The sequence below is a fragment of the Gymnoscopelus microlampas genome (assembly GCF_963454915.1).
Source record: "Gymnoscopelus microlampas genome assembly, chromosome: 11".
Taxonomy (NCBI): Eukaryota; Metazoa; Chordata; class Actinopteri; order Myctophiformes; family Myctophidae; genus Gymnoscopelus; species Gymnoscopelus microlampas.
The window spans coordinates 15,114,413-15,258,591 of NC_139948.1; the positions used below are offsets into that span (position 1 = coordinate 15,114,413).

General features: G+C 42.2%; 8 protein-coding genes and 1 pseudogene across 12 annotated transcripts in view; 6 read left to right on the forward strand and 3 right to left on the reverse strand.

Annotated features, from left to right (window-relative positions):
- The window catches only part of glis2b (GLIS family zinc finger 2b), a 41,114-nt gene extending 32,719 nt beyond the window's left edge, over window positions 1-8,395 (reverse strand). Inside the window, exon 1 of the mRNA XM_084071516.1 lies at window positions 7,537-8,395. The gene's annotated coding sequence lies outside the window, so the exon portion shown is untranslated. The remainder of the gene's footprint in view (window positions 1-7,536) is intronic.
- A 9,395-nt stretch (window positions 8,396-17,790) lies between these two features.
- tfap4 (transcription factor AP-4 (activating enhancer binding protein 4)) lies at window positions 17,791-35,542 on the forward strand. 2 transcript variants are annotated; one of them, XM_084071953.1, is made up of 7 exons: window positions 17,791-18,114; window positions 22,678-22,843; window positions 25,879-25,977; window positions 26,703-26,873; window positions 27,820-27,960; window positions 30,837-31,004; window positions 31,525-35,542. In XM_084071953.1, the coding sequence occupies exons 1-7, from the start codon at window positions 18,026-18,028 to the stop codon at window positions 31,669-31,671; spliced, it is 981 nt and encodes a 326-aa protein (XP_083928079.1). In that variant the 5' UTR covers window positions 17,791-18,025; the 3' UTR covers window positions 31,672-35,542. The 2 variants fall into 2 exon arrangements, with proteins under 2 accessions (XP_083928079.1, XP_083928080.1); XM_084071954.1 differs by lacking the exon at window positions 27,820-27,960.
- A 4,923-nt stretch (window positions 35,543-40,465) lies between these two features.
- On the forward strand, window positions 40,466-62,874 carry srl (sarcalumenin). 2 transcript variants are annotated; one of them, XM_084072122.1, is made up of 7 exons: window positions 40,466-40,543; window positions 53,071-53,184; window positions 54,171-54,266; window positions 55,548-55,583; window positions 57,708-57,824; window positions 60,431-60,664; window positions 60,841-62,874. In XM_084072122.1, the coding sequence occupies exons 1-7, from the start codon at window positions 40,483-40,485 to the stop codon at window positions 61,650-61,652; spliced, it is 1,470 nt and encodes a 489-aa protein (XP_083928248.1). In that variant the 5' UTR covers window positions 40,466-40,482; the 3' UTR covers window positions 61,653-62,874. The 2 variants fall into 2 exon arrangements, with proteins under 2 accessions (XP_083928248.1, XP_083928249.1); XM_084072123.1 differs by lacking the exon at window positions 55,548-55,583.
- A 7,368-nt stretch (window positions 62,875-70,242) lies between these two features.
- On the forward strand, window positions 70,243-70,725 carry LOC311054624 (S-phase kinase-associated protein 1-like; the record flags this gene model as incomplete). The annotated part of the gene is made up of 1 exon (XM_084070631.1): window positions 70,243-70,725. The coding sequence occupies one exon, from the start codon at window positions 70,243-70,245 to the stop codon at window positions 70,723-70,725; it is 483 nt and encodes a 160-aa protein (XP_083926757.1).
- A 3,782-nt stretch (window positions 70,726-74,507) lies between these two features.
- LOC311054625 (UBX domain-containing protein 4-like) lies at window positions 74,508-75,773 on the reverse strand (the record flags this gene model as incomplete). The annotated part of the gene is made up of 2 exons (XM_084070632.1): window positions 74,508-74,634; window positions 74,752-75,773. The coding sequence occupies 2 exons, from the start codon at window positions 75,771-75,773 to the stop codon at window positions 74,508-74,510; spliced, it is 1,149 nt and encodes a 382-aa protein (XP_083926758.1).
- Window positions 75,774-79,426: 3,653 nt separating this feature from the next.
- LOC311056198 (proteasome subunit beta type-3-like) lies at window positions 79,427-80,044 on the reverse strand (the record flags this gene model as incomplete). The annotated part of the gene is made up of 1 exon (XM_084072648.1): window positions 79,427-80,044. One exon carries the CDS (start codon window positions 80,042-80,044, stop codon window positions 79,427-79,429), a length of 618 nt encoding a protein of 205 aa, XP_083928774.1.
- Window positions 80,045-87,403: 7,359 nt separating this feature from the next.
- Window positions 87,404-106,536, forward strand: LOC311055647 (sarcalumenin-like). 2 transcript variants are annotated; one of them, XR_014601811.1, is made up of 7 exons: window positions 87,404-87,535; window positions 89,237-89,332; window positions 89,588-89,680; window positions 90,005-90,121; window positions 90,295-90,528; window positions 91,825-94,222; window positions 106,453-106,536. XR_014601811.1 is itself a non-coding variant. In XM_084071900.1 (6 exons), exons 1-6 carry the CDS (start codon window positions 87,475-87,477, stop codon window positions 92,634-92,636), a joined length of 1,413 nt encoding a protein of 470 aa, XP_083928026.1. In that variant the 5' UTR covers window positions 87,404-87,474; the 3' UTR covers window positions 92,637-94,662. The 2 variants fall into 2 exon arrangements, 1 of the variants encoding a protein (XP_083928026.1); XM_084071900.1 differs by lacking the exon at window positions 106,453-106,536 and having other exon boundaries at window positions 91,825-94,662.
- Window positions 103,248-109,682, forward strand: LOC311054626 (sarcalumenin-like; annotated as a pseudogene). Its single transcript has 6 exons — window positions 103,248-103,256; window positions 104,091-104,196; window positions 104,378-104,610; window positions 105,726-106,262; window positions 106,987-107,089; window positions 109,551-109,682. The product of its transcript is annotated as a sarcalumenin-like (transcript).
- A 7,948-nt stretch (window positions 109,683-117,630) lies between these two features.
- The window catches only part of LOC311055775 (adenylate cyclase 9), a 64,503-nt gene continuing 37,954 nt past the window's right edge, over window positions 117,631-144,179 (forward strand). The window contains exon 1 of the mRNA XM_084072041.1: window positions 117,631-119,597. Coding sequence (XP_083928167.1) covers window positions 117,782-119,597 — 1,816 coding nt within the window. The 5' untranslated portion in view covers window positions 117,631-117,781. The remainder of the gene's footprint in view (window positions 119,598-144,179) is intronic.

The following is a 144,179-nucleotide window of genomic DNA, read 5'->3' on the forward strand; positions in this document are numbered from 1 at the left end:
TGGCATCCGGGATGTCCCACGCAGGTGATTTGAACAGGGGCACTGCACGATATACCTCTGCAGAAGCCTTTTAACTGACTCTGGGGGCCAAAACATGGTCTGCTTATGGAGGAAATTGTGAGACGGCGTGGTGATTAGTGGTTATAGTTTAACTGGGGAAAAATGCATGGTCTGTGGGTCCAGCCAGCCAGGGAGGAAGGCGGAATGCACTGTTCTCCTTCAGCTCATGCGCTAGTAGTGTGAGTCAGGCTCCTCTGGACTCTGTATCCGCTCTGTGTCTGTTGGCTATGCATGGGTCATGAGCCTGGCCACCACCCCACACCGAGACAGATCATGCTGTTGCACTCCATGCTATGCTATGTGTCACCTCCCCTGCTGGCCCGCACATGGCAACCATTATTGACAAGATAGTGGAAAAAATAAACTAGATGCTTTGGACTATATCACTATGCAGACTTGAGAGTACCATCTGCTGTATGCATGCCCCAATTGTACACTACAATTCCCTGAATTTACATTTGTAGTTCAGTTTAATAGAGTCTTTGGTGGAAAGTGTTTGTTTTGACGATGGCGTGAGCTAGTGTTGTAGAGTAGACAGAGTCTGGTTAACTTATGGTGTCAGTTTGCTGTCAAATCAATATATTATGACTTGCACTTGTTGTACAACCAGCATCATTGAATTCCCACCAGCTCAATGACATGGAAGAACTGTAGTGTATACTGACCACAAATTCTCCCAAAATGCCATACTAGTCAGTGAAATAAGCAATTACATCTATCGTTCCAAAACAGGTGGCAAAGGACACCCAAAGTCAATTGGTGTTGTATCACAAACATAAGAAACCTTAAGACAATTAAATAGGCTCTATGCACAGCAGCCATATTGGGAATGAATTGGGCCCCTTACTTACTTCTTTCACAGGTGTTACCAATGATACTAATTAAGGTTAAATGTTCCATTTAGTGTGGCATAGTGGTTGTCTTATTTTCAAGGACCACCATAACTCTGAGAGTGTACAAATGGAACCAAATGGATCACTCTCAGAGTTACACACACCCACCATAAGGGGCCATTTGGGAACCAAAATGTAGTGTTTCTAGTGAGCCAACATGCACAATATCAGCACCCTGACCAGAATGGAACAGAGCCTTCATTAGTATCATTGGTAACACCTGTGAAGGAAGTAAGAAGAGGCCCAATTTCTTTCCAATATGGCTGCTGTGCATAGAGCCTATTATAAGCACACACCAACGTAGTGTCATTGACTCAATCAAACGCAATACTAAAGGCAAGTTTAAAAGGAATCTACACTTGTGAATCTAATTACACAAGTGTAATCTTATACACCTCATCCTGTTGCCAAACTGCTCCAATAAAATAAACACACATGGAAAAGCATACCTCCTCTGGCAACAATTTCCATCCCAAGCAAAGGTCAAACAAGCTGGGATGCGCAACTCCATCCAGCGTGTCAGAGCAACAGCACAGCATAATAGTAGTCATAATTCTTCGAGGGAGCATTGCGTCGGGTTCACAGAGCGGCTTGCCGGAACACTAATTGCTGTCAAGCTCTAATTTTGTCCTTTTTTTTGCACTGAACCGGGGAAAGGACACCCCTGTCATGTGGATCTATGGGTACAATTAAGTGGCTCTTATCCGTGTGAAGATAAATGCGGGCGCGTACGAGGAGCCTTGTCTCCGCTGCATGATGCCCCCATTCACTGGTCACTATAATCCTCCCCCCTGCTGCTGAGTTGCCTTTCAGCTTGACCGTGATCCCCAGCAGCTACGGAACCCCCGCCGCGATATTAATTCAAACACTAGCATAGCTTGGGCCACTTTACACACCCCCCGTCCACTGAGAGAGGAGAGAGCTAGCATCACCAGCCCTCCCTCCCTCCCTCGCCGACCCTCGGGGATATTCTCTGCGGTATGGGCCACAGACTGACAACTCTGTGTGAAGGAATTCAGTGTCCTTAAGATTTCAGATGAGAGTGTACTTTGAGGAGGCGGGGGTTTGGGGTGTGGGGGGGGGGGGTCTGGATGCATTCTTGGACGTTTCCGTGTAGTGTCGGGCTCTCCCCTGATTACAAGTGAATCGAACACACTTTACTTAATGTCAGATGCGGTGTGCTTTCATTCGCTGGTTCGAAAACGTTAAGTACAGCCACTCTGTGGCTTAGCGGGACCATGCCTCTGCCACATGCCTGGTGGCTGCGCTCTATATGACGCAGGAATATGCCAGTGGGTGGGTTGTACCTCTTTCCCCTTAAAAAAGCAGCTGTCTTCCCCTCACATGGCCCCGGGACCTCGGAGCCATGATGTCATCATCATAGCTACAGTGAAAAGGGCTCAGATCACATGACACAGGAAGTTAGAGGGAGGTGCCGGCTCCAAGTCCATAAAGGTGGATTCTACAAAGCACCCAAAAGCCATTAGGATGTTCATTTCACACTTCACAGTGGTCGGTTATGAAGTATTTACTGTACATTATATCGTCGCGGTCGGGGCAGAAACCTTAAATGTCCAAAACCTGTTACTTTTCAGGAAATGGGAAGAGAAAAAACTGTGTTCCAGTGGAGCCAATGTAGTTATTATTTAGTCACAAGCTCTTGTTAAACACTTTTCATTGGTTAAATATTTATAAAACAAACAGACAGACTGACTGGCGTCCCTAGTTTATGGGCATGTAATCATAGGCAATATTTTTGCTACTTTCACTGTCATACAACGAGGAATAAAATAGGGCATTCATGTATGAAAAACGCAAAAAGATGAGATATGGAGCCTGGTTTCTGCCTGACAGCGATGATATCCACTATTATCCACTATTGCTGATTACTGGAACAGATGATGTCTGCTCGGTGGTGGAGGAGATGGTGTCAAGCTTGCGGCTTGAACCAGGAATGCATGCACCAAAGCTACGCACGCACGCACGCGCACACACACACACACACACACACACACACACACACACACACACACACACACACACACACACACACACACACACACACACACACACACACACACACACACACACACACACACACACACACACACACACACACACACACACACACACACACACACACACACACACACACACTGTTGCTCCCAGCAGCTGTCCATGTATCTACATCTGGCCAAGCATGCAGTCAGAATGAGAATATGTACAGCAAAACAGGCTGCCCACGCAGGTGCGCAGCACACATATGCATGCATGCACACACATACAGATACACACACACACACATACAGACACATCCTGAATATTTGAGTGTGGAATGCCGCAACGGGGATGCACAGCTGGACCCCAGTGTGGACACATCTGTTCTAAAGCCTGGTTCGTACTTTGCCGTACAATGGTGTCTGTCGCAGAGAGTGTGTTAATTTCGGCAAGAGACACAGTGAAAAACGAAGTCTGTGCAACTAGTGTGTGTGTGTCTGTGCGTGTGTGCACGCGCACGTGTAAGTAGGGCTGTCACGATTACAAGTTGACGATTAATTATCACTCAAATAATTGCGATTAATGATTTAATTTTGTTTCTGTCGTTGAAATTTAATGTAACATTATGAATAAAAATTACATTTCTGTTTGGAAAAAAAAAAAAGAACTTCGTAAACAAAGGTTGCACAGGGCAGATATGACAAATAACACATATTAAATTACTTTATACTAAAATAAACATTAATAGTGGAAATAGCCGATCTACAAAAGCGTATAAGCTCAAAACTTTCTTTTTTTTAGCTTTTAGATCGGCTATTTCCACTATTTTTGAAATGTTTTGAAAATATATGACATATTTTAACATGGAAGTGATTATGACGATCATGACGATTATGCAAAAAATTATTGCGATTATATAAAATAATAGCGATTAGACGATTATGTAATAATTGCGACAGGCCTACGTGTGTGTGTGTGCACGTGTAAGTGTGTGTCTGAGAGAGACAGAGGCATTCCCTAAATACCTAGCAGCTTGCCAACAGTGATCGATATACCACTGTGTCTGTTCATAATGGATATTACGCGGCTGACCTGTGGGTGAACCTCTATCTCATCAGCTGATTGGATAAACAAAGCGGCTGGGCTGTGGATGATGCGATGACGAGCACCTGGAAGGTGGCGCTGGTGGTGGTTCAGAGGGGGGTGGGGGGGTGAGGGGGGGGGGGGGGGGGGGTATGGATTAAATGGCAGCAGAGGCCTGGGAGGAATGGAGGGAGGGGAGAGTCCTCACTCTCTACTCCAGAGTGGGTTAGTAGTACACCCTGTGCTGTCTCTCTTTCACTACTTCGGACTGATTTATACTTAAAGCAGCACTATGTAACTATCCTCTTCTGACCCGGATTTCAACCCGGTTTCCTGAGCAAGTTGCGGTCAAGATTTGTGTCAGATCCTTTGTCTATAGGTGAGACGTGACCTTTGACACGATCTAAACGTCTCAATAGAAGAGCAGGGAGACAAAATACGACAAATATACTAATACAATATATATATTATATCGTATTAACATACTCTACCATACAGATTGGACAAAATAAAATGTTATTCATTAAAAGAAAGGCTTTAGATAAATCAGCGTTCTTCTAAGCCCACATACTTTGAGAAAGGTCCAGTGGGAACCGGGCCAGGACTCCTTTTTTGAAACACACACACACACACACACACACACACACACACACACACACACACACACACACACACACACAGATCCTGGGTGTTCAGGGAGCTCAATACAAATGGATGAATTGACACTGAGGAGTTTACTGTACACGCACAAAGTTACTCTCATATACACAGATAGACCTGGAGGGTTGATTTAACCATTTAGGTCCTATGTCACACTTTGTTGTATGATGGTGTCGTCGCATAAACATAGCTTGTTTTTTTACTCTTTCAGAGTTAAATGAACAGTCCGTATAATACAGTGTGCCGACACTAAATGTACCACCGACCTACACGCTTTCAGAACTGAAACGCACCCCCCCCCCTCTCTCCCACCGCCACCCCCCTGAGTGTGCCTCAGTCTCTATTGTAGCCTAATGCCCGTCTAATGATCAGGCCCTTACATTTCATTCCAGTACGAGGGCTTGTTAGGTTCTGCCTTGGCAGGGCTCGTCTCTTTCCCCTCGACGCTGTCTGGGACAATGGGCCCATGGGAGGCAGCCAATGGAGAGAGAGGCTCCGCCGGTCCCAAACCCCAGTTGCAATGTGCACACAATTAGGGTTTGGGGACAGTGGAATTGCTTAATTGGAGGATAAGCAGCTCTTTATCTAAGGCCCCAGGCCCCCAATGCTCATCGTTGCCCCCCCCCCTCCCCCCTCCCCCCAGTGACATGCCTCAGCTAACTTTGACATCATGGCCAAGGCCTAAATCATAAATGGAAAAATTGGAGACAACGATGTTGACAACAGGCTAAGAAGACGCCGTTAACGGTTCCAAGTTATGACTTCATTAGGACCACATCACTGAGAGATTACTAGGTATAAATAACTGTTTTAGTACAGCCAGTAAAATTAAATCCTCAGTGTTAATGTAGCCCTTGTTGTAAGCTCAGAGAGTCTACAAATATAACGGTCCATTTGGTTGCATATTCTGTACTCTCTCTCTGAGTCAAATTAACCTCACTGACATTTTTTTTTTTTTTTTTTTTACAACAGGGAGCTCAGTCAAGCCTTCATCTTGCATCACAGCAGCTGGCTGAGTTGGGATGATGGGGGATTTGTGACAGTGTTGTAAAATGTCCCTCTTGCAGTGGTGGAAAAAGTACTCACATTGTATTACTTAAGTAAAAGTATCAATAATTCAATGTAGAAATACTCTGTTACAGGTAAAAGTCCGGAATTAAAATTTCACGTGAGTAAAATCACAAACGTAATGGTATCAACATGTACCAAAAGTAGAAAGCACTCATTATGTAGAATGTTCCATTTCACAAGTTTTCAAATGTATTAAAAACAATTGTAGATCTACTATTTTCAAATGGCCGAAAAGTATATATGGCTGAAGTGGGTAATGTATGATTTGTAATAATAATCAAATTCTACAAAGTAACTAGTAACTAAAGTTGTCAAATAATTGTAGTGGAGTTAAAGTATAATAATTTGCCTTTGAGATGTAGTGGAGTAGAAGTAAAAGTACAGAAAATTGGAGATACTCCAGTAAAGTAAAAGAAATACCTCAAAATTGTACTTAAGTACAGTACTTGAGTAAATGTACTTAGTTACTTTACACCACTGCTCTCTTGGGGGGGGGGGTAGTTCCGTGAGGACACAGACAGCCAGACACCAGAAAATGTTGCGTCTGCGTAATTTCTACATTTCGACGCTGCTGGCGAGGCACGTATACAGACATACAAACAGCATCATGACGGCCACAGCCAGCCTGGATGTGACAGTCACTCCACAGTGATGCCATGTCGGCTCATTATAAGCTATTTTCTGTTAAATTGCTTGTGAAAATTGGTAGTTGCGGGTTGCGTTTTTTTGGGGACTTGTTTCTAAAGTGTAGTGTAGTTGCTTATTTGGGTGTGTTTAAAATATATGTATATATATATATATTTAAACCAGTGGTTCTCAAATCAAGGATCCCCATCTGAAAATGTTTTGTGCCAGGGCTCCCATACCAAATTTGTGTTGCTGGAATGTTTCAAAAAATATATATATATATTTTATTTTTTTTCACTTTTTCTCCAAGATTTAAAAAAAAAGTAGCCGTAGATCGGCAATTTCTTTTGCCGGCTTTGTTTTTCAGTTTTTTCTGTCGGCTATTTTCAAATACCTGATGAATATAGATTTAAACTGCTCATGTGGCTTCTTTTTGGGCTTGTTGTCCTAGACCTGGTAGCTTATTTCCCTCGCAAAACCTGGCAACACTGTTGACAGTCACTCCAGCCTGTAGGAATGACTGACGCCGAGCTGTACACTCGGAAAATAGGTCACTGACTGTGGCTGTGGGTCTGGACGGTGCTGCCCTGCGTGAACTCACGCCATGAAATACAACATGTTGCACATTTCTGGACATAATCTGGACACAAAAACGGAACCGGTTGTACCCGATGCCAACATGTCACCAGCAGTGTTGCCATGTCCGCTTATTATAGGCAACTTTGGGCTTGTTTTTCTGTAAAGTTGCTTGTAATTATTGTTTTTTGGGGGGCTTGTTTCTAAAGTGTAATTGCTTACTTGGGCTTGTTTCCTAATGTTGTTTAAAAAACAGTGGTTCTCAAACATTTTCAAGTCAAGGACCCCCAAATTAATATGTGTTTCTCTGCGGACCCCCATCTGAAAATATGTTAGCCAGGGACCACCCATACAACATTTGTGCTGTTAAAATGTTTCAAACATATTCATATTTTTGGGGGGGAAATAGAGGATCACGACGCGTTGTTGTGAGCTTGTAGATCTCGCTTCTTTTAGGGCTTCTTTTCATAGACCTGGTTGCTCATTTCTCTCACAAAACCTGGCAACACTGCATGTCACCAGTTTAGAGACAAGTCTGGGGAGTGGGATGCAGAGAGTTGTCGCTTACCTTGCAGGGAAAATGTCGTGGATATGGCCGAGATATCTCCCACTTGACCCCTCGATCGGTGCAAAACTTCACAGGCGAAGCGACTCTTCCTTCGATTTCTTCGATTCAGATTTTCTTTTTTTGAAAAATAATAATAATTAAATACAGTTACTGACACGTTTTGGTGTCAAGAGAGGCGGCCCGCTCCCAGACAGTTGTTGTAAATAATACTATTTCTAAACATGGACAAATAAGACATCAGCTGATGTTCAAAAACACATGGATCGTCTATGAAATGATAGTGTTGTTGTCAGTTGCCGTGGAATGAATGATGATCTTCATGCCACCAGAAACCCGTCAAAAAAAGTGTAAATAAACACCCCAAAAAAAAATCCGTATAGTCTTCACTGTTCCTCGTGAGTATCAAGACGAAGACCACCCGGTTACGTTATAGTGCATCAAAATGAATTGATTTGTTTCCTAGATTACAAAAAAAAACGCATCGCTTAATGGCAACGCTGGTCAAGTGTGTGTGTGGGTGGGTGGGGGGGTTTCTATGGGTGGTCGGTCGGTCTCCTGGGGGCATAGGAGGGGTGCGCTGGGAGAGATGTCACGAAGGGGGGTCTCCCTTCTTTTCTTCCTCTTTTCCAGATGCCGACTCTCCCCGTGTGGATTCAGACCGGGGGGAGATGATGTTTTTTGTTTTCTCGGTGTTGATCGTTCTTCTTTTCTCCGCTGCCTCGCCTCAGTATGGCTGTACTGGAGCTGGTGGTGGTGGTCTCTGAGTTGTTGCGGTGGTCTCTCTCCCTCCGTCCCCCTGAAGAGCAGACAGCAGCAGCACCACCCGGAGCACCGAGCCAGCCCGTGTCTCCTCTCCGTCTCTCCCTGATCCCAGCCCCCAGACTCTGCCAGCTCAGCGCATGCTTGCTGCTCCGCCCCTCCCCTCCCTCCCTCTCTCTCTCCACCACCATGGATGGATGGGCAGTCCTCCTCGGCTCTGACCCAAAAAAGTCCAGTGGTGGAAAGTAGCTAAGTACATTTACTCTTAGTACTGTTCTTACAATTTTTTTGTTTTAACTTTCTTCAGTATTTTCAATTTTCAACACTTTTACTTTTAACTCCACTACATTTCAGAGGGAAATGTTATACTTTTACTCCACTAGCATTATTTGGAAACTTTAGTTAATAGTTACTTTGTAGATTTTGGTTATTATTACAAAACATAATAATTAACCACTTCAGCCCTGTGTACATTTCGGCCATTTGAATAGCTGATCTACAATGCTCACATATTTCATACATTTACAAAACTTGTGAAATGTTGTGACATTCTGCATAATGAGTTCTTTCTACTTTTGGTACTTTAAGTGCATTTTGATGCCAATACTTTTGTACTTTTACTCTAAGTACATTTTGAATTCCGGACTTTTACTTGTAACAGAGTATTTCTACATTGCAGTATTGATACTTTTACTTAAAGGGCAAGACCACTTTGTTAGAGGTTTGGGTTGTGTAGTTACCTTGCCATGATGTAACTCCAAAGGTGGGCAAGAAATAAAAAATAATTGCTCCATTGATTAGAAATTGATAATTCAAAATATGCTCCTCATTGACTTACATTGTACGGTAAAACTGCTCTCAAAGTCACTCTTTTAGCACAAAAACGAACGCAAACAAAGTTGATTCAGACAATATAGAACATCACCAAACCCAACTTCCTGTTGATTTTGCCATTTTTAATAAGTAGAAAACCCGGACTGGATCGGCGGATCCGGATCCAGATCTTCAAATAGTAAAATCAACAGGAAGTTGACATTTTTATTAAAAAAACAAACAGTACTGGGTTTGGTGATGCTCTATATTGTCTGAATCAGCTACGTTTGGGTTCATTTATGTGCTAAAAGAGTGACTTTGAGAGCTGTTTTACTGTACAATGTAAGTCAATGAGGAGCAAATTTTGAATTATCAATTTCTAATCAATGGAGCAATTCTTTTTTATTTCTTGGCCACCTTTGGAGTTACATCATGGCAAGGTAACTACACAACCCAAACCTCTACCAAAGTGGTCTTACCCTTTAAGTAAAAATTGTGAGTCCTTTTTCCACCACTGTCCACTTCCCTCCCTGTCCCTATCCTCTCCACAAGTAAAACAAAAATCGCACCCTGTGTGAAGGAAGCGGTGCCTTTGATGAGTGGCCTCCTGGTGGCGCTATAATAGGGCGGGGCGGGGCTTCAGCAATTAATGCTCGTCCCTATTGGTGGTGTAAGTCCACATACCAAATTTGGACTTGGTTGCATGCTGCAAACTGGAGTTATAGCTGTTTAAAGCCAGTGGCCTCCTGGTGGCGCTATAATGGGGTGGGGCGGGGCTTCAGCAGTCAATGCTCGTCCCTATTGGTGGTCTAAGTCCACATACCAAATTTGGACTTGCTGGCATGCTGCGAACTGGAGTTATAGCTGTTTAAAGCCCGTGCTGAAACGGACAAACGGACAAACGGACAAACGGACAAACGGACATACGGACATACGGACGGACATAGTCAAAGGTAGAGCGGCTGGCACCGCTAAAAATCGCACCCTGTGTGAAGGAAGCGGTGCCTTTGATGAGTGGCCTCCTGGTGGCGCTATAATAGGGCGGGGTGGGGCTTCAGCAATTAATGCTCGTCCCTATTGGTGGTGTAAGTCCACATACCAAATTTGGACTTGGTGGCATGCTGCAAACTGGAGTTATAGCTGTTTAAAGCCAGTGGCCTCCTGGTGGCGCTATATAATAGGGCGGGGCGGGGCTTCAGCAATCAATGCTCGTCCCAATTGGTGGTGTAAGTCCACATACCAAATTTGGACTTGCTGGCATGCTGCGAACTGGAGTTATAGCTGTTTAAAGCCCGTGCTCAAACGGACATCCGGGCTCAAACGGACATAACGGACATAACGGACAAACGGACATACGGACGGACATAGTCAAGTGTAGAGCGGCTGGCACCGCTAAAAAAACTCAACCGGCCATCACCAGAACATCTCTTATTTTCGAATATAACACATTTGCTGCAAGATTCAGGCAGTCATATTTTCTTTTGGATATTGGAGAGTTTTTTTTCTTCTCCAGGCCTGTAGCAGGCCCAGTGTTGTCAATTTATTTTTCCAGAGGGACATACTGAAGTAGGAGTTACTGTATAGATAATAAAGTGAACGGCCACACATTGGACAACTGAACTTAAATAAACACGTATATGTGCTGATCATGTTTATATTAACTATAGGCCTGAATTTGGTAGAGAGATAACGCTTTATAGTAGGCATTCTATGGATAATAAGGGGTTAACCTCGAACAAATTGCAACAGAAACAATTTCAGCTTTTTTTGTTTCATAAATATGGTAGTAATAACATATCAAAAGTCCTTAGAAATCCCACTGGTGGAACATCTTGAAAAATGCTGAAATAGGTGATGTCACAATTTCCCATTGACGCCCATGTTAAAAAAATGATTTAAGCATGTTTTCTTGTCTAATTTCCACACAAAAGGTTCAGTAGGCTACTGTCCACAATCAACCAGAAACCGAGTTGGATGCAGTACAGTGCTTGTGCAAAAAAAAAAGAGAGTGCCATTTCTGTATGTTATGCATGTTTATGCACTCGGTTTTAATGTTAATTTCTTATACATTATTATGTGAAGCACTTTACGCTGCATTTTCTGTATGAAAGTGAAATAATTAATAGTAATAATTATAATTATTAATATTACAGAACATATTTCTTTTGTATTAGGCAACTAAACCCCAAAATAGTATCCTTTTTTCCCCTTTTCTTTCTTGTGTGTCCATGGACAGCAGAACAGGAAAACAAACATACATGAAAAAGAAAAGACAAGTACTACATTACAAACAAACAAACCGAACACAATTCTTAACTGTAACTGTCAAGTATAAATGTATTGTGGACCACATCCAAGTCGATGTTGGACTTGACAGCCGCGTACGTCACCGTCTGGCACCGTAAACTGTTCTCTCCCCAATGATCTGATTAACATCTTAAAGGCGGGGTTTTCGTGGCCCTAAGCAAGATTTGTTTTGGTTCCCCCCCCCCCCCCCCCACCCCTATTATAAAATCATTGTCATTTTTTATTGCATACTAAAATAATAACGCTAGTTGTTGGATAGGAGATACATGACATAATTACAATAAATTATTTATATATTTCTTTTCTTTTTGGCCCCCCTAGTGGTTGTGGCCCTAAGCGACCGCTTATATTGCTTATAGCAGCGGCCGGCCCTGCTTAAAGGTACTTTTCCACTAGGGGTTTAAGTGCCGCTCGGTTCGGCACTGTAGAGAACCGGTTCTGCTGGTGTTTCCACCTAGTAATCGGGCTGAATCAGGCTGATCGGCCTAGAAGTTGATGGACGGCAGTGTTCAAGTGTATGAAAACAAGCCCAAAAGAAGCGAGCCCTTTGCCCTTTAAACATATACATATCTACAAGCATAGAACGTGTCGCATCGAAAATCTTGAAGACAATTTGAAAAATGTGGAACATTTTTCAAAATGCAAATCTTGTATGGGGTCCCTGGCATAAAATATTTTCAGATGGGGTCTGCAGACAAATATTTTGCGTATAAACGGACGGTCTATGGTCATCCATTGCTCTCGTCCTCTTTCACGTTCGTCTGTACTGTATCTTCGGTGTCCGTCTCATCTGTATCTGAAGGTATATCTATATGCTTTTTGGGGGGGGGGATCTCTGAATAACGAAGAAATAACGATAAACCAAGACGATGAATTCATCCACACGGGCGTTGTTGACAAACTGTCGCACACACAAACGTCGCTATGCATATCGTCATCATTGACGTCATTGTAGTTTTCATTCCGTCATTCCGGAATCTTCACTCATCTTCCTTCGCTAGTGGAAACAAGCGACCGGCACGGTTACGGCGCCGCACGGCATAGCACGCTACTGAAGTGGAAAAGTGCCTTTAGTTTCTTTCCAACACTGCCTGCAGGCCTTCTACCAGAGGGGAGACATGACCATTTGAGCTGAATGGAGATTGTGTATTGTGTGGAGAGTTTGCAGCCTATGATATTATCTGTAAATATTGGTTATATCCTTATAAGTTTCATCAAAGACACAGTGCTATTCCAACTACATACGTTCTCTTGGGACAGCTAGTCTAGTTTTCTGAAGAAAGTATTTACATTAAACTGAATTGAGAATTCAAACAGTCAGGAAACTATAATGCAATAGTCTACGTTTTGCACACGTCCTCCCAATCCAGAACCATGTTTCCATCACTGACAATTCAGTATAGTAGTGACATTCATGGGGTTCTGTAATGAATTCCTTCCTTTAACATGAAGGCCGATATAGTCAGATATCAGCTGATGTTTCGATTAGTGGGTTTCTTGGGAGATATTTGTCACTGGGGGATATTTTGACGTCCTCAAAGGCTCGTTTGAAGAAGAGACAACTACTGTTATATATTGTAATTAGTGTGGTTGCCCAACAGGGCAACCAGACTATAGTACTCTATACACTTTATTTATTTATTTATAGATAAACTTTTTTTCAGACGCATCTCCTCCCACAGTTTTTATCCCCTAATGTCATGCCATATATCAAAATGACCGTCTAAATCGGGAATCGTGCGCGTGTATAGGGCTAAGAGATTGGTTGAATAGTTTAATTGTTATTAATTTATTAGTGCCATTAAATGTCCCCATCCACTTTAATGGAAAAGTGAAAAAACTCAAATTCAAGTATTTTTTTCTCAGAAACCGTAAGAGCTAGAGTTATCAGATTTGGAGGGATAATTTATAATATTGTCCGAAATTATTGAAAAAAATATCACACCATTCGGCCTCATGGTGGCGCTATAACAGCCCCCTTTACGTTTTGGCCTGTAACTCTTGAACCGTAGGTCCGAAAATCAAAATTTCTTTTCACCTGGATTCCTTGGGTCACTACGCATCTCCCCATATAGGCCACGCCCATTTGCGTCAGGATAGATTTTTTGATATTGATTTATTTCTGCATTAAATTTCCCCATCCACTTTAATGGGAATTGCAAAAACTCCCATTCAAGTATTTTTTTCTCGGAAACCGTAAGGGCTACAGTTACAAGATTTGGAGGGGAGGTTCATAATTTAGTCCAAAATTATTAGAAAAATAATTACACCAATCGGCCACATGGTGGCGCTATAACAGCCCACTTTACCTTTTGGCCTATAACTCTTGAACCGTAGCTCGTAAAATCAAAATTTCTTTTCACCTGGATTCCTTGGGTCCCGACGCATCTCCCCATATAGGCCACGCCCATTTGCGTCAGGATATATTTTCCGCCATTTTGAATTTCCTTCAAAACACACTTTTTGCTCCTTTTCCTTCAAATTTTGTCCTAATCTCACACAAATCGGTACACATGATCTATGGACCCATGCGGTAAAGATATCCAAACGGCATTTTGATTGTCCTTACCGTTCGTCCGTAAATGGCTTCCAAAGTTAGCGGGAGGGGCCCGTTTGACCAAAAATGCCATAAATCACGAACGAAACGTCCGGTCAATCCCAAATTTGAATCACATGTCGAGGGTGGTATACTAAACCAATCCCCAAAAGCATTTCTACTTTGATCCATAGGGGGCGCCACGAATGCTCAAAATGTAACCGTTTGATGCAAAAACCTTATTTTGGGGGGATCGATCCTCTCAAAATGAAACGCAAGCGATCTCAGGAGTGACGACACAATGTAATTGGCGCAGCCTCCGACGTTATTCCTCCCGGCGTATTCCTCGAGTCCCGGCGGCCGCGACCCGCGACCGGCATCGGCGCAACCACACTCTGCAATTTCCCCGGAATTGCGACGCGTCTAGTTATTATTATTATCGTCATCATCCATATATCAACCGTGAAGTGTTCTGTCAGAGCTTGAAACCAGATAAACACAACTTTAATTTACGAGGTTAAATGTAACCTATTTAACTTTTTCAACTAACAAAATGTAGCTTTGTCCAATCTGTATGGTAGAGTATGTTAATTCAATATGACTTACAATTGGGGTGGTTGTATTTAGTCTCCCTGCTCTTCTATTGAGACAATTAGATCGTGTCAAAGGTCACGTCTCACCTAGACATAGGATCTGACACAAATTTTGACCCGATGGTCATGATTTAATTTATTCCCTGAGCAAGCAGGCAGGCTCTATTACCTCAATAGTAAAAATGTTAGGACTTGTGTAGGAAACCGGGTTCAAATCCGGGGTAGAAGAGGAAAGTTACATAGTGCAGCTTAAATTATTCAGTTGTCGCATTAACAGTCATTAATTTTTTTATATAGAATGAAAATAAATGAAAGTGTTGCTGCCTAATTATTGAAAACACCCTCAGAATGACATCAAACCAATATAGGCTAGCTTCATAGCCTTTACATAACATTGGGGGAAATCAATCATTCACCATTGAATGTCCATCACTTTTAGGATAACGGGGTGATGTGCATTTCACAATGCTGCCACTAGAGGTCATGGAACAGACTCGTACAGCCGTTTTCAATGCAGGGATCCATGCACGATCCACCTCGTGGGCATTCTGAGCCTCCAAACTTGAGGTCATTCTAATGTCCTAAGTGTGTGTGTGTGTGTGTGTGTGTGTGTGTGTGTGTGTGTGTGTGTGTGTGTGTGTGTGTGTGTGTGTGTGTGTGTGTGTGTGTGTGTGTGTGTGTGTGTGTGTGTGTGTAATCTGTGTATATGTAAGTAAATATTTATATATATATATATATATATATATATATATATATATATATATATATATATATATATATATATATATATATATATATATATATATATATACATATATATATATATATATATATATATATATATAAATATTTATATATATTTTATATATACATATATATATATATATATATATATATATATATATATATATATATATATATATACATATATATATATATATATATATATATATGACCTCAGATGCTCTATTATTTATTAGGATATTAAATTCATTATTATTATTTTGTATTACTCTAAGCTACATTATGTACTGTTTGAATCAGGTACATCTTTGAAGTCAAGAAAATCTGTACTTTAGGCTTTTGTCTTGGAGAACAAAGTGTAACAACACCGTTACTACTGCACTGTAACAGCTGATCATAGAACATGCAGCAGCTGTTCCTCCTGCACACATTTCTTCCGGGTACAAAAACACTGCTCCCATTTTGTGTCTGTCTGTGTCTGTGTGCTGCAGGCGCGCACACACACACACACACACACACACACACACACACACACACACACACACACACACACACACACACACACACACACACACACACACACACACACACACACACACACACACACACCACCACCACCACCAAGGCAGAAGTGGCGATTAGGTAACACATTTCTCCTCCTCCTCCGCTCCTAGGCTACTACTACTACTCAGGGTTGCCATGTCCGCTTATTATAAGCTACTTTGGGCTTGTTTTTCTGTAAGGTTGCTTGTAAGTAGGCCTACTGCTAGTTGCGGGTTGCGGGAATATATTTGTCTGCACTCTGCAGACCCCCGTCTGAAAACATTTTATGCCAGGGACCCCCATACAAGATTTGCGTTGTTAAAAAATGTTAAAAATATTTCACATTTTCTTCAAGATTATTTTTTTTTAGCAGATCTACAAGCTCAAAACGCGTCGCATCACGTGAGCTTGTAGATTGGTTATTTTCAAATAGCTGTACATATGTTTAAGGGCGAAGGGCTCGCTTCTTTTGGGCTTGTTTTCATAGACCTGGTTGCTTATTTCTTTCACACAACCTGGCAACACTGCTACTACTGCTACTCTTTTATTTATTACACCCAAAATGGTGAACGTGTTCAGCTGTTTTGTGCTGTCCTCTCCTCATAACCAACCCAACCCAACTCACTGGGTTGTTGCTGGTTTAGTAGAAGCCTGCCAATCCGTCAGCTGATCTCCCTTGTTTCTCTCTCGGTTGTATCGCCACGGCGGAGGCGAGTAAACGCCCCTACCAGCCTCATTACATTAGATTAGAGCCCCAGTAGTAGTACAGTAGCCTACATAACGGTGTCGTTTGCCAAAAATAACAGATTTACAAGCTAACTAGCAGTGGTGGAAAAAGTACTCACATTTTGACTTAGGTAAAAGTATGCAATGTAGAAATACTCGGTTTACAAGTAAAAGTACAAAAGTGTTTGGCATCGAAAAGTACAAAGTATACTCATTATGCAGAATGTCCCATTTCACAAGCTTCTTTTGAAAAAAATATTTTGAAAATAGCAGATTTACAAGCTCACAATGCCTCGCATCATGATGCATTGTGAGCTTGAAGATCGGCTATTTTCAAATGGCCAAATGTATATAGGGCTGAAGTGGTTAATGTATGTTTATTGTTTTGTAATAATAATCTAAATCTACAAAGTAAAAAGTAACTAAAGTTTTCAAATCATTGTAGTGCAGTAAAAGTACAGTTGCCTCTGATATTTGGATTAGAAAAATACTGAAAATTGGAAATACTCCAGACACCTCCAAATTTTACTTACGTACAGTGCTTGAGTAAATGTACTGGGTTACTTTACACCACTGCTTGTAGATCTGTTATTTTTGGCAAGCGACAACCCTTTTTACGCCCCATTCACTCCCACTGTTGTACAACAGCAATGCATTCACCAAGATCACTAAAGCTTTATGGAAAAGCAACAAAAAAAAATAGATACAATTTAATGAAATGTCTCCATGCACCAAAAAGCATTTAGCAATAGCCTCCACGTTATTTATTTGCAATTGTAATCATACCCAGCTAATATAGCGTTATTAACCCGTTATGCGTTGAGGTTAAATAGTCCTTTGTTTACATGCAGTCGGTCCATGGCTGCACGGCGGAAGGAGGGAGGCTTTTTGGTGGTGGTGCTGTGTGATTCCTACCAGCTGTTTCCCGCCTTGAAAAGCCACCCGATCAGCTGCAAATACACACACTCACTCACGCACGTACACACACACGTACACACACACACACACACACACACACACACACACACACACACACACACACACACACACACACACACACACACACACACACACACACACACACACACACACAGAGGGAGGGGGGCGAGGGAGAGAGTGAGGAAGGGAGAGAGAGAGAGAGAGAGAGAGAGAGAGAGAGAGAGAGAGAGAGAGAGAGAGAGAGAGAGAGGGAGAGGGAGGGAGAGAGAGAGAGAGAGGGGAGGAGAGGTAGAGCGCCACACACAACGAGGGAACCCCATCAGCTGGAAGTCGAGTAACATTACAACTCTCAGCAGCCAGCGAGCAGCTACTTCTACACATTAATTACACACCAGGATTTATATGCTTCTGTCGTGAGGAATCAATACGTACCCAAGGGATCAAGGGATTGTATTTAATTTTTTGATTTTATTTGATTCCACCACAAGAACCTGGGGACCAAAAAAAAACCTGGATCAGAGGCTAAAGCATGGAGTATTTCATGGTACCAGCTCAGAAGGTGCCCTCCTTGCAACATTTTAGGAAAACGGAGAAAGAAGTGATCGGTGGCCTTTGTAGGTGTGTATCCACTTCTCCCTAATAATAAGGATCTGATAAATCGGATCCACTGGATCGCGTTGGTGTGTATTTGTGAGGACGCGCAGGTGGCGGTGAGGCAACATGCTTGATCTGATCTGTTATTGTTGTACACGATCACACACTCTCGCTCTCTCAGAGAGAGAGAGAGGGAGAGATAGAGTGAGTGAGCGAGTGAGTGTGTGTGGTCGTGGACAACAATAATCAGCGGCGGTGGGTTACATGATCAGTAACTTTGTCACATTTCACTGCGAAATCGATCCATTTGTTAAGCGAACAAACATTAACCACGTGGTTCCATCCATACACACCACACCACGCTGCTGCAACTCTGCTGCGAGAGAGAGGGGAGAGAGAGTGGCATCCCTAGTGGATTTATTCATTATTATTAAACCCCGTGGTGTTTCGCACACGCACTCGTCATTTGCATAAGAATAGGAAATAGGTGGCATTTAATGCGTTAAGCAGAACGCTGTGAATCATGTTTAATTTAGCATAATAACACCGCAGGGGGTTTGGCTGGTTGGTAGTATAAGTTATTGTGGGCAGTGCGGCCATGCTTGTTATGTGGCTTGTGCTTAAAAGTGATGAGAGGGGGGGTCTGTGCTGTGGCGTTGCTCTCCTGTGTTTTACAGCACGGTGGCTTCGTTCACTTTGAAGGGAAATGCGCATTCGGTGTCAAAAATCGACGACACTCGACGGGGGGCTGCAATTTATACTGGTGTTTGTTCGTCATTTCGGCGCGTTATTGGGTCATTTCCACTGCGTCTTTTATTCTGTGCCATGCTGCCGCATGGACACAGACAGGCAGAGGGGGAAGCAGTGTTGCCAGGTTTTGTGACAGAAATAAGGAGCCAGGTCTAAGAAAATAAGCCCAAAAGCAACTATAGGACACATGAGCACTTTTAAACTTATTATGTCTACAATGTCCATTATGTCTACAAGCTCAAGAGTCGTGAGCTTGTAGATCAGCTACTTTCAAAGACTCTTGCAATAAAATGTTGAAACATTCTAATAACACAAATGGCTCCCTGGCACAAAACATTTATGAAAATGTTTGAGAACCTCTGATTTAAATATATATATATATATATATATATATATATATATATATATATATATATATATATATATATATATATATATGTTTTAATTTGAAACAAGCCTAAATAAGCAACTACACTTAAGAAACAAGCCCAACAAACCTGCAACCACCAATATTAACAAGCAAGTTTACAGAAAAACAAGCCCAAAGTCTCTTGTAAAAAGCCGACATGGCAACACTGAAGCGAAGTCGCATTGTTGTAATGGCGGAGGAGAGCATAAGTGTTTTTTTGCGATTGTCTGGTGTTGGCTTCTGTAGTAATGTGTAGGAATGGTTGGAACCGTTTAAAAAAACATTAACTGTGTTTTTGTGCTTTTCATCGGATGTTTCGCCATCGCCAGATGCATTAATATACTGTTATTAATAAGGGGGTGTGTATGTCGTGGAAGGCCCGTCAATGCGTCTGCAACCTTTTTTTTTCGAGGGGGAGGCGGAGGAATCTGTTGTTGCCTGGTGGTGATGCAGTGGCTTCTGGGAAATGTAGTCCTCACTCCAGGAACGTCTGCGCCAGCCCCCATAATAAGATATCTAAAATTACTGTGCTCAAGTCCCCTCCCCCTCATTTATATTTCAATTTAATTCGAAATATTATAAACGGGCGAGTCACCGTACTACTTTATAAAATAAAGTGTCACACCTCTCTACCTGCATGGACAGAGATAGTTCATATGTAGACTATATGTATCACCAGTGGTGTAAAGTAGCTTAGTACATTTACTCAAGTACTGTATTTAAGTACAATGTTGAGGTTTTTACTTTACTGGAGTATTTCCAATTTTCTGTACTTTTACTTCTAAACCACTACATCTCAGAGGCAAATATTGTACTTTTACTCTACACTACTACAATTATTTTAAAACTTTAGTAACTTTGTAGATTTTGATTATTATTACAAACCATACATTACCCATCTGATGTCAGCCCTATATGCAGTATTGATACTATTACTTAAGTAAGAAATGTGAGTATTTTTTACACCACTGTGTAGTGTATCATATAACTTTATTATGTTATAATCTAAATGGGCTTTAAAACGTTTAAAAAAATGTTTTACTAAATCAAGATCGACTAAGTTGGACATTAGTGGCTGCCTTGTTAAATCAAACAGCAACCCAATATTTTAATTTAGCCCTCACCTATGTCCATGTGGTCATTATAGCGCATCTGCTATTGATGTGGACATTTTGGGGCCATGCCCTAGGTTGAAAGATATAAATAAGATTAAACTTATCATCTGTTCTCAGAAAACATGTTGTCTTGGGTCATGCTCCAATATCAACAACATAAAGGAAAAACTGTTGTCATGCACAGTGCACACACTTTAGAGATGCACGATATAGACATATTGGCGGTCTGATTGCTGATTAATTGCATCAATGCATGATCGATACCGATATTGCAATAAAAGTTTAAAGTAAGGTTTACCTTACACCAGTAACTGATTCTGGGTGCAAAAAACAACAACGCTGCACTCTTATTACCTGATTTATAAGGCCTACTGATGCACAGCACATATTTCATGTAAAGTGATCAAATTCATTCGTATTTAATATTTTTCCAACTTGTTATCTTTTATTTGTCCTACAAGTAAACCAGTTTGAAAGCATCCCCACAAAACACTGATCGAATCTGCTGCCTTCAATCATTTTCAGCTTCACATTCAAACATAAATATTATGAAATACAATATAGTGATTATTACTGCACTTTAAAGGTCAATATTAGCTGATTCAGATATGATGAGCGGTTAAAGGTAGGGTTAGTGATATCCCTTTGTTAAAATAAGTGTTAAATAACTATATATTCTGATAATAATCATCAAGTGTTTGATCAGTAACAGGGGTCTGCCTGTCTCTCCAGCTCTTTAATAAACAATGCATTATCAGGTCGGGATTTTATTCAATCAGGACTCAGGAGAGAGAACTCATACAGAATAACCAAGTGAAATTGGAAGTGATAACACAAAGAAATGAGCAGACAAAATTGGAACTGAAACAAATCAAAGATCCAGAGAGATAGGGGGACCCCTGTTATTGAACAAACACTATATAGCAATGAATACTATCAGAATAGTGCTTTAACCTTTTAACAAAAAACGTTGTTTTGACCAGAAAATATCACTTACCCTACCTTTTTATTGTACATCCCTACACATGTACACACATCCTATGATCACAGTCCCTGTGAGAAGAGTGTATGCATGTGGGTGGGAGGGGCTGATGACGGTCCAATGCGTGTTATGGGGGGTTGATGATCACCTCTTTCTGATGTGGCCAGTTAGCAATGTTTTGGTTGTGGATTTGTTTGTATGGGCTACTGCAGTGGTTCTCAAACGTTTTCATGTCAAGGACCCCCAAAATAATATGTATTTGGCTGCGGACCCCCATCTCAAAAAAATGTTCCTGGAGGTGCCAGGAACCTCCAGAAACAAAGATTTGCACACATTTTCTAAATATTTCAAAAATAGCAGATCTACAAGCTCATAGCACGGCATGAAGTGACGTATATCTGCTGACAGATATACAAGGGTCCCCGTACCCCACTTTGAGAACCAATGGGCTACTGCAACGTGGGAAACATACCACACAAGCGGCGGAGTCCTACTCTCATGTCTCTCTCCACAAATATTTGCATTGAGACAGCTGAGTCAGTATAGATAAGAACCTGGCTAGAAAAGTTCCATTGAAGTTGAGATTGATACTGAGGATGTTAGGAAGGTCACCAGATTGTTCTTCTCAAATTGTTAGTCCTGGAAAGAGAAAGTCCACGATGGTGAGAACTGAGAACAGCTTCAGTTCAGTTCTGCAACTTGAGTGTTACCAGGCCCGCTGTTTGTGACCGAGTGCTTGTTTAGCTTTTGTTTTGTTAAGTCAAGAGAATGCCTGCCGTTTAAAAAGTTTCACACACACTTGTATGTATGTAATGTTACCATGTAACATGTACCATGGAAATGTTTTTTTGTAACAATTCCTTTGTGAAAGTGTCGCTTAAGGCAGAGAGAATTAGAGAAAATATGTCGTTATAGCTTAATAATACACGCAACAATAAAGTTGAACTTGGCCTTGAATTATTTCCAATGACCGTGAATTATTTACATCCAAGTGGGAGTGGCATAATATTTATCACATTATGTCTTGTTCCTTTAATTGATGTCAATGTGTCTAAAGTAATAAATTAAGTTGTAAGCAAGGTTACGTATAGAAAAATATCCTGTTCAATGTTGACATTTTAAAGAACATAATGCACAAGTACCGGGGGGCTGTAGTGTAATAACAATCCTTATAATCACTACTTTGGATGTTTGAGGCGCCATGGGACAGTCTTAAACCTCTTTTTATTTAGGGTAACATGGTTAACACAAACAGCTGCTGGTGTTAAGCCACCTCAGTGCATTTTTAGCCACATGCTTGACTCCTGGCTTTCCCCCCCCTCCATCTCCAGCCTGGCCAACATTCCCCTGACTCCAGAAACAGCCCGAGACCAGGAGAGACGGATTCGCCGCGAGATCGCCAACAGTAATGAGCGGAGGCGCATGCAGAGCATCAACTCCGGCTTCCAGTCGCTCAAGACCCTCATCCCTCACAGCGACGGAGAGAAGCTCAGCAAGGTGCGTCACTGGTGACCCTTTGAATAGGAGTTGTTTTCTACCACCCCTTCTGTCTGTCTGTACAGACTAGGCCTGACCTCCATTATTCAAATAGTCGACTAATCGATCGAGGGGAGTCTGATTAGACTGCCGTTCTCTTAGTCGAATCATGAAAAAAAAAAAGTTTTAGAAAAAAAGGGTTTCTTCTTTTTGTTGTTGCATTATTCGACTGAGAGATTGGCCTAATTTGTTATATTAATTAACTAATAGTTTGCCAAAAATAGGATATATATCATGATTTATTGGGAGAAACCAAGCAAGTATATGTTAAATCAGACATTAAGCACCCCTACAGGCCAAATGGAATGTTTCTCTATGGCATAACATCTTTTTTGCATGATTCGACTGAGAGATTGGCAGTCGAATCAGACTGATTCGACTGCCAATCTCAGTCGAATCATTATTATTTATTCTATTAGTCGACTATAGGCAACATTTGGCCAATCAGAGTCGACCAGTGTTGATTTCGTTAACGAAAACGAAACGAAATATGTTCGTCAACGCACATTTTTCAAAGGACGAAGACGAGACGAGACGAAACCACCACCCACATGAATATACAATAACTGGGACTAAATCATTATGCAATTTTGTTGACTAATAAAGACGAGACGAAAATGTAGTTCACTAAATAAAAACTAGACGAAAATCTATGGTCATTTTAGTTCACGAACGAAGACGAGACGAAATATTATATTATATATTTATTATATGATTTTGTCACTCCCTGTCTCCTTTGATGCGCAGCGCAGCGCATGCTGCTGTTCCTCACTCACACACACACACCCTTTCTAAGTTGCAGCTGCGTGCGAGCGCGCGCACACACACACACACACACACACACACACACACACCACCGTCAAATGAATGGCAGGAGGATTCAGATTTCAGAGCGAAACTTTACAAAATAAAACGGTAAAATGCTTTGCACGGTGCTCGGGAGAAAGAGAAGAGGTGATATTTTCGCTACATCGATGTGGAGAACAAAACAATGCTTGATTTTATCCGAAGGCAAGCAACGTGGTCACAAGATAGCTGGGAAAAACACAACAACTTGAAGAGACACAAGCGTTCACCACAAAGAAATTAAGTTAACAAAAGGTTTGGTGGTGGTTGTTTACAACCTAACATTAAACGTGGTGTTGCGTGTCGGCTTAATGTTCCAACAAAAACACTAATCCGACCCCAAAGTGCCCAAACTAATGCTGACGCATTTACGTTAGCTTCTTAGCATGTAGCGATACACTTACACCTGGTGTTTGCACTTTCTCCATTTACAGCCCGTACATCTACACAAACGTTCAGATTTCAAATGTAAAGTGCTTACCTTATGGCCAGGGATGTTACAACTCTATTCGGGTAACCCATAAGTACCCATATTTACCGTATTGTTCAATAAAAAACATTTTAATCCGGTCGGTGGCCATTTTCTCCGTACTTTCTCCATGCTTTCAACTACGTGACCCTACCGGTTGGGAGGTGTAATTGCACTCTGATTCACCATAACTCTATGAGAAAATGACCACTAAAATGCTTTTTATTGAACAATACGGAAGATACGGGTACATATACCCACCCGAAGTAAATTGTAACATCCGTGGCCACGGAATAAACACTTTATATTTGAAATCCGAACGTTTATGTAGATGTACGGGCTGTAAATGGAGAAAGTGCAAAAAAGACGGTGAAGTTTCGTCATGACTGTCATGATATGAACGTCATGTGATATGTAGTTTGCTGCTATACATCTAGTAGCAGCAAGCGAACCATATAGTAACTTGTAAACAACCCAGTGTGCAGATTGTGCACAAAACATGTGGGCAGCTATACATGGATGCAAACAAGTAATCTTTAGGTGACACACTCACCGTTTCCAAAATAACATTAGGACAAAAACATTTATTTTTTATTTTATTTTTTTTAGCTGACCTTGTATTGGAACTGTACTATCATGTGCTTTGTTTCTGCAAACTTCTAAATACAGTATTCAATCAATCAATCAATCACACACTACTACTAGTGAATGATTTGTGAGTAGTTTATATTTACCCTGGTATCTGTCACCTTTATCATTCTCAATGAGAACCACTTACTGGTAAACTTGACCTGAGTTGGCTCTGTCTGTACTTAGCTGGACTGCTTTTTCCTTCTACTCCAAATCCCTTTGCCAGACATTACCGATCTACAAACTCTACAAGCTTTTTGGCTTATGTTTTCCCCTTAGAATAGATGCTGGGGTTCAACTTCAAAGTCCATGAGGCACTTTATTTTATTTTATTCATTTTTTCCTCTGAGATGTATTTTATTTATTTTAATGCAAGCATTGGTGTGTCTGTGAATTGTTATGGTTTAAAATAAATATACAAGTTCAATCAGAACATGTTACATGTCTGGATGTATTCCTTAAAATTGCATTTTTCATCAAAAGGATGAGAGGAAATGCTATGTGAAATACTTTTAGATTAGATGGAAATGTTCTATATTATCTGCTGACAAAAAAAAAGTAAAGGGCTAATATAATTGTCATGACTAAAACTTGACTAAAATGTCAACAGTTTTTGTCGACTAAAACTAGACTAATAAAAATATGTTTTCTTGGACTAAGATAAAAACTAAAATGCTCGACTTTTAGTCGACTAAAACTAGACTAATAAAAATATGTTTTCTTGGACTAAGATAAAGACTAAAATGCTCGACTTTTAGTCGACTAAAACTAGACTAAATAAAAAAAAGGATGAGTTTGACTAAATGTGATAAAAACTAACAACCGTCATTGAAACTGGACTAAAACTGGACTAAGACTAAGAAATAGCTGACGAAATCAACACTGGAGTCGACTATAGAGATCCTTTGTCGGGGACAGGCCTAGTACAAACGTTTGTTTTTCTAGTAGTGTGTTGTGCGTGTGGAGAAGGTGAAGCGGCGCCTCGGGTGTATGCGGCGTGTTGGGAGTTGTCGTCACAGTGATCGTAACCCTCGTCTCCTTTTCACTTCAGGCTGCCATCCTGCAGCAGACGGCGGAGTACATCTTCACGCTGGAACAGGAGAAAACACGACTACTGCAGCAGAACAATCAACTCAAACGCTTCATCCAGGTAACAGACAGCAGCAGGTGATGGGAGCTAGAGGGGACAGAAAGTTGTGGAGGGGTTTCCTGCCTCGGTCACAAAATGTGACCGACAGTCTCTTGAGTAACGTCCATTTCAATGTGCGTCTCAACAAACCACCAGAGAAGTGTCCGTCAGTTAGCCGCAGTGGTGGAAAAAGTACTCAAATGTTTTACTTAAGTGAAAGGATCAATACTGCAATGTAGAAGTACTCTGTTAGAAGTAAAAGTCAGAAATTAAAAATTTACTTGAGTAAAAGTACAAAAGTATTGGTATCAAAATGTACTTAAATTGCCAAAAGTAAAAGTACTGAAATGTATGAAAATAGCAGATCTACAAGCTCACAACGTTGTGAGCTTGTAGATCGGCTATTTCCAAATAGCCGAGGTATAAAATAGGGCTAAAGTGGTTACTGTATGTTTTATAATGTAATAATTTATATCCGAAATGTAACTAGTAACCAATGTTTTCAAATAATTGTAGTGGAGTAAAAGTACAATATTTGCCTCTGAGATGTAGTGGAGTAGAAGTAAAAGTTTAGACACTTGGAAATATTCCAGGAAAGTAAAAGTACCTCAAGATTGTACTTAAGCACAGCACTTGAGTAAATGTACCTTGTTACTTTCCACCACTGGTTAGCCGTCCAAATTGACTTGGCCCACGCAATAAAGTCTGTTCCTCCTTCTGTCCGTCTCTCCCTGTACTCCCTCCAGGAGTTCAGTGGCTCCTCTCCAAAGAGGAGGCGTGCGGAGGAGAAGGACGAAGGCATTGGCTCGCCGGACATCCTCGAGGAGGAGAAGACGGACGACCTGCGGCGGGAGATGATCGAGTTGAGGCAGCAGTTGGAGAAAGAGCGCTCGGTCAGGATGATGCTAGAAGAGCAGGTGGGGGACACACACAAAGCATTCCTTATCGTTCCGTGCTCGTTAATACATCGTTGCTGTTGAGTGGAAACCTTGTATGTCCAAAAAACATTCCTTTTTATTATTTAAACAAGATATTTAAAAAGATATTATACCAGGTTGCTTATTTCTCTCACTAAACATGGCAACGTTTTTAGATCCCATATGGTTGCTTATTTCTCTCACTAAACATGGCAACGTTGAAGGGCCAAATGAGGAACAGCGCCACAGTTCGTTGAGATACATACAGTGGCCGAACACAGTATTGTGGGTCATCTTTAGATTCCATATTCTGAGAGGACATTGAGCCCTAATTGGCTAAAGGACCAGCCAATGAGGAAAAAGTCACGACTAGCAAACAAGTCAGGACTAGCAAGTGTAGATATAGACCAGGTTTGGCAACCTGGTAATAAAGTAAATAATGAAAATAGCGACGCAACGCTTCGTGAGCCTGTGTTTCCACTGCTATTTTCACTGCTTTTGTGCTACACTCTATTATGATGACGTAGGGCAGTGGGTTTCAACCCTTTTCATATCAAGGTCCATTACTTATTCGGTATTTGAGCCATGGTCCACCGTTTGATGAGATTTAGACTCTCAGACCCAAGACATAGAATATGGATTTTTATAATTGGACAAAGATTTTGTCCACAGTTCCATGCTGTATTGATGTTGGTACCATTAGGAGAGATAACAGGCAAACATTGACCATAATAACAATTCTTTAACTAAGTAATGTAGATGTTTAACAATAATTTTCATGATAACAGACAGTCCAGGTGTGCAGGGTTTTCTCGCGTTTTTTTCAATCGAAGCGCGTATCACCGATTGCACACACACACACACACACACAACAAAAACCCGGGCGAGGACCGAGGTTCTAAAAACACTGAGCTCTGTCTCCTGCTGGGTACGTATACCTCACCAGATGCGTTCACTGGACGACCAGCTGTACCCAGAGAAGCTGGAGGTGATGATCGCCCAGCAGCAGGCTCAGACGCAGAGCCTCGTCCATCTGCATGAGCAGCAGCTGGAGAGAGACCTCCTCGCCCCGGCCCGCAGCCCACAGGTCAGACCGGGGGAGGGAAAAAACCCCTCTGATACCTGCATGAACCCTGCTATTAGGGCCTTTAACCCATTAAGACCGGGAACGCATCTGTTTTTAGATTTCTTTGGCTATTCAAAAATAGCATCTATACAAGCTCATAGCCGCGGCACTCGCTATGAGCTTGTAGAGCTGCTATTTTTTTTTTAAATCGCGAAATCTTTGAATATATATGTGTTTTTTTAAGCGAACATTCGTAACTCAAATCTTTGCTTCTGGGGGTCCCTGGAACAAAATATTTTCAGATGGGGGTCCGCAGCCAAGTACATATCAGATTCATTTTGGGAGGCCCTTGACATGAAAAAGTTTGAGCACCACTGATATTATTATAGCAACATACTATTTTTTTTTTCACAAAGCTGTTAGGATTTAGAAGACATTTGTGGAATCTGCGTCTGCGTCCACAACAAATCATATCACCATTCCAATATGAAGGACGCCCTAAAGAACTTTGCATTGCTTCTGTAATGCAGTTTTTTTTGTTGTTTTTTTTAAAAGATTTTGTGGTTGAATTTAGATGTCACCAGACGTATCACTAGGCAGAGATCTCTGATCGTCTGGCTGCGTGAGACTACCTGATTGCCAGCAATCTTAAGAAGCCAATTTTCTGTCGCATTCAATTCTGTCTGTGATGACTTATTGGTGTATTTTTCCACTGTATTATATTTTGTGTTTCATTATGGCATGTAACACAGTACAGGTCTTGTAATTAACATAGTGTTCTATTTCTGTTGTCTGATGACTGCACAAATATAAAACGTTTTTGCATTTTGTTTCCCTCGCCATACTGAATACAAAATAAGTAATCGCAGAATTGGAGTTGACAGAATGTTGGCTTCTTAGCACTACTGGCAATAGAGAGAAAGGTTGTATATGCTACTAATTCAATGCAGAAGTATGTCACGCACATTAATGGAAAAAGGTTTATCCTAGACGGGTAAAAGTTCTAAAATTGCAAATATGTATCTGTAGCTGTAATTTGGTTGATGCAAAAAATATATAAGTCAGCCAAAACCCACAGATAGCTCATAAAGTGTGTGTCAAGTGTAGATGTTGGGGAAACAAACTGAAAGTGTACACTTCAGGGAGGATTGTACCTTCAGATGAATTTCAGAGTTTCTCCGAAAATGCATCAAACGCCTGCTTTGTGTAGATGTGCCAGGTACTAAACTGTGATCAATGCAGCTGCAGGCAGAACAAATAGCGAATGAAAAGAAAAGTACTGTCTTAAAAGCTCCCTAAATAACTCACTATTCATTCCAATTACAACGTTTTCATCTACAGAGGTCTTTGTCAGGTACAAACATCAGTTTGATGTATATGATGTAACTCTGACTAGAGTTATTTAGGGAGCTTTTAAGATGGTTTGCGGGCACTTTTCTTTTTTATTCTACTTATCCAGCTGCGTCAAAATTATTTTTGGACGTGCGCGCACTTCTTGGACTAGAACAGACCATGAAACCGTATTACATATTTCATTAAACACTTTTAAACACTAACTGTGTTTATATTCATACAATACTTACTGTAAATAGTCAGGATCCAGTGACCATTCAGTTTACGTTATAGGTTCATTAAAGACTGCAAAAGAACCCCACTCCCCTAATGCAATCTAGAATTGGAATCTTCATCTTCAAACGTTTGACCAAGTAAAATGATTGGGGAGAAATCTAGATGTCTTAATTGGTTTATTCTTACCACCATACTCGTAAACTGACCAGGCATTTACATTGATCGTTGGCAAAACAATCATTATAGCTTTAACCATTATTAAACATATAAACACACCTAGTAATGCACTGTGTCCTGTGTGTGCTCAGGTGTGTGTGTGTGGAATTCTCTTTGTGCGTTTTCCCCTTTGTGTCGTACAAAAGTGTGGCTTGTTTTTACAAGCACATCTCTAGACAGGCATAGTTGGATAGCTGCCGCATTGGCACACAGTCATGTTGTCTTTTTTTTCAGAGGATCTCCTCTATGTCCAGGTTTTAAGCTCTAAACAGCCAAAGACACTTTTATGGTTTAGTCAATAAGCAGCTTCCAGATCTCTTTACACTCCTGCCTGTCTTGCAGCCTGACAGCCAGTGAATCCCATTTCAGCAGGCGTCTTACTGAACGTGATGCCAAATCAATTGGCCTGCCCACAGTGTCAGGCTTACAGTGGCTAATGAACAGAGCCCCACTGCTGCCAGGTCTGTAGGTCCAATGAAGAGTCCAAGACCTAGACCACCGATTATAGATGTTTTGACTGATATTTTTTTGATTAAAATAAATGACAATTAAAAACATCTTAAATTCAATTTGAAAACCTTTTATAAAAGTTTGTATTTGAGGACATTTAACGTATTGGAAAAACAAAACAAAACAAAAAATAGATAATTAACATAAATTATTAAATTATACAGATTTCAATATATGAAAAGAACATTTCACTTAAATTATACAATGAACAAGCAAACAAGTAAATATAGAATATACACAAGAACGGAACTTTGTTTTATATAACCACTTAAACCCTATTCAAAAATCATTTGAGAAAACCTTTGAAACTGTAGGAAAACAAATGGTCAAAAGTCAGGACACACTGACTTCACAATCGCTGTTTCCGAATGTCCTCCAAAAGATCAGGATCATGGCCGATACATAGGCCAAACGGATATACCGGATCCTACATGTATATAAGGATCTGTGTGTACAAATATATCTTTTGCAGTTCTTATTGTCTGTTACTAGAGGGCGCCAGAGCTCCCAACAATCACATGGATGTGTTGACAGAAAAATGTGCCTCCTTCAGTGGAAGAGCATGAGCATGATCCATCTGTGTCTGTATACCCCTCCTCCAGGTTGTGGCCCCTGCCACCCCCCCTGCCCCTACCCACCACGCCACGGTCATCGTCCCCGCGCCGGCCCAAACCCCCCAGCCTCATCATGTCACCGTGGTAACCATGGGTCCAGCCTCGGTCATCAACACAGTGTCCACATCCAGACACAACCTGGACACCATCGTTCAGGTAAGACCCGGTGCTCAGTGGCATGTCCCGTAACGTCTACTGTAACAACGGCCTTAGCAGGATGTTGTCGCTCTCAGGTTGAAACCTTGTCCAAAACCGTTACTTTTCAGGAAATGGAAAAAAAGAGCCTGTGTTCCAATGGATCTAATTTAGTTATTATCTAGTTGCACGCTCTTATTAATACTTTTCATTGGTTGAATATTTATAAGCACCACAGGGACTTAACCGCTTCCACTTTCGAAATCTTTCGGAAATAGCTGATCTACAAGTTCACAACATTTTGCACAAAACAGTTGCTCGACGAAGTAGGGAAAAAAAGAAACAAAACGAAAAAACTTTAAAACATATTTTTATGGAGGGTTTTTATACAGGGTTTCTGCCTTACAGCAACAATATCAATGGGAATTTAGCTTTTTCTGAAAGCCAGAGCAGTACAGCGGTCATCGTCTCTGAACACAAGAGGGCGCCGTCTTCGATCATGTCACAAACATCTGTCATTTGCTTCCCTTCGTTTGTCCAGGCAATCCAACACATCGAGGGCAACCAGGGCAAGGTGGGCGTGGCCGAGGAGGACCAGCGGCGGGCGGTGATCGTCACCCCGGGGCGTGTCCTCCCTGACACCGCCGGATCAGACAGCGACGAGCTAGACGGGTCCCTGCTGCCCTGAGCTCTTCCCCTTTCCCCCATCACATCTCTCTACACACACCTACATAAACACAAGGCCCAAGCAGGCAGGGCCATGGGAGGCATACAAACCCACAGCCCTTTGTCATTATGGACATTGTTAGTTTAGTTTCTTTTACACAATCTTTCATCGTACCGTGGTTAACAGCCCGAATAGGTTTACACTTCAGTCACTAATACACACAGTCTCTCTCTCTCTTTTCGGCTTTCCCTGTCCGCTGCTCACTCGTCTACAAGAAGTTGTTTGACCGACCGACTGATTCTTAAAACGTTGAACTCGGATCCTTCCCAGTTCCGGGTGCTGCCGCATTGGATGAAGCTTGCGTCGTTTCTCTCATCAACAAGCGGGGCAGCTCTCCTTCAACGCTACGTGGCGGACACTCACGGAACAGGAGGGAAAACCTGGATGAAGAGCGGCCCGGCCCGGCCCGGCCCGGCCTCTTCTACTGCCCCACACCCCGGTGAACCTCACATTGGTCCCCCTCCATACCACCGTCTGAACTCTTTGGAGAGGCACCGTGAGCATGCGAGACTTTGAGTCTCCGTTTGAGTTCCACTCGGTTCCTACTTTTTGGCTTCTAAACGAAAGGAAATGTTTGTTTTCTATTACTTTAATCGAGTATGAAGTCTACTTTTATGTTTTATGTTACTTACGTTCCTCTGGGGGCTCTCCCAGACTGCAAGTTATAAGTGATTGTACTGAAACACAAAAAGCGCCACACTGACAGGAATTTTAAAAGCCGTTTTCATGGATGACTGGTGCTGCTGAAGCCAAGCTTGCTATGTAGAGAATCGAGAGTGCACTTATCCACCCCCCGCCCCCCCTCCTTCTCTTTCTCCTCTTGCTCTTTCTTTACCATTTTTTTACTGGGCTGGGTTCCCAGTATTTCCGCTGATGTGTTTGGCATGCTGCCCCCCTTGTTCGTGGCCTGACAGAAAATCTATAATCGCTGCTTCATTTCTTGTCCCACCCCCTTGATAGTATAGCGCCTGGCTTGTTGAATAAGCTACTCTATGGGTATTCCTGAGTGATTCCCGCCGGGGAGATGGGGTGTGTATGTTTTCGTCCTTCTGTTCCTTACGTTTCATATCGGCAGGGCTTAAGCGGTGCCTCCAGACTCTGGCAGTCTGCCCCGGTGCCGCTCTAAACCTTGACACTGACACGCGTAACTCGGCATGTGTGCCCAATGCTCACACAACCCGATAGGGTCAGACTGACGCCCAATCATTTGTTTGCATAATCGAAAGGGCTGGCTTTATTCAGCCCTTGTAATAATGTCGTCTCTTGTTCCTGATACTGCTACGTTACCACTTAAGCCCTATTTCAAAGATAGCGAAAATAGCCGCTCTACAAGCTCACAATGCTTTGCGATGCGACGCTTTGTGAGCTTGCAGAGGGGCTATTTAAAAACATATTTGAATTTTTGGGGAAAATATTTTCAAAATGAATTTACATTTTTTTAAAGATTTGAAAATACCTATAATGACATGGCCAAAATAGGAACGGCAGGGTTAAAGTAGTTAATCGAAGCATACATTTGAATATGCTTCTAAATTGAAGAACATCTCGGAATGCCCAACGAAATTGAGTGTTGCATGGTGGGGGTGACTGGTTTGTCCACACCGTGCACGCACACACTCTATGCATTTCCTTAAGTACATAATTATGTGTCCTCTTGTGCGCTTTTTGTCCTGCAACAAGTATTGCAATAGAACAGCATGCAATTTACATGTTTCTGCATTTTCTTTGTTGAATGTGTCCCCTCGCTGAAATGGTGCAAAATTGTCACACCAATATGATACAAATCTAGAGAGGCAGCGGCTTGCCTTATTAACAGCCTGTCGGTGCAGGAAGGCACTGTGAGGCCAGCCTTAACTCAGCCCTGGGGTCTGGGAGATGCATAGTACCTGAACACTTGATTCTAGGCCTTATTGATGGGCATTTGAAACCCCTCTCAACCGACCCAGGCTAAAAATGTGTTCTCTTGAGGTATATTTGATTTATTTTGCCAGAGAGCCTCAACAATGGACAGATCGTTCACTCATCAATAAATGCCCTCTCCATCTACTTTTTATTTCATTTTTATTTTTCATTTAAATAACATTTGACTCCCCCCCCCTTTTGGGGGGTGGGGGGTATAACTACAGACTCATAGTCATAACAGACTTTGTAAAGCACATACGATTATTTACAGTAGAACTGCGACATATATAATTTGTATAGCTACTGTCATCTCATACAAAAATGGAAACAACTTGTCAAAAAGCATCTAAAATATATGCTACGACCACCTTGAAATGGACTTTATATGGCAGTCTAAAGGCGTCCTTGCATGGACGTGTGTGTGTGTGTCTAAACAGTTGTCTAAATCAAATCAGCTCTCAAACATGTGACATGTGACAACTCCTTGATTCTACCACCCAGGTGTTGACATATGCATTTGATCGATTGTGTGTCATCTTTATTGACAAAACACGTGCATAAAGACATGCGCGTGAACAGACGTGCCGAAAATAGCAGATACAAGCTCTGATGAGCTTGTAGATGAGCTGTTTCCGGCGCCCCCAGTTTTCCCAGTTCACACGAGCTCTCGAACACTAGTTCTTGTGGATGGAAATTCCACAACGAAATGTAGACATTCCAGAGAAATTGTCCATCTGTTGTTTTTGTTTTTTCCTTCTTCACGATTAATTACTTCTCAGCAATCAACCGATTCTGTTTGGGATGCTAGTTTTGGCACGACACTGCCAAACAAAGGTATACTTTTTTTCCCCTTCTTTTTCTTATGACTTTGTCAATGTTGTAATTTGCGCTTGTTGTCCTGTTTGCATAGATGGAACCTGAACTGCTGGACAGATACTGTGTTCAATGGAACACAACACTTATCCATCATGACATGTTTGCTGGATTTACTCTTTAAAGACCTGGATGTCACCTAAACGAAACAGGGTGACTCGTCCGACAAATGGAATCTTGAGAGACTTTCCCCCCCAGTATCTAAATTACTTATTTTCCCAGGACAGCAGGGGTGGGGAGGTTCCTTGTCAATGAAAAGAACCTAAATGTTTGCGTGCTTGGTTTTTCTCTTGGTCCTTTCTTTTTTTGCTTTTGTGTAGAACGTTGTCTATATCCTCTTGAGTACCAGTATCAGAACTTTTCCTCCATTGAAGCCAAGCACTGTTCTAAGGTCCATGTCCGTTCTGTTCTCAGCCCAGCGCGCGGGACACGTTTAAAAGTGGACACATATCAGATTGTCAGACTCGGGAGGGGCGGGTTGCGGGGGGTCATCATTATAACGGGGATGAAGATCACAAAGCACTTATGCTTAATTTATACCCTGTCGTGCGTCCGCGCCACCCGCCGGAAATAGCCAGATCGTCTATTTCCGGCGAGCACCGCCATCGCACAACGACGTATAAATAAGGCTTTACTGTACAATAACGGGAGGTCCTCCTCCTTGGCTGAAGCTCTTGAATTGTGAGATAAAACCGCACAGCTGTGTATCCCCCCCCTCTCCCATTGTCAGTCCCTCTTACATCTTGTTATGTCAGCTCCTTTTTCTTATTATTCTTTCCTCTCCTTGTGCCGTCAGCTGTTCTTGTTCTGTGTTCCCTAATTCCCCCTCCACCCCCCTTAATCCTTTTTTTTTTGTTGTTTCTCTTTTTTAAAATCCTTTTTGCCCCCCCTCTATTTTTTTGTTGTTGTTCTGAGCGTCATGTGCACGCTGTCATCAAGAAGCTATTTTGTTTTTTTGTTTTATTTTTTTATTTTAAGGAGCAAAACTCTTTGGGGGGATAAAGAGGCTCGTGCCTTTTGTAAAGAGAGAATAATAAAGTTTGTACTTTGTTTTTTACACGTTGGGTGTTATTTTGTTGATGTGTAATGTTTTTTTTTACTGCGTTATTATCCAATTGGGTGTAAGCAATATTATTTGTTAAAATAAGCGTTAACTACCTCTATATTCCAATAGCAATCATTGCTATATAGAGTGTTTGATAACAGGGGCTCCCTTGTCTCTCTTTAGTAAACAGAAAATAACTTTTCAGTTTGGGATACCAAATGTAAGTGTCTTGAGACAACTTGTTGTGATTTGCTACTATAATAAAATGTAATTGAATTTGATGTATCCCTTCAGGAGACCAAACTTATACAGGTTTAGGATATAAATTGCAATTGGAACCAAAACAAGCACACACATACAAATAAGCTTTGTGGGGTTCTCGCTCCTGATTGGATAATAATGGTATCCCAACCTGAAAATCTATTTTCTGCTTACTAAAGGCCTAGAGAGATGGAGAGACCCTTGTTGCTGAACACTATAACAATGATTACTATTGGAATATAGCGCTTCAACTTTTTAACAAAAACGTTTTATTAGTTATATATATATCATTTTTTTTAATCACAAAAACATATCACTTGAAGTCAGTGGTGTAAAGTTACTAAGTACATGTACTCTAGTACGGTACTTAAGTACAATGTTGAGGTATTTATACTTGAGTATTTCCAAATTCTACTGCAAATATTGTACTTTTACTCCACTACAATTATTTGAAAACTTTAGTTACTAGTTACTTTGCAGATATTAATTATTACGTTATAAAACACACATTAACCACTTTATCCCTATTTTATACCTAGGCTATTTGAAAATAGCCGATCTACAAGCTCACAACGCGTCGCATCACACGTTGTGAGCTTGTAGATCTGCTATTTTAAAACATTTAGTACTTTTACTTTTAAGTACATTTTGATACCAATACTTTTGTACTTTTACTCAAGTAAATTTAGAATTCCGGACTTTTACTTGTAACAGAGTACTTCTACAATGCAGTATTGATACTTTTACTTAAGTACAACATTTGAGTACTTTTTCCACCACTGCTTGAAGTGACACAAGAGTTCCAAACCGAGAGCTTCCCAGGTGCTAATAATGATGACATGATCAGGACAATTCATCTGTTCCTCTCTACCTCAGGCTGGGTGTCACTTGCAAGTGGTCCAGTTGGTGCACAAGTGTCTCTTTGTGATTGGTGGATCGGAGGTGAAAGCCCCACCACCCACCCTCCCTCCCTGGCTCCATGCTAAATTGGGATTGCCAGCCATTTGTGTGACAGCGTTGGAATCTGCACCTACAGAGACAGTAGGTGGCATCTCGTCATCGTCCCCTGTCACACCGTATTGCCTCTTTGTTCACACGCTTGGAGAGTGTCACTCCAAATGTCCTTCTGGAGAACCTTAGGATTGATACATAGTATTTAACCCATTAAGACCTGAGGCTAATTCCAGTGGTGTAAAGTAAAATACATTTACTTTATTTAAGTACAATTCTGACATATTTTTTACTTTGCTGGAGTATTTCCAATTTTCTGTACTTTTACTTCTACACTACACTTACTTCTCAGAGGCAAATATTATACTTTTACTCCACTACAATTATTTGAAAACTTTAGTTACTAGTTACTTTGTAGATTTTGATTATTATTACAAAACATTCATTAACCACTTCTGCCCGATATATATTTGAAAATAGCTGATCTACAAGCTCACAATGCGCTGTGATGCATTGTGAGCTTGTATCTGCTATTTTCAAAAGATTTTGATACATTTTATACATTTGAAAACTGCATAATGAGTAGTTTCTAAGTGACGTGCCGTGAGCATGTATATCTGCTATTTTTGAGAACCACTGTTCTAAGGAGTTAAGAGTTTTCTGAAAAACTTATGTTGCTATATATATATATCTACAATCTAAAATGACACAGATGCTTTCCTGGTTTCAATGGATGGGTCACTCTTAAACACACATCACCCAGAATAAAAACAAGCATAGCAAAAAACATGGTTTGAGGATCACTCAGAGTTGGTTAAAAAATAAACACTACATAACAACGCATAAAATATGCACATATATGCAGTACATAGATGCATACACACAGTATATTTAAACACTGAGGTTAAAGGATTTATCCAGCTAAGTTGCAAATACTCATAAAATTGCAATACAATAAAAATTGTACTTAAGTACAGTACTTGAGTAAATGTACTTAGTTACACCACTGCCGGTTTCCCCCTCCAGCCCTAGTCTAGGTGTCGAAGTGTCCCTGAGAAAAACAATTAAGCCCTAACTGCTCCCCCCATGTTCTCATCATAACCTTTTAGCAGCCATCAGCTGGGTGGAACTGTGGGATTTAAAAGTACAAAGAAATGAAAGCCAGTCTGCATAGTGTTCACTGTGAGGGTACATGGGCTTTGGATCCAACAGAACCATTTCTAACTGAAATTCATCGAAGCTCTTCAAAGTTTTGCATAGGCTACATGTATGCTTTTAAAGCATTCCATCCTTCCTTCAAACCTGTTTCCGCCACTTTGCTAACATGGTGAAAGATCTGTCTTTAAGATCAGTGGTGGAAAGTAACTAAGTACATTTACTTAAGTACTGTACTTAAGTACAATTTTGAGGTATTTGTACTTTACTTGAGTATTTCCAATTTCCAATACTTCTACTCCACTACATCTCGGATCCAAATATTGTACTTTTACTCCACTACATTTATTTGAAAACTTTCGTTACTAGTTACTTTGTAGATTTTGATTATTATTACAAAACCTACATTAACCACTTCAGCCCATATACATTTGAGCTGAAAATAGCCGATCTACAAGCCCACAAACAATTGTGAGCTTGTAGATCTGCTATTTTCAAAAGATGTTTATACATTTGAAAACTTGAAATGGGACATTCTCCATAATAAGTACTTTTACTTTTGGTACTTTAAGTACATTTTGATGCCAACACTTTCGTACTTTTACTCAAGTAAATTTTGAATTGCGGACTTTTACTTCTAACGGAGTATTTCTACATTGCCGTATTGTTACTTTTACTTCAGTAAAGCAATTGAGTACTTTTTCCACCACTGCTTAAGATGTTGATGTACTAGTACAAGCTCACAACCCTTCGTGATGTGACAAGCTGTGAGCATGTAGATCGTCTATTTCAATAAGTCTTGAAAATCCTTGAAGATTTTTGAACACCTACATGAAATAGGGACGCCAAGTTAAAAGTGGTTAATGCATGATCCTGGTGTGTACAAATGCCTTCATTGTACACACAACAAGGATGATGCATTGTTTGCATGGGGGCTCTGAGGAATTTGGACTGGACATGAATAAGGAACTGCAGCCATGTTTGCAGATTAATTTACAGTGGAGACATTGATTCCAGAGAATTGTGAGAATATGATCACCAGATTGAGACTGCTTAACTGTCATGAAGCAGTAAAGGTTGATTTATGCTCCATCGCACGCGTTGGCTTGCCAAAAAGAACAGATCTATGAGATGAGTTATTTTTGGCAGACACCACTGTATAAATTAAGCTTAATCTGACTAGCGTTTGGAGTTCTAGTTTGGCACAGAGGGCCTTTCTGTGCCAGACACCCACTCATCCTTCTTTCTCATGCACAGATCTGGCACCCAGGGTTGATTTGTTGGGGGGGGTGGGGGTAATCCTTGCATCTGCTTTTTGATATCCCCCTAAAGTGAAAATAGCCAATCTACAGCCAGTCTCACAACGCGTACAATACAAAGAATATATGGGGCTTAAGTGAGTAAGAAAATGCCCCCCCCTCCCTCCCTTTTTTTTCCTTGTTTTGTTTTCCAAAGCAAACCCTATTGTTACCCCTTAATTTATAATTTCCCGACATGGCAGCCAAATGTTTTTTTGTTTTCTTACTAGAAGGAGCCATTGACAGCTCCTTCAAGTGTCAGCATATGGTTCATTTACTTGAAGGATATTTATTGCAAATATTTTGTGGTCTCTACTCTAGGCCATAAATCTGCCTTGGACATTTGATGATAATTCATGGTTGGGACGAGCTGACCAGGACTGCAGTTTACGATTCCATCTTTTAATTTGTTAATGGATGCGATTCTGGAAAGTGAATTGTTGCATCGATTTTTGATTATGCCACAGTCATAAAACGTTACATTATTTCGTCAGCATTGATTTTTTTGAGCACAGCTATTTTTCTTTTCAACCCGTTTACTCTAATTAGATGTTATTACGTGGGTTTAGGGCCTCCTACCCTGTTGGATGTGGAGTTCAGAATTTGACAGGCACTTCAAATATTTCTTTCCCAAAAACATTTCTAAAATCTTTCAAAGAATTACCAAAGAATTACCAAAAAATCTCCTTTTAATTTATTGTCAAAAATAGCAGATGTACAAACTCACTGACACGGTATGTTGTGAGCTTGTAGATCGGCTATTTCTGCGAAGTATAACGAAGTATATGGGACTTAAAGGTATTTTAAGTTTACTAAAGAGCTGAAGAGATGGGGAGACCCCTGTTCCTGAACAAACTATAGCGATGATTACCATGGGAATATAGAGCCACAACCTTTTTAACAAAAACATTCTGTCTTAACCAAAAAAATATCACTTACAGCACAAGTGGTTAAAAATATGTTTTGGTCAGCCTGTGTAATGAGTGTATTATTATTATTATTGCCATAGTGATGTGCAATGACTTCACACTGATTTTTAGAGCTTGGGTCCCTTGCCTCGATTGCAGAGCCCTAAGCTGCAACCTGTTTAAAAAGGAGTCAGCTGTTTGCATACGTAAGGGCCTTTTGGTATGCTGTGACTCTGTGACGCCTGGCACTCACACACCCCCCCCCCCCCCGTCCGCTGGCCTTCTCCATGCCGCACCCCCTTTTCCCACTATGCCCTTTAACCTTCCCGCCGTGGTATATATAGTCAGTGTGACTATCACAGTTCTCCTGGCAACCATCATGAAGGGTTTAGTCTCAGTCTGCTGCTTTGTCTCCGTGCTGCTCTTGCAGGCCACAGCAGGTAAGCTCAAACATTTGAACACATTATACACAAGTCCGTTTCTAGCTTCTTTCCCACTGTGTGTGTTGTTCAATAGGGTCAATGGCAGTGGGCGTCTGCATTCTGCTCTGCATTTGCTTTTAGTGTGCTTAGATACTGCTAATGTACAGTATGAGTCAGTGGCATGGTGTACAGTACGTTTTTGGTTTTAATATAAGTGCTGTGGTCATACTTTGTTGCTTTGTTTGGGAGATACTGTAGTGGAAAGGGATTGTATATTGTCAATGATTTGGATACTGTGATTCAGATTGTTGCAACGGTTAGTCCTGGTCAGCCTTGATCAAGTTCACTGTCCGACCCGCTCTGTTGATCACTGGACAAACTGGGCCAATATTCCTCTTGTCAGGTGAATGAGTTGGATATCAGGGGAGCTGGCTGGAGCACGTGTGAGTTTAGTGTGAGGGAACATACTGCCACACTGTCAGAAGAAGATAGCGTCACCCAAGTCTGCCAGAGAGTTATTTAAACTTTGCCCGTTAACAGCAAGTGTAGCGTATACTGTGTGAGGGGATGCAATCCCCCCCCGATGTGTTTTTATACAGAAATGAGACAGCGAACGTGGCACTGCAATGTCTTAACAGCGATGTCAACTAAGGCTGTAGAATAGAGGAGCCTGGCGTCTCCTGGGGATGCACAGTGTGTCGGCTGTCTTAAAGCTTGGAAACCAACTGATGGAAGGGCTTAGTGTGAAAGCAACCATACAGGCCTCCACAGATTGTTTTTTTTCTGTGCTTCACAATCTCAAAGTCATTATACAAAGTTGTTCCGTACTTTAAATTATGGGATTTATGCAAATTATACTCTAGTTTTTATCTGGGCATATTATCAATAGCCTAACAGTGATGGTCACGGCTGAATGGTTTCTGGCTACATGATGTGAGCTGAGTGATGTGGTGACCTGCTTACATCCACATTACCCCATCCAGACACATGGATGGATTTCTGGGTCCACCAGTGTTAGTTACCCTTGTCTGTCACCCTTGTCCGTCCTTGACGGGGGCATTTAGTCCCAGAACCGAGGGCCAGGCCTTCGTATTCCAGCCAGGTGTCTAAGATTGGAAGGCCTCCTGAAACCCTACACCGTCCACTGTAGGTCCACCCCTCCCCTTCCCCTCAACAGCCCCTCCCCCCTAGTCCCTCACCCCTCCCAGCCACTCACTACCCTTTCGACAAGCTGGACAGCTGCTGTCACCCTGTACTGTCACAATCACAATTTATTCCCAGCAGCTGGCCTTATAGGGACATGCATTCTCCGGGCAGGAGGGGCGGACTGAGGTTTGAGCCGGGGTTGAAGCTCAGGCTTTCATAGACTCCCCTCCGTTCAGACTCCTCCATTTTGCTTGTCCACAAGTGCTATGTGTGTTTTTTCGATAGCATGTCGTTTAGGCAGATGCTAGGTTTGATTGTTTACCTGCTATAGTTACAGTACTTTGTAGAACTTAATTGTTCTCTTTGCACTCTTTTTACTTGACCATTTTGTTTGTTGACTAGGGTTCATGTCATTTACTCCACTCTTGCACTAAGTTGCTCTGGATAAACACAGAGCCCTATGACTATAACTATGAAGATATAGTTAAAAAAAACAAATCGTTCACACCACAACTATAACAAAAACAATTGTGAATAGGTATTGTTTTAGTTATAGTGCTTGGAGTGACCGGCCCCTAAGAGCATTGATTCCCCGGGGACCCTCAGGGGTCCATAGGCGAGTACCAGGGGGTCCTCAGCTAAATTAGTTAATATAGTGTCACAATCATTTGAACCACTTTAACTATATTTTATACTTTATGGCTATTCAAAAATAGCAGATATCTATGAGCTTGTAGATTTTTGAAACATCCCTGGTACAAAATGTTTTTGAGATGGGGGGAGGTCCACGGCCGAATACATATCATTTTGGGGGTCCTTGACATGAAAACGTTTGAGAACAGCTGCCTAAGAGCATCCGCTAATTGCCTGAATTATAAATTGTCCTCCAGACTCATGCTGGTGTGCCTTTTGATGTTTCTGTTTCAAATGTGGCTTCCGTGTATTTCACTTCTTGCACTGCAGACACATGGGCGCCAACAAGCTATGCTGTTGTGAGCAGCACTTGTGTTCTGGGTTTGATATCTATAGCAGATAGAGGAAGCTATACGTAGGGATTGACTGAAGATGCAGTGTCCCTCTAATTAATCCATTTAGACTGAGGCCGATTCTACAAATGTCCTCTAAATCTTTCATTTTCTGAAAAACTACTGCTGCTATATCAGTTCTCAGTTCTCAAACTTGTTCATGTCAAGGACCCCCAAAATTAAATGTATTTGGCCGCGGGCCCCCATCTCAAAACATTTTGTAATAGGAACCTCCAGAAGCAAAGATTTTAGTCAAAAATATTCCCTTTAAAATATATATATATATATTTAAAAAATTGCAGATCTACAAGTTCATAGCACAGCACTCGGTGCCGTGCTATGAGCTTGTAGATCTGCTACTTTTGAATAGCCAAAGTATATAATATGGATAAAGTGGATGCACAGGTGCGTTCCCGGTTTGAATGGGTTAAATGTGAAGTCAGGTTGCTATCATGTTGTCATACAAACATTGTCTGTCTGTCTGTCTGCTCCGTGCTCTGAGGAGGGGTTTGATTGGGAGTGTGTGTTTTACAAGATAAAACGGTGAAGGCGGAAGCAGAGTAGAGCAACTGTGCGGTAATGTTGGTGTTGTAAAGTCTTTGTTATGACAAGTGCACGTGTGCCTGTGATTCTAGCAAGTTTAAAGGGATAGTTCACCCCAAAAAATACTTTTTTTCTATCGATTAGTCACCCCATGGAGACTTGAATTCATGGATATGTTTTGTTTTTTGTCGCATTCCTCAGCCAATAATTTGATGACCAGCGGACCGGTAGGCAGCGGTTCCGGTATGGAGACACAAAGGAGACTCTGTGTCTACTACTGGAACCACTGTCATCAAATTATTGGCTTAGGAATGCGACAAAAAACACAAAATATCCATGAATTCAAGTCTCCATGGGGTGACTAATCGATAGAAAAATGTTCATTTTGGGGGTGACCTATCCCTTTAAAAGCATTTAGGGCAGAAGGCTCTTAAATGAAACAAACGCACAGCAAAAGGTGCACGCCATTCATTTACAGTATTTTGCTGATTTGGATGATTAATACATTAGTATGGTCTACCATTTGATTTGAGATGCGCATCAGTAGGCAACGCCATTTGACTAAAATAGACATACTGAGGTAATATATACAGTAGCTGGTATAATTATGCTTTGCCTTTTAAGAAGCTATTCTTAATGTTCTTTAAAGGCTTTACTACATGGCTCCAAAAATGTAAAAATCTGTTCTTGAAATTGTTACAATGTCTTGTCCCATGAGTACAGTGCCTTAGAGAGGTCTGGGGATGCAAAATTATTCCTGGAAAATGGTAATTGACTGGAATGCTGTGTTGACTCAGTGGCCTGTCATGTCTGTTGTCACAAACAGAGACACTTTCCTGGGGTCAAAGACCAAGCTGTTGCTCCCTATAGGTCAGGCTCCTTGCACCTCCTAGTCTTAGGGCAGTATGACGTGTCACTCTCTAACAATAACTGATTTGGAAATTATCTTTGTGTCTTTTGTGTTTTGTGTTTTTTAAGCAGTTATTTTCAGGGAGTGACACGGTTGTTCCACAAATGATAAACTATGGCTTTTAGAGTGCTGCCAATGGTGATTCCAGTAATGTACAGGTAAACGTCTAATTTCATTCTGGGCTATGAGGTTCTTGACTTATTCTGAATGAAAAAGCGTTTTCTCCCTCTCAAAACTTTTTTCCGAGTGAGTCCAAGAGCTGATCTCACAACGGGGTTATTTGTGTTTCTGGACAACCTTAGTTTGTGTTTTAGTCCAGTCTGTTTACATTGGGAGTTGCAATGCTATCGCCCTCATTGATACAGCAGAATGTCTTTGGCACTGGCTGCAGAAAGCATCCATTGGCTCTCCGCTGACGGCATGTCTGGGACATCCCTCTGGTGATAGTACTAGAGGGGACCCCTCCAGTCACGGCCAGCCCAGCTCGCTCCCCACCCCTCCACGGGACACGTGCTCCAGCCTCAAGGTCACTGGACGTCTTCTGGCTCGGGGACAGGAGAGCAGGGATAGTATGGATGAGATCAACACTCCAGCGTAACGTTCCTTTCCACCCCCTCGTCCTCTTCCCATTTTCCTGTGTGTGCCCTCGAATTGATCCCGGGACTTACCACCCGGATATGGCCTGCTCCATATAGGCTGGTGGCCTATGGCATTGGTCTGGAAGGCCCTTAAGCCACTGAGATTGGCCCTAAAAAGCAACCCGGCTCAAGTGCTTTGAATGTTTCTCGCTGTTTAGACGGTGTACCGGGCCTGCAGTAGTCTTGATTAACACATCAAGATCAGAACTTCATGGACATATCAACAGATGTTATGTCGAAGTTGCACTGAAATTTTAATTGTGGATGACTAAAGCCAATTTCTTTCTTTTTGAATAATTAATAAGCAGAATATGCTTTGCTTATAACAATAGCTTTGTCTCCATATGTAAAGTGTGAATGCAGCACTGTATTTGCGACCCCTAGGTGGACAGTGGCATAGCACGCCAGATCCCTTCTAGTACAGTAGAAGTGATGGGCCTTTTTGCACGTCACACAGCACAAGGCCTGTTGGATGGGGATGTCTCCAGACTGACTAACACTCACACCCTTAAAATAGGAAATAGCCATTTTCCTCCCCCTCCCCTCCATCCTCTTTCCATCTTCTGACCCATTGTAGGGCTATTTCTGGTCATGGGGGTGTACCAGCTCCAGCAGCACCTGTTGCCACCCGTGCCCCCGACTCACCACCAGGCACTGTGCAGCCTGCTCTGTCCGTTCTCAAGCCTGTGACCACCTCCTAGGGTAGGGTGGGAGGAAATAAATAGTAGTTTGGAGTGTGAGTGCAAGTTAAATCTATGGATTTCTTTGTCTGTTATTGGATTTGTCAGCACAAAAGTTAGTTGGCTAGACCAGGTGCTCTATGAAGACGTATCCTGCAGAGATGGTCTGTTAGGATTGAATGACACTCTTGTTAATCTACTTATGTTCAAATATGTCGTCTGCCAGTGACTCTACCCTATGAAATCCCTTGAGTGGAAGATCCTCTTGAGGAGAAGCTCCGGACCTCACAGCCCTCATCATGTTCAATCTAATCCAATTGATCTCTGTGCTGCAAGCAGACACTGTACTATACACACACACACACACACACACACACACACGCAAGCAGACACTGTACTATACACGCACGCACGCACGCACGCACGCACGCACGCACGCACGCACGCACGCACGCACGCACGCACACACACACACACACACACACACACACACACACACACACACACACACACACACACGCAAGCAGACACTGTACTATATCACACACACAAGCAGACACTGTACTTTATCACACACACACACACACACACACACACACACACACACACACACACACACACACACACACACACACACACACACACACACACACACACACACAGTTCAAAACTATCAAATTAGCTGTGTCCTATGATATGAATAGTGAGTGATTGATTGACTTTTTGCTACTAATTGATCTAAAGCTTTGAAAAGTCTCAGTTTACGGCGTTGAGCTAATACTGATATAATTGAGGAGTGACTTACTCAGCCACTGAGGACAAATCACCGACATTCCTACAGGATAGGCTGGTGCCGTCGGAATGTTTCCCCAAACCGAGGACGGTTGCTTGGCAACAGGCTCAACCAGGACACATGGGTCTCAGTGACAGATGTCCGGGGTTCATATCTGCTCCCCCGGCGCCTGCGGGGTTAATTTAGAGTGCTCCGGGACTGATGCAAGGTTTGCTGTCCACAGGCAAGACATACTCTCTGATCCTTGTGCTGCTCAGTCCAGGGGGCCTGCGTCGGGGCTCGACTAGCGGGGCAGGCGTTAACAAGTTCACGGCAGTTTAAGGCCCTCTCAAGAGGCTTGTGTCAAAAGACATGACTGCTCTCAATGACGCCTCGAGTTACAGCAGTTTCACTAAGCTCTGTGTGCTGCCTAACGCTGACAGGTATAATGCTTTGAGAAGATGGGATCCGTACCTCAAACGTGTATACTGTGCTGTCAGCTGACCCTCCGTTTTCAATCCCTACTAGGTCATCCTGCTCTTGCAGAATCAGTGAATGCAGGGTTGTAAGACAGACCATATAGCTGGTGATAGCCATACTTTTATGCATATCCATTGCAGCCTTGCACCAAACGTTTTTCTCCTATTAGTGGCCATTTATAGGAGTGTTTGTAGTGTATCTGTTCAAATGTCTCCAATCAAATATGCTACTGGTGCAGTCCACACAGGTCTATATACTACAGTTTGTAGTCCTAAATCCCGACAAATATTGAAAATAGCCAATCTACAAGCTCACAATGCATCGCATCGTGACACATTTTGAGCTTTTACATCTGCCTTCTTTCTTTTATTTTCACCCATAATGACATCCCAATATATGAACCTAAAATAGGGAAGCCAGTTTGAAAGCCTAAGAGAGATTCATGTTTTATTCTATGACTTTTAAAACATTTGTTTCTATCACAACCATGAATTTGAAGCTGTCATTTGCTTTCATTTTACGTGTGCCTGTGTGGTTCCGTAATGTGTTTTTATGTGTGGAGATTATCTTGTTCAACATAATGCGTTTGTTATCTAAAACTGACCTTTTTTCTTCCATAACCAAACGGGTGGGAATCACGGGTGGAGGTAACTTCAGGTTGGCCTATAAAAATACCATTCTATTTCCTGTTACACTTGAACTCCCTTTGACCTGCAGCTAACTTGGGGCATGGTGAGAAGCTATAGTGTAAGATGTCTACAATCTCTAGGAACAGTCTGGGCACAGTTGGTACTTCAGAATGACACATCAGGATTTAGGGTGGATGTAGCTGGATGTAACCCTTGGGTCGTCCCAATCCAAATTCGAAATGTCCCACCCCACTCCCTGAGCAAGGGAGTGGGGTGTTTCTGTTGCCCGGGAGCCATACAATAATCCCCATTGCCCACAATTCCCTGTAAACACACATTTACGTGAACAAAAGCAAATTATTTTTTAAATTATATATATGCATGTTTAATGATATTACATTCACTGGGTTTCTATATGTTTAAAATGTTATTCCCACTTTGTGAGACTTCACATAACAAAAAATGAGATGGATGATGGTCTATATACATTGTGTGTTACATTCACCCAATAAAAGCCATTGTAGTAGAATTTGAGCAGAAGAATTTGGACGGATGATGTTACATGCAGTTGACCTCCACTCAGGCCTCTATAGGCCACAAGGACAGGACAGATTGATGTCCTCTTACATCCTTAAAACACTTTCAACCTGGCGGCCCTATTTTGGGCATGTCATTACAGGCGGACATTCTCAAAGATGTTCAAAATTCTTGAATAGTGATAATACTTTAAAGATTGCTCTATTTTCGCTATTCGTTATACAATGAAGTATATAGGGCTTTAAGTGGTTAATCTTCCCTCGTACTCTGTCCACAATAATCTTGTCTCCTGTAGTATCGGTCTTTGGAACCTCTATTATAGATTTGTTGTTAATTATGGTTTCTGAGGCACTGTACCCCTTTTGTCCAGACTGTTAACCTTTTGGCTGCTCTTGTTCTCGTGCTGTGCCATGCTGGGAGCACGATTACGCAGGGCTATTTTTAGCAGGTTGGTTGAGGGTGCCATTAGGAAAACAGCATCTCCTGTGGTGTGTTTTTATAGTAGGGCCCTGGCCTGGTGTAATGTGAGTGAAGAGATTCATTACTGGATCAATATGTCACTGCAGTGCCAGCTTGACGTTTGGACGACTACTCGTAATTTGATCCACGAGTCAATCATAGACACTTGATAAGAAATGCTGTAAGTGTGAGAAAATGAACATAGCCTCATACCCACAGTAGCTTGGTGCTAATTTAACCCCTTAAACCGCAGCATCGCCATTCAGGGCATTTCATAATAGCCGAACATTGGGCAAAATAGCCGATCGGCTATTTTCAACGAAGAGATTTGGTGTAGTATAGACGATAAAAAGGAGGGGCCGCGTAAAGAGCTCTGGGGGGCCCCGGTCAACAAAGTAGGCCTGTAAGATCTAAGTGGTTAAGCAAGTAGGCCTGTAAGATCTAAGTGGTTAAGCAGCCATAGAGTATCTCCACTTAGGAGATAGCATCGTCCTTGAAACAAATAATGTGTCTGAGAGGGCTGAGATGCTGAATGGATAGAGTTAAATGGACATGGTTTCTGGCTAGAGGGAGGCAAATATTTACAGCTAAGCACATTTTGTTTGGCTCCAATTGTCAGTAAGCAGCTAGGAATTACTATATCTGAGACAACATAATGCCATAAATAATGCAAATCATCATCAGAACATACCCTTTGACTCTCAATGTAGTGCAAATTATATTTCAGAATGATTTTGATTGATCTACAAAAGGAATGGTGGTGACACGATATGATGCTGTAGCATCGGTAGCTGTTTCAAGGAATAAGGTTTATGAAATTGCGTCTTGAGCTCAGGATCACCCTCCTTGACCTCTCCTTTGGACCTTTGATGCTTCTTATTGTTTCTAGCTCTGAAACCACTCTCATGCAAGCTCCAACAAAGTGATGTGAGAAAATTCCAGGAGCTTTAAATTTCACCCTACTGGGATAGCAAAGTTGGCAATGTAGCAGTAATGTGCAATGGTGTTGGAACATTCTGATAGACTGTGGAGCAAACCAGATGTTTCGGTCACATTGGCATGAAAACAGTTTGATCCCAGAAACTGGCTTACATTGAATTTCCTTGATTGAAAAAATACCATGAGCTGAAGCTTTTACTCATTGGCCTAAAATGTACTGTAAATGGTCTAAGGCTACAACTATTGATTCTTTTCTTAGTGGTTATTCTATATATTACTTTTTTTTATTCAATTGAAGAAAGTATTTATTTTACTTTAGTTTTTATTCAGCAAATCTACCTGGAAAATAATCTAATAGATTGTCTTTATTCGGACAGATCTACAGAAACAGAAACAGGAAATGCAGACAGAGAGATCATGAGTGACTCCCCCAATCGATACATTTATAATAATGGTATGTTTCTTATAATCGATTAAATTGGTTTGTTCGATTAACTGTGTTGCAAGTCTGCATTATATTCATACACCGATGGTGGAGGCTCCCACGCAACTGCTCATCTTGAGCAGTTTCGGTGTCTTGCTCAAGGACACTTTGTTATTAAGCCAAGAGAAGCCGAGGATTGAACTGAACCACTGCCGCCCCACTGACTTAATCCACAAAACCTATGCTCTAAATCAGTGGTTTTCAAGCATCCCTGTTTTGGGCATCTCATTATACTCTAATCAAAACCTTTCAAAAATGTTCAGCCAGAGGCTATATGTCTATTTGGGGGTCCTTGGCCTGGAAAGGTTTGGGAACCCCTGCTCTACATACAGTAAGTGGGTTTGTGATTTGTAATGATCGTGATACACAAGAGACACGGCATGGCCTGGGCTCAGCAGGACTTCTGCCAGTTACCAGCTGGGATCAGGAAGTTGTGTGAGGGCAGATTTTTACCATTTAAACAAATCAATATGATGATCTTCCTTATATTTGAGATGATCATCATTAACTCCGTTGGCAAGGCTGTTGTCAACTCCTCTGCCAAGGTGGACGCATAAAGACGTATCACAATATTTCACATTAATATTATAGTCATAGAATATCTACACTGTATCTCAAAGTTTTAATGTACAAATAAGCCCCCCCCCCCCCCCCACCCCTGTTGTCGGCATCTATTATAAGCACTAATCCTTATGAATAATTACTCAAGCATACAGTATGCTCAGATCAAGTGAGTGCCTTTGAAAATAGACAACACCGAAATTAGCCAGTCGCCACATGCTCCTTGTGAGTCGCAAGCGTCCGAGTTTAAATAATTAGACTCTGCCTGTGCCCTCAGTTTCCAGCAGTGGTGGAAAGTAACTAAGTACATTTACTTAAGTACATTTTTGAGGTATTTGTACTTTACTTGAGTATTTCCAATTTCCAAAACTTTTACTTCTACTCCACTACATTTCAGAGGCAAATACTGTACTTTTACTCCACTACAATTATTTGAAAACTTAAGACACTAGTTACTTTGCAGATATAAATTATAAATGATTTTAAACATAGGCTATTTGAAAATAGCCGATCTACAAGCTCACAACGCGTGGCATCGCGACGCGTTGTCAGCTTGTAGATCTGCTGTTTTCAAACAGTACTGCCACAGTACTTTTACTTTTGGTACTTTAAGTACATTTTGATACCAATACTTTTGTACATTTACTCAAGTCAATTTTGAATTCCGGAATTTTACTTGTAACAGAGTATTTCTGCAATGCAGTATTGATACTTTTACTTAAGTAAGAAATGTGATTCTGGTTTCCTGTCTATCTACACTCGCCTCTCTGAATGGGAAAGAGGAAAATAATACCCCAAATTAAAATAATAATAAATCAGTCAACACTTGTGGGGAAGTGTCAATACCGAATGTGGGAATTGCATACCAAGTCCCATGACAGCACAGAGTCTAACCTCCCCTGGTCATGGTAGTGTGGGCTTTGAATAGGCCTATGTCCCTGGCCTAACTACCTATATATAGGTCCCAGCTTGTGGGTGCGTGTGTGAGAAATGCAATGGGTGGGTGGTCTGGTCTCAGTAGTGTGGCCATATAGACGGACTTGTTCCACAATGGGCTGGTCCAACAGGCTGATAAGTCCCTGACAAGGGTTTTAAATTTAGAAGAAAGGCAGAGGATTACATATCATTGTCTCCAGTACAGTGGGCAATGGGGGAGTGCTGGTCTAGCTCTGGTCCTGTCAATGTTCTCCTCCTCATCTGTTATGAAACCAGGGGGAGTCCCTCTAGTCACTATCTCCATGTTCTGTTGTTGTAAAGCCATGGCGACGTCAAACAAATGTCTTTGTCTGGCTATTTTTAGTCACGCGATTTCTAAATTGAGAGTGGCTTGTATTAGCAGCTGTGATCTAAGCAATATGATACATTCAAATATGGAGATGTCACACAGCACTAGTCTAGTGTAAATACATTCTCTCTCTCTCTCTCTCTCTCTCTCTCTCTCTCTCTCTCTCTCTCTCTCTCTCTCTCTCTCTCTCTCTCTCTAAGTTTGGATGAGATTATTCCTACTGATGTCACATTGATTTGTAGGTAGAGAGATATGCTTTATGTCCGCGGGTATTATTGCATTGATTAATATGTCTTGGCTGTTAATATGTCTTGGCTGTTCAAATTAATGGGAGCGCAGCTATATTTACCTGCAAACTCTGTCCATTCACAGTTTACTCTAGTTCTAACAGACAGACAGACAGACAGACGTATGGTAGAGTAGGCCTGTTAATACAATATAACTAACACATCTGCAGTGGTGGGAGGTGGTCTCTTCCATTGAGAAATGTAGACCCTGGTGTTGTAGTAGGCCTACATGCTGCTTGGAGCTTACAGTATGAGCGTACCTGTCCAGGCAGGCACGGATGCTTTCTTGTCTAAGTGGCAGATGTTTGATCTCTCACACTTAGGACATAAAACTCACAGATTTCAGCTTTAAAACGGTCCTGCAGAATTTTAACATGTCAGTTATCTTCGTGGTACACAGACAGACATTCCCAGCAGTGGCAACATAGCCTATATTGATTGCATTGATCGATGCAGCTCAAGAAGTAATAACATAATCAGCCTCGTAGCACGGCTTTATGGAACATTTACAACATGCCGTTATCTATCAGTCTAAGAGTATACATTTTCTCCCCTTGCCTGAACTGTACTATAAAACTGTCACGAAACAGCTAATTACGTTTGCTAAACCCTGGCATCTGGGCCTACTTGACTCTCACTGCTGAGCTGTCATGATGCCACTAAAGGGAAGACAGAGGTGGACTCCTTCCAGTCTCTCAGTCTTGGCTCTTTTGTTTGTGTATGCCTAAATCAGTGGTTCTAAACATCTTCATGTGAAATGGATTTAGCCATGATCTCCCGTTTGAAAGGATTTTGTGCCAGGGACCTTCATAACATTTCTGTTGTTAAACCGTTTCAAGATTATGCCAAAATCTGTTGAAAATAGCAGATACCATGCGTTGTGTTGTGAGCTTGTAGATCAGCTGCTTTCAAATAGCCAACATATGAAATAGGGTTAAAGTGGTTGGACTGATTTTGATGATATATTAACCCATTTTGTTGTAGACCCCCTGGAACCCCCTCTAGGACACATGGGGGTCCCCAAACCCCACTTTGAGACCCACTGGCCTAAATTGTAATTAGATTAAAAAGATTTAGGCCCCTATACAAACATTACAATTGGAAGTATTGGTCTGGACTGGTAGTTGCATCATTGTGAAACTTATTGGTTTTTCTTTTTCTTTTTTACAGATGAGTCTGTGGCGGAAGAGGTCTCCACTGAGGGCCTCCCCCTCAGAGACAGATCTCACATTGACGAGACATTGCGGCTCGCAACTGAGGAGAACAAGAATCGAGACTATACAGGTAAGAAAGTCCATATGGCTGATTTGCGCTTGGTTGTGTGCCGTGTCGTGCACCCACAATAGGCGATCTACAAGCTCACAATGCGTCACAAACTCACGATGCAATGTGTTTATGAGTTTGTAGATCCGCTATTTTTTAATGCGCGACACGACACTGGCACACAATTAAGGATTTATCCGAATGTAGGATGTGTGGTGGCAGAGGTTAAGTTAGTGGGCCTGAACAATAGGGATGTTTATCTGATGGGAAGGCTAGAACATGTGCTCTATGGCATCAGATCTCATCAATTAAATGTTTACATTCAGCAGGCAGCCACTATTGGTCACAGATGAAAGGTATGCATTTTTTTATTTTGTTTGTTTCCTATACAGGTTAAAAACTACTTAAGGGTAAAAACATGCCAAGCTAGTATATATTATATAATAGTAATTCTGACCGATCGCCCAGCAAACACAGATTAGGTCATAACGTAATAATATAGGAACCCGGCCACCAGCCTAACATTTCTAAGATTATTGTACAAATGTGTTTATATGTACCATTTTGTTTTCAGCCTTTCCAGCATAAGTCACTTATACTCAGACCCATCCTACACAGTAAAATCTTAATTCAGAGTGTACAAATGGAACCAAATGGACCTTATGACCCTTATGCCACTATGGTGTTTTATTTTATTTCCCTGTAAAGCTTTTGTTGTTGTTTACAATAGGCTATGTATTAATCCTTCAGTGAATATACCATACTGTATTCCCCCAATTCTGACACAAATAGCAATTAAAATCATAATTTGAGCTCTGACACTGTCGTCAGGTCAACCTACTTCGGTCCTGTTGGGTGTAAGGAGCAGCATAGGGGCTGCTGGAGGACCTTTTACATTAATAGTCTTGTTTCTCTATCTATCCCAACAGTTTCAAACATATCTTAGTCTCACCCACTTTTTAATTCTCTCGTCTCCTCTGTTTTTTGTTTTCTTTCTTGTCCTCCAGGGGCTCTGGAGAAGTTAAGCAAGATCTACCGCACGGCTATCAAGCCCATGGAACAGGCCTACAAGTACAATGAGCTGAGACAACATGAGATCTCAGGTATGCTGGCCGCTTTGGCTGTGTGCATTGTGCTTCACCTTGTTCTAGTGTGTGACTCCAATGTTGGAGTTGATTTGGAGACTGATCTGTTGACTGGTTCATACACACACATCGTCACAATCACACAAACCACTGGGCTCTTAGGCTTAATGACATACTAAGTATGTTACTATAATTCTTGTTTATCCTGGAGAGGAATGGCTACTTCTTGGGTTCACCAATGGATATTAAAGCAACATTGTAATGTAATAATAGGCTACCTAAACTTATGTTTAAAGGAGGTGTAAGTGATATTTATTAGTTAAAATAAGTTGAGTTGAAAAAATAAGAAATAATCTATAGCAATATTTACTATCAAAATATATTAAATATATATTAATATTTTTTTACAAAAACATCACTTTCACCACCTTTAATCCTAAAACGTTCTCTCTCTGAGAATGCCCCGTGTTAAACCTGGCTGTGTTTGAAAGCAATGGCATTCTTGGTGCTGGTGGATAAAGGTAGTATACTATATTTTTCTACTATCATTCATCCCCCTTTTCTCCCCTGCATATTCTTTTATTTTTCTTCTTTTTTGGGACGAGCTTTAGTTTTTTCCAACTACTCTTTCCACTCTCCTTTCTACAATTAACTGCCAAAGAACAAACAGCACAACTCATCTTGTGGCTTGACAAGCTTGGTGTGCATGCTAACTCATCCAACACCAACTATATTCCATACCTAGATAGAAGCTTTCAACATGTACTGAGGTTGGGAGGATTTTAACCACATTAACCCTGGGGGTCCCTATTTTGGGCATATCATTATAGGCGAGAGATTATTATTATATTTTATTTCTCGAAAATGATGACAAATAGTGAAAAGAAGCAGCTCGACAAGCTCACAACACATTGTGAGCTTGTAGCTATTTTTTGCTATGTGTCATATGACGAAGTTCATAAGGCTTAGCCTAGGTGATTACATTTCGGTGCAATAATAGATTAGGCCTATATGAACTCAAATCTAAAATCCTCATGGTAGGAGAATTGGAAAAAGCCAAACAAATCACACAAGCCATTGTAGAAGTACATGTTTGATATCATGTCAAATATGGAATTAGATTCCACCCAACATCTATACCATCCCTTCCATGATTTTCTTTTTAAAACATTACTCCCCTCTCCCCGGTAACTTCTAGAAACCCCTCACCCTCACTGAGTTGTCTTCCCTCTTTCTTAAACCTCCTATTCCTTTTATCTCTCTCTTGACTTCACACTTATTTATCCACTCATCTAACAGCCTACCCCGGACGAACCCTGGGGGCCTCCAACACAGGTGGGTATAATGGGGGGCTTCTCTATGCATGGCACTGCCTGAGGTGCTCTGCGCCCCCCCCCCCCTCCCCCCCCTTCATCTATCATCATGTCCCTTTATGATCCCAGTCACATTGGTCGTTATAATGGACCGGTTTGATTGTTTTTGGCAATCAAACTATGACTGGAATCACGCCACCATTTCATCTGTGCTGTCATTATCATTTACACTGTTAACACTTTGGCAAATTCTTTCAATATATCATTCCAGATTGTTTTGTTGTGTTGCAGAGTTGAGAAAAATGCTAATGAGGGGTGGTCTTAACTATTGAAAAGTGAATGCACATATTCAAAGACCCTTTATAATGAACTTTTTACAAGTGTATAATTCTGTATAAAATACATAGTTTCAAAATGACTCTGGGCTATATACTAAACAATCTACCGGGAACTAACATATTCTAATAATATGAAATGGTAATTTAATGGGACATCTGGGTGTTGTAGCGTTAAAACACCACAACCCACCACCACCACCCTCTCTCTGCCTTGGCCAGGCATTGTGTTTTTGTGGCTACACTAGGAACTCCTACTGGTTGGTCAGCACACCTGTTCAGTGGGCAGGAGAGAAGAAGCGACTCCATGTGTATCGGAGGAGTCACATGGTAGTCTGCAACGCTACATCTACCCCATGACCAAGACTAGGGGTCTTAGTTGGCAGCGACAGGGACTGCAGGACACATGGAGGGAGATTGGCAAAATCTAAATGGGCAAGACGATTAACAATAAACAGCTGTTAAAAAATATAATAAAAACAGTGACTTAGATGTTCAGTTAAGGTGTACTATGAAGGGGGTGCATGTGCTGTGCTGGCCTATGCAAAGAAATGTTGGACAAGAGCACATAATATGTGCTTCAATATTATTGGAGGGTTGGGGACGTCATTGGAGTATAAGTTCTTAAATTATAATTAGTCCATACCCGGGGATGTGCTCTCTCTCTCCCACAACCATGAGCAGTTTAAGCTGTTTGAGCTAAGCTATGTGTGCTAATAACACAACCTGGATTCGAACATTGCACATGAGAATCTGCGTGCTAGTGCTATGAAGATGATATCCAAAGCGCCCTCCCGCACATAAAACGCAGTGGCCGTGGTTGCCGGCACTTGGCAGCAGTAACTCTACGCATGCGCAGTTTGATCATCCCATAGCTTACCATGACGACAGATGATCCCATAGGCCGAACTCGGAATCTCTGGCATTTACACAAAACGCTAATAAACGTCTTCAATTTTGGGAAAGTGAAAAACAGGCGTGGTGGTTGTGTGCATATGCTAATGATCAATGGCCATGTGCAGAACAGACAGGTTTGGATGACAGAGGTTTCCTTATTATATAGTAGGATATTATATATAATTATATAATTACAATTATAAATGTGCTCTGTCACAATCTATGTTACTTATACAGTATGTGCAGTATATAGTCTTAAAGGCCATCAAAATCAAAAATACATTTAGAAATGTTTCGTTTTTGAAAAAAAAATCAGGAAGAACTCCCTTTTTCTTTCACGTTTATTTTTTTCACTATACACTTTTTTTTTTAGATTGATATGTTTAACGCAGTACAACTGAGCCCTGCCACTCCAACACCATGTCCACTCACACACACCTCAGCTTGCTATGGAAGCTTTGTCCATTTATATGACTTGTCTTTTATCAATGTATTGACATGTTTGTTTAAGACCTGGCTGCAGCATTTGGTTGAGGTTGCCTTATGCTACTGTTTGTAAAATCCTAGCATGAGTACAGTGCATGGACAGTGTACTGCTTTTATATTTTCTAGATCCCTTTTATTTCTTTTATTTGTCAGTCTTTTCAAGCCTTGAATGAAGACACGTTTTTGTGCTGCACTGGGAGTCTAAAAATCAAAAACTTTGTTAATCTCCAACTTGAGTGACATTTTTGGAGTATTGTTATTTTGGTCCAAAAATGGAAGCTGTATTTTCTTTTAATCCTCACATAATTTGTTGATAGTTTTGCTTTCTTTCATTATTATTTTCCAATTTGCTGAGCTTAACTTGCACGGCGAGTCATTCCTTTGCTATCCGGTTTTATGCCAATTGCTGTCCTGTTCTTACTTTACAGATGGAGAGATTACATCCAAGCCCATGGTGTTGTTCCTGGGACCCTGGAGTGTAGGCAAGTCCTCCATGATCAACTATCTCCTTGGCTTGAAAGAAGGTCCCTACCAGCTCTACACAGGTAGGTTACCCATTTGCTGTCTTCACAACTTTGTGTCTTCTCTCTTTTCCTTTTCTCTCTCTCTCTCTTTTTTTTAAATGTTTTTTAAATAAAATTCAAAGCATTAGACAAGCCATCAATACTTACATACAAACAAAATGTCACTACAGGCACATCAAATGTACTTGGTAAACATGACAGTTTCACAACGCTGAGACTTCTCTGAAGAACAGAATTCCAATCCTAGCATTACTGGAACTTAGTGCTGTGTTCAATAATGCAGACCATACTGCAGACTTGGATACTAGGTTGGTAGGTAGGTAGATCAGAACAGACCCAAATTGATCTCTTCTGTCTTTTTTCAAGACAGGGACTTCTTTTGTTTTCATTGGCAACTACATATATTCTCCTGTTAAGCCTGCCAAACTATTCAAAACAAGACACAGAGCCTAATAACGACGAGGCCTCCATGTCCAATCTGTAGCTATCAATATAGTGTGTGCCGTTTCTTTTTTTTTAATGAAGCTACACAAATCACAATGTGGTGCCACATCGACAAACTGGTGGCTTGTGGGCATGTCGTTTAATGCGATGACAGTCTACGTCTCCAAAACTTCAAAAGAACAATGTTGGTGTAACTAAAAGATTTGCTAAATCTTATTCTCAAATGCATACATATCAACTAGCCTACAATACTGCCAGCTCACTCATGGTTTAACTTTTGGAGCCGGGCGCCTACATACTGCAACCAGTTACGTTTCACATCTTCTATCTAGCGGCTATGGGCTTGATGAGTGCCTCCCTTTATCTCTACCCTAAACTTAACCACACAGAAGCCATGCCTAAACCACTTTTGTCTTGTGTTCATGCTGCATTCCTTTATGGCTGCAGGTGGAGCTATTTCATGCATCCTCATGGATGTAGCAACATGACCTGTGATCTACTTTTGTGGGGACAGACACATGCATAGAGACAAACCCTGTTCTGGACAGTTTTGGCCTTCGGCCTCGCTGTAAAACTAAATTGCCTACCATAATTATGCGGATGACAGTCAAATTTACATAGCTTTCATCAAGTGACCACTGTCCTATAAATTTGCTCTATCAGTGCCATGGACAAAATGAATGATTGGCAAATGAAAGATAAAATTAAGATGATTGTATTTGGTGCCAAGAAATGCTTAAAAAGACAGAAATCTTGCAGTAATTATGGATTCAGATCTAAATCTGAACAGCCATATCAATTATTAAATCACACTATCATCTCAGGATTCATGTCCAAACAAGAACACTCTAGTCCCTTATGTCCACTAGGTTAGGCTTCTGTAATGGTCTTTGTTCACATTTCCCCCCAAAAAGGGAAAACAACAAAATAATAATAATACTACATTTAAAATATTGTTGCTCATCTTTAAATGATTTTGGTTTAGGTCCAAAATACATCCCTGACTTGCTTATACATTATGAACCTTCCAGAAGTCTAACTATTTCCAGACTCAAAACCAAACATGGTTGAGACAGTGTTTAGTTATCATGCAACACAGAGCTGGAACAAATTTCTAGATGAGACGTGAACCAACTCTGACTGCTTTTAAATCCAGATTGTCATGTTTTCCACTGCCTTTAAAAAAAAAAGGTTAATCAAAGGAGTTAATTAGTGCTTCAGCACTTGCTAATCATTTCAGCACTTGTTAATCAAAATGCTGAATTTCAAGTTATGCCTCCTTTATTAACCTATTGTATTCCTTCTATTGTTGATTAGTCCAATTGATTGATTTCTATATGTGTGTGGGTTTATTTAATCAATAATCAACAATAATTCAATTCGATTCAATTTTATTATAGTGTCAAATCACAACAAGTTGTCTCAAGACACTTTACAGAGACCCAACGTTGTCCCACCCTGAGCAAGCAATTGTGCAACAGTGGCAACAATACAAAAGTTCTTCTGAGAAATATACATTATACATTTTAATATGGGTTTGACTCTCATAATCCTATATTAGTGGAGTTAGAGTTTATTGTTTACTTAGATCTCCATTAGCTACCTCACATGGCAACAGCTACTTTTCCTGGGGTCCACAACATTGAAAAGCAAAACATTTAAACATCCATTTTAACATAATACATATTAAATCAGCAAGGTTATATGCAAAATCGCCTAAAGTGGAATCCCAACTCCACACAATCTAACCCACTCCCTTCTCCCACCCACAACCCAATAAACCTTTCACAGAAAATGAAATCAACTTGGATTCAAGCACACATTTAAGTGCAATATAAAACATTAAAACATTATTCAAACTTAACAAAATTAAAGTATCTTACAATCTAAAACATTAACCAAGAATACACAAGATACCAACAAAACCGACTTCTAATTTTCAAGACATTTTTTAGCACACTTTGAATTAGAATACATTTTATATTGTGTGGGAGACCCATTTGTTGCACCACCAGTTCCATGGGCTTTGAGTCCCCCTAGTGGTCTGGGTTTGAGTCTCCTATTTAAGATTCTTGAAATGCCTTTTGTCCCTTTTATAAAGTTTAAATGCCTTTTAATGCCTTATGTAAAACACTTTGAATCATCTTTGTGTATGAAATATGCTATAATCCCCTTGTCCTCAGGTGCTGAACCCACTACCTCTGAGTTTACTGTAATCATGCACGGGGAGAAGGTCCGCTCTGTGGAGGGTATTGTCATGGCAGCAGACAGCTCCCGCTCTTTCTCACCTCTGGAGAAGTTTGGCCAGAACTTTCTAGAAAAGCTGATCGGAATTGAGATGCCCCACAAGCTGCTGGAACGCGTCACCTTTGTAGACACACCTGGAATTATTGAGAACCGCAAGCAGCAAGAGAGAGGTGAGGACACAATTCATCTTGTTGAATATATTTGACCAAAAAAAGTGCATCCTTTCTCATGTATTATATATTGTGGTTTTATGACCAGTTTTTATTTATTTAATTCATCTTTTTGTGGCCATAAGATCTCATTGGCGATAAGTATGGTTATATAAACGTTCTCTTTTTCTATCCAGGCTACCCCTTCAATGATGTTTGCCAGTGGTTCATCGACCGCGCTGACCTGATCTTTGTAACGTTTGACCCCACCAAGCTGGACGTGGGGCTGGAGCTGGAGATGCTCTTCAGGCAGCTGAAGGGCCGTGAGTCCCAGATCCGCATCATCCTCAACAAGGCTGACAACCTGGCCACCCAGGACTTGATGAGGGTTTATGGAGCCCTGTTCTGGAGTTTAGCCCCCCTCATCAACGTGACCGAGCCTCCCCGAGTCTATGTCAGCTCCTTCTGGCCGTACGACTATGCCCCCGACACCAGCCGTGACCTCTTCAAGCGTGAAGAAATCTCCCTCCTGGAGGACCTCAACCAGGTGATTGAGAACCGCCTGGAGAACAAGATCGCCTTCATCCGCCAGCACGGCATCCGCGTGCGCATCCATGCTCTCCTGGTCGACCGGTATGTCCAGACCTTCAAAGACAAAATGAGCTACTTCAGTGACGCTGACCTGGTCTTCAAGGAGATTGTGGATGACCCCGACAAATTCTACATCTTCAAGTCCATCCTGGCCAAGACCAATGTCAGCAAATTTGACCTTCCCAACCGCGACGCATACCGTGACTTCTTTGGCATCAATCCGATCGGCAACTTCAAAGCCCTGCCGTCTCAGTGCTCCTACATGGGAGGTTGTCTCCTGGAGAAGATCGAGAAGGCAATCACACACGAGCTGCCTGCCCTCCTCAGCAGTGTCAATGCCAAGCAGCCCGGCCTGTCCTCCTGTGAGGCTACCGGCTGTGGTGAGAAACCAGCAAAGAACCGCTATCGGAAAAACTGAGGGATTTTTTTTTTAATAATGAGGTTGGGGGGGAGTAGGGAGATGGAGAAAAGAGTGAAAGAAAACAGGACTGGTGTTGGCCAACCCTGCTTTTATTAGAAAGCCTGTATTGTCAAGAAGTGAGGAGAGTAGTGTGTGTGTTTGTTTGTTTTCTCAGGAGAATATGTGGTAGGGAATCTAGGGAACTGGCGTAATGAAGGAAATGGAGGGAGGGATGGGTTGTACGAATGATGAGGCAGCTGACGGATAAATGTGCGGAAGAGATGAGAATATTATTGATGAGCTTAGTCGAAACATGTGCCCATCTCTCTCTTTTTGCACAGTTTCAATGGACTGTCTGGGATTCTTGGGGCTACAGAAAACACCCATGGGACAGAAGCAAATAAATGGAGGAAAAAGCATCTAATTTAATACAAATAAAAAACCCTGAGACTGAAAGCAGTCGATACCAGCTCCCTTGTATGTGAATAAAATGGGAAATTGGAAACAAGAGTTGCCCATTTGTTTTGTAAGATCTTGAAAAATTACATTGCAGCAGGTCAATTCCATGTGCTTAAGAAGTCTTTTTTTTTTTTGGAGTAGCCTTTTTTCGGGTGCTATACAAGCCATTCAATCTAGTTGATAAGCCAAACTTGAGCATTTATTTCTGTCTAGATATAAACTTTGCATGCTAGGTGTCACATTTTATTTAACAGATGGTGCATGTATTTCCCTTCTAATATAAACACAGTAATATTTCCTAAGGTGTCTGACAAGCAAAAATGGTTCCATAAACAAAGGCTTTTTTTCTCCTTTTTGTTTTATATACATATCGCTCATGGTTGTTGACAGCCTCGAAATGAGCTTTGTTATGAAGGTAGAGGTCAGGGCTCAAGGGTCATGTCTTCGAAAGTGTACATTCTGCTTCACTTAACTATTCTTACTGTTGTCTAAGTTTATGTTTGCCTTTCTTTGACAGCAAGTCAGCATTGTATTGTGTATTATTTCCTTCTTAAGATAAGCTTCACAGCGATTTAGCTGAATGACCATAAGTGACACCCGAGTAAAGGACATCACGTCCATGATGTAGCAGTAATAAAAATGACTGATGTGTTTGAGTTATAGCTGTCTTTTTCAATTTCTTAATTATTGATATAAATGAGCATCTATCTATCTATCTATCTATCTATCTATCTATCTATCTATCTATCTATCTATCTATCTATCTATCTATCTATCTATCTATCTATCTATCTATCTATCTATCTATCTATCTATCTATCACAAAAAATAAAGCTACTGTAAGATGTGCATACTATCGTTAGAAGATGTTGTCAAATTTGATGAATGGATCAAGAGATAATAAGAGTAATTCCGTGGGAGAATAAGGAGTAGAGTGGCGTGGTGTGTAGAGCACTGTTTCTCAACGTCTGGTCTGGGGTCCACTAGGGGTCCAAATGGACCCATACTTACCCTTGGAACCACAATCTACACTGTAACAGTGTTCAATTAACGCAAGGGTTCATTTGGTTCCATTTGTGCACTCTCACGAGTGACAGACACGTAAGGTTCCATGTGTGGTCCCTGGTGGTCACCGACGTTGAGAACCAGTGTGGAGGAAAAGGACCCCTGACCCCTGACCTGTGGAAGAAAGTCCTACAAGGAGACTATCTGACCTCTAGACCCCGGCTGGGCTATAGATCCATGCCATGTAGCGCTATCCAAGTCCTTTAGTATAGGCCTATCCCAATGAATATTCCAGCAGTATGGGCTGAGGACATTGTCTGGACAGCACCCTAATAAATCCTTCAGGTAGGCATTACTATACAGTACATTGTCCATAGAGTTCCTGGATCATTTATTTGGAATAATGTACTTGCCTTACTAATCCTATGGTATGAGTAACCAATACCATACAATGAAATCAGAGGAAACTAACGAATAATGGAAATAATGCACTGGATCTGCAATACAAAGTCCTATGGGTTCAATGAGTGAAACTCAATTACTACCTGTGTTTGTATGCTAAGGAAATTGGTTCAGGCATATGTTTACACTGCAGTTACATAGCATGTCCACTAGAAGGTGCTGTATAAATGGTTATACATACTATTATCACTTATGGCACCAATTTACATACATAATAGGCTACCTATTACAGTGGTAGCCCAGGGCAATTTAACTGAGATTGTGTGGCTGTGCTTTTGTTATAATATTTCATTATCAAGCTATGTAACTTGCCTGTGAATTAAGTTGGGAATGCGTGTATATCTCACCAGTCGTTGTTAAATTAATTAATGTCTGTTTTTTTGGTGTACATTTTAAACTTAAATTTAGCCCATTTTTTGGAAGCTTGATCATCAAGAATAAAGATTTTTGATTGACTGGGTATGGTTATACATTGTTTTAATTTTTGTTCAAGCAGCCCCCTCCAGAAGGCAAGCTTATTTTGGATGCCGTGGAAATGTTGTTTCCTCTATTTTCACAAGTTAGGATAAATCAATCTCTCTCTCTCTCTCTCTCTCTCTCTCTCTCTCTCTCTCTCTCTCTCTCTCTCTCTCTCTCTCTCTCTCTCTCTCTCTCTCTCTCTCTCTCTCCCTCCTTCACCAGTCCCTCTGTCATGAAGGAGATGACTGCCCAGAGATGGGCAGGTGGGTGGTATAAACACAATGTGAGATGTCACTTCTACTCCGCCTCTGATTGGCTTAAGAACAAATTCAACCACAAACTAGAAAAAGTGCTCCTCGGAGCACAGGTCTCCGCCAGGTCAGGTACGTTATTCTGGCCTCCTGGTGGCGCTATAATAGGCCAATGGGAAAAGGGTTCCATTTATTCTATATATATATATTATAGGTCTTTCACGGCAATCAGAAACTGCATTCGTGATTTGAGGCATTTTGTTCCAAAAATGTGTTTTGCTAAATTAGACCTGCTGGTGGCGCTATAACAGGCCAATGTGAAAAGGGTGGCATTTCTTCCTCGGCCTAGTGGGAATGTGCGTGTGAAATTTCACGGAAATCGCAAGCTGTGTGCATAGTTTGAGGCTTTTTGTTCAAAACGGACCAATCCTGCAAACTTTGGAAGCCAACCATAGGCAATGAGGATGGAATATGGGAAATCGGACAGACCCGTGTTGAACACATGACTATAGAGATACTGTGTACCGATTTGCATGACGTTTGGATACAAGCTGTAGGAGTAATGTAAAAAAAATGAGTTTTGCACAAATCGGCCTCCTGGTGGCGCTATAACAGGCCCATGGCCATGTGTAAAGATTGGCCATGTGTAAAGATTCTGAATTGGCATCCAGGGAGTGTGTGTGCACAGTTTCGGAGCGACCAGGCCAACGGTGCCGGAGATTAGCTGCTAACACACAGACAGGATGGACACACACACGGACGGACGGACACTCACACGGACGGACGGACGGACAGACACATACACAGACGGACGGACAGAGGGTAAAACATACTCTCTCACCATGCCTTCGGCCTGGCGGAGACAATAAGGGAAGGGATATCAGGTTTAAAATAAATAACAAATGTTTATTAAAGAATGAACCTAACATAACTACAACATAAATGGATGGCATACATGGCAATATATATGTGTATATATATATATATATATATATATATATATATATATATATATATATATATATATATATATATATATATATATATATATACAAGCTCACAACAACCTGTTGAGCTTGTAGATCGGATATTTTCAAATAGCCTATGTATAAACTAGGGCTAAAGTGGTTAATGTATGATTTATAATGTAATCATTTATATCTGCAAAAGTGCAAAGTAACTAGTAAATAACGTTTTCAAATAATTGTAGTGGAGTGAAAGTACAATATTTTTCTCTGAGATGCAGTGGAGTAGAAGTAAAAGTATTGCAATTTGTAAATACTCCAGTAAAGTGAAAATACCTCAACATTTTACTTAAATACAGTACTTGAGTAAATGTACTTAGTTACTTCACACCACTGGCCACGGGGCACCCACTTTGAGAAACCCTGCCCTGGGAGGTAGTTAGTTATTGCTCCACACTCCCTAGGGAGCAGGGAGGGAGGGGCGGGCTTTATAAGTCCTCCAATTGTCAGCCCCCCCCCCCCCCCCCCCACACACACACACAGACAGACAGACACACACACAGTTTGTTACAGGCTCATAATGTAACATTACTCTACATGAACATTGAGTAGAGTTGTCAGTGTTTACCAGAGTGGTGAAAGCTGCTATAAACACGCTTGTGACAAGACATTTTCTCCATCTGACCAAACAGAGGTGAGTTTCTGCAGGTGACTTAGCTTAGCTAATTAGCGGCTTAGCATTAAAGGAATTGATGGAATGTGTGTTTAATTTCATTTTATTTTACTTGGTAAAGCAACACCTAGTCAGGATGAAGCATTGTTGTGCTGTGTGATAAGTGAACATGTCATGTTGTATTGTTGAGCTGTGTTTGATTGTGATGCTAAGACAGGCTATGCAGGCCTAGTCAGTGGTATAAAGTAACTAAGTACATGTACTCAAGTACTGTACAATTTTGAGGGAGCTTTTACTTTACTGGAGTATTTTACATTTCCAGTACTTTTACTTCTACTCCACTACATCCCAGAGACAAGTTTTTTACTCCACTACAATTATTTGAAAACATTGGTTACTAGTTACTTTGTAGATTTGGATTATTATTACAAAACATACCACTTCAGCCCTATAGCCTATATACAGTAGTTAGGCTATTTGAAAATAGCCGATCTACAAACTCACAACGCGTCACATCGTAACGCTTTGTGCATAATGAGTACTTTTACTTTTGGTACTTTAAGTACATGTTGATGCCAATACTTTTGTACTTTTACTGAAGTAAAGTTTGAATACCAGACTTGTACTTGTAATTGAGTGTTTCAAAATTGCTGTATCGGTACTTTTACTCAAGTATCAGTAAGTATCATCAGGATCCTGGATGGCTTGGTTCCAGGCTTAATAATTTATAAAAAAAATATTTTCTTAAATCTCCATGGGAAAAATGAATGGGTTTTCTATCTGTGACACCACAAAATGGCCGCCACTGCTATGCCCTATAAGTGTATACAGGGTATTTGCACATTTATAAAGTTTACAATTTAATGACTTTTAATACTAAATTGGCCAAATGGTCAAATATTACGTAAGAAAGAGGCAAACATTGTGAAAATAGCCGATCTTCAAGCTCTACGTATATTAGGCTGTATGTTGTGACAGGATACAGTATACATATATGTGGCTCTCGGTTACTTGAATTTTTCTTTCTTTCTTTCTTTCATTCAGATACTCAAGGCTGGCAGAGGTGTTGGAGGGGACACACCCCCCTCCCCCTCCTCTTCATTATAAGCGTGGACTATGAAGACAGGCCATCAGTGGAGGAGGGGAGCAAGAACTGGGCTTCACTACTACAACTACGAGGTCTAGATGACTCCTTAATGTAGTCTTTTTTTATTTTATAAACACACACACACAAACACACCCCACACACACATCCACCCACCCACCCATACACCCCCACACACATAAGTAAATGCCCAGAAGACTGAGGTTCTCACCTACAGTGTAACACCCTCCCAGACCATCCACCTCTAATAAAGTACTGGTGAAGCTAACCAGAGAGATGTAAAGTACTGGTGAAGCCAAGCTGATGTATGGAGGATGAAGATGATGGGAGACGCCTGCCTGAAGGCTCATCCGAGGATGCCCTGCCCTAGAGATGGAGATCTGGAGATCTCTCTCTATCCATGTTTTTGTCTGCATGGTGGTTTCCTCCGAAGACTTGGTCCGCACGGTCGAACGGCCGAAGACCTCATCCTTCTCGGGGGTTTCCCCTGAAGACGGCTGATGAAGACGACTCAAAGTAGGAACCTCTTTAGGGCTGTCACGATTATGACATATTAATTGTTGCTAAATAATTGCGATTAACTAGGCCAAATGAATTAATTATTGCGTCGTACATTGAGCATTGTAACATTATTCATAAAAATGTGTCTGTCTTCGTAAACAAAAGGTGCACCCTGATTTATATATCTGATATCTGTCAAATTATATATATATATATAATTTGCGTAATTCAATAACTTTATACTTTAAAAAAAACATGAATAGTGGAAATAGCAGTCTGCTATTTCCACTATTTTTGAAAATGTTTGAAAACATATGAACAATGTCTTCAACATGGAAATGATTATGCTGATTATCTGAAAAAGTATTGCGATTATCTCAAATACTTGCGATCAGGTGATTATGTAATAATCGTGACACACCTACAGTAACTTTTCCTTTTCCTTTGCTCGATGCTGCTTCTGCTGCTGCAGTTTGTGTTATATGATGTTTTTGTTGTATGCTGTTGATGCTGTACGTGTCATGTGCTGATGTTGTTCAAGATGTAGCTCTGTTGCTGTGAGAGCTTTTATAAACACAAACACACCCCCCACACACACCCCACCCACCCATACACCCCCACACACATAGCTACCCCACGCTACCCCACGCTCTGTTGCTGTAGCTCTGTTGCTGTAGCTCTGTTGCTGTTGGGGCCCGGTGTGGCAGTGAAACATGTTCAGTGACTGTTGGTTTGTGGCTCTGGAATTGAAGGAAGTGTGTGTGTGTGTGTGTGTGTGTGTGTGTGTGTGTGTGTGTGTGTGTGTGTGTGTGTGTGTGTGTGTGTGTGTGTGTGTGTGTGTGTGTGTGTGTGTGTGTGTGTGTGTGTGTGTGTGTGTGTGTGTGTGATAGAGAGAATTTGCATTACATTTTTTGCATTACATAGTCTTCTGTAAATCTAAAAACTAGTGAATTGGAGTGAAGTGGACATTTCCTTATGCATTAAAGATTGATAACTACATTACTGCATAACCCAGAAATGGTCAGACAAGCAAAGTTTGATTATTTGTGATGCTGTGTCAATATCCTGGTCAGTATCCTTGTGTCAGTATCCTGGACAATATCCTGGTGTCAGTATCATGGTCCTGGTGTCAGTATCCTGGTCAGTATCCTGGTGTCAGTATCCTGGTGCCAGTATCCTGGTCAGTATCCTGGTGTCAGTATCCTGGTCAATATCCTGGTGTCAGTATCATGGTCCTGGTGTCAGTATCCTGGTCAGTATCTTGGTGTCAGTTGTTAGCTTCACTGTCGCACCACAGTGCATATGTAGGTGGTGTGCTTCTTGCATTTCCTTGCTGTGCCCTGGGTTGGCTCCCACGGTGTGGGTTTGCTTGCCACTAGTTCCGGGTGCCAGCCTCATCTTTCTCTCTCTGATCTTGTCTGTGACCCGTGGTAGGTCCCAGACAGAGGACCACATTTCTGATGTGGCCCGTCCATGTGACAGTGACACCTAGTGTCATTCGTAGCATTCTTGTGTAGACTCCATCCACACAGAAGATACAAGTCATCGGAAGTCCCATCCAATCCCATGTTATAGGAAAAAACGGAAAGATGCGTGTCTGAAGCCCATATCCAGGTTCCGCTTTTCATTGAGTAACGGCCAGAAATGGCCGGAACTGGAACATGGGCTTGCGACAACTAGCGTCAACTTGTATCTCATGTGTGGATGCACCCTATCCTGGTGTCAGTATCCTGGTGTTTGTATTCTTCTGGTGACAGTATCCTGGTGTCTGACATACTGGCATAGGGGCAGCTCTGTATAGGATTTTAGTTCTTGTCTGTATCAAACTACTTTTTGATATATTTTCGCCTCTAGTTCCTCTGTAGCACAGACGAAATGTGAGAGCTGTATAATCACATAAGGCTCTTTTCTTCACATTTCTGGTAAATCTGTACTCTGCACCCTGTTTTTTTGTACTCTTTCATTGAGATCAAAATAGTCAGTTCTCCCATGTGCAACATGAAAATATGAGGTTAGATGTTTAGTTCATCTGTGGCTCAGAGGATATACCACTTGGAAAATGTTGCATACACAAAGGTCCTCAAAGCCACCACTTGGAATATGTTTTACTTTGCACCTAAATCCAACTAAGTTAAATGTGTAGTTGTCACCAACACATCCAGTTCCTCTGGAGTACAGGTCAGCCATACAATCACAGGCTCTTTGTTCAAAACCCAGAATATCAAAGTTGGAGATAAGATCCCCAAACTGTTGATGCGTCACTCACAGCTTCATGCTGTACTGATGTCATAGATTGGCCTCCAGGAAATGATGTCAGAGACATAGATGACTGATGGGCTGAAACCTTTCCCAAACATGGCGTCATACGTCATACATAAGCCATCGACGTCATGGTCCCATATTTGGGCATAACTAACATAGGCAGCTCCATATATGGAGACGTCTGATACTATCTGACATCATCATAGTGATGTCAGGACCGCAAGCCAGCAGCATAAAAGAGGCTCCATACATCTCAGTAGTTCAGTTCCAGCAGCAACTCTAAGAGAGATTAATCACTAACAGGACGGGAAGCATCAAAGAGAATCCAGTAATAGTTGTTTAGCACAGCCTAAAGCATATTCTCGAAGTGGCCTTGGATCTGGTTAACGAGTTGTCTTTTGCTTGTTACGCATCTGTGGCCTTGCTATTGACTTCAGCGGTGAGTTGACTTGAAACATTTACAGTTATGCCCCAAATAAAGTTGCAAAGCTCCGATGGACAGATCTTCGAAGTGGATGTGGAAATGGCCAAACAATCTGTCGTCATCAAGACTATGTTAGAAGATTTGGGAATGGATGATGAAGGAGATGATGATCCAATTCTTCTCCCTAATGTAAACACTGCCATCCTCAAGAAGGTGATCCAGTGGGTCACCCATCACAAAGATGACCCCCCTCCACCCCAGGACAGGGAGAAGGGGACACACGACATCCCTGTGTGGGATCAGAAGTTTCTCGACGTTGACCAGGGCACGCTGTTTGAACTTATCCTGGTTGCCAGCTATTTGGACATCAAAGGATTGTTAGATGTTACCTGCAGGTCGGTGGCCAACGTGATCAAAGGCAAAACCACGGAGGAGATCAGGAAGACATTTCACATTAAGAATGACTTAACGGAGGAGGAAGAAGACCAGATACGCAAAGAGAACCAGTGGTGTCAAGATAATTAAAGGGGGGGGGGGGGGGTAGTCGATGGTGTCACACGATCCCCGACAAAACACTGAAGAGTACTCGTCCCAATTGGCTGGGTGCACTTGACATGCTATTCATAATCATACTTGTTAATATTCACATTATCTTACAGTAAATACAGGGAATCTCTGTACGTACGTATGTACGTCTGTAATCCACGTATCTCGAGAACCGTTCGCCGCATACGTCTCAGACGACCCGAGGGAGTGCAGTGCCCAGCATCGAGTCAGCCGGATAGGCTGTTGTCCAGAACCTCCTGAAAACACTCTGGCCACGGTCCAAATGAGCAACCCCAGCCTAAGCTTGATTTGGCAAGTTCCCCACACGTCAAATTTCCCACACCTGCCATTTGATTACTTAGTCTACTTTCCACAGTCAGTTTGCACTCTTCAGACATTCAGACATTCTCCTCAGGCGTTTACCTCTGCACAAGGACTTTCGAGAACCGACGATCCCCCCTTGTATGCTGATAACATCAGGAATCTCCATATAAGGGCATGAAAGGGACACAGGTAGAGAGACAGATACAGAGATCTCCATATATGGGCACAAAGGGGACACAGACAGACAGACAGACAGACGGTTACAACGGGTACTCTGATGACAGGTATAATGGGTATTGCATAACAGGGTGGGGCATGCATTCCCTATTTGCATCGTTCCAGAGTAGGCCGGTGTCTAGTTCTTTAGAATCACACCACTCAAGAACCACCCTGCACTGTGTGGTGTAAATAACAAAAAAAAAAGAAAAGAAAAGAATGCTTCTACAAATTCCTTTGAGTGAACTAAGTAAAGGCTTTTTTTCACAACTAAAATGAAACATTTAATATAGTTGTTGTTTTTTCGTTTGTTTTGGCGGACATGTGGCAGTCAATATAATAGCCCGGAAGAGAGACCGCTTGTTTGGCGTAATGGTATGGCTAGTGTATAAGATAGCAGTCAGGAAAATGTTATGGGAGTCAACACACTGGCATCAATCACAAGGGAGTACAGCATCTATAACTGGACGTACTAAAGAAACCTTTTTCATATTTTTGATACTTTTACGGCATGGCTTTGCAGGAATCTATCCGAGCACCAGTCTGTCTTCTGTCTGTCTGTGTAACAAAGCTAATCCGTAATCTCACAAACTTCTGGACCAATCGGTGCTGGATTTCTTGTGCACATTGCCCGTAGGCCACAGAAGTACCTTTTTTTAACTTATGTTTTATACTTTTTGATGAAGTGGTCTGGTGCTCAGTCGATGAACACAGGACTTTTTTGTTTGATTCCCATACATTCAATGTTTACATTCTGGAGAACTTGGTTCTGGATACATTTCTCCCTTAAAGGGCCAGGACAAAAATAGTTGCTCCATTGATTAGAAATTGATAATTCAAAATATGCTCCTCATTGACTTCCATGGTACAGTGAAACCGCTCTCAAAGTCACTCTTTTAGCCTGTAAACGAATGCAAACAAAGCTGATTCTGACAGTATAGAACATCACACAACCCAGTACTGTTTGTATATATAGATACAAACGTCAACTTCCTGTTGATTTTACAATTTGAAGTTGTGGATCTAGATCCACGGATCCAGTCCGGGTTTTATTCCCATTAAGATTCTGAAAAGGGCGAATGCCCGAAACGTCACAGCAGCACTCAGGTGCAATTAAGAACTAGTAACTAGAAAGGTGCAATTCTGGGAAATTGCAAGTGTGGTGATATATGGCGTTTTGTTTTTAAGAAATAGGCCCCTCCCACAAATGTCACTCCTGAGATCACTTGTGTTTGAGTCATTCAATTATAGGTTTTGTAAAGAACGATATTTATAATCCGATGACCTTCCCCTTATAGTTTTATGGAATTGAAGTATTAAGTGTCTGCCCTGAGTCTAAATAAATATATTTATTGTACTGGGAACACAAGGCTCTGCTCCCCTCTTATTAAAATGTATGTGATATTCTCTGGGTGAAACTCCCAGGGTGGCGTAGTCTGGTATTCTGTTTCCGGGCCTAAGTGCCCTGGCTACCTATGCATACCTACATGTGTATTCCATTATGACTTGTTCATTCTTACTAAGAAGAATGAACTAAGAAGTTATTCTGACTAAGAATAATCTTTCTCAGATATTTGTCTTCAGTGTTATTGGCTAGAACAGAGTCTAATCCTCTGGGAAATCGCAGGGAAGGTTTAATATATGTTTGTTTTTTGTCTGTACATTGAGTTGAAAAGGTTAATTTTATTATTGAATAAATAGTGTAAAAATGATTTAAAGGTAGGGTAAGTGATATTTTGTGGTTAAAACAAAAAGTATTTTGTTAAAAGGTTAAAATACTATATTCTGATAGTAATCATTGCTATAGAGTGTTTGTTCAGTAACAGATGTCTCCCTGTCTCTCCAGCTCTTTAATAAACAGAAAATACATTTTTCGGTAGGTGTTAAAATCTCAGCCAATCAGGAGAAAGTACCCATTTTTAAGCTTAATTTGTATAGTGTTCCAGTTCCAATTTTGTCTGCTCATTTCTTAGTGTCATCACTTCCAATTTCACTTGTTTAATCTATATCATGATTGAGTTCTCTGCCCTGGTTGGATAAAATTGGAAATGAAACTGAAACTGAAACGAAAATGCATTTTCTGTTTAATGAAGAGGTGGAGAGACAAGGAGACTCCTAATACTGAACAAACACTCTATAGCAATGAGTACTATCAGAATATAGAGCTATTTAACACTTATTTTAACCAATGCAAATCACTTACCCTACCTTTAATTATATTAAAAGGTGTATATTACAAATTGTTTAGCGCAGTGGTTCTCAAACTTTTTCATGTACAAGGACCACCAAATTCACTCTCCATCAGAGAATTTGTGTTGGACTGTTTATAAAATATGTATACGATTTTCTGAAAATAGCCGACGTGTATAGGTTTAAAGTAGTTAAATTGACGTTGATTCACTGGTTTAGAGGGTTTAAGGTAGTTTGGGCAGAGTCACATGGTCAGAGTGAAGCTCTCAATCAGTCAGAAGCCAGCAAAGTTGATGTCATAATTGGGTGCACCAGTGTGGACTTGCCAATGCTCTGCTTCATAATGATCATGGACTCAACTTCTTTTTAGTTTTCATGGTGTCTTATGGTGTCTACTGTTTGGAGGAGTTTGGAGAATAAATCCTAGGAGAGACATCTGTATGATGCATGGCCATTTGTTGGCCCTGTACAGCTACAAGGCCATTTTTACATAATGGCTTCTACTGTATGTGGATATCAGACTTTACTTCATGTGGCCAGTCTGTGACATCAGTTCAAGAAAATGCACGAACATCCACATGTTTGAAATCCTACTGGGGGATGAGGGGTGGTGGCCTTATGTCTGCACACTGGCTCATCACTGATGCCTGGGTTTTTTCCGCAGGGTAGCCTCACCAATGCTGATGAGGATGCGGCGCAATAAAAAAAGAAAGTAGCAGCAGAATCAACTTGATTCTGATTATAGATTTAATAATGAACTTACTTAAATATATACCCAATGGGCACACACAAATACAAGAACATGCCAAGGGTAGGGCATTCAATGTTCACTCGCTAAATGACAGACAGTAGCAGATGACGGGCAATAGCATTCTAACCCTATGCCTGAACTGGTACCTTTATGTGCTCAGACAAGGACCTCCCTCTGGCTACATTATTATCTACTCATGCAATGGAGGAGAGGGAGAGCAGCCCTGGAAAAGAGTGAAAACAATAACCCTCTAAAACAGCACACCTCTGTTGTCATTTCATTACATCTGCTGGGTCGAATTGCCATTCCAAGTGTTATTGTCGTCCTCGCTGTCTTCCTGGGCACGTAACCGGTTGATGTTGCCGTCTTTCTTTGGCGTTTGTTCACCAGAGGTGGCTGATGATGACCTGGGGTACGTTTTGGGCTGTGGGGTGCCTGTGAATAACCTCCATACAGCCAGCAGGGGATACAATGCTATATTCTTAATTATATCGAATAATATATATATTGTACCTCCAACGTACCGGCCCAACGTGTTGGTAGGCCAGCCCGTTTGAGGCATAAGCAATATGGAGGCACTGGGGGCCAGATCTAGCTCGAGCAGGGTCTTGTTCAGGTCCTCGTCTGCAAACTTCCGCAGAGGGAACATGGTGGCAAGGGAGAAGTTACCGTAGCGCCAGCGGTCCCCAACTTCATGAACCGCAAACTGCCGCACTTCCTGCAGACTGCTCTCTGAGGGGAACTGATTGGTGAAGGAAGAACCGTCTGGGAGCCGGAACTGTATATTCACTATGTCACGTCTGTCCCTGACCCTGTTTAACAAGGCCTCCTTCTTGGCTTTCTGTTCTGCCCGCTTGGCCCGTAGTGCTGCCTGCTTGACGGCCTCCATCTCCTGGTTCTTGGTGTAGCGTGCAGCTTTGTCAGCGTTGTCCAAAGCAATCCGCTGTTTAACGCGGTCCCGGTCTGCCTTCTGTACAGCCTTATTACGGTTCCACTCCTCCAGGAGCTGCTTGGTCTTCAAGTCCTCCAGTTTACTCTTGAAGTTCAACATGTCCTTCTCCATCTTCCTCCGCTCCATCTCTTTCTTGATCTCCTGCTCTTCTTTCCTCCTTTGTTCTCGTCTCCAGGTCTCCAGGTTTTCCTCCGGCTGAAAGCTTTTGGAGGTGTCACCTGATGATAACTCTGCTATCCCGCCACGCATTTGCAGAGCATGCATCTGTTTGACTTTGTTGATTGTTCCCGTGAGTTCTTCGGCAGACACGCTGCCGGCGATGACTTCGAGGAGAATACCATTCTCTCCGATGAAGAAGCTGGATGGTATGCACGTCACTGTATAGATCTGGGAGAACTGCATGCATGTCTCACTCTTGGCATCCACTTTGATTGCCACACAACTCTTCGCAGCTCCAGAAACGTTGTCATCCTCCCAACTGGACATCAGCTGTGCAGACTGCTCATCCTCACCTGTTATAACAACAACAAAGATGAAAGTCTGTTGCTTGGCGGAGGCAATGGCATTGTGAATGGAGCCCTGAAACCACAGCATTGTCTAGCAAATCGTGCCTGTCTTATCTGTGTTTTCTGTTAGGTTATTGACTAGTAGCATCAATGCTTATATTAAGTCAAGCTGCACAAGCTTATATTGGCCGCTGACGTAAGATTAACCATACACAAACCCGATATGCATAGGCATATATGGATATCCAGTTGTCCAGATTTGCAGATCCAACCGATTTGCCCATATCGGCATGCCTGTATATGGCCATATACTGATGACATCAGGGATCTCCATATATGGACATAAAGGAACAAGGACTGACAGATACATTTTAAAGGAATCAACAGCTGTGCACGAATCGGCAGCTGTGGAGGAGGTGTGGTGACCACTGGAGGAATATTTTCGTTTTACAAGGTTTATTAAATTGGGTTATTTACCTAGAAAATGTACCTAGAAAATTACCTAGGTAAATTTGTTGTACAAGGTTTATCAAGGTTGATCACAGAAGCGGTCACGCCCGAGCCCACTGCCTCTTGTCTCGGTTGTCTATGGTGTGAGATCGCTTAGCCCCGTCATTCATTCAAGCCCTTCTCTGTCTGTGTTCAGTTTTTGCCAGACCCAAGGGGTCGGGCTTACATGAGGCTTTGTATCTGTTTTCTCCATACATGGGCATGGTCACTTTGTCCCCCGGCCCCAGCCAAAAAAAGTCTGTCCCCCTTTCATCATAGAAGGGACATAGAAGGGACACACGTCATGCGAAGCCCGGCCATTCAGATTTCAACCACTAGGGGTCTGGCAGTACCAGGTCTCCTGGTTCCCTTGAAAGGGAAAGCTCCGCCCCGCTCGCTCACACTGGCTGCCGATGACGTGTGCCTCAGTCGGATTGGCCGAGGGATCCACACTCCAGAGACGGTGATTGTACATAAACAAAACGTAAACTAATCCAACGGTAAGGGTCGTAAATCCTGCTCTATGTTAATTAAAACTATATTTGCAGTTAAACAGCTGAAAACCCAGTGTAAATAGGATGAGACGAAATCAAAGACAGACACAGGCTGGTTCTCAAATTAAAAAGTTGACAATGTATTAAGAGGGAGAATCGATACACGGGGCACCGTACAGCAAAAATATCTCTCTGACTAAACCGTCAATGATCACAATAGTTATACACAAATGAAGTTGTTATCAGCTCTGACGATGACAGCTGGCCATGAGGAGCCTCGCTCGTAGGTTGAGAGAGAAGATGGCAAGCTGATGGTGTGACAGTTTATCTTGGACAAACAGCGTCCAAATGTCTCAAACCTCGGCGTCGCTGGAGGTGTTGTTGCTTTGTCATAGATGGTCAAGTTAACTCCAATGAGCTGTTATTGTATTCCTCCAGAGATAATCAGTGGCCTCGGAGGGCCTGCGCTCTGTACAGCTCAAAACACATGCAGTTTCTAGAGGAAAGGAGAGAACTAGATTAGTTCCGTACAATCTAACTAAATAAAATCTTGAGTTATGCCAAGATGGCACACTAAAATAGGATAGGATGGCAGATTTTAGACATTTTATATGAACTTGACATTGGGCCAGTTATGACACTAGACAAATGATTATTAGAAAAATATCCATCAATTACTATTCAAGAAAATAAATATAAATATTAATGCACTATACAAATAATTGAACAAAATAAATAAATAATACCCCTCAGTCTACCCTGTCACACTTGCACCACAGAGTTTGTAGTAGAACATCTTAATTTGTACCTTATGGCTCCATCTTTGCCTCTAGCCATCTTCCAAGTCTTTCTAGATCGAAGTCCTATATAATGTCTTTGAAGTCCATCAGTTTTTGACCCCATTTTGTGTCTGTCTGTCTGTCACTCTGTCACGGGCGTAACTCGTTTGGTCTCAAATGTATCAAATGTGTCTCATATGATCCAGAGGTGTGCGGTGCCAAATGGCAATTCATATGGACCAACGGGTGCATTTCTCCTTTCCGACATGTCGCCTTTCCGACGTTGACGAACCCTATACCTAACCCTAACCCTAACCTTAACCGCACGCGGAAGCCACTAGTCGGAGTGGTGAGATGTCGGAATGGAAGGAGCACCCCCGGACCAACGGTTTCCAAGAACTGAAAATCCACAAATATCTGTATCTCTCAGCCCGCAAGTCTGAGAAAGACACAGAAATCAGTTCAGTTTATTCTATGCTTCCCTGATTGGCCAACCCAATCCCTCATCTTCACGGATTGATGGAGCGTCACATAACTTTTGTGCCACTAAGCCAGTATAAATTCCTGATTCGCTAACTCGACCCGTCGGCTTGACTGATTGGCCAAGCTTCACAACGCATAATGTCCGAGTCGTTAAGCCAATATAAATGGAAATAATCCGTAGTATGATTGGTCCAGGGTTCTGCAAGATTAGCTCCGGACAAGCACACACAACGTACTGTATTTGTGTCCATGTTAACAATAGTCTCTATGTCAATCTTGATGTTAAAAATGTAAGCAAATGGCCGGTATGGTTGAGCAATCTTCCTTCTGCTTTATGAGTGTGCGGAGTGCCTGCTGGACTCCGGTAAAGAAGGGATGTTGTAGGCTTTGAATGAATTGTTGTGACTATCATGCTCACTACTGACCATAAGGCTATGTTTATCTGGCAGTTGGCAACCTTAGAGAGGAATGAAAACATGCACATTCAATAGCCTATGAAAGCTATATGAAATAATGTTAACCCCAAATACTGCATGTGCATAATTCATAGACAAAGAAAAACCCATCTCAACTCTTATCTAAAATCTCTCTTTATTTAAAATGACAAAATGACTGGTACTATAGTTTAGGTTTCAATGCATTAAAATTATTATTATTTTCTTTTATTACAGTTTGCAATCATTTTCGTTTTTGGTTCATTTGATTTATTAGTCATCACTGTGACCTCTTGAAAATAGTTTTTTTGGTCTAATGAGGGCTTGGCTTCCATGTGGATCTCAGACTTCATGTCTCCAGTGTATAACATCAGTTATCTGTCGTTTCTGTCGGGTGGAAACCTCACATGTCCAAAACAGTTACCTTGCGGGATTCAAATTCAAAAATAGCAAAAGTAGCAGATCTACAAGCTTGTGTATCTGCTACTTTTGATCAAGTAGGGCATTGATTTCTGCCCAACAGCAGCGCTATGATGTATAGCTCCGTATTTAGGCAAGGTCTCAGCCCGATTCGACTGCCATTGACTTCCATTAGAAAATTAGAAAAACATTATGTGAAAGAAAAATTGGATCATGTGGATCTTGAGATCTACATGGAAATGGTGTGGTTTCCATTAATCCCGGACGTCATGTGGGCAGCCTTGTTGTCTATGAAAAAATGCATGAAGGTATATTTCCTTGGCCTACTGGCGAGAGTGCACAATACATTTGACGCTGATCGGTCTGACGGTTCGCAAGATTTGTTCCAAACAGACATACGCACAGATAGACAGAACCTCTTATAAACGACTTGCCTCATACAGAGCAACGGCATAAAAAATGCCTACCGGCGGCGGCAGGATACGCAAGAAATATGGTGCTTGTGAGATTAGTCCCAGACAGACTGGCAGACAGACAGACAGGGGCAAAAACATAATCTCCAGCTTGCCTTCGGCCTGGTGGAGAAAAAAAAATTGTATTCAAAACCCTGTGTCCATGTGAATGTAATGGATAAAGACGTCTCTAGTCCATTCTGGCCTTGAGGGTACGTGTGGTAACCTTGTCTTTCTCAATCATATGTACAATCACTCCCATTCCCGACACAGCATCCCTGTCTACTGCATTCAGCATTGCCTGGGAGATCGTCTCAAATAGGTCCTCCGGTTCCAGGTCTGGTTCCCACAGTGACTCACACATGCCATACATCTGCTCGTTGCACGTGCCACTCACAACAAAGTCTTCTGTCACCATGGGACAACCAATCAAATCCTGGCAGCAGATGAATGGTTCAAAGGTCTTAGGATCCAGTCCGGCAATCACAGGTTCAATGAAGTATGGTCCAAACCTCCTTTCATATAACAGGTTAGACACCATGCTCATAAAGGTCTTGGGCTTGATTTGGCGACCCTCCTTCAGTTCATAGAGGTTCAGTTTGAATTTGAGTCTCTGGGACACCGTCTGTACGTCAGTGGCCAGTCCGGCCAGGCCGATGTACAGCCTGTCTCCCATGGGGAAGATCTTTTGGAAATCTGTGGTGATCATTTGAGACTGAATGCCAAATCTACGATCGGCTGCTATCGCCACACAGTCCTTCCCTCGCATGGCCATGACGGCCCCACCATTATAGGACATGATAGACATTGTGAACACGTATATATCCCAAATCTGGAAAACTTGTAAATAATTTGAATGTTATTAATGAAGGTTGATTGGTCAAGGTGAACACAATTTAAAGAAACAGAGCCAGACAAAGTAACTGAAGCTGTACAGGCTTATATTGGCCTTGTGATGTCAGACCTCACATTGTGATTGGCTGAGAGGCATTGTCAATGTTTCCAAATATAGAAACATTTTAACCTTACCTGGCTGCTAGTATGTTTACAAATCAATCTTAACATGCTACCAAATGACCAGTCTTGCATGGCCAGATGATCAGAGATCTCTGCCTACTGAGCTGTCTGGTGACATCTAAATTCAGAGAATAAGCTAAAACTGGTGGGGGGGGGCAATGCCCTTTCAGGACACACGCCCCTCCCGTTAATCAATCCAATACCCATTGTACCCGTTGTCACAATACTATGATGACAGTACTAAGGTGTAATATTGATGACATCAGGGACTTCCATTTATGGGCATAAAAGACAGACACACAGACAGACAGAGGTTTTGATAACCTCAGGGATTAAGAAGTGGGAGTAGTGGAATAGAAGTATAAAGTATTGAAAAATGGAAATACTCAAGGAAAATCAATTTTACTTAAGTAGAGTAAATATAGTTAGTCACTTTCCACCACTGGGTATAAACATGCTGTGCTTCACAGCAGTGGTTCTCAACCTTTTCAGGCCACGACCCCCCCAAAAAGTTATATTTGAACTGGGGACCCCCCACCCTGACAAGCACTTGGAATTGTAGGACTTGAGGCATTACATTTTTTAGCTATTACATTTAGTTTGCTGCTCTACATGCTCACAATGCGTCTGTAACAGAGAGGACCTCTGTTACTATGTTAAACATGTACTTGAACCCTTATTAATTGAGTAATATTTGCACAGCATATGGGCACTTCAGATATTGGCACTTTAATTATTTGCACAGTTGTATTTTGAACAGTCCTGATTTTATTGTTGATTGAATACATTTGTAACTGAACATTTGAATTGTGTTTCCTGTTTTCTGAGCTGGCCACTCAGCTAAGTAGTTCCATCTGGAGACAAATGTTTAGTGGTAATCAGTAGGGGCAATGCAATGTGTAGAATAGAATGAGTGCAATGAGACTTGAGTGCAATATGTATGGTGTAAGATAGGTAATGTTGAGTGATGATTGGAATCTTAACAGTTACTGTTCAAGTGGAGCTGTTCTGTCCAGTGTAATTGGGCTGGACCAAGTCAGAATGGCAGAGGGGGTTTGTGATGTGTTTTAGAGTTGCTTGTGGCTGTAGTAGAGGGGAAAGAGTATTTTTGTAGTTCAGTGAGTTTTAATATACTTGTGGGGGTTAAGGGTATTTGATTGATTGATTGAATATTTTATTAGGCAAAAGAATGTAAAACAACACATTTACATTTAAAATACTTTGTCTAACAGGTCCGTTCATAAAAGTCCTTGCGGACTTGTTTCCAATGAGGGCCTTGGTATTCAATTCATAGACACTAGACCATACCCGGTCGACGCATCCGTGGGGGGATATGCGCACATGATCTGGCAACCCGGGAGGCGACATTGTTTGACACATAAACGCTAATAAGAAGCTGAGATTTGATGAAATTGAAAAACGGGCTTCACAGTTAAGTTCAGATGGTAATGGTCAATGGCTGTGTGCAAAATCAGAGCAATTGGTCCAGCCACTGAGGAGAACCGGGTAGCTTCACCTACCACTACAGAGGTTACTAGAATTATAGTAGGATAGTAGGATATATAGTGGCACCACAGTTCGAATATCATTACACAAGAAATAAAAAATAAAACAGCAAAAAAAAGTATATATATATATATATATATATATATACATATATATATATATATGTATATATATATATATATATATATATATATATATATATATATATATATATATATATATATATATATATATATATATATATATATATATATAACACTATGTACAACCAAAGGAATAAAAAAAGGGGGGAAAGGTATGTACAAGAACAGGGGGGGGGGGGGTCGGCTGTCTAACGGGAAAATGGTACTACCTCCTCTTTTGGCCTCCTGAAAGGTGATTTTTTAAGGCTCTTTTAAATGAGCCCAGCGAACTGCATTTTTTGAGGGATGGGGTTAGACCATTCCAAACCTGGGTGGCAGTGCTGTAGTAGGAGAATTTGCCCATGTTTGTTTTATGGGTGGGTGGTACCAAATTGTTGTTAGCGCTCCCTCTGGTATTGTGACTGTGGGTGTCACTAACCTTTTGGAGGTATTTACTCAGATATGCGGGAATAGGGGGCATATCGGGCAAATTTTCATTTACAATTTTGAAGGCCAGTCCCATTTTTAGTTGTTTAACCCTGTCTTCCACCCTGAGCCAGCCTAGGCTGGCAAAATGGGTGGGAGAAAGGTGGGTCATGGGCCCCAATCCGAGGAGTAGTCGAATCAGTTTGTTTTGGGAGGTTTGAAGCTTAGTCTTCAGTGACACTGAGGTGTTGGAGTACCAGGAGGTGCTAGCATAATCAAAATGTGGTTGAATCAGGGCCCCTGAGAGGGTCCTGAGGGTTGACAAAAGAGGAAACTCTGCCCATAAATTTGGTTCTCTGGTTTACTATTTTGACTACCTTTGACCCCATGCTTTCACCTGACAGCTATTTGTCGAGAATACAACCCAAATAGGTAATCTCTTCTTTGCTAGAGATAATTGTGTCATCGACTTTGACCTTGAAATCATTTACCTCCATCTGTCTGAGGGAATGTTTGGTCCCAAAGAGAATGGATTCAGTTTTCCCAAGGTGTAGTGACAGTTTGTTATCGGTAAGCCAAGTACGGATTTTTGAGAGTTCGGAGCTGAGCGCCTCCTCAACTTGCAACTTGTCCTCTCCCGAGATCAGGAGTGCCGAGTCATCAGCGAACAGGAACAATTTGCAGTTACAGGCAGCATTCATGTCTTTAATGTATAAAAGGAACAGTAACGGCCCTAGAATGCTGCCCTGAGGAACCCCACAGCTCACCGGGAGGGAAGAGGACATGGTTCCGTTGATGTCAACCACTTGTTCTCTTCCCTCCAGGTAGGATCTCATCCAGTTTAGTGATGTGCAGTCAAAACCTATCGCCCTCAGTTTATCAAGTAAAATTGAATGGTTTACAGTGTCGAACGCTTTTTGGAGGTCCAACATAACCATGCCGCAGTATTTGCCCGCGTCTACCTCACGTTTGATGTAGTCGGTCAAATACAGCAGGCATGTGTCAGTGGAATGGGAGGTTCTGAAGCCCGATTGGAATTCAAACAACAGTTTATGCTCGCTGAGGTAGCTGTTGATTTGTTCTTGAATTAATCGCTCTACAACCTTTGAGATGGAACAAAGGATGGAAACAGGCCTATAGTTGCCAGGTTCTATTTTGCTTCCTTTTTTATGCAGAGGGATTACTCTTGCCAATTTTAAATCCTGTGGGACGTGACACTGGCTGATGGATAGGTTTGTGATTTGGGCTACTATGGGGGCAATAGCAGTAGCTGCATCTCTGAGGAATCTGGTGGGGATATTGTCAAGGCCGGTGGCCTTGTTCGGCTGGAGGGCTAAAAGTTTTTTCTGCACATCATCAGCATTTACTGGTTTGAATGAGAAGGAGTCTTTTTTAGCCCCTAGTTTGTCATAGTAAGCATGGATGTGGTCAGAGCCGTACAAACCTGAATGCTGAGGAAGTTTGCTTACCAACTGGGTTGCAATGGTGGTAAAAAAGCTGTTAAAACAGTTCGCTACCGCTTTCTTGTCGGTAATGAGCACGCCACTTGAAATAATGCAGATGTTTGTAGTTTTGGTTTGAATTTTGTTGTTGCAGCCCAATTTCTGTAGCGCTTCCCACAGCTTTTGTGGGTGGCTTTTGTTTGCCTCAATGCTTTCATTTAAGAAATTATTTTTGGCAGTTTTGACCAATTTGTTTACTACATTTCGTTGATTTCTGCATCTTTCAAGTAGTTGCAAATTTTTGCATTTCCTAAACTCAGAGTACAATTTGTTTCTGAGTTTGATGGCATTTAGGATGTCTCCCTTCATCCAGGGTTGTGTACGGGCTCTGACTCTCACCACCTTCTTGGGCGCTAGGCTATCAATAACAGACACAAAAGCAGTTTTGAATATTTAAGTATTTATGGTGTGTTTATTTATGTATTGTATGTTTATTTATGTTATGCTCTGAGTTAGAACAACCCTTATAGTGGTATGGTCCAAGCTGGCTCATTAGCTCAGCTGAGCATAAAGCGCTGTCACTTGCCACAGTTGATGAGAGGTTTGTTGAGGGTGAAGAACTACTGTGGTGTCCATGTTCCTGTATGTATTTTCTGGTGAATAAATACACCTTCTGGTTGCAACCTAGTACCTGGCTCTGTACTGATTTCCAGCCGCTAAAAGGCACATCCTCATAGCGTCGCACTGTGAATTTAACACAAATCTTCTCTTCTGGGGGTCCCTGCATGGCAGGCTGGCAGTTTTTGGATGGAGGTCCATGACCAAATATAATATATCAATTTGGGGGGCTTTTTTGCGAACCACTGGCCTACATGAATGTGTTTTAAATTTGGATGTGTTGAAGTCTAGTGTGTACTCAAGGTCAGCGCGCAGTAACAACAATTACTGTGCTGTGCTGGGAGAGAAACTCCCAATAAACTGCAACAACTGTTTTAACCACTTTTAAATATTTCTGAAGATTTAAAACATTTCAAAGCTTTTCAAAAATAGCTATTATGGCTATTTGTTGTATGATCAAGTATAGGGTGGTTAATGTTTTTTCATTGATTCAAAGGGTTCCACATGACACACATACTCTCTCTTTATACACATACATATATACGCACATCACAGGGACGGACATGCACACACATTAAATAAGGTCTGGTTGGAGCTACAGTAAGGACCCTTTCTTTCATCCTGTCCAATACTGATGTCCACAACGATAGGCTACATTATGTAAACAGGAAGTGCAAACGACTGTGAACTTCTCCAGGAATTTCCCTCTGGTGCACCAGGAAAGATTGTCTCTGATATCTGTAGGCCTATGCTCTGGATAATAAACCGTAACGTTTTGGTAAGGACTGGAGACATAATTTGTGCTTGTCACTTATTGCTCAAATTCCACAATTCTAAGAATGCACATCGCTAAATAAGGTTTTCTTCCTTCCACGATACAATTAACCACATGAACATTAGCGTCCCTATTCTGGGCATGTCATACTAGGCGAAGAGTCGTCAACAATAGGCAAACATTCTGTAAAAAAAACTGATATACAAGCATACAACACATCGCAACGCAGCACATTGTAAGCTTGTAGATCGGCTATTTTCAGCTAATATATTTGGTGTAGAGGAAAAAAAGATGGGGGCCAAGGATAGACCCCTGGGGGACCCCAGTCAACAAAGTATTATGGGTTTATGTGGTTAAGGAAATGTGCCGGTTCTCACAATACACAATGAATGAAGTCACCTGAATGAAGTCACAGTGACAGCATGGATCATCAAGTCACACAGTTACATAATGCAACAAGCATGCTTAGAAACACATTATCCACATACATTCATACATGTTCGCGACCAAACAATATAATTTCACCCATTTTCATCACTCTGACTTTTGTTTCTTGACAAGCACCCCTGTCCAGAAACAACAATAGCACTCTAATCTACTAAATATCCCATATGATTATAGTGTTTTTCAAAAAATGCATTAAAATTTATATATTTATACTCAGGGGACACATAACCCCACAAGAGGAGCTGGGAATAATGCCCTCCCTATTTTAGGTATTTTATAGATTTTCTGTAGTTCAACTTCTTCCAGTGTGAGGTAATTAGCTTGAAAAACTATAAGATTTCAAAGGAGCTCCCAAGATTCAAGATTTGATTAAACAACCATTATAATGGTTGTTCACTTTCTGTTTCCTTTCCTCTGTTTCTGTTCACTTTCTGTTTGTGTGTCCCCACACACACACACACACACACGCACACGCACACGCACACACACTCTAACTATATTTACTCTACTTAAGTAAAATGTTTCAATACTTTATACTTCTTTATACTTCTATTCCACTACTCCCACTTCTTAATCCCTGAGGTTATCAAAGCCTCTCTGTCTGTCTGTCTGTCTGTCTGTCTGTCTGTGTGTCTGTCTTTTATGCCCATAAATGGAAGTCCCTGATGTATCATGTCATCAATATTACACCTTAGTACTGACATCATAGTACTGTGACAACGGATACAATGGGTATTGGATTGATTAACGGGAGGGGCGTGTGTCCTGAAAGGGCATTGCCCCCCCCACCAGTTTTAGCTTATTCACTGAATTTAGATGTCACCAGACAGCTCAATAGGTAGAGATCTCTGATCATCTGGCCATGCAAGACTGGTCATTTGGTAGCATGTTAAGATTGATTTGTAAACATACTAGCAGCCAGGTAAGGTTAAAATGTTTCTATATTTGGAAACATTGACAATGCCTCTCGGCCAATCACAATGTGAGGTCTGACATCACAAGGCCAATATAAGCCTGTACAGCTTCAGTCAATTTGTTCACCTTCACCTTGACCAATCAACCTTCATTAATAACATTCAAATTATTAACAAGTTTTCCAGATTTGGGATATATACGTGTTGACAATGTCTATCATATCCAATAATGGTGGGGCCGTCATGGCCATGCGAGGGAAGGACTGTGTGGCGATAGCAGCCGATCGTAGATTTGGCATTCAGTCTCAAATGATCACCACAGATTTCCAAAAGATCTTCCCCATGGGAGACAGGCTGTACATCGGCCTGGCCGGACTGGCCACTGACGTACAGACGGTTTCCCAGAGACTCAAATTCAAACTGAACCTCTATGAACTGAAGGAGGGTCGTCAAATCAAGCCCAAGACCTTTATGAGCATGGTGTCTAACCTGTTATATGAAAGGCACCCCTGTCCAGAAACAACACTAGCACTCTAATCTACTAAATATCCCATATGATTATAGTGTTTTTCAAAAAATGCATTAAAATTTATATATTTATACTCAGGGGACACATAACCCCACAAGAGGAGCTGGGAATAATGACCTCCCTATTTTAGGTATTTTATAGATTTTCTGTAGTTCAACTTCTTCCAGTGTGAAGTAATTAGCTTGAAAAACTATAAGATTTCAAAGGAGCTCCCAAGATTCATGATTTGATTAATCAACCATTATAATGGTTGTTCAGTTTCTGTTTCCTTTCCTCTGTTTCTGTTCACTTTCTGTTTGTGTGTCCCCACGCACGCACGCACGCACACGGCCAACCCCCTTTTCTCTCTGCACTTTACACTCCTACTTCCTTGTTACCAGTCTGTGTCAAGGCATACTGTACACAGAACTGTGTAACTATCACAGTTCTCCTGGCAGCCGCCATGAAGGGTTTAGTCTCAATCTGCTGCTTCGTCTCCATGTTGCTCTTACAGGCCACAGCAGGTAAGGGACTGAAGCATTTTAATTTGTTATCTGGGTTAGTTTTCTAGCTGCACTGTGCTTTCACTTTCTTTTCATTTCTGTCAGACTACTGTACACAATAATGCTGCCCTCCACAGTCAAAGGTTCCCTGTACATATTTGAATACAGACCAGTTGAGTGGAGAAAGAGTATTGTGTTATTTAATAGGGTCAATGGCAGTGGGCGTCAGTGATGCGGCATCACACATATTCATGGACACTTCTGCATGTAAAGTGCAGTGGTTACGATACGATACGATAATACGATACGATAATACGATAATACTTTATTGTCAGTTTGCACTGAAATTTGTCTTGCGACCCAGAAACAGCCATGTATGCAACATATAACAGTACACACATTTGACATGACACAAGAAAACAACAAAATACAAATACATACATAAAGACATGCAAAGACAAGAGCAATGTCCACCACTCAGCCTACCCCTGGCTTATAACTCCTGATTAAGCCTCAATGTCGTCTGATGGACAAAGGACCTCTTCAGTTTGACCTTATTGTATGTAGGAACACTGTATCTCCTTCCTGAAGGCAGCAACCTATATTCTCCATACAAAGCATGGCTAGTGTTTGAAGTGATATTCCTTGCCAACCTTATCATACTGTTATCATACGTAGATGTATAGAGCCTCTGAAGTGGTTGTCCAACAATCTTTAAATCCCAATCTCCTTATCATTCATTCAGGATATTCAAAAGCCTGTTGATTAGATCAATAGTTGAATGGGCCAGAGGACTGGAGCTGGATTAGGGTCTCTGTGCACCGACATCCTTTCCCCTTCACCCCTTAACTTTTCAACAGTATAAAGTCTGTGTCAAGGCATACATGTATGTCATGGTTCTCCTGAACTCAGCTATCATGAAGGGTTTCGTTTCAATCTGCTTTGTCTCCATGCTGCTCTTGCAGGCCACAGAAGGTAAGGGGGCTGAAGCGTTGCTTATAAGTTATCTGGGTTAGTTTCTAGCTGCTTTCTCACAGTGGACATCTGTACTCTACTTTCATGTATTGTACAATTTATTCTACTTACAGTAGATAATGCTAATGTAGACACAGTGGCATGATGCGTTGGGTTCATGGTTGGGTTAATATAATACTGTATTGTGCTACTTTGTCAGGGATGGGCAGTATTTCAGATCCATACAATGTAACTGGTATTTGATAGTGTACCAAAAAATACTTATTGTACCGTATTTTTGAATTTTAAAATATGAAAAATACTGCAAGCAAGTTAAAATTCATGGTACAGTAAATCTAGATGATTATAAGATAAAGTATAACTTGTAGGGTAACTTGCAGGATGAAGATGAATACCTAAGAATGATTATGCTGGCTATCTTTATCACCTGAAAGGGAAATGTAACCACGTGGCTTGTTGTTGGTGTTATTCACCGCCACAATTGTTCCTAACAATTGCACGCCTGGTTCAAATTTGGCCATAAATGAATTACAGTTTATCCAAACATCACTAAAATAAGTAGGTATCTTTAATAAAGCTGTTGAAACATGTCTGCAAACATTTTTGAAATTGGATAGTAGAGAGTGACGGGATTGCATTAAGTTAAAAAGCATCTGTCCGAATCAATTATATTTAATATAGGTGTCTGGAACTGTCAAAGGTCTAGCTTTAAACTTCTAACAATTTAATTTCTAATGTTTTTTACAGAGAAAGAAAAAGATGCCCCTTCCGTCCTCAGAGATGGATCTCACATCGATGAAATGCTGCTGCTCGATTATAAGGAGGACACACAATACCATACAGGTTAGAATGAGATAGTGTCTGGTGGTGGAGTAAGTTAGCGGCCCTGAACTGTTTGTTTATCTGATGAGAAGGCTAGAACATGTACCAAGACATGTTAAGAGTATATTAGGGCAAATGGGAAAGGTAGTTAACACTAGTCTAACTAACAAGTCAAACTCATCCTCTCACAATTAGTGTGTTCTCTTTTATCCATTCCATCTGCCTCTTTTGGTCTCTGACATATCTTATTCTCACTGCTTTTTCATTATCATTTAGCTCTGGAGAAGTTGCATGACATCTACCGCTCATCCATCATACCCTTGAGGCAGGCCTACAAGTACGACGATCTGGGACAGCATCAGATCTCAGGTATGGACTCTTTGGCTGGGTGTGCATTCTGCTTCACCTTGTTCTATAGTGTGTGCATTCAGTTTGAGCTGATTTGATGACCAATCTGTTGACTGTTTTATACACACATACTGACACCAACTGCCAATAAATTAATATATGACGCTGTTGTGTGCTTGTTTGTTTCTCAAAAGTCCTGCTTAAAACAACTGGAACTTGATATTATGAGACTATTACTAAATAATAAATATCCATATCTTCCATATTTTGAGCTGAATTTGTGAAGTTGAGGGTTATGCTTTTGTTGCCGTTTTTCTGACAACTATTCCTGTTCTTGCCTTACAGAAAAAGAGATTAACTCAAAGCCCATGGTGTTGTTCCTGGGACCTTGGAGTGTAGGAAAGTCCTCAATGATCAACTATCTTCTGGGCATGAAAGACAGTCCCTACCAGCTCCCCATAGGTTAGCCAACAGCTGATGTTACTCAATTTCCCTCTTCAAGAAAATGAGTCTCATTCTCTTCTTATCTTCCATTAAAGCATGTCATTTTCCTCGCTGCACTTCTCTCCATCTCTTTCTGACCCAACCAACTCCATGTTTCCTCATATTGTCATTTGTTCAACGTTTGTCCTCAGGTGCTCAACCCACTACCTCTGAGTTTACTGTAATCATGCACGGGGAGAAGACCGCCAAAGTGGACGGTATTGTCATGGCAGCAGACAGCTCCCGTCCTTTCTCCCATCTCGAGAAGTTTGGCCAGAACTTTCTGAAAAGGCTGACAGGTATTGAGATGCCCCACAAGCTGCTGGAACATGTCACCTTTGTAGACACACCTGGAATTATGGAAAACCGCAAGCAGCAAGAGAGAGGTGAGGCTCAGGGGATACAAAGTTGATGTTGAATAAGTTGTACCTAAAAAGTGCATCCTGTCACATGATATAATGTGTTTTTGAATAACCAGTTTGATATTTTGTGATCAATTTGAATTTGATCTTATTAAGGCCAAAATACTTCATCTGTGTTAATTATGCTTCTCTGACACTGCCAGCCCTCCTCCCAGCTGTCCCCTCACCTTCCATTGTAATGTACATGTATTGCATACGTGTACGTTTTATTTCTGAAAAGCAGAAGTCATTAGAGAACTTGTTATGAATGCAGAATGTGATTCTATTATCAAAAAGTTATTGCAAACATGTTTTAATGAATCACTTATAGACATAGACTAAATCAGCTCCTTATAAAGATTGTTGTTAGTTATTTCTTCCTCATTGGCCACAATAAAAACATTCATGCTGCTGGTTCTCTTTCCCCTGAAGAAGGCAGTGTTTAACTGCCTATGAGGCTGGCATGCCAATTCATTCATTCTCTTGCCCATGACCTTTATTAATGGAGAATGGGAAAGCCAGTGTGACAGAATCTTCACTCTGCTACCGTCTGGGTAGGTCCCAGTCTGGAAGCTCAGTCCTGGTGATGTGCTGTGCTGCGCTGTTTTAAAGGAGTAGTTCACCCAAAAGAGTACTTATTTTCTATCAATTACACACCCCGTGAAGCATTGAATTCATGGAGATGTTTTTGTCGCATTCCTGAGCCAATAATTTGATGACCGCCGGAAAGATGCTAATGTATCCGGTAGGAGACTCAAAGGAGTCTCCATTGAGCCTCCTACCGGAGAGACCGCCGGTCATCAAATTATTGGCTCGGGAATGCATGAAATGAATGAAAATGAATGAAAAATAAGTCATTTTTTGGGTGAACTACTCCTTTAACCACCTTCTGTAGAGCTTTAGTTTGCAGTCGTGAGTAGAGCATCATCCATACCAAGCAGATAGCAATTGTCTCGCCACCTCTACAACGGTGCCCACATGTGGTGACCAGCTCAGGCCCTCGCTGATGTGAACCAATAGGAAGCTGAAGCAGCTCACTTTCCTGTTAATGTGAATGGGGGCATGTAGCTCCCTGTAGAATGCCAATGCACAAAGTAGGGTGCCCCCCCCCCAGTGGCTATAATCTGGGGCAAAAGTTTTATGCAAATTGAAATGGAAAGTAGCCTGTTCAAATACCAGACCCATGAGCAATTGGATAACTGGTGTGCTGTGGGAACACACAAACTCACAGGGCTCTCCAATTCTAGCAGTGATGTATTACTATTTCTCTGTTTCATCCAGGCTACCCCTTCAACGATGTTTGCCAGTGGTTCATTGACCGTGCTGACCTGATCTTTATATTGTTTGACCCCACCAAGCTGGATGTGGGGCTGGAACTGGAGATGATCTTCAAGCAGCTGAAGGGCCGTGAGTCCCAGATCCGCATCATCCTCAACAAGGCTGACAAACTGGACACGCAGGAATTGATGAGGGTTTATGGAGCCCTGTTCTGGAGTTTAGCCCCCCTCATCAACGTGATTGAGCCTCCCCGAGTCTATGTCAGCTCCTTCTGGCCGTACGCCTACCAACCTGACACCAGCTGGGAGCTCTTCAAGCGTGAAGAAATCTCCCTCCTGGAGGACCTCAACAAGGTGATTGTAAACCGCCTGGAGAACAAGATCGCCTTCATCCGCCAGCACAGCATCCGCGTGCGCATCCATGCTCTCCTGGTCGACAGCTACATTAAAGCCTTCTATGACCATAAGGGTTATTTCAGTGATCCCGAGCTGGTCTTCAAGGAGATTGTGGATGACCCTGACAAGTTCTACATCTTCAAGTCTCTCCTGAGCATGACCAATGTCAACAAATATGACCTACCCAACCGCAATACTTACCGTGATTTCTTCAGCATCAATCGGATCACTGACTTCAAAGCCCTGTCGTCTCACTGCTCCTACATGGGAGGCTGTCTAATGGAAAAGCTCAAGAAGGCAATCACACAGGAGCTACCTGACCTCCTCAGCAGCATCAATGCTGACAAGCAGCCCGGCCTGTCCTCATGTGAGGCTACCGGCTGTGGTGAGAAACTAAACAACCACTATAAAAAAAGCTGATCTGCTGGGTGGGTTCGATTCCCGCCGGGGACGCTGGGGGCGCTGGGGGGGTTCTCTCCTCCGCGTCATCAGTGCCCATACCCTAGGTGGGGTTGATGAAAGGGCCTACTCTGTGTAGCCTGGTAAACCCTCCCTCCGGAAATCTCATTTGTAATCGAAATTAGATTTTCCGGAGGGAGGGGCTTTACCAGGCTATACTCTGTGTGGAGTTTGCATGTTCTCCCCGTGTATCCTAGGGTAGGTACCTTCACAAAAACATGCAGTAATCCTGGTCTCTATACTGCCTCCCCCTGGTCAGCCGGAGCGCCTGATGGAGGGGAAAGGAACTGGTTGGAACAACGTGTTCCTTCCACGCGCTATGTCTAACCAGGGAACCTCCCCCCTGTTGTGGTGATAAGAAGCGGCTTACTAGCTCTCATGCCTTGAAGGAGGCATGAGCTCAGCTCTAGGCTCTCCCTAGGCTGGCAGAGGGAGTGTAGCGCCCAGGATTACATAGGCAATTGGCAAATGGGTTACGAAATCGTGGGATAAAAATGTATTTTATTTTTTTTTAAAGTTGAGATGCTGACAAGATGCTTGCAACATCTCTGGTTCTAGCTGGAGTCATGTGTTGCACAAGCATATTTCCCCATCTTTTTTTCCTGTCTCTAGACGCTCCAATCGAAATACAGAAATAATTTGTATCTCTAATTATTCAATGAAATCTGAGTAACATTTTAAACAATGAGAAGTGATTTCAGGCCGCCTTCAAATCTAGTCCTATATTGCGCTGATCAGAGCTATTATTTTTGGTGTGACAATTCTCATGTCAGACGCCTGAACAGTGTTTGTGCCAAGATTAGAGCATCAGTGCTTGAGGCCCCCTTAAGGTCCCTGGGGTCCACACATGGCCCCTTTGGCTCCCCTAATGGGGCCCCTGGTGGCCGAACATGGCCCCTGGTGTGACTATTATCACGGCAGACCCCTGAACAGTATTTGAGCCAAGTTTGGTGCGTTACGTTTGTGACGTGGACCCACCGTCTACTGTCCACTGCCGAGTGCCGACCCTCCATCGTCTCATTAGGCAATCTTAATATAGGATGTTAATGTATGAATGAAAGATGAGGCAGTTAAAGGATTAATGTGAAGTGTGTGAAATGATTTGATGATATTTGACTGTCTACAGTATTTGACACAGTCAACGACCAGCTTCTCCTGGAGAGGCGGCGAGCTCGAAAAACGGGCATCGGCATATGCTGCGGAATTCCATGGCATATGGCCTATTTACAATGTGTATGTTAACTATGAGGTGTTGATGAAAGGACTGTACTATTACCAGCAATGTTTTCTATCTTGTCATCCAAAAATGTATACATACAACCTTCTCTAATGTGTGAATTGTAATGTTAATCAAGTCAGAGACTTGCATACATACCTAGTAGACCACAGAACATGTAAGCCATGTCCCTAATTGATTTATTCCAATTTTTTGTTTGTTTATTTATTTATTATTTAATTAAACAAAATTAAATTATATAAAACAATTAATTGTATAATTCATATAATGGTATTTCTAAGGAGCAGAATTTCCAGATGTCTAGTAGTGTGTAAGTAGTTATTTCTTCTATCAAATATTGGGGTAGCTTAGACCAAAGCTACATGCGACATTTAGCTGCAACAGCAGGAAGAGGATAGGCCTATTTTATTTGTCAGAATTATGTTATTTTTGCATGGTAGGCTAATGCAGTTGAAAGCACGGTTTGAATTTATATTCATGTATGCCAGTTCATGTGCCGTTCATGTGAAATAACCAAATCCTATTGTGCAGATTGTTTTGTCAAAGTTCATACAATCATTGCATTTGAATGCATTATAAAGCGCAGATTGGAAAGCCTAGCTGAAAAAAATATTATAAACAAATGTAAACAAATACACAACAACCGCAACCTCTAAAAGTTTATTTTTATGTACGATATGGACAATGATCCTCATCCTTTTCTAGGCCCTCCCTAATCTATTTTGAAGGAGTACGGGCTGGGGACATTAACTGGACAGTACCCTAATAAATAGATTAACTGCTACCGTATATCCTCACCAGAACGTGTGTATCGGGTGATATCCTCTACTAGTCTAAAAAAAGTGCCTGGCTAATTCATTTGGAATTATGTACTTGCCTTTTGCTCTTTGTTCTCCCTTATCTCCCACTAATCCTATGTTATGAATACCAGCATCCTCTATAAACTCCAATACGTACAAAACTCACTGGCTACTGGTCAAACAGAATTTACCTTTTTTTTTTTACTACTCATTACCCACTACAAGGACCTCCTAAAAAATATAGCTCCCCCTACCTCTCGAACCTCTATCATTCATCATGTGCCCTCCCATCCCTTGTGTCCAGTGATGCCACCTCCTGCAATCCCTCAGGACCGAGCGCTGAACCTGGAGTGATAGTGCCTTATCAGTCTCTGTGAAACACATAAAGGATGCCAAAACTCTAAAACAAAAAAATATCTTTTTTAACTGTTTTGATTATTTATTTTTTACACAATTTTGATTTTATTTTGCCAAACTAATTTTCTTGTCATTTAAGGCAATTTGAGTATTTAGAAAACTATTATTATTATCGTTATTATTATTATTGTTGTTATTCTTATTTAGCTAACAATAATGGAAATAATGCACTGCGTCCACAATACAAAGTCCTTGGGGTGGAATAAGTGGAACTCATCTACCTGTTGCTAAGGACATTTGTTCAGGGCAGGCATTACAGTATGTTTACATTGCAGTTACAGAGCATGTCCACTAGAGGATGCTGTATAAAACGTTATACATTTTAGCACCAGGTACTTTACATACCTACTGTAATATACTACCACCAATGTTCTGAGATTGTGTAGCTTTTTTATATTTCATTATTAATCAATTTAACTTGACTGGGAATACATTTAGGAATGCATGCATTACAAGCAGGCCCCTTAAGGACAAAAACACAAAACTATTTTGGATCCGCAGTGGAAATATTGATGATGACACACACACACACACACACACACACACCTCTATTTTCCACTTCTCTCAAAATAGGATTGTTTGTTGCAAAGACTAGACAGATTTAAGGTTCTCACTTTTTTTAGTCTGATGGCATGGCATGGTTATAGCTGCATTGCATCAGTAGTTTGTCGTGACTAGAAGTGGAGAGGCGGTAGGTTGTGTGTGTGTTGATACTTTTTCTTACAGTAATGTGCCATATTGTATAATTCAATGCAGGGTGTATCTCTCTGGCCTCACAATGATTTGATCATTTAAGGAACAGCTTATTTCTATTGCGGTTTTGATTGATTGATGTACTTTATTTAGTAAGACATGAGAACAACAGTACATGGAAGTACAAATTCACAATACAAGGTCTACTAAACTGGAAGACTCATAAAAGCACTGAGCTTGTTTCAAATGAGTTCCCCATGCACACAAATCATGATGACATATAAGAGACAGACAGATATACACAACTACTATAGAATGTCATACAATCAGTTTACAGGTTACTGGTATGAAGAGTGAGAAATATGTACAAAAGGAGAAGGAGAGAGGGGGGGGGGGTAGGGGGGTAGGTTAGGTTAGGACTTAGACAGGGGCCATTTTCCAATTGCAGCCTCCTGAAGGTGTATCTTTAGGGCTGTTTTGAAAGAGAGTAGGGTTTTACACTCCTTTACTCCTTTTGGTAGGGCGTTCCACATTTTTGATGAATAGCATGAGAACGAGTTACTTCCCTTTGTTGAGCCAAAAAAGGGTTGGACAAGGTTTGTGGAGCTGCCTCTGGTATTGTGATCGTGGACATCATTAACATTTTGGAAGTATTTTGACAAATACAGGGGGATCCCAATGTTGTGATATATCTTGAAGACCAGGCCCATAGCAAGTTGCTGTACTCTGTCCGCAACCCTAAGCCATCCAATCCTATCAAAATGATCAGGGGTTAGATGGATTTTGTAGTTGAGGCCAAGAAGTAGCCTTACAAGTTTGTTTTGGGATGTTTGGAGCCTTGTTTTTAAGGCCTTGGTGGTGTTGTGATACCATGAAGTACATGCATAATCGTAATGACCTTGTATGAGGGCCACTGCAAGAGTCTTCAGAGTCTTCTTACTGACTTTACGATCAATACTCCGCAAATAGCGTGTTTTTTTGTGGACCGTTTTGATCGTTTTTTCAGCATTTTTGTCACCAGAGAGGTCAGCCTCCAAGATAGAGCCCAGGTAGGTAATTTCGTTTTTTCTTTTGATGATATCATCACCCGCTTTGATCGTGAAGCTCTCTGCCTTTCTGAGGTTAGGAGTGGACCCAAAGAGGATGCATTCCGTTTTGCCCAGGTGTAATGAGAGCTTGTTGTCGGAGAGCCAGATGCAGATCTTGTTGAGTTCAGAGCTGAGAGTTTTCTCAACCTGCAGCCTGTCCCTGTCCGAGACTAGCAGGGCCGAGTCATCTGCGAACAGGAACAGGTTGCAGTCGCAGGCTGACGACATGTCATTCACATATATCAGGAACAGTAAGGGTCCTAGTATACTTCCTTGGGGAACACCACAAGTCACTGGGAGGGGGGGGGGACTGGGTGCCGTTTACTTCCACCACTTGCTCCCTCCCTTCCAGGTAGGATCTCATCCAGTTCACTGACGTGTCATCAAAACCTATTGCTCTGAGCTTATTGATCATAATCGGGTGATTAACGGTGTCAAAAGCCTTCTGGAGGTCCAGCATGACCATGCCGCAATATTTGCCCTTTTCAATCTCTTGTTTGATAGAGTCGTTCAAATAGAGAAGGCATGTGTCAGTGGAGTGGTTTGTTCTGAAGCCAGATTGGAATTTGTAGATTCGATTTTTCTCGGCAAGATACTTGTCGACCTGTTCATAGACTATTTTTTCCATGACTTTCGAGATGGAGCTTAGAATAGAAATAGGGCGGTAGTTGCCAGGGTCTAATTGGTTTCCTTTTTTGAACAGAGGGGTCACCCTTGCTTTTTTGAAGTCGTTGGGGACCTGTCCCTGTGTGGTGGAGAGGTTGAATATGTGGGTAATGATTGGAGCAATGGAGGCGGCTGAGTCTTTTAGAAATTTGGGGGGGATATTGTCGAGGCCTGTGGCTCTGTGTTGATGAAGAGCACTCAATTTTTTAAACACCTCTTCTGTTTTCACAGGGGAGAGTTTAAAGTCATCTTTGCAAACACCTTGTTTTTCGTAAAATGAGACAACATACTCCTCACCATATCTCCCAGAGTGTGGAGGAAGTTTTTCAACCAAATCTGAGGCTACGGTCGTGAAGAATATGTTGAGGATTCAAAAATGTATAAACAATGTACTGATGAATGAATGAATGAATGCGGTCGTGTGTGTGTGTGTGTGTGTGTGTGTGTGTGTGTGTGTGTGTGTGTGTGTGTGTGTGTGATGGCTGACTCAGCAGCCACACATAGAGACTATAATGTATGGTAACTCTTCCTTTCGCTTTATATATTTAGTGTTTAATTTCAGTTGTTCATTATTAACCAGTTGAAATGACATAATGTATTGTTTAGTTGTTTTCTATGAGTTCAATTCTTTGAGATGCCAGTTCTGTGGGAGGCTGCTGACATAAATGCACATTATGGGCTGACTAAAGGAATGGGGATCAGCTGCTCCAGATCTGCAGCTAATCTGGACAATTGGACTGCACCACAGTCCCTCTGCACTATGGGGTGGGGCAGGGGTTCTTTGAGTGTGTGTCAATTGTAGTCTTTGTCTTTCCCCCATTTTGTATTAACAGTGGTCTGACCCGTCCCTATATATTTCCACCTCCTGTGTCAATCTGGGTAGTTCAGTTTTCAGTTCAGTTGTGTTGTTTAATCCAGTTTCTGTTTAGTTATTTAGTTTGATTTCTTTTGTGTTGAGCACATTTGTTTTTGCTATCTATTGAACCATTTATCTGCAACCACGGAAAAAGAAAAGAAAGAAAAATAAATGAAAAAAGAGAACAATATTTTAAAACCAACAAAGTTTTCCCTGTCTCTCCTTCCGACCAACTCGGTCCATGACAGAGTGTGTGTGTGTGTGTGTGTGTGTGTGTGTGTGTGTGTGTGTGTGTGTGTGTGTGTGTGTGTGTGTGTGTGTGTGTGTGTGTGTGTGTGTGTGTGTGTGTGTGTGTGTGTGTGTGAGTGATAAAGTCAGGGGTGCGCATAGAAAGTCGCTGTGGAGCTGCGTGGGTGTGCCTACCACTCCAGGGGAGAGAGAAGACAAGGAAAGAACAAAATAGAATGCATCACATTTATAAATAAACATAAATCAAACCTAATTTTACAAATACCTCAGAGGTACACCAGGAGCAAGCCAACGGAACAAAATGTAATTAAACCCAGCTTTGACTGCTTCTCTCTTCACGGAGAAATTAAATGAAACAAAATAACTAATAAGAGACTTAAGATCTACAGGTAAACTATTCCAGGACACGACCCATGTGTACAGGAATGAGTTTTTCCCACTATTAGTCTTACTCTTGAACTTGGAAGGAACCACATTAGAGCAGTGGAGCTCCCTGTTGTGGCTTGAGTCGTATGACTATGCACACTGCTGACTGTGGGTATGTTTGACAGATACTTTGGCATGCATTTAATTGTTGATTATTCTGTGAATCATGCCCTGTTTAATCTGCAGTACTCTTTCCTACACTCTGAGCCACTTAAGTCTTAAGGCTATCAAAATGAGACGGTTGAGATGAGGATTAACCTAACTAGTTTATTTTGTGCTGTCTACAGCCGTTTTATCAGGTTTTTGGGGGTGCTGGAGTACCAGGAAGAACAAGCATAATAGTCAAACTGACACTGAGCTCATGGATAAGTGTTTTTTCTACCTCTAACTTGTCCTGATGGGATACTAAGAGAGCTGCGTCGTTAGCGAATAAAACATCACAGTCACAGCCAGACTTAATGTCATTGACATATAATAGAAAAAGAAGAGTGGACACAAAATGCTCCCTTGTGGGACCCCACAGGTTGGCTGCAGTGCGGAGGACATGGTACCATTCACTTTAAGGAAAGGAAGGTAAGTCCGCACACTGTAGCTCCCAGTAGAAAATGTATGTTAAGTTAATAGTAATACACAACGTTTCGACCACTGTGGGTCTTCATCAGGTCTCACCCACAGTGGTCGAAACATTGTGTATTAATTTGTACTGGGAGCTACAGTGTGCAGACTTCCATTCCTTTCCTCCAATGTACGTTTTGTTGTCCAGCACCTACTGTAACAAGTTTTTTGGGATGTGCGTACTTCCCTCTGTACACCATTCACGTTAACCAATGGCTCCTGCCTGGATGCCTGCCTGGATGCCTGGCTGGATGTCTGGCTTCTAATTCGAGGCATCACATGAAGACCTCTGTCAGCATACTGTATGTGTGGGTGGCTCCTGAATGTTTACAAATCAATCTTAAATATGCTACCAAATTATCAGTCTCGCATGGCCAGATGATCAGTGATCTCTGCCTATCAGTGCAATGCCCTTTCAGAACACACGACCCTTCCGTTAATCAATCCAATACCCATGTACCCATTGTCACAGTACTTTTCTCTTTCTTTTTTTTTTGCCGGGGAACATAATTTATTGGAGTAACTTATAGTCTAGAACACATTTACATTCGACTCACTGCCTGTATCACATACCTTACTTCCACATATCAAATTCTAGCACCTGTCTTGCTTGCACACAGACAGCAAGAGTTACCAAAATATATCGTTATGTGGTTGGAGCCGTCATTAAAAATTATGAAGATCGATTCCCTTATTCAATTAAATGTCCCTTGCGTGAAACAATGAAACTCCAAGGAAGACAAAATCACAGGAATCGGATTCCAGCTCCAAACTGGATCCCGTCAGATATTCTGTCTCCAGCCTGGACTCCCATAGGAATGCAGTAGTTCAGTTCTAGGCGGGCAGTGTTCCCCAGACGCAGCACGATCCCTGCTCCATATGACCAGCGGATACACTCTGCCAGCTTCTGCAGGTGAGCCCGCGGGCCCTCTCCGTAGTTGAGGTTGCACAGATTCCCGGCGTTGAGGAAGAAGTGTGTTCTGAAGAGGTCACCAAAGCCCCCCCGTCCTGGTCTGAATGGAAGAGGGGTGTAGAGGTGTAGACCCCCAGCCCAGTAGGCCTCTCCTCCCAGGTAGTCGCCATCACTCTGTGGACCCATACTGTACTACATACTGAACATAAGAGAACTGGGAGGTGAGTTTCTCTGCATGTCCAAACATGTTGGGGAGCTTCAACCCTAGTACCATGCTTCCTTCATTGTTTCCTACCATGGTGTTGTAGCTTCCGGTCATCCGTCTCAACTCTGTCACCTCAAACGTGACATCTAGACCGTTGGGAAGAGTGTCCGTACCTTGTGAGGTGTCGATGACAACTTCCACTTTTCTGAAGATGCCGAGACGTAGCAACTTCTGTCTGGCTTCATGGGAGGTCTTCATGAGAGTCATTTAAGTTTTTTGCTCGGAAGACTTCAGCGATTTCATAGGTTAACAGGTCATCCTTGGTTCTTGATAGGCCGTCTATATGTACACGTGCTGAACAACAACATTGTCATCAGCTTGAACACACAGCTCAGGACCTCCATATGGGCAGAGGGTCTAGGCTCCTGGTATGAACAGTACCCATTCTTAGCGCTAGAGCACACCGACCTGCGAAATATAGCAGATATGTTTGGTTTATTGGAGAAGTTAAATCATATGTACTAGAAGAACGTACATATTTTCTAAAATTTCTACAAAAAAATCTACTGGGAGCTACAGTGTGCGAACTTCCCTTCCTTTCCTCCTACAGTAAGTACGTAGTGTTGTTCAGCACCTTAAAAGTTTTTGTTGGGATGTGCGTGCTTCCCTCTGGACCCTATTTGTAAAAGACAGACACACAGACAGAAACAGAGGCTTTGATGACATCCGGGATTATGAAGTGGAGAGTAATGGTGTAGAAGTATAATCTCAAGCAAAGTGAAAGTAGTCTATACCTAAAATGTAGTAAATACAGTTTCCACCTCTGGGTAGAAACATGCTGTGCTTTACAGCAGATCAGGCCATTTCCCAGAAACAATCCACACACAACTGAAAGTGAAAGTATGCAGCTGATTTGTTATGATAACGCAGTGTTATCTCTGATGCTCTGAAGGCAGATTCAAAGCTGGTGGTTGACATAGACTATATATTAATAATGTTATGTGCATTAGTATGTCACACTGGTAGCCTACATCAGTTGTTCTCAAAGTGGGGTCCTGGGACCCCTAAGGGTCAATGAGGGGTTTCCAGGGGATCCCCCCTTAAGCTCAAATGTTATTTTTTTCAGTTATTCAAAAATAGCTGATCTACAAGCTCACAATGCGTCACACTGTGACGCGTTGTGAGCTTGTAGATCAGCTATTGCTGAAAAGTTTTGGTACAAAAAATTGAAAAACTGTGAACATTTTTGAATGATTTAGAAATACATTTAACACAAATCTTCTCTTCTGGGGGTCCCTGACACATCTTTTTGGATGGGGGTTCATGACCAAATATATATATCAATGTGGGGGTCCTTTGTGAGAACCACTGGCCTACATGTGCCCTTCATGTGTTTTGAATTTGGATGTGTTGAAGTCTAGTGTAGCCTACTCAAGGTCAGAGTATGGTGGTAACAAAAATAATTAGTTTTAACCAATATTTCTGAAGATTTAAAACATGTCAAAGCTTTTCAAAAATATCTATTTGTTGTATGATCAAGTATAGGGTGGTTAATGTTTTTTTATTGATTCAAAGTCTGGTTGGAGCTACAGTATGGACCCTTTCTTTCATCCTGTCCAGTACTGATGTCCACAACAATGATTATGCTAGCTATCTTTAGCAACTGAAAGGGAAATCCATAACCACGTGGCTTAATGTTTTTGTTGTTGTTGCTGTTATCTATTTATGGGGGCATGCATTTAGGTATTACTTAATATTAATGCATTACTGTATAGACATTCTAACAAAGCAGTGAGAAGTGATTAATTCATAATGTATTTTTGTTGTTTGTGTTTGGGTTCCGTTGTTGATGTCATATTTAGTTTTGAATATATTGAAGTCAACAACCGGCAGTCATCACAAAACTTGCAAGATATGTCTACATACATATATCTGAAACACACCCTGAAAGTGTCATTAGGAGACGTGGCATAACACAAATCAGACTATTCATTAAAAAGTATTAGCCTAATAACTACAAAACTCAGGGTATATATATTTCATAACACTGTTGAACCCTAAAATGTGTTTGCCCAATAGGGGGCGCCACAGTTCCAAACAATTGCATGGGCAAAATGTGTCCATAAAAGAATTACAGTTTATCCAAACATCACTAAACTAAGTACTATCTTTAATTAAGCTGTTGAAACATGTCTGCAACATTTTTAAATTGAATAGTAGAGAGTGACAGGATTGCCTGAAAGGGATATTTCACTTTAAAAAAGAAATTGGGTCATTTTATCGTCTACTCATACAGGTTAGAATGAGATAGTGTCTGGTGGTGGAGTATAGCGGGCCTGAATTGTTTGTTTATCTGATGGGAAGGCCAGAACATGTTCCAAAACCTGTTAAGAGTATATTAGTGCAAATGGGAAAGGTAACACTAGTCTAACTAACAAGTCAAACTCATCCTCTCTTACTGTAATTAGTGTGTTCTCTCTTATCTATTCCATCTGCCTCTTTTGGTCTCTGTCTTATTCTCACTGCTTTTTTCATTCTCATTTAGTTATGGAGAAGTTGCATAAAATCTACCGCTCATCCATCGAACCCCTTAAAGGACAACTTTGTTTTTTTACAACCAAGGTTTATATTTTAGCTTGTAATTAAAGTAAATTAAAGATGAGTGTCATTTTTTTTTCATTTACTGCTTTCTATAGTTTTGGCAATTTTCGTGATATTTTTTACAGTGGGCGGGGGCATTCTGTCCGGTGGCTAAATATGCCTTTTTTACACAAAAAAAAGGTCCTGTGGTCTTTGATGGCCAGATGTGAGTTATTGGGGGCTAGAAGAGCTACTGTAAATAATAATAAAGAAAACACCGGGTTATTGTGTAAAAAAAGACATATTTAGCCACCGGACAGAATGCCCCCGCCCACTGTAAAAAAGATCGCAAAAATTGCTAAAACTATAGAAAGCAGTAAATAAAAAAAAATGTACACTCATATTTTATTTACTTTAATTACAATCTAAAATATAAGCCTTGGTTTTAAAAAACTAAAGTTGTCCTTTAAACAGGCCTACAATTACAACGATCTGGGACAGCATCAGCTCTCAGGTATGATGGACGCTTTGGCTGTGTGTGCATTCTGCTTCTTCTATAGTGTTCTATAGTGTGTGCATTCAGTTTGAGCTGAATTTGTGAAGTTGAGGGTTATGCTTTTGTTACCGGTTTTCGTACAATTATTCCTGTTCTTGCCTTACAAAAAAAGAGATAAACTCAAAGCCCATGGTGTTGTTCCTGGGACCTTGGAGTGTAAGAAAGTCCTCAACAATGATCAACTATCTCCTGCAAGACAGTCCCTACCAGCTCCCCATAGGTTAGCCAACAGCTGATGTTAATCGATTTCCCCTTTCATCAAAATGAGTCTCATTCATTTCTTATCTTCCATTAAAGCATGTCATTTTCCTCGCTGCACTTCTCTCCATCTCTTTCTGACCCAACCAACTCCATGTCTCAGGTTTTCCTCATATTGTCATTTATTCAACGTTTGTCCTCAGGTGCTCAACCCACTACCTTGAGTTTACTATAATCATGCACGGGGAGAAGACCGCCAAAGTGGAGGGTATTGTCATGGCAGCAGACAGCTCCCGTCCTTTCTCCCATCTCGAGAAGTTTGGCCAGAACTTTCTGAAAAGGCTGACAGGTATTGAGATGCCCCACAAGCTGCTGGAACATGTCACCTTTGTAGACACACCTGGAATTATGGAAAACCGCAAGCAGCAAGAGAGAGGTGAGGCTCAGGGGACACAATGTTGATGTTGAATAAGTTGTACCTAAAAAGTGCGTCCTTTCACATAATATAATGTGTTTTTGAATAACCAGTTTGATATTTTGTGATCAATTTGAATTTGATCTTATTAAGGCCAAAAGACTTCATCTGTGTTAATTATGCTTACTAAAAAAAGCGCCATTCAGGCGCTTAAGCCCTTGCGGCCTGAAAGCCCCCCCACACACACACCTTTACCCTCTGACACTGCCAGCCCTCCTCCCAGCTGTCCCCTCACCTTCCATTGTAATGTACATGTATTGCATACATGTACTGTAGGCAGCATGTCGTTTTATTTCTGAAAAGCAGAAGTCATTAGAGAACTTGTTATGAATGCAGAATGTGATTCTATTACCAAAACGTTATTGCAAACATGTTTTAATGAATCACTTATAGACATAGACTAAATCAGCTCCTTATAAAGATTGTTGTTAGTTATTTCTTCCTCATTGGCCACAATAAAAACATTCATGCTGCTGGTTCTCTTTCCCCTGAAGAAGGCAGTGTTTAACTGCCTATGAGGCTGGCATGCCAATTCATTCATTCTCTTGCCCATGACCTTTATTAATGGGGAATGGGAAAGCCAGCGTGACAGAATCTTCACTCTGCTACCGTCTGGTTAGGTCCCAGTCTGGAAGCTCAGTCCTGGTGATGTGCTGTGCTGTTTTAACCACCTTCTGTAGAGCTTTGGTTTGCAGTCGTGAGTAGAGCATCGTCCATACCAAGCAGATAGCAATTGTCTCGCCACCTCTACAACGGTGCACACATGTGGTGACCAGCTCAGGCCCTCGCTGATGTGAACCAATAGGAAGCTGAAGCAGCTCACTTTCCTGTTAATGTGAATGGGGCATGTGCTCTCTGCAGCTCCCTGTAGATTGCGAATGCACAAAAGACGATGCTCCCCCTGCCTATAATCTGGGTAAAAGAAATTAGGCAAATTGAAAGTAGCCTGTTCAAAGACCAGACCCATGAGCGATATGGCAATTGGATAACTGGTGTGCTGTGGGGACACGCAAACTCACATTGCTCTCCAATTCTAGCAGTGAAGTAGACTAACGTATTTCTCTTTTTTCATCCAGGCTACCCCTTCAATGATGTTTGCCAGTGGTTCATCGACCGTGCTGACCTGATCTTTATATTGTTTGACCCCACCAAGCTTGACGTGGGGCTGGAGCTGGAGTTTATCTTCAAGCAGCTGAAGGGCCGTGAGTCCCAGATTCGCATCATCCTCAACAAGGCTGACAAACTGGACACGCAGGAATTGATGAGGGTTTATGGAGCCCTGTTCTGGAGTTTAGCCCCCCTCATCAATGTGATTGAGCCTCCACGAGTCTATGTCAGCTCCTTCTGGCCGTACGCCTACCAACCTGACACCAGCTGGGAGCTCTTCAAGCGTGAAGAAATCTCCCTCCTGGAGGACCTCAACAAGGTGATTGTAAACCGCCTGGAGAACAAGATCGCCTTCATCCGCCAGCACAGCATCCGTGTGTGCGCATCCATGCTCTCCTGGTCGACAGCTACATTAAAGCCTTCTATGACAATAAGGGTTATTTCTTCAATATCTTCTGTGATTCCAAGCCGGTCTTAATCAAGAAGATTGTGGATGACCCTGACAAGTTTGACATCTTCAAATTGCCCAATGTTAACAAATATGACCTACCCAAATGCAATACTTACCGTGATTTCTTGTTTGTTTATTGATTTATTTATTATTCAATAAAATGTAATTAAAACATTCAAAATTATACAAAAATATAATTACTATAATAATATTTCTAAGTAGAAGAATTTCCAGAAGTCTAGTAGTGTAAGTAGTTATTTCTTCTATAAAATATTGGGGTAGCTTGGACCAAAGCTACATGCAACATTTAGCTGCAGCAGCAGGAAGAGGATAGGCCTATTTTAATTGTCAGAGTTATGTTATTTTTGCATGGTAGGCTAATGCAGTTGAAAGCGCGGATTGAATTTATACATGTATGCCAGTGTGATTCATGCGCTGATGGAAATAACCAAATCCTATTGTGCAGATTGTTTTGTAACTGGACAGTACCCTAATAGATAGATTAACTGCTATACCGTATATCCTCTACTAGTCTAAAGAGTCTAAATTAATTTGGAATTATGTACTTACCTTTTGCTCTTTGTCCTCCCTTACTAATCCTAGGAATACCCGCATCCTCTATGGCACCACCACTAAAGTCCTCAATAAACTCCAATATGTACAAAACTCACTGGCTACTGGTCAGAATTCACTTTTTTTTTTAAACTACTACCCACTACAAGGACCTCCTCAACAATATAGCTCCCCCTACCTCTCGAACCTCCACCATCATGTCCAAGAGTCCTCTCCCAATCCCTTATGTCCAGTGACGCCACCTCCTGCAATCCCTCAGGACCAAGCGCTGAACCTGGGGTGATAGTGCCTTATCAGTCTCTGTGGAAGGTACTCCTTAAACACAAAGTTTATTATTATTTAGCAAACAATAATGGAAATAATGCACTGCGTCCACAATACAAAGTCCTAGGGGTGGAATAAGTGGAACTCATCTACCTGTTGCTAAGGACATTTGATCAGGGCAGGAATTATGTTTACATTGCAGCTACAGAGCATGTCCACTAGAGGATGCTGTATATAACGTTATACATTTAACACCAGTTTGTTGTAAAGACTAGACAGATTTAAGGTTCTCACTTTTTTCGTCTGATGGCATGGCATGGTTATAGCTGCATTGCATCAGTAGTTTGTCGTGACTAGAAGTGGAGAGGCGGTAGGTTGTGTGTGTGTTGATACTTTTTCTTACAGTAATGTGCCATATTGTATAATTCACTGCAGGGGTGTAAATCTCTGGCCTCACAATGATTTGATTTTTTAAGAAACAATTAAATGCATCTCTAACCGGAGAGACGGTTGACAGCCGGAATGTAGACGGAACCCGGGAGCAGTATGGGTTGGCGCCCCAGCCTGCGTCTTCCGTGAGGAAGAAGCCCAACAAACCCACGGTGAGGCCTTTTAAGAGGGCCTTTCAGGCAAGCCACAAGTGGAGCCTGCAGTACCACCACGGCCCATGACACCATCACGCCGGAGTGAAATGTTTGGAGCGGGGGAGTCTGGTGCACCGCGCAGGTCCTGGACCTGGTGAGACGAAGGAGGGGCCCAGACAGGAGGCCATCCACAGAGCCTAGTCCCTCCACGTGCCAGAGCCTCCCCCGGTCTCGGCAGAGTAGTTTTTCCCTAAGAGGACTGACCGTGGGGTAGCTACTGGGCCATAAGTCGGGTCTTGATCAACCCCGGCTGGGTCACCTGGGCGAGGGTGTATGTTGCGAGACCCGAAATACCCTATGACCCCAGGCTACAACACTGATGATACGTCCCAGGTGCATCCACGTGATGTGTATTTCTTTCACCACATTTCATAAAAACACAATAAAGCTAACAGCTTATTTCCATTGCGGTCCAAAAATGTATAAACAATGTACTGATGAATGGATGCTTGAATGGCTATGTGTGATAAAGTGCAAGTGAGGGGTGCGCATAGAAAGTGTGGGAGCTGCGTGGGTGTGTGCCTACCACTCCAGGGGAGAGCGAAGACAAGGAAAGAACAAAATAGAATACATTACATATTAAACCCAGCTTCGACTCCTTCTAATCCATTTCTTCGAGGAGAATTTAAATGAAACAAAATAACTAATAGACTTAAGGTCTACGGGTAAACTATTCCAGCACACGGCCCCTGTGTACAGGAATGAAGTTTGCCCACTATTAGTCTTGAACTTGGAAGGAACCACATTAGAGCAGTGGAGTTCCCTGTTGTGGCATGACAATGCACACTGCTGACCTTGGTGATGTAGTTTGACAGATACTTTGGCACTGCATTGTTGATTATTCTGTGAACCATGCCCTGTTTAATCTGCAGTAGCCTTCTCTTTCCTACACTCTGAGCCACTTAAGGCTATCGAAATGAGACTGGTTGAGATGATTCCTGGGATGCAGTTAAATGATTAACCTAACTAGTTTATGCTGTGCTGTCTGCAGTCTTTTTTTCAGGTTTTTGGGGGCGCTGTGGAGTACCAGGAAGAACAAGCATAGTCAAAATGACACTGTGCCAGGGCCCCTGACAAAATCTCCAAAGCTGTTCCATTTATACAAGTAGATATCCTGTTAAGGAATCTAACTCTTTGATTAACTTTCGAGATCACCCTTTGGGCCATACTTTCTCCTATTAGCCTTCATACTGTCCAAGATACAGCCCAAATAGGTAGCCTCCTCCTTGACGTCACCTCAGTGTCAGCCACCACAACCTTGAACCCATCAGCCCGCAAATAAAATTAATTCCGTTTTTCAGGTGAAGGGATAACCTGTTATCAACCAATAAGGAGATGATCTTACTCTCATGGCTGAGAGTTTATTTCTACCTCTAACTCTAACGTCCTGATGGGATACTAAGAGAGATGTGTCATCTGCAAATAAAACAGATCACAGTCACAGGCTGACTTCATGTCATTGACAAATAAAAACAAGAGTAGACCCAAAATTATCCCTTGTGGGACTCCACATGTTGGCTGAAGTGAGGAGGAAGTGTTACCATTCACTTCAACCAACCACCTGCTTATGGCCCCTCAGGTATGTGCTCACAATGCAGCACTGCTAAAACCAGACTCTTAGTTTGGTAACACAAAAATATGCGGGGAGGACTTCATTGGCATAAAGACTAAATTGGCAGAAAGAAATGGGTAAAAATAATGGACTTCTCTCAAATTTAGAACGTTAACCAAGACGCACGCACGCACTGGTTTGGTGAAATTATTAATTAACTGTTTAAAATGTAAGTTGGCTTATCCGAATTCTCAGGATTAAATAATGAAGATCATATTGATTTTGTGTTGTCTTCTTTTTGTTGCAACAGAAAGGAACCTTGTTGTTTCCTCATGTCCAAATGGACAACCAGAGCAGGAAGCTGTTCATGAGTGTGTACTTCCCTCTCTATGCTCGCTTGAGGGAATACTTTCTCACCGTTAAGATGCTGAATGGTCTATGATCTTTTTGAATTGCGTATCAGTGGTGTAAAAAGTACTTAAAATCTACTTAAATCTTGAACCCTATTCTGGGGGCAAACGTCCAGAGAAAATACCAGATCTGCTATTTTTGTATTTGGAGTAGAGGGAAATAAGGAGCGCACCTAGTATAGTATGGAGCCCTGGGCGACCCCGGTCAGCTAAGCATATACTGTAGGGTTTAAAAGGTTAAATATAAGTAAGAATACCACAATCTACAAGTCTTCTACCCTGGGGGTGATAGTTGTGGGATAGGAGCGGCCAGTTCTGAGAGAGCTCTTGTCTGTCTGTATGGATGTATTTGTATTAACTTGAGTACTGTATGCTTTGAACATTTGTGCTAAGGACCCCTTGAAAACGAGATAATGCATCTCAAGTGGTATATCCTTCTAATAAACGTATATAAACGTGTAGCACTCGTGTCGAACAGGCAATTAGAATATATGCTACTGGGCCAAGTTATACTCTCTAGGTTCGTGAGGAGTGGTGGAAAGTAATAGACCAGAGACGAGCTTAAATGTATAATAAGCCGGCAAGTTTACTGAAGCAATAATAAAGCAAAGAGAGTATGCATACAAACAACTATTTACAAGGATGGAGGTAGGTAGACAACATTCAAAACCTTTTTGTTTGATCCCTTCCTTATTCAGAGTAGGCTTTCAGGTTTTAGACTCCTATTTTAGTTATCAATTAAATGTTTAGTTCAATCAATTCAACTAAAATCTATTTATGTTCTATTTTATGACCGGTCAGTTTTAATCTTAATTTATAGCCTATTTAAACAGGTGAGTCCTATTTATTATTTTTAAACAGGTAAGTCCAATTTATTTTTAGCTATTTATCTTCAATGAGTTAATCCTAGTTTTTTCCTTTTTCAGGTGGACAGGTGAGTAACCTTTTAACCTCTTATTTTTCCTTTACAGGTATCCAGGTAAGAATACTTAAATGAAATTCCCTTATACAGGTAACCAGTAAGTATCTTAAGATAAAATAAAATAATAAATGAAATCCCTTTTCAAGATAATCAGTATCAAGTATCAATCAAAATCAGGTAAGTACCTTTAAACTCCCTTATTTAAACTAATCAACCTTTTTCAAGTTCAATCTTCAAAAGTAAAATAAAAATATCAAATATCAAAACAAAAACAATCAATTATCAAAAACAGTGCAATATCAAATGTTCAAATACAATATCAAAAATAACAAAATGTATTTTCTCTTTTTTTCCCTTAGGTCTGTGTTCAACTCACTCAGTAGATGAGAAAATGTGTTCTGTTAAAAGTCTCAGTTCAAAAGTTAGTTCAATGTTCAATTAATCCAACAGTGAGAGTGAGTAGTTCAGTTCAAGTGCTAGTTAGCTTGTTAGCTTGCAGTTAGCTTGTTAGCTTGTCTCCATGAATGAGGAATTATCCCCAATCCTACCACAGTGGTGATGATCAGATTCTTTGGTTCAAACCGTGCAGGTGATCCAGATGAGATGATTCAGTTCTTGTAGAAGGTTCCTTGGGTTTACTGGCTCGCCATCTGATGTCCTATGTGTGTGTGCTGTTGTCTCCAATGCCACACACACATGGAGAGGAATCCATTTTGTCTCAAACTTTTCAGAAACAAACTCCCATGCCTGTCTTCAGCTGCTAAACAGCCCAAAAGTTCGTTTTTTAGACTCAAACACTTGATAACTTTAGCTAACACTCAAACACTCAGGTGGTGCAAAAATAATACTCAGAATCTCAAAATTAAAGCTTAAATCTGTCTTTTGTCTGACGTTTTTTATCTGTGTCACTCTCTGCTCAAAACACAGCTTGCAGGAAGAGAGTCTTAAAGGGGCAGTCCACTGTTTTAGTGGGGTGCACTCTTAAAGGCAGGTGTCAAACCCGATTTTTTGACCTCACACATAAAATGTTTTTGACACATTTTAAACATTTCAGCATCATATTTTAACCTTTTAAAGATTATGTATCACTTTTAAATGAATCAGCTATTTATTGTTGCTTTTAAGGAGTAGTATTTAATACCATGAATTGACCATTAGTTTATTTAAACCACTATGACTTTTTATACAGATCTAGATGACTTTTTATTCTTTTATTTCACCCTATTTGAAACCTGGGTTACATGCTCCCCTCCTTTCCTAATGCACGTCCCCGTGCATTGTATTAAAAGCTTACACTGTGAATATTCTGTGGGGCTCTGGGGAGTTGGGTTCCGTAAGGGAGTCTGTAATCGCTGTACTTAAGCTCTGGAACAGGGACTGGACTACAGCAATTAATGGGTTACCTAATTCAGGATAAGTAAATCTCTTTGAGGGTTCTCTATGTCTAGTAGACCTTCTTATGTCTTGTCTATCATCATTGTGGTTGCTAATGTCTGCATCTTCTTCTGTCTGTGCAGCATCAGGAACAGCGTTCGCTTGTTCCTTATCCTCTTCTACCTGTGCAGAGTCAGGAAGAGTGTCATCTGGTTCTTTATCATCCTCTTCTGTTTCAGGTTGATCCACTTTAGTGTTTTCAGTAGATGCCCCCTCAGGGTTCACATCAGGTAATGTCTGTTCAGGTAGGTTGTTTTCAGTAGGACTGATCTCAGGTAAGTCGCTTTCAGCGGGACTTGGTTCAGGTAAGTTGCTCTCAGCAGGACTCGTTTCAGGCAAGTTGCTCTCAGCAGGACTCGTTTCAGGTAAGTTCATGTCAGTATGTGCCACTGGAACATCCTCAGGAAAAGCTTCGGCTACTTCTGGAGGTTTGTGCTCAACAGTGGTCACTGGTGTGGATTGTGATTCAGTGTTTCTTGTGCCAGATCCGACTGTTTCAGAGGCATGGTCGAGACCTGGGGTTTCTTCATGACCATACAGGTAAGTGACATATTCTTCAAGGTCAGAATCTTCTCTTTCAGATTCATCTGCGTTCTCATCTCTTGGGCTCTGACGAGTTCTTGGTCGTCTGGGTCTCTTTTCTGTGGTTGTTTCCACTTCAACTGGAGTTGTAGGAAGAAAACCACAGGGCAGTAACAGGTCTCTGTGGAGTGTGCGTAGTGGACCTTCTTTGTTTTCAGGTCTCACAACGTAGACTGGGACATCTCCGCACTGTTTCACTACGATATATATGTCTGTTTCCCACTTGTCTGCCAACTTATGTTTGCCTCGAAGTCGGACATTTCGAACCAAGACTCTGTCTCCTTCTTCCAAGGTGGATTCAACAACGTGTCTGTCGAACCTTTCCTTGTTACGGTCTGCAATCTTCTTTGCATTCTCCATCGCTACTCTGTAGCTCGCCTCAAGTTGGGTTCTCAGGTTGCGGACATATTGTGAGTGTGAGCCTGGCTTGTAGTTGGCTGGCAGACCAAACGCTATGTCAACTGGTAACCTCAGTTGTCGCCCGAACATCAGTTCGTAGGGTGTAAAACCAGTAACTTCGTTTTTTGTACAATTGTAGGCGTGTACTAATGGCTTGACATGGTCTCGCCAGTGGCTCTTTTTCTTGTTCTCCAAGGTACCAAGCATGTTCAACAATGTCCTGTTGAAACGCTCAACGGGATTCCCTCTTGGGTGATATGGGGTGGTTCGGATCTTCTTAATACCAGACAGTTCACACAGCTCCTTTATCGTGCGAGACTCAAAATCTCTACCTTGATCGCTGTGGAGCCTCTCTGGAATTCCGTAATGGACGATGAAGTGGTCCCATAAGCATTTGGCAACGGTCTTGGCCTTCTGGTTCGAGGTGGGGATGGCGACTGCATACTTCGTAAAATGGTCTGTGATGACCAGGATGTCTTTGGTGTTGCTGGAGTCCGGCTCCAGGGAGAGGAAGTCCATGCACACCAGCTCGAGGGGTCTCGTGGCTGTGATGTTCACGAGGGGTGCAGCCTTCTGTGGTAGGACCTTACGTCGTATGCAACGGTTACAGGTCTTGATTTTAGTTTCCACCTCTGCAGCCATTTTGGGCCAATAAAACCGTTTCCGAACAAGATCTAGGGTTCTCTCCACACCCATGTGACCCATATCATCATGTAGACTGCTTAAGACTGAGGGTCTCAGGTCTTCAGGCAACACAAGTTGGTGGTAACTTTGTGTACCCTCTTGTCGCTTTCGATACAAGACACCATCTAGGACTTCAAGCTTGTTCAACTCTCTTAACAAGAGGAAGAGTTCAGGGAGTTCTTTTCTGAGGGATGGAGATGGTTTCTCTCCCGTCTCCACTTGTTTTAGCACTTCACGGATGCCGATATCAGCTTGCTGCTTTTCCCTTAATTCAGCTGGTGTATACAGGGGAATGACTGGTAAGCCACCAAACTGATCCTCCTCTTCAAACCCTTCTGGGAGAGCATTAGGATGGTGGGCAAGTGACAAAACCAAGGTGGTGTTGGGCATTGACTCCCTGGGATCATTGTCGGTCACTTGGTGAACTAAGTGCTTCTCACAGACGCAGACAACTAAGTGCTTCTCTCGCGGCCAAAATAACTGATCTACAAGCTGACAACGCGTCGCGATGGCGACGCGTTGTGAACTTGTAGATCGGCTATTTTGGCCGCGTGACACGGTCGTACGACGGAGCATATAGCCTACTGGACTGTTAACGAAATGGGAGTCATTTTACTTTACACAGGAGGATATTTATAACCTTCTAACCATTGATCAACCGTAAATCCACCAAATTAACAACATAGTCCATTTTGCATAGCTGTTTGTTCTCCGGTGGCGGCGGTGGGTCAGGCTACTGACTGTTTGTTTTCCTACCGTGGGACAGAGTGACTTCACAGCACAGCTGTGCCATATAATGGTCTAATCAGGTGCGGACTGGACTGCACTGCGGAGTGATTTATTAATGTGATTAGGCCCGTGCTATGATGCTGGTTTGAAGCACGGCTAGAAAGCTATTTCAACCAATCAGATTGCTTGGTCGGAACTACCTGTTGTATAATATGCACACAGTTTGAAAAGACTTCGCATACTTACGAAAAGCTTTCTTAGCTTTTTGACTAGTAAACACAGCTGAAAGCAGTGGTGTGTTCTACCGTGGTACAGTTCGAAACGGCGTATATGATAGATACGTTGATACGCATCTGATACGCTGCACCCAGGAGTGGCTGGGCTGGGGGGCGCAGCAATACAAACAGCAAGAATGTGGTCTGACCGTCTGACTAGTCTAACTCTGAGGTGAAGGCTTATCATGTGCGTGGCTATTGTTCTTGGGGTGATAATTAATACGACCTGCCATTGATTGATGTACTTTATTTAGTAAGACATGAGAACATCAGTAGGCCTACATGGAAGTACAAATTCACAATACAAGGTCTACTAAACTGCCCTTGGCATTGCCCATTCACTTCATTGAACGTAGGTCACTGAATTGAGTACTTCATTAGTATTCAAATTGCGTGTCATAGCACAGCAAAATCTTGAATCTTCAATACAGTTTGTGTCTTCAATGCCAAGTTAATACTATTCTGTATTATACAGGAAGGCTCGCTGTTAACACTTTACAATAGCAGACTAACTGCTATTATATCTGATAAGCCTAACCAGCATTTATTTATAACAATCCTTGCACTTCTATGGTAATATATAGCCTATATTTTTTAAATGCATCCAAGGCTAAAAAATTATTAATTATACACGCGTGCGTATGCACGGCTCCTGTACTGTTATCTTCCTGCTGGCACACAGAACATATAAATGAAACACACACATGTTAATTGTGGTGGGTGTGTTTCATTTATATGTTGGGCGTGGGCGCGCATCTTTTGGGCTTGTTTTCATAGAGGGGTTGCTTGTTTCTCTCACAAAACCTGGCAACGCTGCATTCAGTCTTTCATTTCTCCCAAGTACGTGCACGCCTCTCCACCGCTATTTACCCTCCCCGGACTCTCTCTTTCCCAGGTGTTTCGCCCAGGTGTGCGTTGTTTTTAGGTTAGGTTAAGACAGTGGTTCCCAAACAGTGGTTCGGGACCCATTTGTGGGCTGAGGACCCATTTTATGTGTGTCACCACTCACCACTCGCAAATGAATATCCCTTTTTTTGTTTTTTTAAATATTTTTTTCTTCACATTTATTCATTAAAAAAAACTTTAGAAGTGGTGAAAATAGCACAAAAGCACATTTTCTGTGAGGTTTATAGGCATATAACCACGCCCACCTGGGCGAAACACCAACGAAAGAGGGAGTCCCATACCCTCCCCTCATGCGTCCTGTCAGACAGTAGTCAACCTTCCCTTTGCTTGCCAGTGCCACCACACTCTCTCTCTCACTCACACACACACACACACACACACACGCACGCACGCACGCACGCACGACGCACACACTGACATACACATACACACACACACACACACACACACACACACACACACACACACACACACACTGTACAGTGCACACATGTCATCACGATGAGACAGGAGGACGACACATTTTGACAGCAGTGCTCAGAAGATGGTGGCAGCGGAGCGCGGGGTGGCAGCGCTTCATCATGCCAGTGTGTGTCGACGGTACCAACGGAGATGATGATGGCAAACACTGGAGACGATCAGTGGCATACATGGGACTATTATTCTGTATCCTAATCCTGTCAGTGAATCCGTCAGGAATAACACTATTCGGAATCGTCCTGGTGGCTGGTGTTCGTCATTCATAGGATGCAATTGAATCAAAGTCGCTGAATCAAAGGCGTCACTTTTGGAGTGTGGACTTTGTGTCCAGAGGGGAGCTTTTAATTAGCTTTCAATTGACTGAGAGGAATTAAAGGATACTGATGTGATCAAACAACTTTCCACACGGGGACAAAGCAAAGGATTCAAAGAGACTTCATCATTCATCTCGAACAGGAATTGTTCTGCCTGCTTGTTCGGAGATGAAATATGCACATCATTTTTTTTAAATTATTTTTTAAAAATCTTTTCAAATACATTTAGTAGACTATACCAATGTCAGGGCATGATTAAAGGGAATAACCCGAACAAGCATGTTGAAGATGAACTCCTCTAAAATTCGACGTAGATTTACATTTTCAAAGCAATATCATTAACATGCCGGTTGGCGGATCAGTGTGTTCACACGCACTCGTGAACTGATTTTGTGCGGCTGTATGGCATAATTCGTGCGCGCGCGTGGCTCATGCTTTGGCGTCCTTTAAAACAGGCTATGGACGTGATGCGTGCGTGTCCCCCGCATTTGGAGTCACCGCGGTGGAGATTCATTCCGGGGTAGGGAGGCAGGAAAAGACCGGGCTCCATCATCTGTGGGAGCGTGTACGATGAGGCCTGTAGCAACGAGCAGAGACAGAGGGACAGAACGGGCTGCACGCTGACAGCTCTCTGCGTCCATCGCTCTCACGTTGTTCCAGTTCATTAGCGCCTTAATGATTAACACACTTGCCGCCTTGACGCCCTGGCTGCCAAGCATTAGGTCCTTATATACTTTGGCGATACAAAATGACATTGGCTGATTCTTTTTACTTCTTTTTTTTTGTGAAGACATAAAATATGAAGTTATACCGTTCCGAAGTTCCGCCAGTAAACAAAGTGCGCCCATGTGTAGTTCAGGAGGCATCGCATCTGTGTATTTACTCTACTGTAGGCTAGAGTAGATGTCAGTTTTAGGGGACTCGGCAGCACAACTCGCCTTCCTTGCTAAACCACATCAGCAACGTATCTCGATGGCCAATCATTAGTTAACATTTTAAAGATATTTGGAAGCTGATTTGAAAATGTGAACTTTCAGAAACATTTATTTCATTTTAATTTTCTCTACTTTTTATTTACAGCCAGTAGGCCCATTACAGCCTAATTGTGTGACTTGTCCAAGAGTCAATCAGAGAATGAAGGGTAGTCAGGACTTGAGCGACAGCAGACCAGTAATGGCTTGCTGCTATATACTACAAGGCTAATTAAGCAGAATTTTCCCTGAAGGCATTGTTATTTTATTTGATCTAGCTTTTGTTTTCTTTTGCTTTCTTCTTCTATTCAACTTCACTAATTCGCAGGCCTGCTATACTGTGGATTCATAAAGTTGCCTTTCTTATCTGCCTGCTTTGCCTCTAAAATCGTTGTTCACTCTATTTGCATAAGCATCTTAATCTCCGATAGCAAGATGGCATCTCCCCAACATCAGCAGCTGCTGCCTCACAACACAGAGGCAAGCTGTGACTCCAGTGGAGATGGGAATGTCTCCGTGAAAATCAGTGGTGGTGCGAATAAACACAAGCACGGAACCGGGGCGTTGGGTTCAATCGGTGGGGGATTCATGGGGGTGTCCAAACACTGCAAATATAGCATCTCCTCCAGCTGTAGCTCTGGAGAGTCCAGCGTGAGGAGGCCAGTGGGAAAGAGCCTGCGCTCCCAGAGGAAAATGCCTCAGCTCTTTGAGAGATCGGCCGGCCATTTCTGGGACCCCAAATTTGACTCGTCCATCCTAGAGGAGGCGTGCCGGGAGAGGTGTTTCCCCCAGACCCAGAGGAGGTTTCGCTACGTCCTGTTCTACCTGGCGGTGGCAGGCCTCCTCTGGGGCTTGTACTTTGCCATCAACCCCTCCCGTTGTGACAAGACAGCTTTCCTCCTTCCCACCGCTTCCTTTCTCCTCTTCTGCCTCCTCCTCTTCCTCCTGACTTTCACAAAGCTCTACTCCCGCTGCTACAACCAGGCCTCGCTGCTGCTTATCCTGGTGACCTTCACCCTGACCCTGGCCCCCCAGATGCAGACATCAGGGTTTAGGGATTCTGAGGCTTCCTCCCCTGAGTTTGATGTGGATGACTCCAGTGGGGCAGGCCTCGTGGCCAACCTGTCTTACGACAGAATTGTGTCTGATAGGCCGTGGGCCCCGTGCCTTTCTCCTGTAGGGACGTTCTCACTCAGCATGGAGGTTCTCCTGTTACTATACAGCGTTCTCCACCTTCGTCTGTATGCCTCCGTCTTGCTAGGCCTCCTCTACTCTGTCCTCTTCGAGGGTCTGGGCTGGCTGCACCTGACGCAGGTGGGTGCAGGGTGGAGTTTGCCATCTCCATCAGACTGGAACACACTGAGTTGGCTTGGGCCGGCCAAAGCCCTGCTTCACCTCTGCGCCCATGCAATCGGCATTCATATGTTCATCATGTCCGAAGTGCGGTTACGAAGCACCTTCCTCAAGGTGGGACAAGCCATTATGCATGGCAAAGACCTGGAGGTGGAGAAAGCCCTGAAGGAGCGGATGATCCACTCAGTCATGCCCAGGCTCGTGGCCGACGAACTGATGAAGCAGAGCGACGAGGAGCTGGGTGTCAGCACTGGTAAACGATACTCCAGTGGCGGTGCCGCAGCTGCCTTTTCCAGCCCCAAGAGCAACAAACGCAAGAAGACCTCCATTCCTCGAGGCCAGATCATTTTCAGGCCCTTCAACATGAAACGCATGGAGCCAGTCAGCATACTCTTTGCAGACATCGTGGGCTTTACCAAAATGTCGGCCAATAAGTCTGCCCACGCCCTAGTGTCGCTTCTCAATGACCTGTTTGGACGTTTTGACCGGCTTTGTGAACTAACTTGCTGCGAGAAGATCAGTACTCTAGGAGACTGTTACTACTGTGTGGCTGGCTGCCCTGAGCCTAGACCAGACCACGCCTACTGCTGTGTGGAGATGGGCCTGGGCATGATCCAGGCTATTGAACAGTTCTGCCAAGAGAAGAGAGAGATGGTCAACATGCGGGTAGGGGTCCACACGGGCACCGTGCTGTGCGGCATCCTCGGCATGAAACGCTTCAAGTTTGATGTCTGGTCCAACGACGTCAACCTGGCCAACCTGATGGAGCAGCTTGGCATGGTTGGGAAGGTCCACCTTTCCGAGGCCACCGCTAACTTCCTGGATGACCGTTATCAGCGGGAAGATGGCCGTGTCACTGACAGAGTGGGACAAAGCGTGGTGTCTGACCAGCTCAAAGGTATGTGATCTATAACAGTGGTTTTCATCCTCTTTTTTGTTTTTGCTATTTTTTTCAAGATTTTTCAAAAATAGCAGATCTACAAGCTCATAGCGCGGCACTCGGTGCCGCGCTATGAGCTTGTATATCTGCTGTTTTTGAATAGCCAAAGCTAAGTGGTTAAAACGATTGTGACGCTATGTTAACTCACTTCACTGGGGACCACCTGGTACCCCCCAAAGGACCACTGGTTGAGAACCACTGATCTATAAAGCATAGTAGAGGCGGGCCTCTGTTGAGCCGGGTGTCACCTGGCAATAATACATTCATGATCAAGGCAGTTCCTTCAAAGTGGCTTTAGAGATGTGCTTTATCAGGACGCTCATTCTCCCATAATTCCCATAAGACCACACAGTCTGTGACATTGATATATGTCCTAGTAAAGTGGTTCCCAAAGGGTGTGCAGTGAGACAAGTCCAGGTGTGCCTTGGGATTTTGTGAAACCACACATTATTATTATTATGTGTACAACTATACAAACATCTCTGGATTATTTTTTTCATTTTACTGTATAAATACGTTACCCAATACAGAGGCAAATTCATTACACTAAAAAATATATTTTAATCACTTTCAATCTGGCATCCCTATTTTGGGCATATCATTATAGGCAATGGTCGTTGCCCATTGGTAAGCCTTTGGCACAAAACGTTTGAAAACCACTGTCCAAGTTTATGTGCTGTAATGCAGTTCTACACGCAACGTGTAGTCGTCCTATAAATGCAGTGGAGTCAAAAGTAGTCTTTTGTAAATGTACTTTGTTACTGTCCACCACTGGAATCAGGTGAAGGTTGGCACCATGGTTTTAGTCTCATATATTTGAACCAGGTGAGATGGAGCTGCCAATTAGTCAAGTGCAGAGGTGCCCTCTGTGCTGTTGGTGTTATGTGACTGAAGTGCAGACAGTCGCCACCTCACCCACCTCTCCCTCGCACCATCTCTGCCAGCCCTCTGTTCCCCTCATTCAATTACATCCTCATCGAGGACCCGCTCCCCTGCCCCCGCTCTGAACCCCAGGGATTGCCTTGTTGCTTTACACAGCTGCCATTTTCTAATGGACATCTGCCAGCTGCTGTTATCTTCCCCTCGCTTTGTCTTCCCTCTAAACTGCTTGACTGCATCTTTTATGTGATACGTTTATGCAAATTGGCCCCTATGAAACCAAACGCGGGCTTAATGGTTCTTTCTGTCACTTAGGGCCATCTGATCCATTATGGCCAAGCAATAGAAGAAACATATGACTCCGTGCTGTGGGGAAGGATGAATTATAAACAAGTGGTATTGCACATGCGATGCAGGCTTATTTTTATATCAACAGATTCTGACCTGCTTTACAGAGGCCACACACTGGTGTTGTGTTATGAACAAATATCATTCTTATATTAAAACAAATGAATTCAACATTAGAGGGAGTAAAAGGTGTTTTCCCAACAAGCATAGTGTCGCTGTTGGGTGGTAACCAAAACGGTTACTTTTCAGAAAATGGAAAAAAATAACCTGTTCCAGTGGATCCAACTTAGTTATTATTTAGTCATAAGCTCTTGTTAATTTATACTGTAAACCAGACAGATTTAGACACTTTCACTAGAAAATAGAAAAAATACAAAAATGAAGATCTTCAAGCTCACAATGTAGTATGATGAAGTAGGCCATTCATTCACGAAAGAAACATACGTTGAAATATGGAGACATGAGGTTTCTGCCCGACAGCAACGATAGTATGTACAGCCTCACAGGTACATGCTGGCATTGGCAATTTGGCAGTGATGAATTGCAGGCTAGATATTATCATGGCATCTTAACAGGTGCAGCGAGGCCTCCACAGGTAGATATATTGGGCTATATAATATTATTTTGTCAGAGAGACAGCTTCCCCATACACACACACTGGGGGGGTTCCACTTTTATGGGCCTGTTGGCTCAGTTATGCCATCTTTATAGCAGGGAAATAGTGTCATCGAGCGGTCTCCAGACGCCTGTCCTAGAGTGCTGTCTGACAGTGTGCTGTATTCTTTGTAGTCTCTGTCTTACTTGTCCTACTCCCTCTCTGTCTGTCTGACCCCTCTCTCCTGTGTGTCTCTCTCTAGTGTCTGTCTTTGGGTCTCTGTGTCTGAACCCTCTCTCCCGTGTGTCTCTCTAGTGTTTCTCTCTGGTTCTCTGGGTCTGAACCCAGTCTCTCCTGTGTGTCTCTCTAGTGTCTCTGGTTATCTCTTTCTGAACCCTTTGTCTTGTGTGTCTCTGGTTCTCTCGGTCTGAGCTCCCCTCCTATATGTCTCTGGTTCTGTCTTAATCCTCCCTCCTATATTTCTCTGGCTCTCTGTCTTGCTTGCTATCCTTTATCCCAGTCCAGTGATTCTCAACCCCTTTCATCTCAAGGACCCCCAGTTTGGTATTTATTAGGATACGGACCCCCATTAGAATTTTTGGCACCCCAAACTGCACTCTGAAATCCTCCGTGTTTATTTAACTCTAGGAGTGTTCAGATGGAACCAAATGGACCTGTAAGGTCACTCTCAGAGTTGCAGATCCATAAGGGTCCATTTGGACCCCTGGTGTTCCCAGGATCCGACGTTGAGAAACAGTGACTCATCCTTTATATCTATTGTATGGCGTAAGAGCAAAGTGGGTGTGAATATGGTCAATTCTCTTGCTTCCTTTCTCTCTTATTCTCTCTATGTCGTCGAAACAGACATGCAGTAGAGTAAGCAAATTGCATGTTCTGCTTAAAGGGATAGTTCACCCCCAAAATATACTTGTTTTCTATCGATTAGTCACCCCATGGAGACTTGAATTGATATTCTTTAGTTTTTGTCGCATTCCTAAGCCAATAATTTGATGACTAGCGGAGCAGTAGGCAGCGGTTCCGGTAGGAGACACAAAAGAGACTCTTTGTGTCTCCTACCGGAACCACTGCCGGTCATCAAATTATTGGCTTTACTTAGGAATGTGACAAAAAACAAAACAATATCCATGAATTCAAGTCTCCATGGGGTGACTAATCGATAGACAAAGAAAGTTTTTTTGGGGGTGAACTATCTCTTTAACGTGGGTGTTTTAAGTCCCTGACAAGTCATTGTATATTCATCATTCTTCTGTTGACTGTGACTCATGTTACACTATGAGTGTACAGTTAACAGTGCATAACAAGACTGGCTCCAGAGGGTTTAGTATTTCAGCAATCAGCTTACCCTCTCCACGTGCCGTTAGGATGCCAGCAGTCGACGAATGAAACGGGGAAAGTTACCTTTGCTTACTAGCCAGCAAGAGTGATTTATGGGCTGGCATTCCACCTCCCCCTCAGATTCTTGTGTGCCAACTTCTGCAGTAGCTCCTCATTTTTTCCTTCAAGGATAAAATGTGCTTGTGTACTGTTAACACCCATCCGTTTCATCACCCCATCCTTTCATGGATTTATGATGTTGGATTTGCTGTACCAGTGAGAGATCTGACTGTCAGGAGAGAGTTGTGTGCTCTGGCGCTGTAAAAAAATCCCTCCAGTGTCTAGCCCAGCCTGTGTAAATCACCTGAGTGATGTTGCAGCAGTATATGGATTCTGGCAGTGGCTGACCTTATGGCTGCCCGGCTCCTGGAGTAAATCGCTTTTTTGACTCGGAACGCTAACAGCTATATCCTTGCCATCTCCGTCCTTGATGTTGTTTTGAGCAAGTTTGATGCCTCACTTTCACTTGTTTTTGGACCAGCTAACAGTTTGTTCAAGCGCTATCATCCTTTCTGTCCGAGCTTGGATTCAAGGTTTCGTTTTCAAAATCTGATCCCCACAGGGCACAAACAGTATCCTGAAGGTTTATATTCTGCTATTTATAGCTGCCTAATGTAATTATTATTAGCTATTTGCGGGGTCACTGTGATGGCAGCTCAGATGGCAGGCAGCCACAAGGGGTCAGATGAGAGTTTCAGGTGCAGGTTTCTCAGTGCTGGCTAGGGCTTTCACGACTACTAGTTGACAAATTTGACCTGAGAGTTCTAGGTAACAATGGAAATCTTATTTTGTAAAATGGCAAGTTCAAGCATTCTACATGCATCTAACACAATGTAGTAGTAGCCTATCACTGTTGAACTTAAGAGCAGTCTACTAGTCTTACACAATTTACCCTCCGCCGTCTTTTTGTCCACATCTTCAGTGAAATACTTCCATACAAACGTTAAGCAGGGGCCTTGCCTGCTGCTGTGTTCGCTGCCATGTTTGTTTCTGTATTGTACAACGGATGTTGGGTAGGCAGTGTGGTAGTGTGTGTGTGTGTGTGTGTGTGTGTGTGTGTGTGAGTGTGTGTGAGAGAGAGAGAGAGATACTGTAGTGTATATAAAAAAATAGTACCAACCAGGTTGACTTGTGGTTATACTAGTCAACTAGTTATAAAGTTGACTAGTTGGTGAAAGCCCTAGTGCTGACCCGAGGCCAGTGGCTAAGAAGAGATGTTTATTTTTTCCCATTTTCGACTTATAATATAATATTATATATATATATATATATATATATATATATATATATATATATATATATATATATATATATATATATATATATATATATATATATATATATATATATAATATATATATATATATATGTAGGCTTAACACTTATCCCATATCACGATATTACAATATCCAAAATGATTTCTCATTTAAATATCGCTATTATATTCATATGTTGCCCAGCCCTACTTAGCCAACATTGCATTTAGCCTCAAGGACAACCAACTCAGACCACAACACAACCCTGCCATGGACCATGCTGAGATCACATCATTATATTAAGCACCTCTGAACCAACTCCCCCACTAGGTTCTTTCATCCCCCACCCACCCCTTTGCGACTGGGCAGCTCTTGTGTCGTGGGTTCATCTGACTGGAAGTGGGAGTTATATTTGGCTGTTACCTGGCTGTGTCCCTTCTTAGTGCCTAATGCAGAGCGATGGCACCTGCAGAATATTAGCCCACTGGAGGAGAGCTGACAGCATGAGACTGTTTATCTGCTGATGACAGTCACTGCAGAGTGCTAGCCAAGGAAATCTTACCCTTTTCAAAAATTACTTCTTTTTTTTGGCTTTGTTTATAATTTATTGCATGGAATAGCAACAATACCAATGCACTTGCAAGTGACAATATGACAGAATAGTGCAATAAAATAAATGGCCCCTCCTGCCGCCCCAAAAAATTAATTAAATAGAATACCTCTGTAGAATAGAAGAAAAGACACCAAAGGAAAAAAAGAAAAACAAACTACAATAGCTGCATTATGCCAGTTTGGGCCATATACCGTATATTAACAAGAAGCACTGAAGTGTTATACATTTCACCAAGTATGACCAATCCAACAGTTTTCTAATCTAATCGGATCATAACTTCTACAGCTGCCGTTTTTATGGCAATAATCAGACTGTATGTAGATATCCCCTGTTTAGATGTGCTGCAATAACAATTGCTACCATAGCGTAGTGTTATTACAAAAGATAAAGCTGGATGCAAGTGCTAGATGAAGCTTGGCTTGGGATATGGGTGAGAGACATAATTGCTCAATTTCCTCCCCCAGTAATGACGGTCCAAATGTCTTTCAGTAAAGCACAAACTCAACCCACTCCATTGTAAAGGTCTGTGCACGCCAGAATGAAAACCATGAAGATAACGATCACGATAACGATATGAGCATCCACCCTGATGAACGATAGCATTCTGAGTGATGACAACACTCACGTTCAAACATGTGCCACGCCTTGGCACTGACGCCCTGTAAATTGAGATGGATTTTTTTATTGGCTGTCAGTGTGTCTATCATTCATAAAAATGCTCTGAGTGATATCATTGGTTGTTTTGGTTTGGTAAACTTCCTAAACCTCTGCATCTATAATGTCCACCGTCTGCTGTCAAATAAACCAGACAATACTGCCAAGCGGAACAGCGGAATTTGAAATGCTCGTTCATTTGGGCTCAGTCATGACCGCTATTTAATATCTCCAAACAGTAATTAATAGCCATCATTAATAACACATTTTCCCGTAGGTGAAATGCTGTCAGATTCAGTTTTAAGACTGCAAACATGATCTGACCTTTTCCAACTTTACTCCTGATCTCCACTATGCTAGTGCTGTGTCACCATCTGCTCCCCCTGTGGAGACAGAGAGAGTTCTAATTAAGCACGACCAGGTAATCTTCTTGGCTCAAGTGATTAATGTCAGTAATTCCCTGGCATAATATCTTCCGCGCCCAGCGCCGCGTTCTCCATGCCCAAACACATCATCTGCCCGCCAGTAATTTTCATCATCAAAACTGATATTGATTGCCTATAATGAGGCTGTCATGGCCGTGTAATTCATGATGGTAGAATAGAAAGATTTCTTTCTCTCTTTGTGTTTGGGTCCGCTTCAAAGCCAAGCCTGAGGGGTTGTGCGGGCAATAAAAGGACCTGAGGAAGATGATTTGTATTCTGGTCCACATTATTAATTTGTCTAGGATAATTGATTAGTTACACTGGGATTGACTGGAATGCGTATAGCAGAACTTTGCAGCCACAAATGAACGACGATGAACCGCCTGCGTTGCTTCACTTCAGCCCTGTTGTTACTTTACGGCCCCCCTATTAGTATTACTTTATTTACTTTACTTTTTTAAATTTAGAGTAGCCAATTATTTATACCACTTCTTTCTCCCAATTTAGTCATTATGCCAATTAACCCTCCCCACACATTTCTGTGTTGCCACTGCCCTTGTACCCTTTGCTAGCAGGTATCCTGCTAGCAGTGATGATCAGTGGTGGAAAAAGTACTCACAAGTACTCGCGACGCGTTGTGAGCTTGTAGATCGGCTATTTTCAAGTAGCCGATGTATAGAATGTAATAATGTAATAATGTATATTTGCAAAGTAACTAGTAACTAAAGTTTTCAAATAATTGTAGTGGAGTAAAAGTACAATATTTGCCTCTGAGATGTAGTGGAGTAGAAATAAAAGTATTGAACATTGGGAATACTCCAGTGAAGTCAAAATTCCTAAAAAATCTACAAAAGTACAGTACTTGAGTAATTGTGCTTTACTGGTGATGATGTAGTGCCTCTGTCCTATTCCTCCCCCCCCCCCCCCCCCCCCCCCCCCCCTCACTGACAGGGACCACCCCAGCCCGCAGGAGTTGCTAGCACAGCGACAAAGATCACTCTCCCCACCACCTTCCCTGCCCCAAACACGGCTCAATTGTGTTCATAATGACACTCAGCCAATCCGAATGCACCACTGACCACGGTGGATTTCAAACCCCTAGTGGTGGGGAGGTACTTTGCACTTTAACTGTACACACACACACACACACACACACAATCGCACATACCTCCACATCCTGCAGTAATTGATCAGTGGGGATGTTATGTCAGTCCGAACTTGCCTGAGGCTTGCTACAAGGTGGAAAACCTCCGCATACCCTATACATTCCATCAGTGGGTTCTTACATCAGTGGGTTCAGACACAGTATCTATAGAACTATTGACTGCACGATTACATGGATCGAGGGAAAATGATGTTATTTTATGTTCTCGAAATGCAGATGAGCTTAAAGATATATGATTTTTTTTAACTGTCTTTGACTATGTACAAGAGAAATGCATACTTTTATGTATACAGATACCTTTTCCTCAGAAGGTGGGTGGGGGTGTTCAGTGTAATTGTTGGTCCTGGAATGGGGGGGTGGGGTGTTTTCTTCTTTCTTTCTTTCTTTCTTTCTATCTTTCATTGCTTGCGTTATGTGTTTGTACATTTTATTTGTATGTGCCCTTTAATATCATGGTCGTTTATAGCCTATTTGTGTTTGTGTGGAAGTTAAAAGCCGGCAGCATCACTCTTTGACGGTTGTTAATAGCGCTACGTGTGACCTTGAGGCTGGTCTAGAGGTTGCCTCTCAAGGAGGCGGTGATGAGGGGATGAGTGATGGAGAAGTAGAGACAGAGAGAGAGAGAGAGTACCGTTGGTGCAGTTCTGCATGCCGGGCTGGCTTCAGGTCTCTTGGGCATATGAGGACAGCAGTGTTGTCTGAACACCGCTGTATTCAGACCACAGTGAAACTTGAGTCCCTGCACACTGGGCCATTTGGGAAACTGCGGGGAGAGATAGGCAGCGTGTAAAATCCTGAGTGTTCGTTTTAAGCTGCAAAGACTTTTTTAGGGAATATTATTTGAACCAATCGGTAATGGTAGAGATAATGTTAATACTGTATTACTACAGTATTACATCTGCGTTAGCTGCGACCACTTTTCTATTCAGAAATGTACAAATTTAGATGCACGTGTAATAATGGACTCTTACAGATCCATTTGGTTGTATTTGTACACTCTTCGGATGGATAAATTAACAGACGATTTTACTGTGTGGAGTGTGCATTGCTGTGTGTGTTTGCAAGCTTTGCACAGGAGATTAGTTGGCTTATTTTTCTCCTCTGAATGCACACAACTGTACACACCCCAGACAGTTAGCAAACACCGGACATAATATCTGCCTAGACTCTGCCAACACAATAAATCAGTATGCATACGGTATCAGAAGACGGCGGGGGGTCGATAGTAAAGTCGAATGCTTTGAATGGTGGCGGTGTTGAGGCGGAGGGGGTGGGGGTTGTTGGTGAGTGAGAGAGGGAAAGCGAGCGAGCAAACTGTGTTATTAAAGCTGCTGGGGCAGCTGCTGCAATCTGTTTAAAAAAATATATAACTACGGGTAAATAGATCCCTGGATTACTATTACACAGTATACTGTGGCCCGCAGCTTTCCTTTAATCTTACAACAATACAGCATGCCTGCAGTGTGACACTGTATCCTACGGCAATGCAATGTTGGTATTTGACACAGGTCTCGTTGGCAGCATCAAAGAGAGCCGAACTGCAGAGCTGCACAATCACTGGTGGGTGTCGCACTCTGCAAAGGTGAGGACATAATGGCAAGGTTACTACAGATCTACGATGATGAGCTGGACCCCGTGTAGCTGCAGTCATTTGGCCTCTTCTGCTGTGCCACAGTGTTCCTCAGTGGGAGCAGGCTACTTGTAATCACTTGGAGGGGATTGCAGTGAAAGGGTATTTTGATGACGGAGATCAGCCCCATCGAGCATTAAAAGGCCGCCACTATATAATGTGCCCTGTGTAATGAGTTTAGGGATTACGAGCAAAGGCACAGAGCAGGTTGCGGTAAACGATGGCTCTGTTTAGCCTAGCAGGCTTTCCTTTTAGTTGATACTATATTGGATTTTGTCCTATTATGTTCCCCTTCATTCTTACAAGCCGCCCTACAGACCTCTCAGTCGCCACAACAGTGATAGCTGTCCTATCATCTCCACCCTGAGAAGTCCCCCTGTCTCTATCCAGTCTGACAGAGACGGACCCCTTAGGCCAGGTTCATGCGAGAGGCTGATACCAGCACCACGGCTCTCTGTCTGGGGACGTATATCGCGTGCGCTTACTGTTGATGTGACTTACCAGCACGCATGGTGGATCTAACATGAACGTATTATCGAGAATGCCCCTGCAGCATGTGTCAGTGTGAAGCAGGGGTTTGCCGAAGAAGAGCGTTCACGCTCAGTGAGACAACAAAGTAAGAAGAAAAGTTAGTTTAGCACAGCGACATCTAGGTATTTTTTTACGCCGCTTTAACCACAAACCCTGTGTGTGTGTGTGTGTGTGTGGGGATGTGTGTGTGTGCGTGTGCGTGTAATGACATGCCCAAAGTAGGGATACCAGGTTGAAAGTGGTAAATGGAGGTGCGCCTTGTCGAATCCCATTCACAGATACCTGACAGGGAGGGTTATTGTGGGTGTACTATATACTATATACTGTATCAAGCTGCCTCACGCTACGGAAACAGTAAATAGGGTCCTGAACTATGGTGTCCTGGGTAGGATTTTCATCAGCACTCACAAAATAAGTTTCAAGTTTATTTTAATGCAGCAGCAGTAGTCACAAAAACGTGTTTTTGCCCCTTCTGGCCTTAGTCAGCGTTTTCAGAAGGGCCGAAACTAGTTGGCTTCTGTGACTGCTGCTGCATTAAATGGAGAGGTTGAAACGTATTTCATGAATGCAGATGTTCCCTTTTTCATTATGTATGTTTAAGAATCTGTTACACCGGCATTAATCCAAGTTGTGTGAATTGAGTGGGCCAATACTTACTGAATATGATTTGGACTGGGCTGAGCAGGGGGTGCATTGGGGAGAAGGGTTCTACTGGCATCTGCATGCTGTTTGGCTTTGCTGCTGACTAACCAGCTCGGTGGTCTTGTGGTTAGAATGTCTGCCCGGAGATTGGATGGTCAGGGGTTCAATCCCTGTCTTGAGTAATACCAAAGACTATGAAAATGGTACCCGCTGCCTCCCTGCTTGGCACTCAGCATGGCACTCAGCATCAAGGGTTGGATTGGGACATCCCCGCGACATCCCTGCGACATCCCTGCGACATACTAGCGTCATGTCCAGGGGTCTACTTGTACAGTACATCAAGCTGCCTCACGCTACAGAAACAGGAGATAGGCTCCTGACCTATGGGCCACATGGCTCGGAACATTTGGTTCCCAGAGCTACTTACTAACTTATACTAGCAAAATCCTTAGGGTCACCAGCAGAGCTCAAACATCACATACTGTGTTCCTATAGCAATAGATGAGGAAATTAAACAAGGCAACCTAGAGGTGTGCATAGTTGAGCCGCAGCACCCTCTCGTGGACAGATTCGAGGACAGACAGACAGAGAGACAAACAGACAACAATTAGTTAGTTACAATTAGTTACAGTAGTTTGCACTTTACTGCGGTTAAACTAATACGGTAGGTAAGGTATAATTGTATTTATAAAGCGGCTTTCAGAACAGAGTTACAAGGTGCTGTACAATGGGATAAATTGTTGCACAATTATAAAAACAGAATAGCAGTATAATTAATTAACAGAAGTTGAACACCTTACAAAATAAAGTGCTTACATAACAAATGTGTTTTTAGCAGCTTTTTAAAAGAATAAACTGACTTTGCGTTTTTGTTTATAGCACCACCAGGGGAACGCTATTGCATAGAGTGGGGGCTAGAACGCTCAATCCTGATTTATACTGTGTTTACCAAGCCGTGGCTCATGGCTCATGGCTCATAGCTCATGGTCATAGCTCCAATAGTATCTAGAGCTATGAACCATTAGCCACGCCTTGGTTCAAGCAGTATAAAGTAGACTTCAGTCGCCCTCAGTTTTTAGCCGAGATTTTGGGACAGTTAGCAGTCTCACAGTGTCCTAAATTAGATAAATAATTTGGGGCCAGCCTGTGTAGTGCTTTATATGTGATTAAAATCATTTCGTAATCGACCCTGCAGTGTAACACAGCAAGTACTGCTGTCATGTGTGACCTGCATCGTCTGGCAGCTGCATTTTGGATCAACTGAAGCCAACATACAGAAGACTGACACAGGGTGGCGAACAGTGAATTACAGTAGTCAAGAACCTATATTTTGAGATGTTAATAAGGTGTGCACGTTGGCAATGTTTCTTAGTTGAAAGAAGCAGGATGGGACCATTTAAAAAAATATATAATTCGAAGTTCATGTATTGGTCAAAGACGATTCCTTGCTTGTTGTTTTCTGCTTGAGTGACATTTGCCGCTAGTGGGCCAATACACTGGTGTATATTTGCCTCTGAGATGTAGTGGAGAAGTTAAAAGTTGAATACACTTATTGTAAGTCGCTTTGGATAAAAGCGTCTGCTAAATGACTGTAATGTAATGTAATGTAAAAGTACTGAAAATTGGAAATACTCCAGTAAAGTAAAAAATACCTCAAAATTGTACTTAAGTACAGTACTTGAGTAAATGTACTTAGTTACTTTCCACCACTGCTTCTCTGTAATCTCAAACATACGCACACTACAAGATTAAAAAGAAAATGTGTGCATCACACATTCCAGGATATTATTAAGATTATCGTGCCCAGCAGAACAATGAACCACCATGCATACATTCCTCCATCTCAGCTGTCCAACGCACTCATAGAACAGGTTGTTTTGTTCACGGTCGGCCTGTCAAAAGTCCATCGCTCCTGGTTTCCACTGGGCACGATAGCATTTCTATAATAAATATATTTATTTTTTATTCAAATGAGGTGGTCAGTCATAGAATAATTTGTATGACTGAGGCATCAAATTTAGGAATAGTTTTGATGCAAAATATTCACTGGCGATTTACATATCATATCTGTCACGTCCCTGGTGTGTAAAGACCTTTACAGTAATATGGTTAACCACTAGAACTCTTATTCAGGGCATGTCATAATAGGATAAACGAAAATAGCAGATCTACAAGCTCACAGTGCATCTTGTGTGTGTGTGTGTGTGTGTGTGTGTGTGTGTGTGTGTGTGTGTGTGTGTGTGTGTGTGTGTGTGTGTGTGTGTGTGTGTGTGTGTGGTGTGTGTGTGTGTGTGTGTGTGTGTGTGTGTGTGTGTGTTCTGGGGGGCGGGGGGGGGTTGAGTATAGACCCCTTGGGGAGCGGTGGTCAACAAAGTACGTAGGGTTAAATGTGGTTAAATAGGAGATGGGTGTAGGCTACACTGCTGTATTGTGGTGGCAATTTAATTGAGATATACATTCTAGTGTAATTAGTTCATAAATCAGAAGCAGCAGATGTAGGACCTGCAGGTGGGTGTTAGGAGGATTTGTGATACAGTAGACAGTGAACAGTATATACTGTATGGGACTACATTATTTCTGACAGCAAAGGCCGTTGGCAGATAAATGTGCACCTCTAATATGAAATATAGCCATAATGAAGGGGCCAAGCAGAGAAGGAATGGAGGCATGGGGGTTTGAGGAATTGGATAGCAGATGTTGATGTGTCTGTCTCATAGCCAAGAGCTCATACTATGACATTTTTTTTGCTCTACAGTAGACACTTTGGATGCGGTGCTATGACAAATGATTGTTATAATGTGGTACAGCAGATCTGTGTCACCTTGTGATGACAGGTGTTATGAGTTCAGACTAAATCGCCCAATAATGTTAAGAGGCCACGCGTGGAAGAGCTTATCACAGCCAAACGGGTTGTTGTAGGAATTAATTTAAGGGATAACCTTTGATCAGGAGACTCAAGAGATTGTGTGAGAAAATTCTGATTTAGGAAAATTATTATAAAAATATAAATGGTGGAAATCTCCACCAGTGGCAAGGTTGTCCCAGTTTTATGACGAAAGGGGTCAGATATATATACGAGATATATACGTATAAGTGTTGAAAGTTTGATTTGTTGGTGCCGCTAGAGGGAAGGTCGTGGGGCAACCAAATGTGTTGTGTGAGTAAGGTACACTGTCTTTTATCACTGTGCCAAGTTTAATGAAATGCGACCAATCTATTCTATTGGCTGCCTGCCACAGACACCCATGGGAATAATAAAGAAGATGAAGAAAACTAACAATTCTATAAGGGGTCTCCGCCCCGTTGCTTGGCCCCTATAATTACATTCTTGAAAAGGAACAATATCCAAATGAGGTTTCTTGGTAAAAGTTGTTTCACTCCACATGCCTGTCAAGGGGACAAAATATATTATTTGCTCATAATGCAGATGGTCTCACATCATCTTGATATGCGGTAGCATAATGTCAGACATTGAAATTGAATCCGCTTGCTGCTCTAAACTTCTAGTGTGCCGCAAGGCAACCTGTTATCAAACACCATCAGCCTTTTCACAGAATGCAAATGTACCGAGATACTCTGCCACCGTATAGTCCAGTGAACACAATCTCACGTTGCGCTGATTGAGAGAGCATAAAAAATGGATACATGGAGAGGAGGAAAAAAAGAGCTAGAGAAGAAAGAAGGGGAAGCAGAGCGAGAGAGAGAGGGAGAGAGAGAGAGAGAGAGAGATAAAGGAAATGGGTGTGAAGATCAGGAGAGATATCGATATAGAGCGTTGTGGAAAAGATAGATGGGGGTCGATCTTGAGATTGTTCTTGCGGCTGAGCCTCTGTGCCGTTCCAGCTGGCAAAGTGTCAATGTGCCACCCTCAGCAGAACACATGGGAAAGGACACTTCCCCATCTGCAGGGACACACACACACGAACGAACGCACACACACACACACACACACACAGACACACACATACGGCACCCTGGACCCGCTGAGACCAATTGCCATGGTAACAGGCTCTGAAGGAGAGAAGGCGGGAGGCTGGTGGCGAGGGGTCATCTTAAGACTGGAGGGTCTTTTTTAGATGGAATTGGCTGCTGGTGCTCTGACTGGGAGCTAGGAGCCAGATTGATTCTGTTTGGCTCAAACTGTCTTGTACATTGTGTAAAAAGCAAAGCCAAGGGCCTGTGTTTGTCACTCCACGAAGATTCTTCATTCCTTCGTCTGCCACTGCTATACACTGCATACACACAGACACACACACACACACACACACACACACACACACACACACACACACACACACACACACACACACACACACACACACACACACACACACACACACACACCTCCCTCCCTCCCTCCCTCCCTCCCTCCCTTTGCTGTTTCTGCACCATCTGTGAACGGACCTTGAAAGCAACTTGGCCTTTTTCGTGCCGGCGCTCTTGTCGCCCTCGCGCTTTGCTCCAATCATCTCTCGAGCGATGTCAGTGGAGTCGTGCGGTGCTCTCCTCGCCATCGCGCGGGTTGCTCAGGTTCCGAGGTTGCCGTGGCAGGACCATCGGCACATCCTGAGCCGTTGTCCTTTGTAATCAATCTGCAGAAAAGGCCGTCATCCCCTCAGCAGCCGTCGCTGACAGTGACAGACAGGGATCGATCTTTGCGTTCCCCACGCATGCTCTTCATTCATTTCAAAATCAAAAAAGAACATGGAATGCGGGTGCCTGCACAGCGACATGCGTGCGCGCACATGCACACATATACAGGGCATATGGTATATACTGTAAAAGCAGCCGCACCCTATCGATACGTCCATGCTGCCCGGTGCTGTATAGCTGCTCCTTAGGGTGCACAGTGGGGAGTGCATGTGTGTGATAAATGGCCGTGTGAATTATAAATGAAAGCAGATGATGGGGGAGCCACTCCGAACCTGCTGCACTCAGCCCGCACGGGTCCGCGTGTGTGAGGGCGTGCACGCGCTCTCTGCAGATGCACCCACGTGTGCGAATGTGTAAGACGGATTTCGTCACATCGATCACTCTGTGCACGTTACAGTACACGTGTGACTGTGTTACTATCAGCAGCTTGGACTGCGAAAATGTGTTTCTTAGACCAGTGGTTCTCAAACCTTTTCATGTCAAGGACCCCCAGATTGACACTTATTAGCCTGCAGACCTCCATTTTAAAAGATATGCCAGGGACCCCCATAAGAGAAGATTTGTACGGCTCTATAGCAGTGATTCTCAACCATTTTAATTTCAAGGACCCCCTGTTTGACATCCATTAGGCTACGGACCCCCATTTCATGGCATTTCTATCTCTGGGACCCCAATTTACATTGTAAAATCAATGTTAATGTAACTCTGAGAGTGTACAAATGGAACCAAATGGACCCTAACGGGTCCATTTGGTTCCATTTGTACACTCTCCCACAAGGGTCTATCTGGTTCCTAATCTCTCATTTAGCTGGGGACCCCCTGGAACTCCGTCAAGGACCCCTGGGGGTCCCCGGTGGCACCCCACTTTGAGAACCAATGTCTTAGACTATCACACTCAATGTCTTATCTCGCACTCAATCACTCCATTACCGATTTTCACGTATAATGATTGCAGTTGTTGCCTTTCCCACATTGCAAAAGAGTGTCCAGAGTGTTAAAGACACAATGTGTACATTTTATGTATGTTGTCTTCCTCTGTCGATGGAGAGAGGTACTGTAATTGCAGTGATGTCCGAACTACAATAAAGATGGCGGCGTATGTAGTGTCCGGTCCAACCCGTTGCGGCGTCCTACCCTAACCCTACTGACACTCAGCCTGAATTTTCGTTTCGTTTCACTCCATTATTCAGTCTGAAAGCCCTCTCAGTGCAGCCGTTTTCTGAGATGGGGGCGTGGCCAAAGTTGGACTCTTTGGCGATTGGTTCATACTGGATTATCCCGATCCCGATACGGATTTTCAACCGAGAAAACCCCGCCTTCGACAGCGTCACCAGACCCCGAATGCGAGGCTAGCGATTCAGGGGGTGGAGCCAGGCTAGTCCTACCCAACACAGAGTATAGGGAGACCGCCTTCAACCACTGTAGATGTGCTAGTTATATTGTATAATATACTCTACTAATATACTAAGTCCAGGAATATAGCTTTAATTTCAGGGATTTTACTTTCACTTTCCTGGGAAAGAAAGGCCCCTTAAGATGCATTGCCAGCTTGTAAATCGGCTATTTTTGGCACGCGACGCTGGCACGCAACAGACACTGGCACGCAACAAATGATAAATCAGGCTATACTATTTCTTAATCCTCATATGTTTGATGCTCCCTCTGCGAGTGTGTGTGCGGTGCAGACCTTTCCCCTCTCATCGCCTCAGCCTCCCGCCTCTGACTCCCGCCTCACTTTTCTTCTAGTTTGGATGAGGGAAAAAAACACTCCTGGCTCGTCTGCAGCTGTCATCTGCCACTGACACCACATGGTTTAGAGCCTCAGGAATTCCCACAGTGCCATTCCTCCGAGATGCTGTGTGTGTGTGTGTGTGTGTGTGTGTGTGTGTGTGTGTGTGTGTGTGTGTGTGTGTGTGTGTGTGTGTGTGTGTGTGTGTGTGTGTGTGTGTGTGTGTGTGTGTGTGTGTGTGTGTGTGTGGGGGGGGGGGTGTATGTGCTAACTAAGTGTCAGCTGTAGCCCTGGCAGAGGTCTTTCTCAGCCTTTTTATCAGTGTCTTGCCATAACTCCCCTCTTTCCCTCCGGTGTGTTCTCGTACTTCTGTCACTGCAGCCTGTCTCTCCGTCCTCACTTATGGAATTCTATAACCATGTCACCGAAGTCATCACCTTCCTTGCCAGTCTCCAGGAAACAATTATAAAAAAATATCTCTTATGTCATCGTCTTTGTAGTATGTTGATGTTATGTTGTTATCTCCACCAGGCCGAAAACGCCGGGGGCATATATTTGATTCACATATTGAGGGGCCTCTAAACAACACAGAGCCAAAAGCCATTTCACTTGAATCCCAAAGGGCGCCACAAATGCGTCAAATGTCACTGTTTGTTACAGTTTCTTTCTTCACCAAATTAGGTACACAGGATCTTGGGAGTCTTGTGACAATTAGCGTCAAACAGACAAAATTAGTGGGAGGGGCTTATTTCTTGTAAAAAGCACAACGTATAATGTTGACGGCCCTTTGTAGAGCTCACCTCCAAAAGTGCTGTCTCTTCTCTCCTCAAATGTAAAAAGTTGATTGAACCATATGCCATAGAAAAGCTATATCCCTCTGCAGCAACCCACACTGCCCTAGGTAGGCCACCTAGCCTGGCAGAGATATCATTTCATTTGCTTTTGTGTTTTTCTGTTCTTTTTTTCTATTTCTATGCCTGTTTTGTGTTATTAGTTATTATCACTTACAATATGTGCTGCTTGTGCTTTTTGCAAGCTCAAATGTTTTGTTTTGTTCTTATTGCACTTCCCAATAAGCCTACAGGCTTCCTTCCTTTTCTTGCGCAGTAATTAATGCTTCTTATTTTTTAAACATAATATACACTACTTCTTTATATTGTACTAATATACTAAACTAAACTAATTTACTAAACTAAACCAAATCCGTCTTGGTGCTTTGAAAACGATTGATCCATCATGTTTAACGGGCCACGTATGCATCCAGTTGTATCCGGGCCTAATATCCTGTTTGACCATGAGACTGAATGAGTCAGTGAATGAATGGTCTCTGCCCGATCGATTCGACCATGAAAGTGTACACACACACACACACACACACACACACACACACACACACACACACACACACACACACACACACACACACACACACACACACACACACACACACACACACACACACACACACACAGTCATTAAAAAGAAGCACACGCACAGTGACGCACCCTGTTCATTATACAGTAACTCACAAGCTCACCGTTGACGTATGAGCATGCTATTCAACATACAGCATGTGTGTGCGAGCACCCACGGTGTGACACAAAAACACAATCTGCCTGGCCTTGTCTACACAAAGGAACAGGAATTAGCGACAGCCCCGCTTCATGCCGAGGCCGTATTAAAGAGACCTCAGGGAGTACCCAGCGCTCGGCGGCATATACTTTTTCATCATTGACCCAGATGAAGACACACTGTTGACATATAAAACGTTGAGTAAGCAGCCCCATGCAGTGGTCTCAGAGAGGAGGAGATTATGAGTTGAGGGGAGGATAAGTAGCACGGGAGGGAGACGAGTATTTTGATATTTGTGCTTTGATCCATTAGCGATACACCCCCGCAAATGCAGCCGCTTTATGTCATCAATAAAGGATGAGAAAAGGCAACTGCGGTCGGCGGCCCACAGCATCAGGTGGAGAGAGTTCAGCATGCAAATTGTATTGAATTTCGTTAAATGAGTGCTGAGAATGTTACAGAAAGGATGGGTTTATTTTATTGATTTGGCTCGTTTCCTCTCCACGCTACAGATTGATTAAAAAGTCAGACTTTGCTTTTTGCTATTTGCGCTGTTGTGAACTGAAATTAACTAAACAGGAGACTCCATAAAGCCATCATCAAACTAGATTACTGTCACTGTCAGATGCAAACATGTCCATGTTAAAAAAAACATAACTTTTCAGGAAATAGAAAAAAATTATCTGTGTGCCAATGGATCCAATATAGTTATTATTTAGTCACAAGCTCTTTTCATTGGTTAAATAAATGTATTTAAAACTCAGACACACGACATGTCTCTAATTTGGTCATGAATAGCAAAAATCTACAAGTTCACAATGTGTCATGATGTGATGCGTTGACCTCGTAGAGCTGCACGAAGTATAAAATAGGGCATTCATTTATGACAAAAGAAAAATATGAAATATGCAGGTGCAAGACCTACAGGGGGGAAAAGTTGACACGCCGTACTGTAGGTGTTGCAATGGAAGGGTTTTAGGAGTTACAGATGGCTGTGGGGCTAAAAGAAATGGACAGAATCCAATAACCCAATATAAAACAACAAGGCCGAGGTTATTTGAGTTCTTTAATAGGCTATTTTTTTCAGATAAGTGCCTTTAGGAACCCATGAACCTGCTTGGACACAAAGGGCTGTTGACGGAGAGTTGGCATTTTAACAGAGAGAGAGAGAGAGAGAGAGAGAGCCACTGAGTAAAGGGGAGAGTTACAGATTTTTGGACGGAAGTCAACTGCCACCCTGTCGTTCTGCCAGTGGCCTGTGACGGCCGTGCACCGTCAGGGATGGATGGCGTTGGAGCTGCAGAATCCAACGAGGTGGGGAGAGCCAGGCACACGTAGGAGATGAAAAACAGTGAAGAGATGGGGAGGGAAAGGTCTTGGAGAGAAGTCAAGCGTGTCCATTGTCTTTCCAAGTGAGGCTCAGAGCTGAGGCCAGGTAAACACCAAATATGGAGCTTTGCTGCAATGCAACTCCTTTTTACAAACTTGCGGCAGGGGAGAGAGACGGAGAGAGAGAGTGCGTGCGCGTGTGTGTGTGTGTGTGGGGGGGGGCTATTGTGAGGTGACTGAAGCAGGAACAATGAGAAGAGAAGTCTGAAATCTGTTTGGTGCTGACCATTAGAAAATATTTTATTGTGCGTGCGTGCGTGCGTGCGTGCGTGCGTGCGTGCGTGCCAGAGAGAGAAAGGCTGAGCACGCTCAGTACTGCCTGTTCTGCTGGGGAGGTGTTTATATGGAGACTGTAAGCGGAGAAGTAGTCTGACGCAAGTTACGCAACCCGAGGAAAACTCACCCAAGAGTTTGGAAACCTAATGTGTGGTGAAAGTCCAGGTGGCGTGCTGCTGGCCACATTTATGTTTCCTACTTTCTTGTTGTTCTCGTGAACAATTTTTATGTAACAGCACGAGGAGGTCACTATCGGTTATGTGCTTTCTCCGGTTGGGTTTTCTTTGTACCAGGCATGGGTGAAATGCTATGCCTTTACTTTGCATAGTTTTATTTGTAGTAGGTATGGCTCCCCTGGACTTAATAAATACCCCAAATCAGCTCATCAAGCTCTCATTACATGGCAAATGGAAAGAAATGGCTCTTTCAAATTAGACCTGTATTAATAATGAGACTAACTGAAGCCATTGTCACGTTTTCTGCTGCATACTGTTCTTTACCATAAAGGTCTTAGCCAGAGTTTGCATGAATGCAAGTTAACGAGTATATAGATTATAGATTGTAGTAGATATACATTTTTATGAAAACAAATAATAAAAAGAAAATAATGCATCAACAGAGTTTTAAAACATATTTGGAATAAAAGTGTGACGGCAGCCATTATTCATTACTGTTTTCGTTGAGTAACACACTTTTGACCATAAACATATTCTTGTAAGGCAGCCATCTCGTTACAGTATACAGTAGCAGACTACATGATTGCTGCCTTTGCCTTAGAAACGGGGAAACAGCGGACCTTATACAACATTGTCATTCTCAGTGGAGAATCTCTGCTCCAACTTGACATTTTTTGTTTACCGCCATAAAAAAATAACAAAAATGAAATAAATGTTAGGCTTAAAAAGCAGCCTGGGTTCAGGAAAAAACAACACAAAAACAAAAAAACATCAGATGTTTAGAGGAAGTTCACCCCCACCTCCCCCCTCCCCTTGTACTTGGGTCAGGGGAGCATCCATATCCATATACTGTACACATTCATGCACACGCACACACACGCACATGCACACACACACACACACACGCACACACACACACACACACACACACACACACACACACACACACACACACACACACACACACACACACACACACACACACACACACACACACACACACACACACACACGCACACACTCCACTCGTTTTCTGTCAGAAATGACAGAGTGAATCCCTCGATAATACCTTATGAAAGATGCATATGTTTCTTCTATATTTCCTGACAGAATGGGTTCATCTACCGACAGCACGGACAGTGCCATTATCACCCCCCCCTCTCTCTCTCTCTTTCTCTCCATCAAACCCTTGTCTCTGACTGCAGTCTTTCTTTCCTTGAGGGACCACACAACATCAATACATGTCATTGTCCCTTCACAGCTTCCCCCATAATATATATTGCACATACACATAGACCATTTTCCCCAGTAATGGCTTTACTTTTAGATTTTACAATTGTTTACATTTTCTCCAAAGTCATTGAAACATTATCAAAGATGACTGAATAATTGAGTCATTGTTGCCTAAATATCATTGTGTGGTTAATAGTTCATGGATATTACATTATCTCAAGCACGTTTCAAGTCTATACATTTTAATGCCACACTGAAATAAACTGAGTTTGGTGTCTACACAGTAAAATCCTCAGTGTTCATTTATCTATTTGTAACTCTTGAGAGTGTACTCTGAAAGGGTCCGTTCGGTCACATGTGTACACTCTCAGAGTTAAATGAACACTGAGGATTTTAATGTGTATAATATGTACAATTCTAAGCTGTCGGTGGAACGGTAATTACATGACACAACTTGGCGCGGGTCTGTGTGTGCTACACCTTTCCTCACCGCTGTAATGTCCCTGTCACGTCCACAACAACAGGATACAGAGTTTGAAGTTAATGTAACACGCATCAGGTCATCACTCGGTCATCACCCCGCACTCTCCATCTGCATGTGCTGTGTTTGTTGTTAACCCATTCAAACCGGGAAAAATAGCTGATATACAAGCTCATAGCGCGTCACTACGTGCCGCGCTATGAGCTTGTAGATCTGCTATTTTTGATATAATCATGAAAATGTGTGCAAATCTTTGAATATATTTTTTTGAAGCGAATTCTTTTTTTGTCAAATATTTGCTTCTGGGGGTCCCTGGAACAAAATCTTTTGAAATGGGGGTCCGTGACCAAATACAAGTTTGGGGGTCCTTGACATGAAAAAGTGTGAGCACTACTGATATAGAAACATAGGTTTTTTAGAAAACTGTTAGAAGACATTTTTTTTAATTGGCCTCTGGTCTTAGTGGGTTAACACTTGAGCAAAAAAACACTGTCTCCCATCGCCCCTCGACGTCTTGCTGCAGGCAAAGAAGCCATATTGGTGAGTTGCAAGGTTTTTAGAATGTTCATGCCAGAAACATATGCCCTGTGTTTTATAATAATAATGTTTGACCCATTCAAATGTTGTTTAAAAGCTGCTATTGACTTTACGATAGTCCAGCCGTGGTGGCCAGCCCCAACCCCACGACAGCCAGTTCACAGAGCAGATCTACAAGCTCACAAACACGGTGCATTGTGACACGTGCTATTTTATTAACACTGGTGCGCATCTAAGCACTGCAAACATCCAGCTTTTATAATCATAACAAAATGATATAGAAATGACTGTGTCGTGCCTTCTTATATAGGCCACTGCATAAATATATGTATTGTTGTGGGGAGGTTGAGAACCACTGAACCACAGTCATAGTCACTGTGGTAAACATGCCAGTCCACTGGTATGGTCCTTTGAACCCGTCCTGTGTTATTGTAAGATTTATTTGGCTATTAAAAAATAGCAGATATACAAGCTCATAGCGCGGCACTGAGTACTTATATGCTACTATGTATGTAGTGCTATGAGCTTGTAGATCTGCTCTTTTTTTTCATTGTGAAAATGTGTCAAATCTTTGAATATATATTTTTTATATAGCGAACATTTGTAGAATATTTTGTTCCAGGGACCTCCATGAGCAAAGATATGAGTTAAAATGTTGTTTAAAAAATATATATGTATTCAAAGATTTGCACAAATGTTCAAGATTAAAAAAAAAATAGACGATCTACGGCACTCTGTGCCACACTATGAGCTTGTATATCTGCTATTTTTGAATAGCCCAAAGTATAAAATAATGGTTGATGACACAGATGCTAAAATGACACAGATGCGTTCCCGGATTGAAAGGGTTAAAATATCTACACCTCATTTTCTTCAGATATATTTAATACCAACCTCCTCCTTCCCTTTCGCCTTTCTCTTCTGTCCTGTAGCACCCTCACTTTTATAATGAAGTCTTTCCCAAATAGCCTGTCATATTGTGGACACGTTTCCTTCTGTTCTCCCACTGCCAACCCCCGACCCCCCGTCAGGGACAGGATGTATACCCCAGGATGGGAACACAGTGGAGAGGAAGTGGTCGCTGCTTGGCAAATGTTAAACTGGCTCGTAGCACTGGCAAGATTGGCAGGGCTAGTCTTTCCACACCACCTGCTACCTGTCATGTTGTCCACGTAACTGTGGGTGTGGGGGTGTGGGTGTGTGGGTGTGTGTGTGTGTGGGTGTGTGGGTGGGTGGGCAGGCGTGCGTGTGTGTGTGTGTGTGTGTCTGTGTGTGTGTGTGTGTGTGTGTGAGAGGGATAGACTGCGCACCTGCGTGTCAGTCTTAGAAGACCTGCCAACACCGATTCTCTCCCAAATGCCCGCCCCTTGTGCTTTGTTGTATTTTTACAAACCTCTCAGAGACAACAACTTTTGCTGTTTAAGCTTAAGTGGTTCAAATGAAGGTTGAATTGAAAGGTGTCATCACTTTGTCGTCAACAGCCACGGGGGGTTTTAGCATTGATCAAAGAGTGTACATGATTTCATCATGCAGTATGGATGTAGCAACAATGTGCTTGTACTTAATTATCTCTTATGGTTGCTATTGTGTATCCCTCAGGTAAAAATCTCCCCCCCCCCCCCCCTCATTTTTGCTTGCTTGCTTTTTATATATGTATTTGTTATTTATATATATATTTATATCTCAAGTATGATGTTGTGAGAGTTTTTTCCCAGCTTAACATGAAACCCTAGGCTTATTTTCAGGTTAAAAACTACAGCAGATTAAAAACATGGCTAGTAAGCAATGCAGCTGCAGGTGATCAAATGAATAATGGATGTTTTAGATTTACATGTGTGTAGAGTATGGGTGTGCAAATGTGCACGCATAGACAGTAGTCAACAATATTGTCAATGTGACACACCTAAATCTAACACACCTCTTATTATTTTGATTAGCTGCTGCACTATAAGGTCAGTATGCAGCCTGCCATGTTTCTACCCTGTTGTGGTTTTGAACCTAAACTGGAAAACAAATAACGGAATCAGCCGAGGGTTTCATCCCCCTCTAATGTGTTTGTCTGTGGTGACTGAGGCATAGTGGAGAATGACAGTGACAGAGTGGCCTCCAGTTCAGTCACGACATGTAGCGCTTTGACTTGTTTGCCCGCGTGTGTTCGTGTGTGGCTGCATCGGCGTGCGTGACAGACAACTTCTCCACTCTGGCGCTCGCCTGAGCGTCGTACCGGAGGGATTCGGGGACAGCCATTGTCCCAGAAGAGCGCGGCTGCGGTACGAGGAGAGAAAAGGGTGGGAGTTGTTGCGAGCGAGGGTGTTATTTGTTTTTCAAAGTGCTATTCTCATGGCACTCGCCTTTGTTCCG

What these genes read in the sequence shown, in the direction of transcription:
- tfap4 (XM_084071953.1), top strand. Translation starts at nt 18,026, where the DNA reads ATGGAGTATTTCATGGTACCAGCTCAGAAGGTGCCCTCCTTGCAACAT. An exon ending in GTGATCGGTGGCCTTTGTAG is followed by an intron (nt 18,115 to 22,677) that starts GTGTGTATCCAC and finishes CTCCATCTCCAG; the next exon opens with CCTGGCCAACATTCCCCTGA. An exon ending in GGATGATGCTAGAAGAGCAG is followed by an intron (nt 26,874 to 27,819) that starts GTGGGGGACACA and finishes ATACCTCACCAG; the next exon opens with ATGCGTTCACTGGACGACCA.
- srl (XM_084072122.1), top strand. Translation starts at nt 40,483, where the DNA reads ATGAAGGGTTTAGTCTCAGTCTGCTGCTTTGTCTCCGTGCTGCTCTTG. An exon ending in GAGACAACATGAGATCTCAG is followed by an intron (nt 54,267 to 55,547) that starts GTATGCTGGCCG and finishes CTCATCTAACAG; the next exon opens with CCTACCCCGGACGAACCCTG. An exon ending in CCGCAAGCAGCAAGAGAGAG is followed by an intron (nt 60,665 to 60,840) that starts GTGAGGACACAA and finishes TTTTCTATCCAG; the next exon opens with GCTACCCCTTCAATGATGTT.
- LOC311055647 (XM_084071900.1), top strand. Translation starts at nt 87,475, where the DNA reads ATGAAGGGTTTAGTCTCAATCTGCTGCTTCGTCTCCATGTTGCTCTTA. An exon ending in GCTCTTACAGGCCACAGCAG is followed by an intron (nt 87,536 to 89,236) that starts GTAAGGGACTGA and finishes TGTTTTTTACAG; the next exon opens with AGAAAGAAAAAGATGCCCCT. An exon ending in TCCCTACCAGCTCCCCATAG is followed by an intron (nt 90,122 to 90,294) that starts GTTAGCCAACAG and finishes GTTTGTCCTCAG; the next exon opens with GTGCTCAACCCACTACCTCT.